The sequence below is a fragment of the Talpa europaea genome (genome assembly GCF_964194135.1).
Source record: "Talpa europaea genome assembly, chromosome: 3".
In the NCBI taxonomy this organism is placed as follows: domain Eukaryota; kingdom Metazoa; phylum Chordata; class Mammalia; order Eulipotyphla; family Talpidae; genus Talpa; species Talpa europaea.
The window spans coordinates 116,776,917-116,921,095 of NC_140069.1; the positions used below are offsets into that span (position 1 = coordinate 116,776,917).

Genomic DNA, 144,179 nt, shown 5'->3' on the forward strand with positions numbered 1-144,179 from the left:
AAAGGAGACATTAACCAAAACAGAGAGACATCCCACTGATTGGGAAAAAATCTTTGCACTCCATTCAACTGATAAGGGACTGATCACAAAGATATACAAAGAACTCACACAACTCAACAAAAACAAAATAAACAATCTAGTCAAGAAATGGGCAGAAGAATTTAAAGGACATTTCGCCAAAGAGGAAATGCAAATGGCCAACAGGCATATGAAAATATGTTCAACATCCCTTATAATCAGGGAAATGCAAATCAAAACCACATTGAGATACCACCTTACACCAGTAAGAATGGTACACATCAAAAAAACAAGCAACAACAAATGTTGGCGAGGGTGTGGTGAAAAAGGAACTCTCCTACATTGCTGGTGGGAGTGCAAACTGGTCCAACCACTATGAAAAGCTGTCTGGAAGTTCCTCAGTCTACTAGAAATGGAGCTTCCATATGACCCGGCAATTCCACTCCTAGGGATATACCCAAGGACACAAAAGCATTGATTCAAAAGACCACCTGTACCCCTATGTTTATTGCAGCACTATTTACAATAGGTAAAACCTGGAAACAACCCACATGCCCAAAAATAGATGACTGGACCAAGAAGATGTGGTATATATACACAATGGAATATTATTCAGCAATCAAAAAAGATAAACTCATGCCTTTCGCAACAATGTGGATGGAACCAGAAGGAATTATGCTCAGTGAAATAAGCCAGAAGGAAAAAGAAAAATATCGGATGGTTTCACTTACAGCAGGAATATAGGGAACCCAAATAGGACATCAGTGTAAAAAAATAATAACAGTACAAAACACAACAAAGCAAAACCAGACAATTATAAATCAGAGATATCCTGCAGGGAAGGAGGAGGGAGAGGGATCAGAGGGAGGGAGGGAGGAGCACGGGGGACTGAGGTGATGGTGCACAGTGCATTGGTGAAGGAAACTCTATGGGGACTACACCAGAGGGAGTGGAGGGAAGCCAAGATTGTTTAAAAATGAACAATGATGTAAAAAAATAAAAAAATTAATAAAAAAATTAGTTTGTGTTTATGTGTACAAATGGAGTTAGGGTCTAGGTTCAGGTTATTTAATAGATTTCCAGAGAACTTTCAAAAGTCTTGCTTGACGCAGGACAATTTTGCATTGTGTGAAACTCTTCTTAGCATTGCACAATGTCTGGTATTCCTAGTCTCCACCCACTAAATGCCAGTAGCACATCCACATATTCACATATTCCCCAAAAGCTCCCCAGTAGTCAGTCATCTTCTTGGAAAACCACAGTGATCAGCCATGACAGAGACTGAGTTTTGTCAGAAGATATTGAGGGGTAGGGGGCTGAGTAGCAGTATAGACCAATGCTGTCCCATAGAACTTTCAATGATGGTGAAAATGTTCTGTCTGCTCTGTCCAAGAAGATAGCCACTAGCCACAGGCAGCTATTGAACACTTGAAATGTGGCCAGTGCAACTTAGGAACTTAACTACAAATTAGCCTAAATTTACTTATCTACAAATTGGCCCATATAGCCAGTGATTGCCAAGTTGAACAAACCTATAGAGTATAAATACTGATTCTTACTAGTCACTTTTTTTTCTCTAGTAGTTATTCCTCCCCTGCTACATTCATAATAATTTCACTTTGTTCTGCTAGTTTATATGCATTTGAAAATCTACCTCTTTGGAAATGTTGAACTTGGGACACTGCACCATTGCCTAGTTTAGGGCTGATCTGTAGTTAGTAGTGGAGCCCTGAATTTCCCATTTGGCTACAGTGTGAATGAGCCCCTTTCACTACCAACATCCAAAACCTCTTACCAAATATCAGACACAGATTGTCTGAATGCAGAAATGCATCTCACCTATAAGCAGAATTACCTGTGGGGTTTAAGTATTCCAGGAATTTTAGGTTTAGAAAACAAAGTTTTAGCACAGTTAGGACTGAGAACAGGAGAAGAAATAATAGGGGAAATGAAGACAGAGTTAAAAGGGTCAGGAAAGGAAGCAGAATTGACGAGAGAACAGCTTAACCAGGAGCACAATGAAGGAAATCTTTAAGAAATGATACATCATCATCAAACCAGCAACAAGTTTATATCACTATAGGAACTGAGAACTGGGTGATGGGATCCAACTTAGGTTAGGCTCCTCTGCCAGCCAGAACCCACCCTCTCTCTTCCTGAAGAAGAAAAGCATTCCTTGCTTCCAGGCTTTGTTCACCCAGGTCCTCCCCTTAAATTCTTACCAGTTATTCAGTGCTCTGGACACGTCTCCACACAATGAACTGTCTCTGTTTTGTTCAGTTGGATAAAATGCCTTCCTGCTCCTCTGCCCTGTGTGTCTCTATCACAAGCACTGACTTCAAGTAGTGAAGGGAATTTTCCCTGACAATCCCCCCATTTGGCATTCCCTCTCCTGAACCCCTCAGCCATTTCCTTGGCAATGACATAACATGGTGTGAGCACACTGGTTACATACTCATTAGACAAAGCTCTGGGCAAGCCATGGCGGGGCCCACTCATCTGTGTATCCCTGCACAATGTTTGGCTAAGGTGAATACTTGATAAACATGGGTGCATGGAGATCTAGGTACTTTTCTCCTTAACGAAGAAAAGCTTCATGCTACATGCATGAAAACAACCTTTCAAAGATGTCCACATCTTATTCACCAAAGCCCATTTGTTGCCATACATGTCAAAAGGGACTTTGCAGATGTGATTAAATTAAGGATCTTGAAATGGGGAGATTATCCTGCATTATATGGGTGAGTCCAATGTAATCATAAGGATCCTTGTAAGAGAGAGAATAGGGAAAGGCAGGGAAGGAGATGTGAGGACAAAAGAGGTCAAAGATAGATTTGAAAGCACTGTGCTGCTAGCTTTGACGATGAAGGAAGATGCTAAAACAAGCAATGCAGGCCGTTTCCAGAATTTGGGAAAGGCAAGGAAACAGATTTTCCTCCAGTCTCCAGAAGAAACTCAGGCTTGCTGACAGATTAATTTTAGCCCATTGAAGCCCAGTTTGGACATATTACCTACGGAACTGTAAATTTATGTTGTTTAAAGTAACTAAATTTGTGGTTGTTACAACCACAAAAGAGAACAAGTACAGGTTTTCCCTGCTATCCAAAAGAAGCGGGTTCTTATGAAAATTTTCACAAACCAAAATGGCATAAAGCAAAAAAGCAATTACAATTATTTTTTGGGGCAACATTTTTGAGTGTTCCCAAACTCAAAAAAGTAACCAGCCAAATAACACATAAAGCCTATTACAACACTAATATATAGTAAAAGCAGAAATGATATACAGTCTGTATAGAAATAATATCTGAACATATGTGTGGTATAGTTTCACTTACCAGAACTGGAAAGACAGGAAACACACTGGAGGGTTGATAGGTAGTGATGATGGTGTTTGGGGTTGTTTCCAGGGAGGTCCAGGAGAATGGGGTATGGAAGAAAGTAGAGGGTCATTTGTTAAAACCTCATTTTCCTCTGAGTCCATCAGGGCAGTGAGGTCACTACACCTTCTTCTATGTCTGCCTGCCTCAGTGTTGAAAGTTGAAACTCATCACCTGCTGTGGCTGATGTTGGAGGCCTGAAATACAACCATATGCTTGACTGCTAGCCTCACACATTTTTCTAGCATACAATTCTTTGTGGGCACTCAAAACATCCTGCACAGCTGATGTAAACCTATGTGCCCTTTCAAAATTAAAGCCACAGTTTTCTGCAATCATTACAGCATTGTAAGCAAAAATCTCACACAAGTGTTTCTTATTCAGTGTCTGGAAAATTTCCCATTTTCAGCATTTGCTATTGCAGTTTCCATTCACATCCTTTCCTCTTGCAATTTTATCAGTTCTTCCTCTGTCAGTTTTTGGTTATGGGATTCCAAAACCTCTTCAACAAATCTTTGTCAACTTCCACCTGATGCTGAGATGCTGAGTGTATGTCCCAGAGAAGAAGCTTGGGGGTTCATTCTTGCTCAGGTGTCAAGGTGCCCCCTGCCTTTCTACCAAGTGATGCAAAGCAAACATGGAAGGCTAGTTCACTTTTCAACTTGTCAGAGAAGCGAAAATCCTCTTTGGATTTCTTTTGGCTAATGAAAAAACTATGAATATAGTTCTTATGTAAAAGTGAGGTGGTGTGAATTGAACTTTCAAAACAGGTTATCTGTACACCTGTTTTGCTCTTCAGCTTTTCCCGGGGGCAGGTGAGCCCCAGAACAGCATCTAGGAAAACAACTTTGCTCTCCTTCATTGCCCTTTGTCAAGGAAACACGTCTATAGTGCAAGCAACCTTCTAGTCCTTCTAAAGTGCCTCCAGATGGACAGAATCTGCCCCCATCCTACCAGCACTACCACCAAGATTAGGGTTTTGCTCAAGGGAGGGACAAAGGCACTGCTTAAGGAAAGCCTACACTTTAGAATGAATAGTTACTACATAAATGTTTACACACTGTGTCCTGAGCCTGGCCAGAGAGGTGGTACCTCTCTAGCAACACAGCATATACCCTGTGGAGGCGCCAGGAAGCAGGAAGTGGAGCTGGCAGTCCCTCAGTGTTACAAGAGTCAAGGAGACCCTCAAAGTTTGAAGTGCTTCCAGCATTCCCTGACCCCCATCACAGTATATCCCTATTGCCTATCCAGTAACTATCTTTCTTACTGGCGTGTATGACTTGTAAGCATAGCCTAAGTCTGCCTTATTTGCCGCTGCATCTGCAGGCCCACATGGTGCCTGATCACAGCAGGTACTGTACAGTATGTGGAATGAATGAATTCATCAGCAGGTATACTGCTTGAAGGAAAGAGCTATCTAGAACCAACATTCTATGGACATCTCAGGAAGGCACATCAATAGTGCCCCTTATCTGGGATGCATCCTTCCAGTCAAAGCAATACGCCTTTCATCCCTTTTTAATTTTTGTGGTTTGACAGTTTATCAGTTAATCATCTTTCCAGTTGACATTCTCTCTTTTGGCATCCATGACCCAAATCTCTCTGTCTGCATTAGCCTTTCTATCTTTTTATTATTCCTCTCTACAGGACCTCAACCATGGTTGGGATTTCAGCCGCCACCCTTAAACCAATGACTTCCAAATCTACCTTTATCTCAATTTCTCCAGAGACATTCAGTATCTTAAAGGTGGCTGATTGTTGCAAGGACAAACCTATCATAGGTCAAATAATCTTGAACCACACAAAGTCATAAATGATAAGACCTAAAATCTTCTGATAAAGTAAAATGATTTTAGGCTTTATCACCAAACAAAGATCAACAAATCACCCTGATTTGTCAAACTAGTCCTTATCTGAGTTGCTTGCTTTAATTCTATCTCATTTAGGCTTCTGTGAATATAAACAACTGTAAACAAGAATCCTCATTTCAAATAAGGAGCCAGAAAGAGTCACCTCTTCACCTGATGGGGAAACAGGTAAATTCTAAAGGAATGGAATTCTCTAAATAAATTACAATAATCATATATCCTCCACACAAAGCTTCACACTCTGCTCTAAGCATAGCCTGCTTGGATAGCTACTCTGCCATTGTATGATGTTAAGGTCTGCTATCTGTTCCCCATCAACCAGCACATATGTTAGCACTACAGTCTTCCAAGGCATCTTACATTCAGCAAATAAATATTTAGGAGAAATTGATTATAAAGATACTGACATCCCTGAATTAATCTAGGACATAGTTAGATGATCCTTATAGTGATTCTAACTTATTTTACATTCTATTATGGGTGTCCCCATCTTTATTTTTAAATGCTTGTATTGGTTGTTATTTATGTTGGTGATTTTCCACCTATATTTACTTTTTTCTCCTATTTATAATTTAATTTTACTGCTACTGACACTCATCTACAACCACAATGATTATCACTTGTCAGTAACTTACTTTTTATCTCATACATAGAACATGTTAGACAAACCTAGTTTGCCCACCCATGAGTTCTAATTTAAGCCTCAGCCTTCTCTGAGAACTTCTCAACCTTCAGTATGTGGCTAATTGTCCTTTTATGGGCTTAATATCTTAATCACTATACTTTTAGAGGTATTACTTTATAAGAACTAGTTTGGGAAGACTTTATTCAGGTGATTTTTTTTAATTAAGAACATCAGATTCTCCTTGCTTGTTAAATTTGTGAATTTACAGATACAAGGTTAGGATGTTCAGAAAATAATTCTCAAACCCTTGCTGTGTCCACTATTGTCTCATAAGTCATAGATTTTTAAAGTAACATTATGCTCCATGCATTTTCTTCCTTTCACTGTCAGCACGCACTTAAAACAGCCAGAATTCCATGATGACTGAACCCCATGGGGTCTCCAGTGGCTGTTCCTGACTTACAAGAAAACTGAAAACCCAGCCAAGATTGATTGTGGGGGTCATGAGCTTCAACAGCAGCATCCTTACCTTGACCCAGGAGCATTTCCAGTGGGACAGGAGACAGGCTTGGCCTAAACCTGTCAGCAATATCAGTCACTTCCCCTACATGTCTTGATTGTACTTCCTCTCTGAGCAAATCAAGAGCAAGGCCTCAAATGACAAATATTTTGGGGCCCTTAGGAATACATCATAAAGCAAATCTACTGATTCTACATTTGCCATCAGTAAACTAAGAGCCCTAAAATTGATGCTTGTGGTATCTATAGTAACACTAACTAGGATGTCAAGGTTTATCTCAAGGACTAAACCATAATATGCGCAGCTCCTAAAAATACAGTATGGAATACACATTGGTCAACCTAGCCTCACCAAAATTGTAGCCATGATATAGTGGGGGTACAACATGGCTGGGATTTGAAATCTGGCCTTACATCTTACTTAGCTGTTCCTCTGTGCCCTCATTTATGAAAAGGAAAAATAATCTCTTCCTGAAAGATTTTCAAACATGTAGCATAATTTTTAGAAGTGGGGTAGTTAAATCTAGGGTTTTTTATTTCCCTCTTTTTACTTTTTAAAAAAAATATATTTTTTAAAATTTCATTTTATTTTTAGCACTAAACCAGTAATACTCAGATTCACAGAAGAGTTTACATTTGATCTAGAACAGAGAATCCGTCCATGCTAGTTTTGAGGTTTTTCTTTTGGGGGTATAACTAAAAACAAATAGTGACATGCATAAATTATCTAATTCTGAAATGTACAGTTCAATTGAATTTTTGTATACATCAGTGTAACATCCAGATCTAGATATATTTCCATCACTCCAGAGCTCTCTCATATACTAATTAATAACACCATACCACATTTTTAGGTAACCATTATTCACATCACTGTGGATTAGTTGTTCTATCTATGGCTTATCTCACTCAACACAGTGTATATGACATTTATCCATGCTATTATGAGTAACAGTGATTCACTATATGCATGTATAATTTTTAAATTCTATAGATCAATATTTGGTTGTTTTATGAATGAAGCCATATGAACATTCCTGTATATGACATTTGTGGAGAAACACACAATTTTTTTTTTATTTTTTTTTTAATAGAGGCATGCTTTATTTATTTATTTATTTATTCATTCATTTGTTTGTTTTGTTTATACATGCACTGGGTACAGTCAGAAGCGCGGGAGGGCGAGAGAATTCACCAGAGCCAGAGCGGGGAGCAGAGCAGGCAGAAGGACCGAAGTACACTGCCAGGGGAGCAGCGGGCGGCAGGAGAGGTCTGCGCGCCATGTGGGACCCTCCTCCAGTGGCCGGGGAGCAGCCGGGGATCGAACCGGCGCTGCAGAGGCTGCTCGGCGCTGCAGAGACTGCTGGCAGCTTCGCAACCCAGCGCTCAACCGCTGCGCCACCGGGGAGGCCCCACACAAATGTTTTTGATAGATATTTAAACACTCTCATAACTTTAAAGCATTTAACCCAATGTTTCCCTAACATAGGTTTACCACTATCCAACTAGCAATGTATGGAAGCTGTAGTTACTCCATATCCTTACTCCACTGAGCATTTAATTTTAGTCATTCTGAAAGGTATATAGTATAATCTCATGGTTTTGATAAAAATGCTGAGTGTCTTTTCATATATTATTCATTTAGAAATTCTTTTTAATGCAGTATCTCAAACTTTTTACTATTTAAAAAAAAATCAGGTAACGTTTTTATTATCAATTGTAAGCACTATATATTCTAGATACTTTTTCTGATATACATAACACATAATTATTTTTCAGTCTGTAGCTTATTTTTTCTCTCCTTAATGGTATCTTTTGATAAATAAGAATTCCTAAATTTAATTGTCACTAATTTATTATTTTCCTTTATGGTTAGTACTCATGGGAAGAAAATTTATTACCAAACACTTTTCCCCCATTATTCCCCTAAAATCTTTTTTTTATCTTTCTTATTTTGTTTTATGATAGATCCAGAATTAATTTTTGCATGTAATGTGAGAGGGATTAAAGTTTATTCCAGTTTCTTTTGAAGAAAAAATTTTCCAACCATTATTATACAGGATTTTCTTACCTTGTCTTTATTCATTAAAATCCTTTGCAACCAAATTATTCCCTCTCTAGTACTTAACAACTGATTTGTTTTCAGCCCTCATAGCTTTGTCTTCTTCTAAGTGCCACATAAATGGAACCACAAAACCCAAGTCCAGCTTTTTCCCACTTAGCATAATGAATGTATTTGTTTCATCCATGTTGTTTTATATATTGGTAATTTGTTGCTTTTATGGCTTTGTAGTGTTCCATTGTATGAATATACCACAATTTGCTTATCCATTTACCAGTAGGTGGATAGTTTCCAGATTTTTGCTATTATGATTAAAACGACTATAAACATTCAAGCAGTTTGTTTTTTGATAGAAATAGTTTTCATTTCTCTTGGATAAAACCTTAGGAGAATGGTTAGGTTGTGCAATTAAGTGTTGTGTGATAAGTACATGTCTAAATTTTTGAGAAACTGACAAACTTTTTAAATGGCTGTAACATCTGACATTCCCACCATCTACAACATAATCCTAACCAGCACTTATCTTTTCAGTTAGTTGTTTGGTATCTCTAGCTAATTTGTGTGGAGTAGAATCTTACTGTGGTTTTAATTTGCATTTTCTACTGACTAGTGAATTATCTTTCATGTGTTTATCTTCCATCTGTATCTTTGTTGATGAGATGTCAAATTTTTAGTTAGCTGTTTATTATTGAGTTATGTGAGTTTTTTAAATATTCTAGATACCAGTTCTATGCATTTTGCCAATATGATTTCCTAGTCTATGGCTTGTCTTCTTGTTTTCTTAAGTGTCCTTTGGAAAAAAAAAAATTTTAATTTTGATGATTAATTTATCATTTTTCTTTATATGGTTTTTCACTTTTGTTTTCTTATAAATCTTTGCCCAAAATCATAAAAATTTTCTTATATGTCTTTTGAAAGTCTTAGTTTTCAGTTTTAAATTTATAATACACTTTTGAGTTATATTTTACATATGTGTCAAGGTTCTTTTTCCTTCCTGCCATATTGATGTCCCCTTGTTTCAGCATGATCAATTGAAAATACTATCCTTTCATCACTGAATTAGCTTGCCACCTTTGTTAAGTATTAATTCAGCCCCCCCTTTCATTCTTTACTCCTCCCCCCGAATAAGGTGATGTTTGACAAAGATGCTAAGATAAATCAGTGGAGTATATTTAATAGGAATGTTAAGAATAGATATTCTGACTTAGATCTAATATTAGGGGAAAGCATTAACTCTTTCAACAGTTAGCTGTAGGTTTTTTATAGATGCCCTTTATAAGGTAGAAAAAGTTCTCAAATAACTCTAAAAAAAAAAAAGAAAAAGTTCTCTTTAATTCCTTGTTTGCATAAAGGTGTTTTTGTTTAAATCATGAGTAAATGCTGGATTTTGCCAAATGATTTTCTGCCTATATAAAAGTAGTCATGTGGTTTTCTTCTTTAATCTGTTGACACTGACTTTGGGTTTTGAATATTAAATCAGTCTTGCATTCCTTGGTCAAAAACCCTGGAGCCATCCACGATCCCTTTTCCACAATGGACAGCCAATTAATTAGCAAGTCCTGCAGTCATTTCTAATTATATCCAAATCTGACAATTTCTCACCACCTCCATTGTTAACACCCTTACCTGAGCCACCATTATCTCCCACTTGGATTAATTTAATAGCCTTCTAATTGCCCTTCCTGGTTCTGCTCTACTCTCAATTATAGCATTCAGTGGTCCTTTTCAGTAAGGCAGGTCATGTGACTCCTCTGCTCATAGTTCTCTGCATCTCACAAAGAATAAGTAGCAAGACCCATGCCCTGCAAGTTCACACATGACCTGGCCTCATTGCCTTTCTGGTCCCAACTCTTCACAATTGCTTTTGCTTCCTTTGCACCAACCACACTGACCTCCTTGCAGCTGGGGATCCTATGCTTTCAAAGAGATACTTGGTAGGGGTAGGACAATTAGCAGTCTGCCACATCAATCCAGGTTTTAAAATAACAAAGTAATTCTATGTGCATTTTTCATAATAGTATTATTTTCAGCCTATAATGTTCTGTGTGGTGATTTAATGCATGTTTGCAAATTCTTTGAAACTCCTATCAAGAGATGGTTTTAATTCTTTTCTCTTTAAATATAAGCAGGCCATAAGCACTCCCTCAACAAACAGAAAGACACAAAAGTGATGCTATGTAACTTCAGACTGAGGTTAGATTAGAAAAGGTCACAGGTCATGCAGTATGTACTGGTTACTGTTGGGATGCTGGCTTTCCGAACAGTCACCACACCATGAACAAGTGGAGAAAGCACATGGAGAGGTCACTGTACACTACAGGTGCTCCAGGTGAGCCATCAGCCAGCATCAGCTTCCAGATAGGCATGAGCCAGCCTTCTTATTAATCTAACTCCAGTCTCAAGATCGGTGCCTCAGGAGACAGAGCCTGGAGCCAAGTCCTGACCAGATTCATGATAAGCAGTGTAAATAGGCAATTGTACCAAAAGAGAAATGTCAAAAGAGAACTGGCATTTTATATGTCTTTCAGATACTACTTTTCATTATGTTAATGTCATTTCACATTTCAACAACTTGAAAATAAATTTTTTTTTTAAAAAACTATCACTACAAATACTTTTGCAGAACTCCAACCTTAAATTTCCTATCAATCATATAACAGGCTGCTATGATCGCCATTTGCCTGAGCAGCTTTTTCTCAACATAAAAGAAACGATTTAACTTTTTAAGTTACAAGAAAATATAGTTAACTACAAATAAGGATACCAAGCCTTTTACACACAGAGGCTATCTCTGAATGTTGCTAAGTGGTAAATTTTACTTCTTCACAATTGCCCCCAATTTCTACAGTATTCCTTTCACAATAAAAGGTCCTTTAATAATCTATAATAGCAACATTAAAAAAATGCTCTAAAGTGTTTTCTCTTTGGGAAATGGGGGAGGGAGGTCTTTCTAATACTCTGTTTCTTGTTTCTTTTCAGTTTCATTATAAAAGAAATTCAGGCAGCAAATCCATGTTTCAGGGAACTGCAGACAGGATCCTCTTCTCTTCAAAGTTCAAAATTTTATTTTACCCATGCTGGGGAGTTTTGTCATCACCCTCCTAGTAATTTAAGAAAATTTCTTTTTTATTGTTATATGTTTTATTTTTCCCATGTAACTTTTAGTTAGAAAATCACAATAAAAATTATTTCAATCTCCTTAATTTCTCCATAGGTTATTTCAGCTTAAGTTTATAATTTTACATTCAAAGGCATTTGTAGAGCTGTCTATTTCATCCCTTCTCAAGCCATGTGACTCTTTCCCATGTCTTTCCACCCTCTTGATGGCTAGGGCTTTACTTAGTCAAAATTTTTCAATTTAAAAAAGAAAGACTGATGTAGGAAACAGCAGTGGTTTCTACTTCAGTATCTTTTCACATGGATGTTTATAGGGCTAGTGCATCTCAGTTTCTCTAAGGCTCAGTTCTAGCTAGATGAGTCCCATGAACTAGGATAGCTAAATGTTCTCATCCAAAACGAACCTAAAGAGGGTTCAGAAATTCCAGGACACACCTGAGCCAGAGCAATGCCTCTAGTATTATGAAAGTCAGTCCAAAGTGATGAAACTATGTGTTTGGATCCAACATTCTCCACAGAATTAAGACTCTGTGGATTTTGGTTTTTCCTTCTAGGACCTAGGACCTCCTTCTTATACTGAAGAGAATGGGGTTTATACAAACGTGGGTAATTGTTATTTGAGATAATAAAATCAACTTGTAGTTCTGTGCTGAGTTGAAAACAATAATTATGACTAACTTCTATATATTTTCTTTAACTCATTTCAAGCCGGTTTCTCCCTCACCATTTCAAGGACACTACTTAAAGGTCATGAGATCTCCAACTCACGAAAAGTAGCTACCTCTATTCTTATGACTCCTACATTTATACTTTGTAGTAACTGATATCCAACCTAGATCCAACTATTTTATATTTCCACTTGGATTTCTTACAAGCACATCAAAGATAACATGTCCAAAATTGAACTCATGGTCTTTCTCACCCCACAGATCTAAGTCTTCCTCCAGAATTTCCTATCTCAAGGAATGGCTCTACCAATGCCATTCCAAATCAAAAGTATGTTTCCTTTGTCCACTGCAATGCCTGGCACATAGCTGGTACTTAGCATTTGTAAAATGAATACTGATATTTTTATGGAAACTGTTATTAAGTCAGACTCTCAGTTTCTTCAAAGACCATGGAAATTGATTATGGTTTCTCCAAAACCCAAGCAAATCTTTACTGCCTCTAAAATGCAGGCTCTTTCCATCATGCCAAAGCTATCACTATTTACTCAAACAGTTGAATGCTTTCTAAAATTCCCATCATTACTGTGCATCAACATGCAGTTAAATGAATGAATTGATTATAATTTTCTCTGCTCTACCAAATTTCTACTTCTCATACTGTGCTTCATGAATGTGTCACTGCTGGAAAATGAACACTAACTGTGTATTCAGTGCATTTAACGGCAAATTTGAGTGAAATGTTGATATCTTGATAGGAAAGATTTCTCTGAGCTCTACTAAGCATTTTTGAAAGCAAATTTTGTGAGCAGACTGAAATTACATGCAAAATTATCTAAACTATTCATATATGATAGGCAGTCACACTTTTAGCAGATGAAGCTTTCAAAATGTGAGGATGAAGCTGAATAATATCAATCTCTAGTCTAATTACCTCCAATCCAAGTTCTTGCTCATAGCTAAAGGCATAAAATGCAAATGAGTATGGCACACAATAGTGTGAGACTTCAGGTAGCAATGGAGGACACTATTACAGCCCTAACTACACAGGGAAGTTGCTGTGTTTAGTCTATTTTACAGGATTTATTGAGTACTTAATGAGATAGGGATACATCCTGGGCTTGTTCCATTACTTAGCCTTTTTTTTTTTTTGGTATAGTCTGAGCAGAATGGTACATACTTGGGAGGGATTAAGCAGGTTCCTTCTTTCTATCTCAGCTTTTCATGCTCCAGATCACCTTAATTACATTAGATTGAGATAATACCATTAATTGTTCAGACAACACACCTTGAGAGTAAACAATGTAATTCCTCAGTCATTTGTTCTTTGATCTAATCATTCTCAGCTCAAGCTTTTCACTCTTCAACAAGATCCTGAAAAATAAGTAATGGAACCTGAATGTGGATTAAAACCTAGTAGATAATCCTTCAATTTTAAAAATAAAAATCCAAAGTATTTCTTAAATTTATTTGAGTAATTCTAAAATTTTAACCAAAAAATTTTTCCTAGGTATGGGTAAAAGTACCTCTTGTCAATTAGAATGTTGCCATATTCCCCACTTATCTCCTTTGTGGGTCACAAATATTTGATGCTAATAACAAAAGCCACATTTATTCAGCACTTATTATGTGCCTATAAATGTGCCACTAAACCCTTAAATCAGGGTTTCTCAACCTTGGCATTATTGACATTTGGACCTGATTAATTTTGTTGTGGGACACTCACTTAGGATGTTTACCACCATCCCAGGGTTCTACCTTCCCCACCCAGCAACTAAGTGTGATAACCAAAATATCTTCAGAAATTGCGAAATGTTCCCTTGAGAGCAAAACTGCTCTTAGTTGAAAACTACTGCCTTAGAGATATCTATATTATTTAATCCTTTAAACAATTTCATGAAGTAAATTCTACTCTCCACTATGCAGACAAGAAAACATTTACAGAGAGAGTCAATAAGATGTCCAAAGTCGGGCCTCCCCAGTAGCGCAGCGGTTGAGCGCTGGGTTGCGAAGCTGCCCGCAGCCTCTAGAGCACCAGTTCGATCCCGGCTACTCCCCGGCCACCGGACGAGGGTCCCACATGGCGCGCAGACCTCTCCTGCCGCCCGCTGCTCCCCTCAGCAGTGTACTTCGGTCCTTCTGCCTGCTCTGCTCCCCGCTCTGGCTCTGGTGAATTCTCTCACCCTCCCGCGCTTCTGACTGTACCCAGTACTTTTATAAATAAATAAATAAATCTTTAAAAAAAAAAATGTCCAAAGTCACACAGCTTGTAGAGATAAAGCTGGTATTTGATCCAACGTAGTCTGACTCTACAGCCCCAATTCTTTAACTAATGCACTATGTAGACTTCACCCCTTTCTGACATTAGGGCTTAATGAGAAAAGGCTTGTTGTCAGAATCCCTTCCAGAGTTTTTGAAAAGGAATAGTTTCAGCAATGAAGACTGATTCAGGAATGGAAACTGACTTGAAAGTAACAGGGAAGAAGGAAGGTCTCCAAATGTGTATACCTGGATCATGGCAATTTAAAGTCATTGTTTAAATGAAGGAGCATGCATATATGACAAATCTTAAGACCCACAGCTTGGTAACTTTGTTCTTCTATCACCTAAATCATTTTTAGATCTAAGTAGAATAGAAGCTAAGCATACTTGAAGCACTTCCTCTCTGTATGGAAATAACTGACCCAGCAGCCAGCGTAATCTTCATCATTAGATTCCCTCCTGTAATTGGAGATTTATTATCTTCCAATTAGATAATTCATTCACAGATGACCCTTGTTAAAATGCTAATATCTATATTAAACTCTGTTAGTAGTCATATAAATAAATTAATCAAATTAGTGAGTCACTTAGCATGTCATTAAAAAGTAAATTACAAAACAGGAAAGTTCTAATGCCCTGTCAGGGGCAGAGAAAAATCCAGTTATAAGATATTTGCAGGGAAGCCACAAGTGTGGCTGTTAGGTATTGTGGACTATACGGGATAGGCAATTTGCTGAGCAGGGGACAGGTGGCCAGTGGTGAAGAGGCACGGAAAGTTACTTACAGGAAACTGCCCTTTTCTGTCCTTTCCATTTCCCCATTTCACAGTCTCTTCCCTCCCTGGTATTCTGGGAATTGGTCCTACAATACAGAATGCAGATTGGTTCTAGCCTATCCAAGAAGGTTGCAAAATTCTGCCATTTTATAGCAAATTCTGAGGGCTAAATACTTTCCCCAAGTGGCATCGCTCCTCCCTAAATCAGATACCCAGACTGCTTTCTAGTTTAATGATAAATGGAGTTTTATGTGCAGGAAATCTAAGTCTGAATTCACAATGCACATGGCTCCAAACATCTTGTGGAATACAAAATTTCACTGTCTTCTTTGGAACAAAAGACACAGGGTTCGGATGCACTATTGCTTATTGTGGATGTCACCCTTTGGGCAAGAAAGTCTTTCCATGCTGTCTTATGCAGGGAGACAGACAAAAGAGAAATCCACTCTATCTCCTCCTATTTATTATCTCTAAATAAGTATGAGTAGATAACTACTTGTTCCCTTTGAATCGATAGTAAATGACTATGTAAAAAGGCTTCCTAAGAGTGCCAATTGCGAGAATTTTTCTTCAAAAAAGGACTGAAGGAATAAAATGCTACTGAAACTTAAACTAGGTTGTGTCATTAAGCACTTTAAATCTGCTCAAAACAATTTTCAACCATTCAACGGTTAACAGAAGGTTTCTTTCTTCAAAATATTAACGGTCAAGAAATCAGACCTAAGGTTCATAATTGACATAACATGAAAAAAATTTATTGTGGAACTCTTAAGGGTCAATTATTTTAAAGAAGAAAAGAAAACCATCATAGAGATAAAAAGCTAGACTGGATGATTAATTTCAAGAGTGACCAGATAAACCTTACACAAGCACACTATAGTTACCAAGAAGGCTTAGAGATGGAAGATTGGCCTATATAGTTGATAAAGCTACCTTATCTTTTGAGAAAATTATGGTTAAAAGATAAGCATTATACAAGCTTGGATTTAAAAAAAAAAACTTCAGTTGGAAATTTAATCTTAGGTTGTGCTGCCCGGCTCCCGAAGCAGCTGGGTGCGGGCCGACGCCGGCGGGATGGCGGGCGGAGGAGGGGGCCGTGGCTGTGTGCGTGCAGGTGTGGCTGCTCAACAGCACAGAAGAAGCCCTTGGAGAAGAGACCCAAGTTTACTGGAAAACTGACAATAATGCTATTTATCAAGTTGATGGGAGTAAATCCTTCAAGTTTGATCGTGTCTTTCATAGTAATGAAACTAATAAAAACGTGTATGAAGAAATAGCAGTACCGATCATAGACTCTGCTATCCAAGGCTACAATGGTACTATCTTTGCCTATGGGCAGACTGCTTCAGGAAAAACTTACACTATGATGGGGTCAAAAGAATATTTGGGTGTAATACCCAGGGTGATTCATGACATTTTCCAAAAAATTAAGAAGTTTCCTGATAGGGAATTTCTCTTACGTGTGTCTTACATGGAGATCTACAATGAGACCATCATAGACTTCTCTGTGACACGCAAAAAATGAAGCCTTTAATAATTCGGGAAGACTTCAATGTAAGAGTTTAGGGGCTCCCAAAATAGACACACATACTGGTGTTATTGCTCTTCAACATTAACCTGGAATTTCTATATTTTTTTAAAATGTCTTCTCTTTCTATTTGTTTTTCGTTTTCTTAAGTATTTATAAAGGTCATCTTTCAAACAATAAAAAAAAAAAAACTTCAATATTATTTTACATCTATCATCTTTTAAAACTGTGGCCTTAGGAAAGTCTGACTTGGCAAACAACTGTATGGATCCTGTGGAGAGGAAGTGAAAAGACTGGACTTATATACAAGGGCTGCTGGCATGTTCAAAGCGCAGGGGATAGTTCACAGAGCAAAATGTAGTCCTAAGTAAATGGGTTTCAGGCAATTTCAGTGTTAAGATAACATCATTAAGAGTAGAACAGATTGTGCTCAAACCCTGCTGTTTATAATTAACACGTTGCTTCCAAATACTCCAGGGTCCCTGGTAAATAGTCTTCTGCTCACATCCACCCAGACCAATCAGAGCATTTTCATCAGGTTCCATGCTGGGCCAGCACCTGTCTGGACAAATCCAATAGAGCCAAAGAACTCCTTTCCCTGGCCAGCTAAGTAGTTGGATGAACACAGCTTGGCTTAGTCATTGTCACAGTGTCCATATGGCTTTGAAGCTTGTTTTCACAAGAAATCATACAAGTATTTTATTATGTCAAAGTTCACCGTCCTATAAACAAAAACAAATAATAATATGTTAGCATCCTCACCCCCTAGACTGCTCAGTTTTGTATGTATGATCCTGGAAAGCACAAGCAAAATTCACAACTAATGCTAACAAATGATAAAATGCTATCAAAAGCACCAAGATGGGACTGCTATTTTTTTTTTTAATGTCACTAGGAAAAGAGTTTCTTTGAAAAGTTTCTTCCCCCCACCAATACATGGTTTGTTTTTCTAAAAACAAGGAAACAAAGTTAGAATTATTCAACATTCTGTTTTTCAATTAAACTAAGAAAGTTTGAATTTCATCTGCAAGCTATTTTTTTGGTCTAATAACCAGAATAAAGTAATTAGAGATGCAAAAGTATTTAAATCTTCTCTGCTTTTGAACATTGTTTATCTTTCAAAACACCTGTTTTATCATTACATAATGCATAGCTCATCTGTAGTTTTCATTCTTTTCAGTTTTTAACACTGGTTGGCCTGTGTATGTATTGTAACTAAATTTGTATGATCCAAGAATACGATACAAGAGACTATGTGAATGTATATTTTTGTACTCTGATGGCAGGCAGAATAAAATAGCAGTGAGAGAGAGACATATAATTACTTCCCTTTCTTCAATCTCATTCTTCACTATAAATATTCAGACTCAGAGGTTTATTATTTGAATAAATGGTCAAAATAATTAGATATAATGATCTAGCAATAAGTATAAAATTAAAGCCTTAAGTATTCAATTCTGCAAAAATAATCATCCATGTGAGAACAGCCTTTTAAAGATTCACTAATTGCATGCTCTTATTTATTAAACCATCATCAATTAATGTTTTTGTCTATCATTTTGTAATACACTTTCTAAAAAAGTTTCAAAGGAAATGACTGACATATCAAATATATTTTTTTTTAATTTGGAATGGGGAACTACAGATACTGCTGATGAAAACATTTAAAAATAGTTCAAATGAGATGCTATAGCTATTATGATACCTAGTATTGGACTGAAGAATACCTTTTTTATTACAATAGCTCCTCTCTGAAAAAAACTAAACTCGTCCAAATGGTATAGGAACACTGCCAAATTCATCCCATTATATTAGCAGTTATAAAACAATGAAAAATAGTTACTAAATTTTTAAGAAATGTATTATTTTAGGCCTAAACACACAAAAGGTCTAAACACATGTAAAACTATTTAATTTTTTTCTTTCTTTCAGCTCTAGAACCCCCAACAGAGTCAGAAGCAATAGGGTACTGCTAACATATAAACACAATACTGGTTGAAAAGACTTTTCTGGAGTACCTTTTTAAGCACAGGCAAAAAGGGAAGTAGAATTTGCACATCTCTCCAGGCTCAGTTCCCTACAATTACTTTGGGTTTTAAGGTTAAAAATCAAAATGACAAGGTCAAGTGCACTCAATATTAAGTTCTATTTTTTTTAAGTTACAACATCATGGGATTAGAAGATATCACTAGGTAGATTATATTCATACAAAATGATAAATACGAATATATAAGTACAATATAAAGGGGAAGGAGAACAGAGAATTACAACTATGCTGTGACAGCTAAGGAGAAGTGTTCTATAATGGATGAATACTAGAAGAGAACACAAACAAATGAAAATACTGTGATTTGTTAATGGTAGGACTCCTTCATTTTTTTCAGTTATCCATTGGTGTAAGCATAGTTTGCACTATAAATTTATCTTTAACCAAAAGAATGACTAGGCTTAAAAACACAAAGCAGGGCCTCCCTGGTGGCGCAGCGGGTTGAGCGCAGCACCATGAAGCTGTCCGCAACCTCTGCAGCACGGATTCGATTCCCAGCCGACAAGGGAGATACCCACATGGCGCAACAGACCTCTCCTAACTCTCCCACTGCTTCCCTCAGCAGTGTTTTCGGTCCTTCTGCCTGTTCTGCTCCCTGCTCTGTTTCTGGTGAATTCTCTCACCCTCCCGCACCTCTGGCCTGTACCCCAGTTCTTGTATAAATAAATCTTTAAAAAAAAACCCACAAAGCAATTTAAATGTATTCATTTACAAAGTTTCATTACATTTCATTTCTCTGCTTTGCCACTAAGAAGCACTCACCTTAGTTGAATAATATGGTTAAGATAAAAGATCTTAAAAAAAATTAATCAGAAACTGACATGTAGGGCCTCCCTGGAGGGATAAGGGGTTAAGACGCAACCTATGAAGCTGTCCGCAGCCACTGCACCATGAGTACGAACCCCAGCCAGGGAGGTACCCACATGGCACAGCAGACCTCTCCTGGCTCACCTGCTGCTCCCCTCAGCAGTGTATTTCAGTCACTCTGCCTGTTCTGTTCCCCACTCTGTCTCTGGTGAACCTCTGGCCTGTACCCCAGTTCCTATATGCATAAATAAATCTTTTTTTTTTTAAAAAAAAAGACATGTAAGATTATTTAAGAAACATTTACTGCCCAAGATGAATGACTATATTTTTCTATCATCTGTCCAACCCCACAACATAAATAGGTGACTTACCAATAGATTCCCACATTTATTATTCTTTTTTCAAAAGATTTTTTATTTATGCATACAAGAGCTGGGGTACAGGCCAGAGGTGCAGGGGGTGAGAGGATTCACTAGACACAGTGGGGACCAGAATAGGCAGATTTACCAAAGTACACTGCTGAGGGGAGCAGGAGGCGAGTCAGGAGAGGTCTGCTGCATCATGTGGGTTGCTCCCTGGCCGGCCAGGGATCGAACTCGTGCTGCAGAGGCTGCGGAGTGCTTCACAGTGCGGTGCTTAACCCCTTGTGCCACCAGGGAGGCCCACATTTATTATTCTAAGATATGGGAAAATTTGATAGAATTACAGCCAGGGCAGTGATAAAATTCTATTACACAAGCCAAAAATAATTTTGGGCTTAAAAGGACTTGGAAGATAATTTACTTTAAAGAAAGTTTTAATTTATGAGTTATGTAGTTTGCATGAATACATGCTTTTATGTTCTTTAACTTTTCAAGATTTTAGATGCAATTTAGAGTAATATTTTAGGACTTTGGGTAGCTTTTACTTACTATAGGAAATCTCTCATGAAATCCAAATCAATTATTTTCTAAAGTAAGCATCTAGAAAGAAATAGAACATAAATAGCATGGTGGCAATCTGCCTAGGAGTAATTCTTAAGTCAAAATTTAAAATACTTTACTACAAGTTAATAAAATATCATATATCTAAGGATGAGATTTTTGCCATTATCTTTATATTTCACCTTGTTGATTCCTTTACTACACCAAAATATTTTTTTCTCCTGGGATACCAATTTACTTCCTTTTACTTGTGTGGTAAATGGTAAGTTTGAATTCTTTTTTTTTTGGTTCTGACAACTTGAAATTACAACTTCAAATTGCAAGCTCAAGTCATCTTACGTGTCCTCCCTCTAAGAAGGAAAAGCAATGGGAAACTATCATTCACACTGAGAGTGACACAAGGACAATACTGAATAAACTACTCAGTCATCTGTTGTCTCTCTTCTCCCATACTTTATCCCCACATTCTGTGCTCCTTTTTTTGGTATCAGTCTCCTAATGTTTCTCTGGTCAAACCTTTCTGCTGTTTCTTCAGCAATAAAATTCTCTATGTTCTCTACCTCCTCAATATGGTTTTCTCTCTTCTAGACTTAACAGAAACTTGGCTCTGACCTATGCCCCACTTCAACTCTTTCCAAAGTTTCAACTCTTTATTGTACCCCAGGCAATCTTATGCGATAGGGTTGATGTCAAAATGCTCAGCTCCTCTGAGACATCCATTCACCCTATTTTCCCCCTTGTCACCATCTCTTAGTCATGGAATAATGTTAACACCCAGTTTAGTCTTCCCTTCCACTGAAGATCTGTATCAGCCTTAATGTCTTTCACTGCACACTTGTCTTTCTCCTTCCAATGACCATTTCTACTCTAATGATCACACTCAGAATATCTACCTCTAAAAATATCAATTCAGACAATTTACCCTTTGATCCCCAATCTCTTTAAACTCTCCGGACACTTTGAGGCAACCAGTTCACAAACCCCTTTACTTTCCACTGTTCTATAAATATTTTCAGAGTATACATATGCCAGACACTGGCTTTACTTCCTTCCATCCCTTCCTAGTTGAACACTGTGGTTTGTCACTTTAAAAACTCACTTGCTAGCATCCACTGAACTCACTTGGCAAAACCCCAATCCTATGTGATTTCAATTATATCCCTTTACTGTCCCAGTACCTAGCAAATGGAATGCTGCTGGAGAAGATCACAAGAGACATTGGGGTAGACACTGCTAAACCTGTGGATTTGGGGACCTAGAGCTGTAAAATTCATTAGAGATCGATACCCATGTCAAACACGGCTTTAAGACTGAATAATATTCCATGCCTAATATCATTAATTTTAAAATACATGTAAATATGTTCACGCTTACTTTTAAATGGTTGGGAAAGTACTGTTTTATTCAACCTACAAGTCTACACATACACATTACCTCTTCTACTACAGATTTGACAGATCATTATCTAACTGCAACCATGAAATTAGGTCATTTATTCACTCATATAAATGTTTTAACATTTCCACAACAGTATATACACCTCTTTGGAAGAAAACTTTTTATATTTTTAGAAAACTCTCATTTTGACAGATATGTTTTCTTTCCTAAAACTTCTAATGCTCTAGAATTATTCAGAATTAGTTTCAGCCATTTTGCACAAGACAGCCCCTGAAATACTTGAGACAGTTACCACATCCTTCCTAAGGTTTTTCTCTCACATCCCATTACTCTATCAGGGACGTGACATCCTACCACTCCTCTCCTGGCCCCTCTTCAATAACCCCCTTAAAATTCCAAATACAGAAAAGTATACCAGATCTCATCTGTCAATGGCAACAACATAGCATAATGAACTAGACATGGTATTTCTAACAGTATTACCTAAACCAGGATTTTTTTAAAGCTTGTAGTTAGCTAAAATACTTAGAACATAAGCCAGATCTCTCTCATCTTATTTTGGTAGAGATGAGATTTCTGTAGCTCACTGTCCATTAAGTCCCACTTTGATACTATGAGGCTATTTATTCCATATGTTAACAACTTTCAGAATCTTGATATTTGCCATCTGACATATTTGTTAATTCTCCCAATTTTATGTCATTTGTTAATGTGATAAAAGGGTTCATTCTACAGTGAAATTTATTTTTGGCACATAACTGATCTTTTATCACTTAAATACTAATGACATTAATTAGGAAGAACATTAATTTTTATATTTAGTATATAATTTACATAATTCCAGATATTTTACATTAACAATTATTCTATGCTTACCTAGCAATAGCTCTGATGAAGTCTAGAGATACTGTGCATTTGTATTTTGGTCCATTAAGCTGATCGTCATGGCCAACCAGGGTCAATAGCTGAAGGGTCACTAGAGAGGTAATCTAAAAATAAGAGAGCATTTGTATGAGAAAACGTTTTAATGAGATTACAGGATGTAGTTTCTGAAACATTTTATAAATGTTTTGATAAAGATACATAACTAAATCTACAAGAATATCTGTAAAGAATATGGCTACTTTAAAATTTGAACACAAATTTGTATGTATGCTTAAAGTCCCAGTTCATCTTAAAAACTAACAGTCTTTAAGGATTTAAGAAGACAGCTTTATAGTTTCATTAATGACATGACTGCTACCCTATAAAACTACAAATTAGGCACATCTCTCCTCAGAGAATTTTATGAAATTTCTGTTTAAATATTTCTAGTGAGAAGTGGTAGATAGATACAGGCCTTTTTCCAGAGTTGGTGAGAGACAGGAAATAGAATCCTCAGAATGGGGCCTCCCTGGTGGCGCAAGAGGTTAAGACACAACCTATGAAGCCGTCTGCAGCCTCTGCAGCACAAGTTCGATCCCGTGGCCGGCCAGGGAGCAACCCACATGGTTCAGCAGACCTCTCCTGACTCGCCCTCGCCCACTGCTACCCTCAGCAGTGTACTTCAGTCAATCTGCCTGTTCTGTTCCCCACTCTGTCTCTGGTGAATCCTCTCAACCCCCACACCTCTGGCCTATACCCTACCTCTTGTATGCATAAATAGATAAATCTTTAAAAAAAAAAAAAAAAAGAATCCTCAGAATGCTTCCAAACACATTTTATGAGGTCTACATTACCTTGATATCAAAATCACACAAGAAAGAAAACTACAGCCCAATACCCCTAGTTTCCTTAGTAGCTTTTTCTTTTCATATAGACAAAGACATTAATTACCTTTTACTTTGCCACTAGCATTTTCTTGCATATTTCTTACAACTTCTAAGAGATTTAAATACTCTCACATATTTAATTCAACTATTTATCCCAAATTGTAAGCTACACTTTCTTCCACATTTTTTCATAGAGAAACAAATTTATTGTTATTCTAGTTAAATTAGATTTTCAAGACTACTTTAATATATCTTACAGTTTCCTTACTTTCATCATGTTACAACAAACTTCTAAAAGCAAAAAGTAGGAGCAGATAATCTGTGGGAGTCACTTTCAGTTCTACCAGAACTGAATTCCATAAATAAATTAATTACATCAACAGTGCAAAGGACACAGTATCATTTCAAGATACAGAAGTTAAATGACATTTCCAAAACATTAATATGATTACTGATTTTGGGGGCTCGGAGAGGAAGACATGACTTAGAAAAAGCAAATAAATAAAAAATGAAGAAAAATCAGACTGTGGTTTCTCAAATTAAAAATTACTAATTTCAGATATTTTTTATACCATAACCTTACCATATGAACAAAACAACAGAGTTTAGGAGAACATCACAACAAGCAGTGCATAACTGCATACCCATGAAACACTAAAGAACTTATTCTAAGTACTGCACATTCAAAGGTGAATGGGATCTTAGAAAATATTTACTTATCTAATTAAAAATGTCCTGACAGGGCCTCCCTGGTGACACAAGGGGTTAAGTACCACACTATGAAGCAGTTCACAGCCTTTGCACAGTTCGATCCCTGGCAGGTCAGGGAGCAACACACATGGAGCAAGAGACCTCTCCTGTCTTGCCACTGCTCCCCACAGCAGTGTATTTCAGTCAGTCTGCCGGTTCTGTTCCCCACTCTGTCTCTGGCGGGTCTTCTCACCCCCTGTATCTCTGGCCTATACCCCAGCTCTTGTATGCATAAATAAATAAATCTTTAAAAAAATAAAAATAAAATGTCCTGACAATATGCTAAAGTCTTATCTCCAGGTTGGCATTAATGCCTAAATAATTTGGTATTATCAGTGGGAATACAGCAGAAGTAAAGGACCACAGGACCAGATTCATAGTGATGTTTCAGTTTTGTACACATTCCTGTCCATGCATAAGACAGAGGAGGAAATAGTATTTTTCATCCACTGCAGCAGCTGAGGATTCAAAAATAAATTAATCACTTCAAGAAAAAGTCATTCCTACGAATGTCCCAGATGCAGAAGTGTTAAACTCTAGAACCACCAAAAACTCAAATGTAGTATTTGCAATCAACAAATTTAACATCTTAAAAAGATCTAATCTTTTTTTAGGAAAAGGCTCTCTACATAATAATAGTAAAATATACTTGTATATTTGGAAAACTTTTTTTTTAATAAAGATTTATTTATTTACACAAGCACTGGGTACAGTCAGAAACACGGGAGGGTAAGAGAATTCACCAGAGCCAGAGCAGGGAGCAGAATAGGCAGACGGACGAAGTACACTGCTGAGGGGAGCAGCGGGCGGCAGGAGAGGTCTGCGCGCCACTTGGGACCCTTGCCCGGCGGCCAGGGATCGAACCAGCGCTGCAGAGGCTGCGGGCAGCTTAGCAACCCAGCACTCAACCGCTGTGCCACCGGGGAGGCCCTCGGAAAACTTTTTTAACACTAACTTACTAAAGAAGACTTCTATGTAACTGTACTTTGAATTACCCTGGAACATATTTTATAAACAAAAACTAACAAAGAATCTACACATAAAAGTTAAAAAAAAGATTATTAAGGGAAAAAATATGGGAGGACTTCTGGTCCAGATTAAGATGATGGGTCTTCATAAATGCTCTCCTTCCCTCCTAAATACAACATAAACCCTGGAAATAACATAAGAGGCAACCAAAAGAGGACTCTGAAGACAAGATTGCTGAGGAACCCAGGACTGGAAGAATACAGAGGCAGAGAGTTTTATGACGACCCACCCAAGAACACAAGGAGACACAGGCCTAGCATCCCACAACCCAATCCAGAAAGCTATCTAGGTAGGCTTATTCCTTCCTTCAGAATAAATAGGAATCCTGTCAAAATAAACTAGTGACTGTGAATTCTATCTGGCAAAACTATGCTTCATGAATGAAGTGGAAAAAAAAAAGATTCTCAAGTAAGACAATTTGTCATTTGCAGACCTAATGTTAAAGCATGGCTAAAGGAAGTTCTTCAAACAAAGAGGAAATGATAAAAGCATAAGAAAGAACAATGGGAAGAGCAGACATATGCCTAAATTGTATATACTATCTCCTCATGAGTTATCACAAATATACTGATTAAAAATTGTAATTTATATAAAACTCAAGGCAATATTTGGAAAGTAGTATATAAAGGAACCTAAGTATGGTTACCACACTTCACTGGAAGTGAGAAAACATTGATACTACTTATAAATCTAAACATGCAATTACCATTTAACTTAGCAATCATACTCTGGGGCATTTATCCCGGAGAAATGCTTGTTCACATAACTGTATATGAAAGTTCATAAGTAGCTTTATTCGTAATTCTAAAAAACACCGGGAAGAATTCAGATGTTCAACAGATGAACAGTTAAACTGTTGTGGTACATCCATATCATGGAATATGACAGGAAAATAAAAAAAAAAGAGTGTACTATTGATACATGCAAAAATTTAGATGAATTTCAGATCAATTATGCTGAGTTAAAAAAAAAAGTCTATCTCAAAAGCCACAGACCATGTATTTCTATTTATACAAATTCTTGAAATGACAAAATTTTGCAGGTAGAGATTAGTGGTAGGCAGGGATTGGGCAGAAGAGAGTTGAATGTGGTTATAAAAGGAGAGGAGCTTGTAGTGACGGAACCGGTTTGTTTTTCTGACTGTGGTGGTGGAGAGAGAAATCTGCACATGGGATAAAATTTTATATAAACAGATACACACAAAATGATATATATAAAGTAGGGCATTTGCATAAGATCAGTGGATTGCATCAATGTCAATTTCCTGGTTGCTATAGTGGTACTGCAGTTTCACAAAATATCACCACTGGGTGAAGAACATACAGGAAGAGAAGAGTCAGTATTATTCTTACAACTACATGTTAATCTATAATTACCTCAAAAAAAAGTTTAATTAAAAAATAAGTAAACCAGGCCTCCCTGGTGGCACAAGGAGTTAAGCACAGCACTGTGAAGCTATTCCAGCCTATGCAGATCCCCAGCCAGCTAGAGAGCTACCCACATGGCCCAGCAGACCTCTCCTATCTTGCCTACTGCTCCCCTCAGCAGTGTATTTCAGTCAGTCTGCCTGTTATGCTCCCTACTCTGTCTCTGGTGAGTCCTCTCCTCCCCTCACCCCCCGCACTGCTGGCCTGTACCCCAGTTCTTATATGCATAAATAAATCTTTAAAAATAAATAAGTACACTGATAAAGCAAACAAAATAAAGTGTTTTGAGAAAGACCTTATAAACTGTTGAAATAAATTTTATCTCAAAATGAAGTCACCAAAAAATATTTACTCATAGAAACAAAACCATCTGACCCTACTTACAGGAATTTTAAAGAAACTAAGATTGCTTAAAGTGGGCAAATTCAAGAATGTTATTTCAGTATTGTAATGCCAGAGTGAGGTCGTATGAGCTTTTGAAAGTTTACAGATTATAGATTTCCCCATTGTAAAGCACATAACTATAAACCCGGGTGGTTCAGCCACAAGGATTTATCAAGGATTTTTATTTTGCCGGTTTCATTCTGTGAGCCCACAAAGGCCACACAAAGTTGCCACACAATTTATTACCACTTTTGGACCACAGGAGGATTACAGCAAAACTTATAAATCCCTGAGTGTTTTACATATCCCCAAATTCTTTTTATTTCTATTATTTTTGAAGGCAAATGTTTGTTGTTTCATTTGTTTGGGGGCTATAAAAACCAAGTACACTTCAACTTACTAAATGCAAAAGTGCTCCAAAGTAAAAGTAAAAGTAATTACAAAATAAACTTTTGAGATAGCCTATCAGGACTGGAAACCTTGGAGATCAATGCCTCATTTTACCGATGAGAAAATATGCATTATAAAAGGATCGCTGACATTATCAGTCCCTAGTCAGTCACCCGAAACAAACTAATATGTTGAGGCACTTAAGCAGATGTTGTAGAAGTATTTAATCCAAAAATCCCAATGAAAAAGAATATACCACATATACCATGATAAAGATTTATGAGAAAACATTTTAGAGTTAGCAACAAATTTGAAATTAAACACTTAAGAATACTTGACATATTTAAATATTTAGGCAAAATAATATCTCACTTGGGGTGCTGCTGACTATTAGAAGGCCAACACTAATAATAATACACTTAATGTAACCCAGCATTCACTCAGAATTCAGCAAAGGATATGGGCAAAACTTGCAGGGGGGAGGGGCAGTTATAGGATCTAGTTAATACTAGTGACCATAGGTAATTAGTGGCGTATGGACTGGACAGTATAACTGATTGTGCTATAGAGTGTAGAAAAGACATTGTGCTAGGTACTTTAATTTCTTCAGTTGTCACAACTCCATGATGAGTTAAATTCTATATAAACCTGTTTTTCCAGATGAGGAGACATCATCAGAGAGGTTAGTAAATGTTCAAAGTCACCGAGCTATAAAAAGCACTGAATTTGCGTAAAACTCTGAATCCAAAATCCATATTCCTTAGACTAATCAAAATAGGGAGCTGCGGGTAAATATAGGGAACGGCTAATTTCGTTGGACCTGAGGAAGAAAAACTTTATGGAAGATGGCAACAATAGGAATAGTAATATGTTAACTACAGAAACATTCCACATTGAAAGGGGACAGTATGAGTATGCCGGAGGTTAGAAATCCAGCAGAGAAAAAAGCACTGCAGATTTAAAAAAAAAAAAAAAAAAAAAAAAAGGTAAATGTAAAAGGATAAAGAAGTATCTCAATATAGGTCAATGCGCTACCTCAGGGATATAAATAGCTTAGGTAATTAACAATCAACAATTCTGTGAACAAAATTATCAGCTGTAAGGAGTCTGATGTAACCAAAATACTAATGTTATTAATCTAATGATATGCTAATTTTTCATAAATCAGGTTATATATATCAAACATAAAATCATTACTTTTAAGGTTTAATCTTAAAAGATAAATAATTTAGTTGGGGAAAACCAGGATTTCTTAAAATCTGAAAATCAGATAATAAAAATGGTATCCCAAAGCAAAAAAAAAAATATTCAGGTAACATTATAATATTAAAGAAACTTCAGGTGTGTTTCATTAAAAATCAACATGTATAGAGCTCCTGGTGGCACAAGGGGTTAAGATGCACCCTATGAAGCTACCCACAGCCACTACAGCACAAGTTCAATCCCTAGCCAGCGAGAAACCCACATGGCGCAGCAGACCTCTCCTGTCCTCCCGCTGCTCCCTTCAGCAGTGTATTTCAGTCAATCTGCCTGTTCTGTTCCCCACTCTATCTCTCGTGAATCCTCTCACCCCCCAACACCTCTGGCCTGTACCTCAGTTCTTGTATGCATAAATAAATAAATCTTTATTTAAAAAATCAATATGTATATACTACACTAAGTTCACCACTGAAAATCCAATTCTGTCTTTTACTATACAACTGACTCCTTTTACCCGACTTACCTAATAAAACCACCGATGGTTTTACAGTCTGAAAAGTTTATTTTTGTTTTATTTAATTCATCTGTTTGTTTTCTCTATATACCACATATGAGTAAAGTCATACAGTATTTGTCTTTTTCTGTCTGACTTATTTCTCTAAGTGCACATCCTCTAGCTTCATTCATGTTGCAAATGGCAGGATTTCATCTATTTTTATAGCTGAGAAAATTTCTTATATATTTGTGTATTGAAAATAATTTACAAAAAATTCATGATTATGAATCATATAAAACATACAATATTTGGATAAATTTAAAGTTAGTATAAACATTTATAATTTTTTTTTTAAGCAAAGGTAAAAATGTCATTCCTGGAACATTGGCATCATTTCCAAGAAATGTCATTTTAATTATCTAAGTAAATTTAAATTTTTGTAAGGAAATTATTACTCTCCTTCTTGATTTCTATTACCCATAAAGACATTTTATTTTGCCAATAATTTTCAGATTTTAGGGAGCATAAACTGGTTTCCACAGCTGCTTTTCTTGTCTGTTCTGTCACACCCAAATTCAAATGAATGAAACTCAAATGAATAAAAAGCAGCCTAGGGAGATTTTCTTTTTCAAAGTCAAGATTTTAATTTTGTGCTAGGAAATACAATAAAGTTTAAAAAAAATGCTGTAGTATAAGTCAGTTAATTCATCTTTAAGCTTTAGTCAAATGTTTCCATTGATGTTTTTCCTCCAAATAAAAATTCCGGGTTTTAGTTCTTGACTTAAAAATAAACAAATTCCTAAAAATCTGAAGCGTCATGCTATCAAAAGGAAGAGTATTTCCCTAGCTTTCATAGAGACACTAATTAAAAGATTTTATTTTATTAAAATACCAAAGTGTGTGTGTATGTGTGTGTATATATACACACACATATATAGCCCCCTGTTTAGCTCCTGTGTCATGACTGAAGCATCTACAAAGGAAAAAAAAAAACCTCTTACATGTAGAATATTTTAAAATTTACATCTTAAATGGGGTCACTCAATATTTGCTTAATCTTTGCTCTGTGTACTATTATGTTCTTTGTTCTCTTCCATGTAGGGGATGAGCTGATTATTTATGTCTTAACAAAAGGAGTTCATGTACCACAGAGATTTTTTTTTTCTTAATCTGAGAGGCAGTCACTAACAAGCTTCAGCTGGAAGTGCTTGATGTTAAAACAGTGTGAACCTGTTCCTGGGCTAATAAACTCTGTTCTTTCTGCCAAAGAAAGGAAATCAATTTACAACTGTAATTAATTTTTAACATGCCCATTATTTTTAAAATTTCATGGGTTAGTATGTACATCAACTGATTTGTAAAATAACTTACACTGCTTGTCCAGGAATAGCACAACAACCTAAAACTTTAAATTATTTAAATAAAATAATTTAGTATGTAATATGTGAGTGCATACCCCAACAAGCACCACATTTGATCTGAGTTCAGGTGATGGGATAGCTCACGAGCATAAGGCATATACCAAAAGAGCTTAACTGGTATTTTTACACACACGTGGTAGACATGATGAGTATAGCAATGAAAGAGGCAGGCAAATACTGTCAAAACTGTCAACGTTAAATCAACAGAAATTTTTATTAAAAAAAAAAAAGGTGGGGAGTGGATTGTTAAGTTTTCCAATATTCTCAGATAAACAAAAAGTGGCATGTATGTTTATATAGAGAGCAACTAAAGATAGTGCCTCTAATCTCTGGAACTTTTTACCACACAAATGACTGCAAACCTTTAGTATCCAAAAATACTGTAACAGCATGCTTAGGAGAATGGGAGGTCATTTATTCATGAGTGAATCCCATGCTCAAGGAACTGTGTGAGACACAAACATGAAGAGACAGGTCTATGTCCACAAAAATTTGAGACAAATGTATAATAAACTGGAATGACAATATGAATGCTTTGCTAGTGATATATAAACATAATTATCTGATTATAAATAAATGAATGTCCAAGAGAAGGGAAAGAGGTTTACTTAAGAAATGGCATTTAGGCGTGGACCACAAAACATGAAAGAGCTCAGCAGTGGTGGGGTAGCAGTACATGCAACAATAAAACACAAAATTTGGTGTGTTTTCAGAGAGAAAACAGCTTAAGGAACTGTAAATAGGATAAATCAACGGCATGGCAGAAAACAGGGCTAGTTTGTGAAGGACCTTAAAAAATGCTTGGCAGATTTAATAGTTCCATAGATAATATAACTTATTTAAAGAGTGTAAGCAGAAAAATTAAGACCAAATTTATTTTTAAGATTTATTCTGATGACAGTATGGAAGAAAAATTTGAAAATGTCTGATGACAGAAAGACCAATCAGAAAGATGGTGCAATAATCTAAAAAACAATGAAGTTATTAAGGTAATGGCAGTTGGGATGAAAAGGATAACCTCTAAACATTCTTATTTAGCAGGAAAAATAGAATGATTGTGTTTAGCAACTAACTGGACTGGAGGCAAGGGGTCCACAGATATTTTCGTCATTTAACTAAACTAAAAAGCACCTTACATTGTGTCTGCAAGAAAGTATGTGTTTAGTAAAGGATAAATCAATGGCCAACTTGAAATCTAGGCAAGTCAGAAAAGACACAGGAAAAGGTTTAGGGAATAGTTTGGTTGTGGGTGTGTGATATGGCACATGACTGCTCTGCTGACAATTTGGGTCCAGAATTAGAGGACAGTGGTTAGAAATAATGGAATTCAAAGGTTATCAGTGTACACACAGCATCTTCAGTCAGAGACATAGATAAGACAATTCTGGTAAACCTAGTAGTTTCCTTTCTTACAAGGGCATACTTCAAGAATTCTCTATCACCATTCATAGTGGCCAAAGTGAAGAAGCAACTGTTCTATAGGTGACTTGGAACTGGGGACCTAATCTCTCATCTAAGAGAAAGAACAAGAACTTTCCTGCCATACCAGCTACTGAAAGATGTAAAGGTATAGATAAGTGGGGCCAGTTTCCTCAGACAACTACAATTAGTTATAAGTTGACAAGGAATCAAGACACTTTCTTATTGGAAACCCACTTAAGCAACATCTTTTTATAGTCATCTTTTTATAAAAGTATTTTTAAATGTAACACACAATTCCAAAATGTAGATTTCTCCAAATAACTTATCCTAACCTGTTAATAAAACACCCTCTCACTAATCTAGATAAAAAGCTCTATCTGTGGCATGCATTTGTCTATTAAAGCAAAGCATTAATAATAAGATTATTAGAAAATGTTATCTTTCAAGATATTTTCTGTGTTTACATAATTTACCTTAATAGCATTAAGAATTCCAGTTGGATAGTAATAGTATAAATCAAGTACGTATGCATACAAACCTTTTTTGTATGCTTTAAGCAAAAAAATCTGCCAAGTCAAAATTTACTGGGGTTTGTTGAACACAATTCCAAAAATAATGTAAATAAAAGATATACATTTGACATATTTATTAGAAGTAATACTATGCTTTGCGAAAGATAGTTATAACATATTGCCTACAAGAATAAAGAACCAATGCATTTTTTTATTCCAAAGTTGAAGGCATAATTTATGCTATTTTTTTTTTTTTTATCCTAGAGGCAGTATTTTATAAGTCACCCTTAAGCAATGGTTCCATTTTTCTACAGTTCAGTAAAAATACCTACTGCTGGGCTGATATATTCACAAAAGCAAGGTAGTTACACTGAAGAAATTTAACATTTGATTTAAGGAAGAGAAGAGCAGGAGTAAACACTGTTCTTTTACAAAAGAAAACAAGAAAAACAACCCACTCCTTGGCAATAAAGTAAAATAAGCTGTGCTTTATATTCTCTTTCATAATGATTAATACTAGTATTCCTTAAAACAACAATGCAGGCAAAAAAAATCATTAACTTTACTCCTTTCAGATATGAAGCATCCCAAAGAGTTTTTTAAAAATCTCCTGAAACAGGCACCTACTGCACAGTGGTCTGGTGGCAGAATAGTAATACAACCACACCAGGGGGAGTAGGAGATTTGAGAATCTAATTTACTGCACCAGTGGAGTCTGAGCATTCTGGCGGTGAGGCTCTTAGCTGCTAAAGAAGGGTCTGGGCTGCCTTGGTCAAACAGCACCCCTGCTGACCTATTCATCAATGAAGTAGGCATTAAGTAAGGCTCTTTTACCATCTTTGGAAAGGAATGCCTTACAATTTCAGTTGTGTTTAAGGAAAAATCATAGTAAGATTATTAGAAAATGTTAGCATTCAAGACATTTTCTGTGATTTACATAATTTACCTTAATAGCATCAAGGATTCTAGTTGGATATTACAGACACTGGAATGCTGTCATAAACCAAATGAAGCACAGAGAAATTGCAAAGGAACTGCTTTTCACATTTTTTAATATTCTATAGTATCAAAGGAATTTACTTTCAGGAAAACTGTTCCCCTTTGTTCAATTTTAGTATCTATAAAGATAATTCTCATACACAAATCACTTTACATGAAAATCTTATAAATTTTAGAATTCATGCTTTATATCTATAAGGTTCAAATTCTTATTGATATATGCACTGGACAGTGTTTCATCAACTATGGTTTCTGATGTGATTAGTAAACAATAAGTGCAATTTTTTTGAGAAATACAAATCAGACCTTATTATTCTGTAATATACAAATATTTTTAAGATAGAGGCTTTGTAAGTAAAACCTATAAAATCAATTTATTTGGTTAAAGTGCTTTTGATTAAAAATGAGCTTGAAATACTGCATAAGAGTGATTCAATGACATAATTTTTAACCATAAAGTATTTGAAATAGAGCCTTGTAACTTTTTAAGAAAAGTCACCTATTTTATAATAGGCCACATACAATACTTACTTGTCCATAATTTAACAAGTTTCAAGTCTTTACTGAGATTGTTTGATACCAACAAATAATTAAATTGGTTATTAACAAAACTTAGTTATCACAACAGGTATCAATCATATGTCCACAAAACTAAGGCACATTAGAAGAAAATTTTCAACAAAGTTTCTTATTTTCCTTGGAAGATAACATTTAAATACTTATGTTATCAAATATTAGAAACTACTAAAATAAAAATTCCTATTTCTATTTTTCCCTTCAAGTATCTATTAGTTCTCACTTTAAGTATGTAAATATTATTTCCATCAGCATGTATGTTTCTTTCAGTAATGCACATATACACCATTAACTCTACTATAAGCTGCTAACTGGTATTAATTCAGAGTGTATTGTTTCTTGTAACAATAAAATAACTTACTCTCAATTGGAATTTTAATAACTAATTATTCCTTAAGTCACTATTTTTAAAACTTTATTTCAGGATAGATTTAAATAGATTTAAGCAAACTGCAATGGAAATAAATTTTTGCTTAAAGAGAACTTGAATGTATATACTACATCTGATCAATTTATTATTTGTGAAAAATTATAAATAATTATGTAGCTAGTAAATCAAGCTAGAGAAATAACACTGTAAAAATAAATCCTTTAAACAGCTGCATGTAGACTAAATGAATAGAAAAACAATACATTATCATCTCATACAGACATTACAACCACTAAAAAGCAATTGACTTCTAAGAGGAAAATACTCATAGACATAATTTCTTACCAATTTAATTTATATATTTACAGAAGTATACAAATGCATGCGCACAACATTAAATATCTTCAGTCAATTTTATTTTTATTTAAATAACTAATAAGCCAAATTAACAAACACCTTCCTCTAAAAAAAATCAAAGACAGTATTCACAAGCAGAAGCTGTTTTCCTGGCTCATGTAAAGCTAGAATGCAACAATCCTGCCATCTAGTGTCATATGAAATAAATATTTTCAATACAAATGTCCTATTTTTGTTTGGCACTTAAAAAAATTAAATGTGAGTTAAATACAAATTGCTATTCCTAAGGGAGTCAACAAGAAGAAAAGAAAATAAGGCATTTAGGAAAAACACATGCATTTTTTGGATGCAATTTCTGTCATATTTTATACTTAAAGACAGCATATACATAGTTTGATTTTCTTGAATACTTCCATTGACCAAAGAAAAGTCAACTTACTAGGATTAGTTACATGTATCACTTTTGTTTTTTTTTAAAAAGATTTACTTATTTTTTATTTTTTTTTTTACTGTGCAGTAGCCTTTTTTTTTAATAATAAATTTTATTTTTATATTCCCCATACAGTTGTAACCCCCCCTTTCTGATCCCAATCCCTCCCCTCCCGCCCCCCACCCCCCCATTTACTTATTTTTTAAATTAATTATTTATTTATACAAGCACCGGGTACAGTCAGGAGCGCGGGAGGGTGAGAGAATTCACCAGAGCCAGAGCGGGGAGCAGAGTAGGCAGAAGGACTATGCACACTGCTGAGGGGAGCAGTGGGCGGCAGGAGAGGTCTGCGCGCCATGTGGGACCCTTCTCTGGTGGCCGGGGAGCAGCCAGGGATCAAACCAGCACTGCAGAGGCTGTGGGCAGCTTCACAACCCAGCGCTCAACCGCTGCGCCACCGGGGAGGCCCTGCATCACTTTTGTATCCCAAATGTGAATTACTGAGATCAGGTCCTAAATGATTTCTATCATCATACAAATAAACAACTTTTGAAGGCAATGTTTTAAACATACAAAATTTATCACTTTGATTACTGCCAATGAGAAGATATAAAGAATAAAAAGATTGTTTTGGGCTGGTTAGGTTGAAAAGAACTTCACAAGTGTTAAAGTTGAAAAGAATTTAATCATGGCTATGGTTGAAAATAATTTAACTTTATTAAAAGATAAAAATACATTTTGGGAGAATTTGTTTCTTAGCTAGATCTCTGTTGAAAGACTGGTGACGCTGTTCATCTATAATAAAAGCCTCAGGCTAGCTAGTAAATCTCTAAATCAGCAACCTCTTGTTTCTAGACCTGATGCCAGTACAATCTTCGAGAAAGTCTGGATGCTACCAGTCACTTGTGAGCTCGTGAGCGGACCTCTCAGACATTCTGAGGTCCGGTTCCTTCTCTTTGTAGACTAAGAAAATATGTAACAAGACTTTATGAAATGCAAAATGCTCTGCTGGTGTGAGATACCATATGCAAGGTACCAAGAGCAAAGCGTGATGTGTGGCAGCAACAATATTACTACTACCAGACAACTACACCTCTATGATATAGCCCAGTCCACTTTCAACTAAATCAGTGTGATAGTACATCTGTCTTGCATTCTCCTAGTTCTATATCTTTGGTCATCCAACCTTCTTAAATTTCTAATCTAACTGAACTCTATATCCACTGGACATAAGATGTCAGAGATGTTATTTATTATTTTCCCTTATTATTTACACATTTTCTCATTTTTGTACAATAAATGTTTCATTTATGTAAACTAGAAATATTTCAAGAAAAAACTTTATTCATTCTCACGTCCAGTTCCATTGTTTTACCTTTTCTATAGTCTCTTTTCTCTCATCCTACCCAACCCACAAATGATCACTCTTTTACTAACGTCTCAGGAACACTAACATTCATTCACAGCCTCACAACTTTATTTTTATGTACATGTTTTATTCTCCTAGAATAAAACATAAGCAACCTGAAAGAAAAAAATTTACTATACATCATTGTGTTACCACTAAGGTAATTTTGGTCACCTGAGAAGTACAATCACACGTGAGGCACACACCTTTCTGCTCTATTTAGTAGGAGCACTGCCACCCTTACTTCCTTAGGCTTTAATTCACAAAGATTTACGTGTTGTATCACACTGGGAACATCATTTACCTCTCTGAGGCTCAATTCCTTATAATAAAGACCATAACACCTAGTATTGCAACAGCAAAACCAGAAAAAAAAACTCATGTACTATATAGTTAAAATTATCAATAAAATGTAAGGTATGATCAAAAGTCATTTTCAGACAAAGTACTTTTTTTAATGAGGGAAAATCCCCAGACTACATGTATAAATTGAATTAGACTAGCAACAGGTTCATCAATATATCTACTATCTTAGCTAGTTATTTACACAGCTCAATAATAACTAGACCTTTCTTCAAAAACAAATGTAAATACAATGTTTTACAAATGTTGATTTATATAAAAATTATCTAACTTCCAATGTTGAGAATACTGAAAGTGTAGTAATTTTTAATGTTACCAACACTCCCAAATTACAAAGCCTAATGTCCATTCAGAGACCAAGTTTATTTGCAGTGAATTAAAATGTATTATTTATGTATCAACCTAAAAGCATACATAAAATATTCATTGCAATATCTGAGATGATACTGTTATGAAATAAAAACAAGTTACATCATTTGCTTGTTTCTTCTATGTCTTCATGCCATGAGCTAAGTACTATTCTTCTGGACCATTTAAGACATCGACTCTGACTATATTTTTATGAAGTAGGTTTTGCTGAAAACACCAACTTAAAAAATCTTCATTTAAAATGTCCTATTCCTATTTTTATGCTACCACTGCCATCTAGTGAAATTTTTCAGAACTTAAGCATTTTGAAAGCAAATAGTTTTTTTTTTTAAAATATGCATACTGTTTATCTGTAGAGTATGCCTGTGTGCATGGATATTTTATATTTATACACATATACACACATATATATGGACATTACAGATTATGTTCTTAAAATTGTATTCATTAAATTATACTTTTGTATTATAATTTATCAATTCAATCATAAAACTACTCATTTCATCAACAAAATAATTATAACAATTAAAAATATCTTACTGGATGATGTTTTTCTCATCAAGTTATACCTGCAAACATGTAAATTCAGTGAGACTCTCAAAGAATCTATATTTGGAAATTTCCCATTACTTACCAAAAACCCATTTACTACATAGTTAAAATAGTGCCATATGCTGACTCACTCTATCAACTATGTAATTGAAGAATTTCATAAAGATGAAAGGTAACTATTATTAAGCTTACCTGGGAAAAGATATTTGCTGTTGGAGCAACTCTACTGTCCACAATACTATATAATATTGCTAATAATCTGTCCAGTGGGAATGGTTTTGGTCCGAGGAGATGATTGCTTGTCTGTAAGAAAAAATATGGATTTTCTTCTTATGCAGAGCACTCATTCTGTACTATAAATTCCCAAAAACAATATATTTCTATTATACACAGTTCCCCAAAGATTCCAACAGAACTATTTTGCAGTCCCTGGTGGCCCAGCAGTTAAAGCCTCAGTGTTATAAAACTATCACCAGCCACTGTGGCATGAGTTTGAACCCCAGCAAGGGAGCTAACCCACATGGCACAGCGACCTCTTCTTTCTCACCCACTGATCCCCTCAGCAGTGTATTTCAGTGAATCCGCCTGTTGTGCTGCCCACTCTGTCTCTGGTGGGTCCTCTCACTCACTGTACTTCTAGCCTGTACTCCTGTTCTTGTATGCATAAATAAAAAAAAAAAACTTTAAAAAAAATAAAACTTTCCTGTTATGATCACGATTTCGTCAAGATTTTTGACAACATCAACAAATACTTTTTGTTTGATTTTGATCTGTTTATTTTAGCATCAACAAATATTAAAGAACTCACAAATCATCCAATTTGTCCTGAACATCACCTTACTTTGCTGCAGTAATTAGATGTTAAGTGACTTACCGAAGCTATTTGTCAGGACAGTGCCTAACTAAAACCAGGGTCTCAAACTTATTACTTAACTCTCATCACTATTTTTGTGTAACACCTGGCAAATTCACTTGTTCAACAGTTCTAAAAAGATGAAAAGTTCAAAAAAAAAAAAAAGCTATAGTAAAGTTAGCTTAGAAAATTAATAAACATGTTTTATGACTTATGAGTAAGCTGTCAGTATGAAATAACATAAAACTTATTAAAAATTTTAAAGGTTAGGGCCTCCCCAGTGGCGCAGCAGTTGAGTCCTGGGCTGCAAGGCTGCCCGCAGCCTCTGCAGCGCCAGTTTGCTCCCCAGCTGCTGGCGAGGGTCCCATATGGTGCTCAGACCTCTCCTGCTACGCCTGCTGCTCCCCTCAGCAGTGTACTTCATCAGTCTGCCTGTTCTGTTCCCTGCTCTGGCTCTGGTGAATTCTCTCACCCTCCCACACTTCTGACTGTGCCCAGTGCTTGTATAAATAAATAAAATCTTTAAAAAAAAAAATTTAAAGGTTAGAAAATGTTTATACTGTGAACAAGTCCTATTACACAATTAGTTATCATTAGAAAATTAGTGTTAAGTTCAATTCTATTAGATAATTTTAGTAGCAATGCAAGAACTTAAGTACTCTATATTAGCAATAGCAAATAGAAGGAGAAACTACATTTATATACATGGGGATGACTACTTTTTAAAAGAAAAATGACTTAAAAAAATACCTATTCAAATTACAAAGTGAAGGGGTCTCCCTGGTGGCACAAGGGGTTAAGCACAATTCTATGAAGTAATCCGCAGCCTCCACAGCCTCTGCAGCACAAGTTTGATCCCCGGCTGGCCAGGGAGCAACCCACATGGCGAGGCAGACTTCTGTCTCACCTGCTGCTCCCCTCAGCAGTGTGTTTCAGTCAGTCTGCCTGCTCTGTGCCCCATTCTGTGTTTGGTGAATCCTCTCACCCCCTGCATCTCGGGCCTGTACCCCAGCTCTTGCATGCATAAATAAATAAATCTTTAAAAAAAAAAAAAAGTAAAATATTTACCTTAGTTGTTTATATCTAAGATAGTTTGAAAATTATTTTTCAGGTCTTAAATTTTATATGTTTTTATTAAATATTTCAAAACATTTAGAAAACTACAGGTTAATATAATAAATATTGGTGTATCCAATTTTATCAAACCCTAATATTATACAATATGTGCAAAGAAATAAAACATTAGGTCGCATTACATATAAACAGGAATCCTCTTGAACCCTTCTCACATTCCATTCTTCATTTCCCTCCCTTAGTAGGAACTGCTATGCAAAATTTGGTATTTTTATCACTTTCATGATGAACTAGAACTACATGTATCAATTTGGAAAAATCTCATGAACATCATATTTAAAGGCAAAAAAGCAATTTGGTAAAATGACGTACAAAATGATATCACTTATATAAAACTTTAGATCATGCAAAAGTGCTACATACTGTTTATGGATACATATATAGTAACATAAAAACCATTATTTAAAATATCCTAATGCATTCCATCTTATGACCAATCATCACCTACTTTTAAAACTGTATCACTATCACAAATAATACTGTATCAATCTTGCACATTTCTCCTTGTGCACATGTGTAAATTTCCCCAAGTAGGATTGCTAGGCTAAAATACAGGGCAAAGACAGTGATGTGTCTGCCAAATTATTTCTTCTGGGCACATAGGAAGACTAGATTTTCAGACTAGCATGGAAGTGATATGATTGAGTATTGGCCAGCAGGATATGGGTAAAAGTGATATGAGCTATATCCAAGCCTGGCCTTTCAAACCACTGCATCCTTTTACAGTGGTAGCAACTTTGAAGTCCATCATGTTTCACTTGGCATCACTATATGCTGAAAGAATGTCACCCAACTCATATTCAATTGTGTCCTGAGCAATGTATATACCTTTCTTATGGTAAATCACTTAGGGTTAGGGCATTTGTTCTTTACTACAAATAGCCTAGCCTATCTTGACCAATACAAAGTAAAACAATGTCTTCAAAGTCAGCAGAAATCGCTACCAATTGATAAGTCTATACTGAGTAAAATTATTAAAGAACTTGACATAAGACCTGAAACCATAAAATACATAGAAGGAAATACACGTGAAACACTACGGGATATGCACATCAAAAACATCTTTACAGACACATCACCCAAACCAGTGATAGTGAAGGCAAAGATCAACAGCTGGGACTACATCAAATTAAAGAGCTTCTGCACAGCAAAAGAGACAATAACAAAAACTAAGAGAAACCCCACCAACTGGGAGAACATTTTTGCACACAACACTAATGATAAAGGACTGATCACAAAAATCTACAAAGAGCTGATGAGACTCAACAACAACAAAGAAAATAATCCTGTCAAAAAATGGGCAGAAGAGCCAAAAAGAAACTTCTTTGAAGAGGAAATACAAATGACCAACAGGCATATGAAAAAATGTTCGCCATCACTCGTAATCAGGGAAATGCAAATCAAAACTACCATGAGATACCATCTTACACCAGTGAGAATGGTACATATTAAAAAAACTAACAACAACAAATGTTGGCGAGGTTGTGGAGAAAAAGGAACTCCCCTGCACTGTTGGTGGGAGCAAACTGGTCCAACCACTATGGAGAGCTGTGTGGAGATTTCTTGACCTTCTAAACATAGAGCTTCCATATGATCCAGCAATTCCACTCCTAGGTATTTACCCAAATGACACAGAAACATCAATTCCAAAGAGCACCTGCACCCCTATGTTTATAGCAGCACTGTTTACAATAGCTAAGCTTTGGAATCAACCCAAATGCCCAAAAATAGATGACTGGATCAAGAAGATGTGGTACATATACGCCATGGAATATTACTCAGCATTCAAAAAAGATAAACACATGCAATTTGCAGCAACATGGATGGCGCTGGAAGGGATCATGCTCAGCGAAATAAGCCAGAAAGAAAAAGAAAAATACCGGATGGTCTCACTCATAGCAGGAATCTAGAAAACTTAAATAAGGGACCAGGAAATTGAATATCTATAAGAAAGTGAAAATCATAATCAACAAACAACTATGAACCACAGACACTCTATGAGGGGTGGAGGGCGGGGGTGGGGAGAAATTGGGGTCAAAATAAGGAGGTTGCAATTGTATGGGGAATATAAAAATAAAATTAAAAAAAAATGGAATGAGAAAAAACTCACAGCTTATAGTGAGCAAAGTCTATAGTTCAAACTTCTCCATTTACCAAGAAACAGCAGCACTTTAAATACACTTTATAAAGCGGAATAAGTGATCTGAACAGTCTAATGCTCCTTTCATCAATTTAAATCTTGCTCCACACCTACACTCCAAAGTATTTAGTGATTCTAATTCCTAAACTTTTCCAGATTCCTAGGTCAAATCAACTTGCTTTTGGGTTTAGGTTTCAGCTGTCCTTTGCCTGCTCAGACCCCTTTATTATAAATATACTATGTACTTGTAAAATTTATAGTTCTCAGGCCTCCCTGGTGGCGCAGGGGGTTAGGTACAGCCCTATGAAGCTGTCCGCAGCCTCTGCAGCATGAGTTCAATCCCCAGCTGTCCAGAGAGCTACCCACATGGTGCAGCAGACCTCTCCTGTCTCACCCGCTGCTCCCCTCAGCAGTGTATTTCAGTCAGTCCTCCTGTTCTGCTCCTCACTGTCTCTGGTGAATCCTCTCACAACCCCCCGCACATCTTATATGTATAACATCTTATATATGTATAACATCTTACATGTATACATCTTATATGTATAACCCCCCAGTTCTTATATGTATAAATAAATGAATCTTTGAAAAAAAATTTATAGTTCTCTTGTCTGTTTAAGTTTTTACTAGTTTATCTTTTCTATTTTTTCAATGTTATTTCTGTAAGTTTACAAAACAAGGAAGAGAAAAATCAGCTTTGTTTAGTGAAAAATTCTAGGGTGACCTTTATGAATTAATAATTCACTAAAAATCTTTGTCTACTTACTTTTTTCTCTCATACCAGTTCATTTGAATGTGACTTCAATCTTAGTATTCAGCATAACAGAATACGACTATATTATAAAGGTTTCACATTAATATAAATAACTTCTTATACACAAATGACTAATACAATTATGCATCTATTCACTTCCTATACTATCCTAAACTCATAAGATTTTCCCATTAGAGATATTAAAATGTAAATTACCTTTTCATGTTTCTTTAGAAAGTTAGTTTTCTTGATTTTCCCATGATGCTACAGTAAGGAAAATAAATTTTTAGATGAAAAATAAGTACTCCAAAAAATAGGAAACATAACTTATTTTCAACATGACACACATGTCACACACATAACACCAATTTAAGTATCTTTGGCTTTATTATTTTATTCTACTTGTCATCTAAAATGTCACTTCAAAATATCAACATTTTAGGCTGATTTGATTTAGATTTCAACCTTATACAAGATTATTTCACATATAAAGTTTTAAAATAAAATGGTATTTCCTAAAAGAACCTATTACACTGATTTATTACAGTACATTTATTGCTATAAAAACAAACTTCCAAAGACAAATGATTTTTTATTCATCCCTTAAAGCAGACTGTTAATTCACATTAAAAAACACTAAGTGAGAACAGTTAATTAAGTACAGGGACTCAACAGTGGGAGAATAAAATAAATGTGGTCTGTGCCCTCATGAAACAAAAGATTAGTGGGCAAGACAGGCAAAAAATAAAAATGTATTACAAATATACTTAATAGTGAATCAAATTCTGTATTATTTTTTCAAAAAGAAAACAATTCCAGAATGGGATTTCTCCAACTAAGCCCATGTAGCACAAGACTCTCAATGTTCTAGATAATGATGAGAATTCATGACACTAACGTTGGAGTTTTAGAACCCTTAAAATAATTCCCATCTTTAAACAAAAACTTATTTATGTCTTTTTTTAAATCTAGTATTATTACCTAAAGTACTCTGAACTCTTATGCGATGCTATGTACTTCCCCCAAATTTCAGGCTATAATCTTAAAGTCTTTTGAGAATGAGTACTAACTACACATTTAGCTATTCCTTATTCTAATCTCTGTCCTTAGAAATGAACATCTATTGACAAATTTCAAAATATTCCTTTTAAAAAATAAGGTGAAATTCATACCTTAAGAAAGAATCTCTTGTCAGTTCTTGCTGGATTGTATGAAGCAAGGTATGCAGCAATTAGAATAAACTTAGAGTAATAAGGAAGTTCCACATGAGTATATGCCGAAAGACCTATAAAAACAATAGTTTTATGAAGGTATTTAATAGGCTACCATTAGACTTTAAGTATCTCTTATCTTTTCTCACTTATCTCTGACTACCTATGGTGCTCTTTGTCTAAAAGACCTACTTGTAGAACCTAAAGTGACATGACAATGATGTGATAGTGCTGGTGGTGAAGAGTATTATTGATATACTTTTCCTCATTCTATTATTTGTGTTTGGCTCCTCCTATTCTGAAATCTAAAACCTACCCATCCTGTCCTTCAAAGCCACATTCTTGATTAAACATTCCCTGATACTCTCCTAACAGACAAAATTAGTTAATCTATCTCCACTATGAATTCCTATTTTGTATATTTCACATATAGCCCATGTAAATCTATACCTTCATTAACAAATAATTATATATAAATTATATTTTTTACTGAAGGAGCAACATTTCTTGTGGTTTTTGTATCCCTACAGTGCCTCTACACAAAGGAAATAACAAAATGGAGACATAAAATAACTGAATAACTAAGTCAGCAGCCCAATTCTTATAAGAAGGGGAGACAGAATCTGATATTTGCTAAATATTTAGAATGTTCAGACATTGAGCTAGGAGATACGTGCTTTATTTAAGTATCATCTCTTAATCTTTGCAGTAACTTAAAGCTACATATTCTTCCCATTTTAGATGAAGAAATTGAATTGGGCTTAAGGTCACAGAGAATACAAACCAATTATTGTAGACTTTTCTAGTAACACCTGCTACTATTTCTTTCCATTACAACACAAATGGATGTCATTTGATAACATCTTGAGTATTTAGAAACCAAAACAGACAAAAGAGAATCTCAATACACCTTCATCTGATATCAGTTCTCCCAAGCCCCAGTCATTGACCTAATTTTAAAGAACATTTTAGATATTAGCTTTATTTTTAATTAAAAGTAATTCTATTGAGATAAATACAAAGTAACGGTTTCTTTAAAGAAAACAAAGCACAAAGTTTTCAAAACATAACTGAAATATAGCCAAGTTAGGTTAACATAAAATTGGATTTTCTTCCACAGAACTCATGAAATACATACTAAGATAAAAGTGTCATATAATTAACAAAAACATTTAAAGAAATATAAGCTGTTTGATTTTCACATGATATAATTTAACATTCAGAAGACAGAAAGCTGGTATTCAAACTATTTCATCTTATTAAACCTTCACATAAAAGAATATGATTGATTGAAAATAAGTACTGGAAAAGTAAATTCTATTTTATGCCCCTATTTACTGACTGATGCTTAGTATTAATTTTAGTGTCTTGCTTATTAGTTATCAATGAAAACAATGTCTTTAAAAACTGTTCCATTTCCTTTAATACCTTTCAGTTGTCCTGAATCTGTGTCATCTTTCTGTAGCTTTTCCCACTGTGAACTGAAAGAAAACAGCAAAGCAAAAAAGGATGGAAAATAATCACATTAAAGTCCTAAGAAAGTTCTAAAAAAAAAAAATCTGAATTCCTTTTACTAATTAACATAGTAGATTCAATTTCCTATTAAATAAGAAAAATAATATACAAGCAATATATATATTTATAATACTATAAAATCATTTAGTATATATTAGGAAGACATAAACTTTTAAATGAATATCCATGTGTTAATTTTTTTTTTTAAGATTTATTTATTTATTTATACAAGCACTGGGTACAGTCAGAAGCGCGGAAGGGTGAGAGAATTCACCCAAGCCAGAGTGGGGAACAGAACAGGCCGACTGACGAAATACACTGCTGAGGGAAACAGCAGGCGCAGCAGGAGAGGTGTGTCGCGCCTTGTGGGACCCTCGTCGGCAGCCAGGGATTGAACCTGTGCTGCAAAGGCTACAGGCAGCTTCGCAGCCCAGCACTCAACTGCTGCACCACCAAGGGAGGCCCATTTGTTAATTTTTTTAAGTCTTTTTTCTTCTGATCATAACTATAAAACTGTAAAATTACCAATACATTAATACCACCTACCATTCAAAAAAACTCCCAATGTTCCAGTTATGATACTAGATGCAATTATTATATACCATTTCTAAACTCAATAAAAATATCTTAAAGGAAGGGTCATTATATCAGAAAACTGAGGCTCACAGTACAAGTTCTCCAGGGACATGCATCAGCAGTGGAACAAAGAGCTGAAAATCTTGTAGAATATCTGCAGAGTTCACGCTATTTTCACTGCCCTATTCTGTTCTTTCTTGCAATTAAAAAGGATCTACAATGTTATAAGACAATGTTATTTCAATTTTTGTTAAGATTTATTTATTTATGCATACAAGAACTGGGGTACAGGCCAGAGGTGTGGGGTAGGGGTGAGAGGATTCATCAGAGACAGAGTGAGGAGCAAAACAGGCAGACTGACTGAAATACACTGCTGAGGGGAGCACTGGGCGAGTCAGGAGAGGTCTGCTGAGCTATGTGGGTAACTCCCTGTTCGGCCGGGGATCAAACTCGTGCCTCAGTGGCTGCGGATTGTGTCTTAATCCCTTGTACCACCAGGGAGGCCCTGTTATTTCAATTTTTTTAAAGCCCCAAATATTATTAAGAATATGAGGAAAGATACAGAGGATAAACTAGAAATTATACATGGGTTAAGGAAAGGAGTGAAAGGAATAAGGCGGGGATGTGGGATTTCTTTGAGTATACTTTTTTTTTTACTTTCAAAAATTCTCACCATATGTTTCTGTATTATGGAAAAAAGGAATATTCTGTAATATTTCTACTCATTCAGTGATTATCAAAGTTTTACCTGAACTATAATCTAATCAGCTAATTAAACCAAAAGCAATGTTAGTGGGCCTCCCTGTTGGCAAAAAGGGTTAAGCACCTCACTTTGAAGTGATCTGTAGCCTCTGCAACACGAGTTCAATCCTCAGACAGCCAGGGAGCAACCCACATGGTGCAGCAGACCTCTCCTGACTTGCCCGCTGCTCCCCTCAGCCATGTATTTCAGTAGATCTGCCTGTTCTGTTCTCCACTCTGTCTCTGGTGAATCCTCTCACTCCCCACATCTCTGGCCTGTATCCCAGCTCTTGTATGCATAAATTAATAAAATCTTAATAAATAAAAAACCAATGTTCATAAAGAAGTTATAAAATAATGTATTTATAAGAGAAAAATAAGAAAATTGACCAGAAAGTGTGAAACAGGTAGTGCTGATGTTTTCAAATTTCCTAAATTACTTTGTAACCTGGGTTTAGCACCTAAAAGGCACTTTATTGACTATTGCTCACAAATCATTTTCACATATATCATTTAAATCTTCTAAGAATTGTCAGAGGTAGAAGTTGAGGCCTAGAGGTTTAGGTGACTTGCTAAGTTCACATAAGGCAGAAAATGGTTAAGTCATATATTACAACCACCATTCTTCCCTTTACACCATGTACTATCATGTCTTCGCAGCACTTTCATTATTATGAAGTTGTAATAATAGAAAAATATAAATTTATGACTTGTTTATACTTTTAATAACCAAATTTTTATTATACCATTCAAGTATCTAACAAAAATATAAAAACAAGCTGAAGCAGATTTTTCTGTGGCTTTCCAGATTAAAAAAAAATTAGCAATTGTTGGGCCTCTCTGGTGGCGCAAGGGATTAAGACACAGCCTATGAAGCTGTTCGCAGACTCTGCAGCATGACGTTAATTCCCCGGCCGGCCAGGGAGCAACCCACATGGGGCAGCAGACCTCTCCTGCCTCTCCCGCTGCTCTCCTCAGCAGTCTATTTCAGTCAGTCTGCCTGTTCTGTTCCCCACTCTGTCTCTGGTGAATCCTCTCATCCCCCCACACCTCTGGCCTTTACACCAGCTCTTGTATGTATAAATAAATCTTAAAAGACAGCTTTAAAAAAAATTAGCAAGTGTTATTTATATACATGCTTTGTTTCAAACAGTGTAACATACTGGTTAAAAATTGTCCTCAAAATAGTAGGGAATGACTCAAATTTCAAAATGTTCCCAATGTGAAGAAAATAAAGATATGTGCACTATAAAAATATAACCCCCAAATATAGAGAAATAATACACATACTAAATAGAAAATTACCTTGATATTTCCCTGAGATAAACAGTCTGCATGGCTTTCTTCAAGTGAGGTTCAATATTTCTCCATAGTTTGCGAGTATCACGTTCATTTGCTACCCCAAAAAGGGAGAAAATTTTAATAATTTGCATTTTAGAGAAACTTTTTTCAAAAGAATACTAAAATTACTACATAGTTACCTTCGCCTTTAACCACAGGTTCACAATATTTAGGAAAATTAAGTACTGCCTATAAAATAAAGAGGGGGACAAGTGACTTATTTATCACAATTACAAATTATTTTTCAAGTAAAATTTTTATTACAATTCAGGCAATTTTATTTTAATACAACTGTTCAAGTAAAATGTTACTGTAGCCTATTATTAGTGTAGTAAGATGGCAAATATGAGTAATTATAGTAAAGCAACATGTGAACTACTCCTTAGTTGGCAAAATCCTAATGCATTAGTCTCTAGATACAAAGTAATATAAAATTTCCCAATTTGTAATTTAAGTCATAATTATGTCACAAAGAACCATAAAACATACAATAAAATACCAAGAATTTATCTGTTATTTTTCAATACTTGAACATTCTCACAAATTAAACATCATATAGTTAATACTACTCAAATTATTTGATCAGCAGCACTACTTAAATTATAAATCCAAGTTCTTGGCACCATTCCAGGCATACCAGGTCAGATATCTAATATGAGGTCCAGGAATCTATACTTTAATTATCACTCTACAAATTCTATGTATTCTTAACTATACAAAACACTAATCCATAATTACTTAATAGTTTCCATGAATCAACATTGGAATTCTGCTGAAAAATAATTAAAGCAAATTGATAAAAAAAAAAAAATGCTGCTGCCATTTATAAATATTAATTTGGTCACCAGTATTTTCTATTGAAATAATTCAATAATGAAGCCAAGAAATATGATGGACATAAATGTGTACTATACAACTTCAAATTAAGAAAATCATAGAGAACTAATAACCAATTCCTTACAGTTTTTCCTATTTTCCTTCATAAAAATCAACTATTTAAGGAAGGAAAATCTTCCAAATTCTGCTAATATTAAGTGATAAAGATCAACTTTTTTAGCTTCAGAGTTTCGGAGCTAAGCACTGGTTAATAACACTAAGATATCATAATGTTACTATTCAACTAAGGAACAATTTGAATAAAGGAAGATTTGCTGCTTGGTTAAAACATTAAAAGATAGGATAGGACAGGACAGAACAGGAAATTCAGGATAATTTCCTAACTCTTCTTCCGTGAGATTTTCAGCAAGACATCATTACTATATTTGAAATTATCTGCTAGAAAATAATTTAAGTCATACATATTGTAGCATGCAAAATTCTAAGATAGCTCCCAAGACTCCTTGGCGTCTTAAAAACATACACTTGCCCTCAGTTATTCAATAAAACACTAATATAGGTACTGCTGTGAAGGGATTCTGTAGATACCATTAGGTCCCTAAGATTATACAAGTTATGAGAGTTAAGGTAAGGACACAATCGAATGAGTTTAGCATAATCACATGAGCCCTTTAAAATCAGCAAGGTTTCTCTAGCTGGTTACAGAAGTCAGAGATTCAGTACAAGAAAAGGATTCAACATGTCACTGCTAGCTTGTACATGGAGAGGGCCAAGTAGCAAAGAACTGGGGTGGTCTCTAGCAGGTCTGAGAGAGACTCTAAGTGGATAGCCTGCAAAAGCATCTTTGGACCTCATTCCTATGATCAAAAAGAACAGTATTCTGTCAAAATCTAAATGATGAGCTTGGAAACAACTTTTCCCAGTGTCTCATGCAGGGAATTCAGTTCAATCAAAACTTTAATTTATCCTTGTGCTATTCTGAGCAGGGAAGCCAGCAGTACAGAATCTATACCTTTGACATACAGAAATGTGAGCTAATAAATATGTGTTTTTTAAAGCTACTAAATTTGGGCCTCCCTGGTGACCTAGGGGTTAAGACTCATCACTGTCACCACTGCAGCCTGAATTGGATCCTTAGTCAGGGAGCTGACCCACATATGGCATAGCAGACCTCTCTTGTCTTGACAGCTGCTCCCCTTAGCATTGTATTTTAGTAGATCCACCCATTCTGGTCCCCACTGTGTCTCTGGTGAATCCTCTCACCACCCCACCCATGCCCCAGACCTCTGACCTACACCCCAGTTCTTCTATGCACAAATAAATCTTTAAAAATAAATAAAATAAAGCTATTAAATTTGTAATTTGTTATGTACCAATAAAAAATTATTACACATATTGAAGTATAAATATAAAAACACCTTTCATAGCCAAAAAGAAATAATTTCTGAACAGCCTTCCTGTTTTAGAATGTCTACATTTTATTTCCAAAACACTAAGAACAGGGCCTCCGTGGTGGTGCAAAGGGTTAAGACACAACCTATGAAGCTATCTGCAGCCACTGAAGCACGAGTTCTATCCTGGCCAGGGAGCCACATGGTGCAGTGGACCTCTCCTGACTTGTCCACTGCTCCCCTCAGCAGTGTATTTCAGTCAATCTACCTGTTCTGTTCCCCACTCTGCCTCTGGTGAATCCTCTCACCCCTGCACCTCTGGCCTTTACCCCAATTCTTGTATGTATAAATAGATACATCTTTTAAAAAAAGAACAAAACAGGGCCTCCCCAGTGGCACAGCAGTTGAGCGCTGGGTTGCGAGGCTGCGGGCAGCCTCTGCAGCACTGGTTCAATCCCCGGCCGCCGGGTGAGGGTCCCACATGGCGCGCAGACCTCTCTTGCCGCCTGCTGTTCCCCTCAGCAGTGTACTTCATCAGTCTGCCTGTTCTGCTCCCTGATCTGGCTTTGGTGAATTCTCTCACCCTCCCAAGCTTCTGACTGTACCCAGTGCTTGTATAAATAAATAAATATTAAAAAAAAAAGTTTAAAAAAAACAAAAGAACAAAACACTAAGAACAGAAGTCAGAATAGAGAACATATACATGAAGATTAGTTTATAGGAATTTTCATCAAGCAATAAAAATCTAAGTGTTCTATTTGCATTAACTCTAATCTTCCAAACAATTCTATGAGATAGTTGTTATTATAATCCCCATTTTACAGAGAATTTTAAATTGTGTTTTCAATGTTTGATTTTCCCTTCTTTGATCAGAGAAAATTTCACTTTATTAAAGGGCTCACATGATTGACCCACTCTTATAATACACTATCTTAGAAGTAGATATCCTGAAGTCGGACTCAAATAAAAAAAGTATAAATGACTTTTGATGAAGAGCAAGACACATATTTCAAAGCTACCTCCCCACAAACTACATATTACAAAGTAAAAAATACCACCTTAATCAATAACTGAAGGTGAATGAAAGTTTTCTGATCAAGTCAAAGGCAGTAACAACACAGACTTCTATTTACTTATATTAATCTCAAAAGACCATAATCAAATTTCTAGAATACATTTTCAGCTTCTAGACTATCTCATCTACATGGAAAAATACTAAAAGATGTACATTCTTCAAAGCAAAATGCTCACTCACCAGGTATCTGAGCTCTTTCAAATCCCGACAGACAGTGTAGAAAACTCCAAGAAGAATATTAATGTAGGCAGCATAAAAATCAGCAGAATATTCTGGAGGATGATCATGGGACAAGATCTTTTGGAGGTTCCCTGTTCACAGGACAAATAAACTTCTAATGATTAACTCAGTATGCGAATCATATCTTCCAGCATTTTATAACAAATTTAAAACAGTAATTCACAGACTCAGCAATAGTTAAGAATAATAAAACTATTAATTTTGGGAATAAAAATTGAAAGTGTTTCTAAGAAAAAAAGAATAAAAAAACTTAAAGGAGAAAGCAGAAATTTTAATAATGAGGTAAAATAATTATGAATGTTATAAAAATTATCACTAAATGTGGATTAAGACAAATATTAACAACATCTAAAGAAAATTTCAAAAACCTCATTACTGGCAAAATCAGTACCAAACATGAGAAATACAGATCTAATTTACCTAAGTAAAACAACTAGAAGAAAACAAGGAGTGCTGCATAAATTATCACCAAACTAGAAAACACGCTTCACTTTTTGTAAAATGAAAAGAATTCATTAATTTTTAATGAAAATCATGATCTTTACTTCGTCCTTCCTCCTTTACAGAACATGGGTTTTTTGATTTTTTTTTTTTTTGCTATAACTTTGGTATCTATTTCTCTTCTCTTGTATTCTTTGTACAGTATAAATTTTTTAAAGTCTTAAACTTGTATTTTATCCTGTTAGAAATACTGTATTGTGGGCCTCCCCAGTGGCGCAGCAAGTTAAGTGCAGCGCTGTGAAGCTGTCCGCAGCCTCTGCAGTGCCGGTTCGATTCCCGGCTGGCCAGGGAGAGTCCCACATGGCGGGGCAGACCACTCCTGTCTCGCCTGCTGCTTCCCTTAGCAGTGTATTTCGGTCCTTCTGCCTGTTCTGCTCCCTGCTCTGTCTCTGGTGAATTCTCTCACCCTCCCACACCTCTGGCCTGGACCCCTGCTCTTGTACAAATAAATAAAATCTAAAAAAAAAAGAAAAAAAAAAAGAAATACTGTATTGTGGAAGCACAGTTAAAGAGGAACAATTACCTATTATTCAAAATTTCTTGGTTGTAATACATGGATCAATTAGTGATTCATTCCTTATTCATTCCTTATTGCATTCCCTTAATACTTTAAACTTCTCAGTTGAAGTTCTTTTAATGTGATTAATATTTAAAGCCAGTTTGACGGAACTCAAGCCTTCTGCAATACTTACAAGTAAAAACTCTCATAGAATTTTCTGATCATGTCAATTTTCTTTTGTCTACAGTTCCTAAAGGATCCTAAGCTATTTACCATCAGTCCTTGATTATATCTTGTTCCACATAATCTTTTAGATACAGATAAAAGACCAAACAATATATATGGACTATCAATAGACATTCCTGATCAGAAATATAATTGCTATGTTAAGGGAGTTATATATTTAATTGGGGGGAATTTTATCCAAATGGTTCTTCTGGGCAGGGATAACACTGGTTTACAACACTGTATGTGATTAAGAGATACAGGCTCATATATCCTGAGATGTGTCACCACGCCATACTACCACCAAGGAAACCCACAATCCTCCATCATAGTTCATAAGGGGATCTTTTTTTTTTTAAAGATTTATTTATTTATGCATACAATAGCTGGGATACAGACCAGAGGTGTCAGAGGGGAGGGCACTTGGGGTTAAGAAGCAACCTATGAAGCTGTCCACAGCCTTGGCAACACAAGTTTGATCCCCCAGCTCGCCAGGAAGCTACCCACATGGCACAGCAGACCTCTCCTGACTTGCCCGCTGCTCCCCTCAGCAGTATACTTCGGTCAATCTGCCTGTTCTGTTCCCCACTCTGTCTCTGGTGAATCCTCTTACCCCCCCACACCTCTGACCTGTACCCCAGCTCTTGTATGCATAAATAAATAAATCTTTAAAAAATATATATATAATCCTGAAGGGATTCCAGTTGGGAAATTGTTACTAAATCTGTATTTTTAGATCACAACTACTAAAAAAATACACAAAACCCAAAATTGTACTTTGGAGTCCATGTAGCTTTATGTTCTAATAACAAATTTTTAATCTATTGTCACTAAACTTTTTAAAGTATGCATGGGAAAATAGTTGATACATTGAAAAATTTCTAAAAGATGCCTTAAAACTATGAGATAAATACACATATATATGCATGCATACACACACACATACAAACACACACACACACCCCACCAAATAATTGGATAAATGGAAGGAAAAAACGTTGGAGGGAAGGAATGGCTGATCAGACAGATGATCATACATATGCAAAAAAATTAGGTGTAACCAGTGACCAATTTTAGTCCTGAAGAAAAGTCTTAGAAGTGAAAGTAAAGTGCTTGTTTAGTTACAAACTGCAGACAAAATATCAGCAAACAACTCTACTTTAAGGAAACCATGGTAGTTCTAATAGTCTAGGACTATTCAAACTTACGAAAAGCCTCATCTCTAATGAAAGATGAAACACTGCACTCACAGATAGTGCAGTGGAAACTTAGAAGGGAAGCAGAAATCATTTGGCTGGTCTCCTGGTGTCTTAAAATTTTACTATCAAAGTTTGCTCTAGTACATATAGAACAAACATTTCTAACTTGGAGAGGGAATTTTGCTTCCAGTTACAATAAAAGAGTCCAGAAATATTCTTTATAATTGGACAAAATATAGAGAATAACTACTTTCAGACATCAAACCACAGGTAGCAAAGGACTATGATACTGGAGAAAAGTGAAACAAATGAAATAAATTCCTACCATTATCCATGCTGTTTAACTAGAGGTAATTTTATAGCTGTAGTACAGAGTTCCAAAAGGAATTCATGAACCATGCTAAGTTGAAGAAACAAAGATAAGAGTGGAGGGAGCTCAGGCAGCTAGAATTTGAAAGGCATAATACACAAGAAAAGAAAGTTATACAGAGAAAGAGCTACAGAAATATCCATAGGGATTTTCCTTAGGTCTTGGCTGAATACCAAATCTGTATATGTATAGAGTAAAACTCCCCAGGTCAAGCAAGAACAATTTCTGGAGGAAAACAATTACTGGGAAGCTGTAAGACAAAAAATTACCAGAGCTACTACATGGCTGTGAATTATGTGAGTTACCACCATAAGGAATAATACTGAACACATAAGGCAACAATCCCAGAAGCACTGTCTTAGAAGTAGAGGAAAAATTAGTGATAGGATAAAGGTTATTCCACAAGCTCTCTCCAAAAAAGCTTAAAAAAGAGGACCTCTCTGGGGCCTCCCCGATGGCGCAGCGGTTGAGCACTGGGTTGCGGAAGCTGCCCGCAGCCTCTGCAACTCCGGTTCGATCCCCAGCTGCTCCCCGGCCACTGGAGGAGGGTCCCGCATGGCGCGCAGACCTCTCCTGCCGCCCGCTGCTCCCCTCAGCAGTGTACTTCGGTCCTTCTGCCTGCTCTGCTCCCCGCTCTGGCTCTGGTGAATTCTCTCACCCTCCCCGCGCTTCTGACTGTACCCGGCTTGTATAAATAAATAAATTAAAAAAAAAAAAAAAAGAGGACCTCTCTGGTGGCACAGGGGTTAAATCTCAGTGCTATCAAGCTATCACCAGTCACTGTGGCATGAGTTCGATACCCTCTGACCACATTTTGGCTTATCAATTAGTATTCTCTTCTGAATGTCTTTTGTGTGACTATGTTGTTTTATTTTTTAAAAATGTAAAAGTCTCTGAAATTTAATAATCAAATTGAATTTGACTCCATTCTTATGTACTTTTCAAAAACCTATTAACCTATACTTCCTAAAATTAGCAAGATCACTTTGTGTTTTCCAATTTTTTCCATTTATGCTATTTTGTATTTTTAAATTTTTACAATTTTTAATCAAACTCTACAATTCATATCATACTTTAATCCAACTTCACTAATATTTAGAAAATCAGCATTTTAATAATTTTGAAATTCTAAAAAAGTTTTCAGTACTTAAGCCTAAATGGATAATGAAAAAAATTAACTTTCAATAGTGATAATATAGGTATAAAGGAATTTTTTTAATGAAATACTTTGATTTAGTACTTTTTCTCCCTATTCTTTTCTCCTTATTTTCTGATTACCATGGAAAAGAAGTTACTGAAAATAAGGACTCTCTATTTCTATTTTTGGGTTCTTTTTTTCTATCTCAGTTAATTAGCCAAGATGGAGGTGTTATTTGATTGCTGATCTTGTGAAAACATGCAAAAATGTGTTGCTCTTAACAGTGAATGTTAACAGCTGATTAGTTCAGAGGGATAGTGTTAATGAGGCCAAGGTCAAGGGGTGCTATTATTTTTCACAGCCAGTAAACACCTTATGATTCACAATTATAACCTCTGAATTAGAAATAATATATTTGAGTGTTGGTTTTTTTACTTTGTATAGTGACAGCACAGAATTAGCCTACATAGCAATAGCTCTTATGTTCTTTCAAAGACAAAATCATTTAGATATATAAAAGTTAAGATTAAAAAAAACCAAAAAGGAATATACACAAGAGAGCAGTTGATACTGAGTTACAGTAATGAAAAAAGAGATATACAGGGGAAAAAAAGATATACTCTACATAGTGCTTAGCCAAAGTATATGGTAAAGAAAGATTTCCAAATAAGTTTAATGGCTTTTCCAACACAGTCAAATTCTTACTTGTATGGATGTTACAACAGTAAATATGACTCAATGCACTAAACAAAAATACCCATTAGCACAAATATGTACGAATTGCTCATTCCAAACAAATGCATTAATTATACAAGAATAAACCCTTAGTTCCTAAATAAAACCTCTAAGTACAGAAATATAAGCAATATTTTAGCTAAGAGAGAGCAAATTTAACAAACTAAGACATCAACATTTAACATGTTAGTTTAATCTTTCAAAAAAACAAAAACTACCTGGCTGACTATCATTTGTCAAAACAATGATTTAAAACTTACCTATGCTATAATCAGGGAAATACAAGACAAATGGCTCAAAGCATCCAGTATTTGGACGAAACTTTTCCCAAACAATTTCACTCAGAAAGATAACAGTCACATTTCTGTCGGCCTGCAAAAGAAAGATAAATAAAAGTAACAGCATTTTAAAAAATTAATCAGAGCAGTAATTCCATTTGAATTTTTCTTTCAAATAAATCCAACAGAGTTCCAACATATAACAAATTATTTGCATATTAATAAGCCACATTTAGAAAACCTAATCAAGGAGCTCATCCACTTGCAAATTTTCATACATAATTACTTGAAATTTCCATAAAACTTTTGGGTTAATCAATATTTCAGTTACCCATGAATGCTAGGACAGTCATATAAAGATTTATTTCACAGAAATCCAGAAACTCATTTGTTTGAATAATTAAGACAAAACCTTTTTTGAGAATTTTCAAAGAAATGATAAGCTTTCAATCAAACAAACAAAAGCAAACCTTAACACCTCTCATCACTAAATGGCTACAACAACCCAGAGAAAGGGAAACAGGAGTTGAAGAAAAATAAATCTGTCATACTGTCTAACTATATAAGATTAAGTTTTAAATTCTTTTTAAAGATTACTTACAAACAACTCAAGTAAAATTGATGGATATAAATTAAAAACACAAATCAGTATGAATATTAGTATCTAAAACACCAATGTTTAGGGGCCTCCCCGGTGGCACAGCAGGTTGAGCACAGCACTGTGGGGCTGTCTGCATACTCTGCAGCGCCAGTTCAATTCCCGGCCGGCCAGGGAGATGCCCACATGGGGCTGCAGACCTCTCCTGTCTCGCCCACTCTGCTGCCCTCAGCAGTGTATTTCTGTCAATCTGCCCGTCCTGCTCCCCACTCTGTCTCTGGTGGATTCTCTCACCCTCCCATGCCTCTGGCTGTACCCCAGTACTTTCATAAATAAATCTATAAAAAAATAAAAACTAAAGGGCCTGCCCTGGTGGCGCAGTGGTTGAGTGCTGGGCTGCGAAGCTGCCCGCAGCCTCTACAGTGCAGGTTTGATCCCCGGCTGCCAGCAAGGGTCCCACATGGCGCACAGACCTCTCCTGCTGCGCCCACCGCTCCCCTCAGCAGTGTATTTCGTCAGTCTGCCTGTTCTGTTCCCCACTCTGGCTCTGGTGAATTCTCTCACCCTCCCACGCTTCTGACTGTACCCAGTGCTTGTATAAATAAATAAATCTTTAAAAAAATAATAAATAAAATAAAAACTAAAACACCAACATTTAAAGACGTGGTTAGAAGTATATAAATTACAAAAGTATTATATGTATATTTAGAAGTATTATTATAAATTATAATTAGTCTAACAAAACATTAAGAGAACAAGTTCAACTGATATGCTATTGTTCTACAGTTTGGCCACAAATCCCCTAGGCGTGCTAGTTGGAATTGATCTGCAGACATCTTTTCATTCTCAACACAATTTTAATGTTTCCCATATTCTTTTTGACAAAACATTCATGATAACTATTTGCTGTATAATTATTCTTGGGACCCAATCTCATACATACATACACACACTATACTTTAATGGTGATTTACTATTTTTTTATTCCTAATTTACATGTAATCATATAATCAATTTTCATTATTTAGAAAAACATTCTTTTGACTAAGCCAGTTAAATTCAATAAGTCATTGCCCCAAATCTAACACCTTTAAGAAAGAGAGGAAAGATTTCTATTTCCAAATATTTTTTGTCTTCACATCACTAGTTTTGACAAATCCTTTTCACTTATTTCTATTGGAATAAAAATGTATTATCTCAATCTTGATTACCATGCATTGAGTGGTTTTTGCTTTATAATATGATTATCCAAAATCAGTTTGTAAAGTCAGTTAAAAAATATTGAGGTTGAAAAATAGAAAGTATTCATCAGCCTGAAAGGATTTTAAGTTAGCAATGTTCTCATCTGTTCCTCTGAAAGTACTTTCAATATACAATGATATGTATATAATTTAAACTTCAGGGGTTAAGCACCGCACTGTGAGGCAATCTGCAGCCTCTGCAGCACGAGTTTGATCCCAGGCCGGCCAGAGAGAAACCCACATGGCAAGGCAGACCTCTCCTGTCTTGCCCACTGCTCCCCTCAGCAGTGTATTTTTGTCAGTCTGCTTGTTCTGTTCCCCACTCTGTCTCTGGTGAATCCTCTTGTCCCCACCCCCATCCCCGCATCTCTAGCCTGTACCCCAGCTCTTGTATGCATAAATAATCTTTTAAAAAAATAAATAAATAAACTTCATTTTACTCAGATAAACATTTAAAATAAAAAATGGGAAAATCTTTTGCTCTATTTCTCTTAAAAGAAAACACATTTTTAAAAATCAAGTGTGTTTTCAGAAATGTGATAATAATGATTTTCCTTTCTGGTAGAGTTGAGAATACGATGAATCTTTTAATTTTCTTTGAAAATTTTCCACAATTAAAACTAAAAAAAAGTGAAAGGCCTAACTATGGTAAAGGAATGCATGATCACTATTAGTTAGTATGAAGAGAAAACACGGGGTAAACTATACTGGAAGAACAAGAGACGGCAAGAATGCACTGTAGATATTACACAGAGTCCTAGAGCAAAGAAATGGGAAATAGTGGAAGAAAGTATGCAAAATAAAACCCACAAACAACAACAAAACAGTAAAAAGAAAATAAGGATGACAGAGGATGGGTCTTTGGTCTCTGCAGTAAAATGCCAAAAGTTAATCAAAATGGAAAAGGTAAGACTTTGAAGAAACTTATGGGATCGCCCACCAAGAGTTTCACTTACTTTCCTATTGTCCTCTTTGCATCTCCACCCCATGGGTACTATTAAAAGTGAATTTTAGAAGACAGCCTTGGGCACACAATGATTCTTTTCAGTGGCACTTAAAAAATCTCTCTGAACTTCTAGCAGTTTCTCAAGCTTGAGTAAAAATGCATTTAACTCTGCAAAGATGGGAATGCTCTATGGACTGTCTCCGCAAATATTTAATTTTTTTACAGTAACTCAATATATAATACAAACATAAAACTAGGTAGGTATAAATTATTCAAGCTGAAAGTACTTATAAAATCATAAGACCAAAACTAATTTGCAAATTAAATACAAAATTACAAAGCCAACGAACTTTAATGTTTAAAACAACATTAACTAGGTATGATGAATAGTACTGTTTTGCTCAAACTATACCTTTGCTGACTTTGTGAATATGGTACTAATCAGAAGCAGCCACAGTTCTTTTGAATTTAGTATTCCTGTATGGACTGGTATCAGTGAACACTGAATTCTCTCACGGAGTACCTTTATTCAACCTACTGTAAAACCCTGTTTTTGCCATAATATTTGACTTTCCTCTGACACGTGTATTAAGTCCATCCTGATTCTTTTCTCATGAGGTCATGACAGAATAGTATTAAAACACTATTCAGGGCCTCCCTGGTGGCACAGCGGGTTGAGCGCAGCACTGTGAAGCTGTCCGCAGTCTCTGCAGTGCGGGTTCAATCCCAGCCAGCTAGGGAGATACCCACATGGTGCGGCAGACCTCTCCTGTCTCACCCGCTGCTCCCCTCAGTAGTGTATTTCAATCAGTCTGCCTGTTCTGTAGCCTGCTCTGTCTCTGGTGAATCCTCTCACCCTCCCGCACATCTGGCCTGTACCCCAGCTCTTGTATAAATAAATAAATCTTTAAAAAAACAAACAAACCACTATTCAATGCCAACACAACTGTAAATGGAAAAACAATGCTGGTTCCGACACTGAGTGGTCATGAGTTAGAACTCCAGACAATTTAGAGTAAACATATCATTCCCTTTTTAAAATACTAAGATCAAAAAAAAAAGGTATAGTAACGTAAACTTCACTTTACTCAGATAGATATTTAAATAAACTCTCGGGGCCTCTCCAGTGGTGCAGCAGGTTGAGTGCAGCACTGTAAAGTTGTCCAGAGCCTCTGCAGCTTGAATTCGATTCCCAGCTGGCCAGGGAGCTACCCACATGGCGCGGCAGACCTCTCCTGTCTTGCCCACTGCTCCCCTCAGCATTGTCTATGGTCTGTCTGCCATTCTGTCTCTGGTGAATCCTGTCAGCCTCCCGAGTGCCTCTGGCCTGTACCCCAACTCTTATAAAAATAAAATAAAAATCTTTAATAAATAAATAAATAAACTTTCCTTGCAGAGAGTTAAAAGTCTAGCCCCTCATCATTTCCTCCAGCAAACACCTAAAATCTTTTAGTAGAAAACAGTGTTAGCCACTTCATAATTAGAAATAAAAAGCAAAAATAATTGAAGTACATACTTTATCAAGTACAAAGTGCTTTTACTTTGAGAAAAATCCTGCTTTTACTCATAATAGAGAAATGAAAATTAAAATTATATTACAATATCATTTTTCACCTAGCAGATCAAGAAAATGAAAAAAATTCACAATATAATCTATTTATTAGTCTGCAGGGATAAAAGACTCTCATACATTACTTACCAATTCTTGTAACCTAAGAAACCCAGGCAGAAGATTGGCATCCATGTCTCTTAGATACTCTGCTTTATCGAGAACCTTTTGGAAAAAAAAAATGCAGCATCAAAATTGATTTACAAATCTATTTATATAACATACTCCACAATGCAAGATTTGAATTTTCCATGTTAAAAAGAAAAAAAAAACTTCTGAATTTTTAATTTTATTTACTTTTGTAGTAATAGAAGACATTTCAAATAGTTATAAAACAGACAACTTACAGCCAGAATATTTTAAACCAAATTTCTACATGGAAAATGAGTCATAGCTACATTTAAAAGTTTTCTTTTATAAGTATACCATCAAAAAGATGTAAGCCACTTTAAGGACATCTTAGGTACAAGAAATAACAACAGCATGCATTTTTCATACTATTTGATGAAATTAACTATGAACCAAAATTATAGAGACAAAAAAAATTCTGAATTGCACTACAAAAAAGTTTTCTTGTTTAAAATTTGTCACTGGGCCTCCCTGGTGGTGCAGGTGGTTGAGTGCAGCACTGTGAAGCTGTCCACAGCCTCTGAAGTGCCGGTTCAATTCCCACCAGCCTTGGAGCAACACACATGGTGAGCAGACCTCTCCTGTCTCACCCGCTGCTCCCCTCAGCAGTGTATTCCATCAGTCTGCCTGTTCTGTTCCCCACTCTGGCTCTGGTGAATCCTCTCGCCCTCCCACGCATTAATCTATACCCCAGCTCTTGTATAAATCTTAAAAAAAATAAAATGAAATAAAATGTCACTACATGCTAAGTCCTATTTAACTGATTGTGTAAATAAAAATTAAAATCTATTCAGTGTTATGGGAGGGATTATGATTTTTTTCAAATCCCTTATGTATTAGCAAGGTTGTAGAAAAAGAGAATTCTTGGGGCCTCCCTGGTGGCACAATGGGTTAAGACGCAGCATTATAAAGCTATCCATAGTCACTGCAGCACGAGTTCCATCCCTGGCCAGGGAGGTGACCCACATGGCATAGCAGACCTCTCCTGACTCGCTCACTGCTCCCCTGAGCTATGTATATTTCAGTCAATCTGTCTTTTCTGTTCCCCTCTGTCTCTGGTGAATTCTCTCATTCCCCCCGCCCCACACCTCTGGCCTGTACCCCAGTTATTGTATACATAAATAAATAAATCTTTAAAAAAAGAGAGAGAGAATCCTTGTGTGCTGAAAAGGGAATGTGCAATGCAGTCCTTATGGAAATGTTACAGCCATTCTGGAAAACAATACGGAGTTTCTCAAGAAAACTAACGCTTGAACTTACCATATGATCCAGGATCATACAACCTTGCAACACTAGTTATCTTTTTGATGATAGTTATTCTAACAGGTGTGAAATAGGTCATGGTAGTTTTAATTTGCATTTTTCAGATGATTAGTGATGCCAACTATGTTTTCCTAGACCCAATGGCCATTTGCATGTCTTCATTGGAAAAATGTCTGTTCAAGTCTTCTGTCCACTGTCTAAGCAGATATTGTTTTATGTGACTGAGTTGTGTAAGCTCTTTACATATTTTAGAAATTAATGACCTTATCAGATACATGATTTGCAAATAATCTCTCTATTTGGTAGGCTGCCTTTTCATTTTATTGATTTTTCTTTGCTGTACAACTTTTTAGTTTGATGTAGTCCCACTTATTTTGCCTTTGTTTCTTGTATTTTTGGTGTCATATCCAAAAAATGAGTTTTATAGTTTCAGCTATTATAATTCTTTAATCCATTATGAGTTAATTTTTATGAATTATGAATTTTAAGCCACAGATCTAACTTCAATTTTTTGCATGTGGTTACTCAGTTTTCTAGTACAATCTATTAAAGAGACTGTCCTTTTCCCATTGAATATTTTTGACTCACTTATCAGATATTAATTCACCATATATACAAGGTTTAATTCTGGACTGTTAATTCTTTTCCACAAATCTATTTTGATACCAATTCCATAATGGTTTTATTACTTTAGTTTTATAATATAGTTTACAAATGGGTTTGGCTAGTATGGACATTTTAACAGTACCAATTCCTTCTATCCATGAGCTTCTGTGTCTTTTTGAAAAGACCCTAGTAATAATGATAGTTTCTTAGCTTTTGATTATGGCAAGATGGTCTAGGTTTATGTAGAATTCTTCCCAAAACTGAAATGACCCTTCCTCCAAAGAAAACATTTTTACAAAGTTACACTTTGTTAATATTATTATAAATTATAATCATTTAAATTCTGAATAAAATTAAAAGGTAGAAAATATAACATCATTTCCCTGTATAGTACAAATTGTTTTGTATCAATTTTAGTAAGTTTGAAACAATGTATGAGTAATCAACTTAAGATATTTTATTCCTAATTAGTGTAGACAAAATAAAGCTAAAATTATTTACTGCTAAAAAAGATATAAATTAGTTTCTCCGCTCTGTATTCACATTATGCCATTTCCCCATCAATCTCTATTTAAATAATTCTCTATTCCAGGACACAATTAATTCAAATAAATTGGCCCATTTTTATACCCATTTTAATGCAAAACACAAAGCTAAAGCAGTAAATAGTTCATTTTTCTGATTTGATAAAGCTAACTCACTATAATTAATGTTTTTGTGGTATTCTAATAAATGATGCTTCTTAAAAAGCAATTATCAGATAACTAATATTCAGAGAAGTAAAAAAAATTTCATTCAGACCCAAGTATTTTTCATAATTTACATGAAGGCATTCTAATAAACTCTTGATTTGTAAGCTAATTTACAAACTAGAAAATACTCTCAGACATCTTTCTGTATTATTTCCTAAGTATTGATGCTTACCAATTCAAATAGTTGAACGGTCTATAGATTAACTCTAAAAACTATCTCATGCTGAATAACTATAAAACTTTCACCTTTCATGTTTACCTACCTGATTATATTGGACTTGGGAAAAAACAATACCTAGTCTATCAGAAAATTCTATCAATCCTCCTTCAAAATATGTCAAGACTATTTCCTACCACCTCCACTGCTACTACCCTAATTTAAGCCAACATTAAACTTTGTCTAAATTGTTACAAATGCTTCATAACTGAAAACTGGGTACCCTGGGGTGCCATAATAAATGTCCTAGATGCCCAAGATCAGGGCCATGCTTCCTCTGATTGTGCAGGAATAGGATCTGTTATAGGTCTGTCTGTCTCTCTCTCTCTCTTTCTGTTTCTGGTAGTTCCCTTGGTTTATGGCAGCATAACTGATTTTTACCAGACATTCTCCCTGTGTATAAGTCTGTGTCCAAATATCCTCTTTTTATAAGGACATCAGTTACATCAGATTAGGGGCCCAACTCATCTTAACTAATTGGAATTACAATAGCCCTACTTTCTAATAAGGTCACACTGAGCTACTAGGGGTAAGGTAGAACCTTCAACATAAGAATTTTTGGGGGCCTCCCCGGTGGCGCAGCGGTTGAGCGCTGGGTTGCGAAGCTGCCCGCAGCCTCCGCGGCGCCAGTTCGATCCCCGGCTGCTCCCCGGCCACCGGAGGAGGGTCCCACATGGCGCGCAGACCTCTCCTGCCGCCCGCTGCTCCCCTCAGCAGTGTACTTCAGTCCTTCTGCCTGCTCTGCTCCCCGCTCTAGTGAATTCTTTCACCCTCCCGCGCTTCTGACTGTACCCAGTGCATGTATAAACAAAAACAAAAAAAACAAACAAATAAAATAAATAAAAACATGCCTAAAAAAAAAAAAAAAAGAATTTTTGGAAAAGAAAATCAACTCATAACACTACAATACACAATTCTATCCTTGCAGTCATCATTTGATTCTCAACATTACCATTCTTCCCCTTACTTAAACTATAACGGTGACACAGCCAACATGATTTTCTTTGAGTACGCAAGGCATGCTCCAGTCTCCTTTATACTTTCATGTAGGTCCTTGCTTGGAATACTTTTTTTCATAATCTTCATGGCCTGCTCTTCATTTTATTCAGGTTTCAGCTCAGTTACCACTTGAGTAAGATCTTCTCTGTCTTCCCCACTTTGAAAAGTAACTACTCTCTCCCACCCACTGGATTCTCTATCACTCTATTAATGTATCATATCTGACAAGTTTCATACTAACTTGAATTATTATCTATCTTTCTCAACTAAACTATAAGCTGCAAGTAGGCAGAGACTCTTTTTTTTGTTCCCTATTCTATCTAGATTGGTACGTGGCATACAGGAAGTGTTCAATAAATATTTATTGAAAAAAAATGAATTAAATTAAAACATGGAAGTGCTTTATATATTTAAGAAAGTGCAAAAATGCATAAAATTTTGTACCTTCAGTGAATTTATAACTTAGCTATTATGATATGGCATTGTATTAAAATTCAATTCCAGTTCCAGAAATAAATTTCTAAAGACTAAAGTATACAAGAGCTCACTAATGTAAAACACATTACACATTTTTAGTCATCTGTCAGTTATTTTCACAATATTGTAACTACAATTCAAACTTAGTCAACCTAAAATCAAATGACTCATTTTCATCCCCACAAAACTACCCAAACATAATGAACAAATTCAACCTTTGGCATCTCTTTCATTTATTCCTTTCTGCATCTTCTTCCCAACTCTAGTCCAGCCCAAACTTTCTCTAATGTAAGGAGCTACATTCTTCTGGTCTTCAGTTTTACTCCCTTCAATCCACCTATTCAACAAACCCTCTCAGAGTAATGTTCTTATAAGCATATATGTTGCTCTAAAATCTTTACTACTCTATCTCACTCCCCAGGAAATGAAATAAAGTACTTTAGCACAGTTTTAAAAACAATCCATGATCTTCCCCCACCTACTTTTGTAATCTCTTTCTTCTTTATAACCACCGAAGCTTTATAACCCACTGAAACTATACTTTTTTGGCATTCCCTGACTTCTATTTCCATCTACATGCCTTTACCTCATCTCTTTATAAAACTCTTCTTCTATAGCTCCTTCCTACTAATCATTATTTTAGCTTGATCTAAAATGTTATCACCTCACAAAGATATAACAGAAGTGCCTTAGTAATCACTTATCACATATCAGTATGTGTCCTAACTTTCCCATTAAATTGAAGCTCCCTCTGGTTAAGAAATATATCTAAAACATTTTTTATTCCAAAAGCACATTTCACAGTGCATTATAAACAATAACACTCAAAACAAATACATAGAAATTAGGTTAAAAAGCAAATCAGTTTTCAATAAGAGATGACACAATGAAATTAAATTACTTACAATATATACAGTCTGATTGTTGAGATTTTCAGCTTTGGTTACTTGTTTAAATAAGCGAACAAAGTCATTAAATGTTTCACAGGTTATTTGGGTAGAACAACCATCCTCTGAAGAACGATGATGACTCAACTTGTTTAAAATTTGTTCTAAAAGCAGTCTCAAGGTAAAGCATTCAACACAATTCACAAAGACATGTGGGAGCTAAAAAAAAAAGTGTAAATAGAAAACATAAACAATAATGGCTCTGTTGGGTATCCCCCATTTGCCCTTCTAAATCCATGACCCCACCTTTCTCAACCTGCTCTGTTTCCCAGGAAGCTTTCAACTACACACTGCACCACCTACACTGGTTCTAGTTGGATATTCTGTTCTAGCTGGAAGAACCAGCAAGAGACTGCAAAAGACTGGTAAGAGAGAAAAGTTGCATATTTAATTCCCTTGACTCCCACCCCTACCCCTCAGTGGCCCACAGTTTGACAGTGGGTGCATTCTTCTACCAAATGCCACAGTTTCAGTTGGGCAGTCCCTCATCTAAGGTTACAGCTCCTGATGGGGTCTGGTAACAGCTCCTCCTGTGGCCTATTCAGGTTGGGGAAAATAAAGGTTCTCAATACTTCATCATCCCTTATTGGTTCCTTAATATTGGTTCAACCTTTGTAAAAATAGTCCCTTCATTAAACTCACTTCAATTATTGGCCATTTGTTTTCCACAGGAACTCAAACATTTTCCTACACAGAAATCTAATGAAGAAACTCAAGTTCACTGAATGTTAAAATTCTTAATGGAGGGCCTCCCTGGTGGTGCAAGGGGTTAAACACTGCACTATGAAGCAATCCACAGCCTCTGCAGCATGAGTTCAATCCCCAGGAGGCCAGGGAGCAACTCACATGGTGCAGCAGACCTCTCCTGTCTCTCTGCTGCTCCCCTCAGCAGTGTATTTCAGTCACTCTGCCTGTTCTGCTCCTCACTCTGTCACTCCACCCCGCATCTCTGGCCTGTACCCCAGCTCTTGTATGCATAAATGAATAAAAATCTTTTTAAAAAAATTGTTAGTGGGAATTTCATACTTAAAATTTTAAGGTAATAACTTTAATGATGAATGAACCCAATGAATGAATAATCAAAAATTATTTTAATAATTAGAAATCATAATAGTCCTCTTATGAGAATTGAGAACTAGCTCTTCATTTAAAGATTAAAATGGAGATGATTCCAAAGTAACAAGGAAACAAAAAGACTTGCTCAGAAATATAGACTGTTCTCAGAATGAATTTTTTTTTTTTTTAAAGATTTATTTATTTATTTATATATACAAGCACTGGGTACAGTCAGAAGCACGGGAGGGTGAGAGAATTCACCAGAGCCAGAGCAGGGAGCAGAGCAGGCAGAAGGACCTAAGTACACTGCTGAGGGGAGCAGCGGGCGGCAGGAGAGGTCTGTGCGCCATGCGGGACCCTCCTCCAGTGGCCGGGGAGCAGCCGGGGATCAAACCGGTGCCGCAGAGGCTGCAGCTTCGCAACCCAGCGCTCAACCACTGCACCACCAGGGAGGCCCTCAGAATGAAATCTTAAGAGCAGTATTGATCATTCAGAGGAAGATAACTTGTGGCATCTGACACAAATGGAACCAGTAAATCTTTTTAGTGTTATACCATAAATCACGCCCAAATGAGGCTTTTCATTCTTTCAGAATAACAGTGTAACTACAGTTACATTATATTTATTTAGGCAGAGTTTAACCAGCCTTTGCTGACTTCCTTTACCCCCATTTCTTTATATACTAGAGTCCATAATATCTGTTTTGAATAAGTGTCTTACTGCTATCTGTGTACTATCCATGACCTTTAGTGGTAGCAAATTCTAAGTGTCTCTTTGTGTACCTGTACCAGAAATGGTGATAATCACCATTTATTAAAGTGTTTGAACAGCAAAAAAACACTATAATGTATTAAAAAGTGAACTATAACCTTAAATATGGAACTCCCTTATTTGCTTTTCATGCTTTTACCTGTTATATGTGTGTGTTTTTTTTGTGTGTGTGTGTGTGATACTTCACATAGGAAGTTCTCAAATGCAAATGCCAGGACCTTGCTCACACAGATTATGAAATCTGAGCATCTAATTTTTTAAAAAAAGCACAGAAGATCTTCAGGCTCCAAGGTTAATACCCACAACCTGATATCAGCAAAGCACTGTGCATGGTGCCCGGCAGAATCTCAAGAAACCAGGAAGCACAAACAGAGATCACAGCTGAGAGGGCTAAAGAAACAAGCGCAGTGTGCTGAGGTCACACAACAGAGGGACATCTAACACAGTGTGGGATAGCAGAGAAGTCTTCCTTCACTTCAAGTAGAAAAATAAATAATCATTTTCCAAGCAACAGGATAGTAAAAATGGTGTGGGAAAGTAGTACAGGAAAGCCAGAGGGTGTAGTACATGCCAAGGTTTGAAATTAAAAGCAGGAACTTTAAACAGTTCAGCATGCCATGCAAAACATGCATACTGTGCTTAGAACTAGGATTACCAAACTCCAGCCTACAGGTCATCTGTTTGACATATAAAAGCTATATTAGAACACAGGCATATCCATTCACATCCTGCCCATAGCTACTTTCACATCAAGGCAGAGTGGAACAGTTATAATAGAAACTATACTGCCAACAAGCCTAAAATAGTTACTATCAGACCCTTAAGAAAAAGCTTACTCACCTTTGATTTAAGATACAGAAGAAGATATGGAAATAATCATTAATAGCAGTTTACCAAGTGCTTAACAAATGAGCATTTTTCATGTATTAACTCATTTAATTCTCAACAATTCCATGTGTGGTCACTATGAGCCCTATTTTTCAGATAGGGAAAGCACTAAGTGGTGAATCCAAAAGAACATGAGTGGACCAGATTCTACAGCCCAAACTCTTTAACTATTTATGTAACACTATGAAAGATAAACTGAATTAGGGCCTCCCTGGTGGCGCAGGGGTTAAAGTCTCAGTGCTATCAAGCTATTGCCAGTCAACTAACCCACATGGCACAGCAGACTTCTATCTCACCCATTACTCCCCTTAGCAGCGTGTTTCAGTAGATTCACCTGTTCTGCTTCCCACTCTGTCTCTGGTGAATCCTCTGGCCCCCCGCACCTCTGGCCTATACCCCAGTTCTTATATGCATAAATAAAAAAAATGAATCTTTTAAAAAAAAGATACACTGAATTACTTTGTGAAAATTCCTATTTATATATCAGGCAAAAGCACTTAGGCAGTTTACTGAAGATCTGCAATAAGATTTTCAAGTAACTGCAGGGTGAGTAACAGAATGCATTAGGAAACTGCTATATAAATACGTGAAAGAAACAACGGTAAATGAAAATGAAATAGCAACGGCTAAAATTAAAGGTAACTGAAGTTAAGACATTAATGATGTAGAATCAATAGAACATGTTTACTTGTTCAATTTACTAAAAGAGCAAGGATGAGGAAACAGGAAAGAACAAGTTTAGACCTCTGTGGGAGTGGCAAGGCCATTCACCATGATAGGCAATATGGGAAGGTTAGAGTAAAGTCAGTTTTGTATTTGCGGAGATTCAGAATTACCAGTATCTAACAGACAGTTTAGATTGTTGCATATAATAAACTGTTATATATAATAAATACAACAATGGGAAAGAACTGATTTTAATGTATTTTTAAATTTAATATTACATGTTTTACCACAAATGTTATCAGGTAATAAAAGTTACAGAGGGGACTATGACTCAAGTTAAAAAGTAACTTTCTAACATCAATTTTCAAATTATCTAACAACGACTTCTGAAGTTCAGTCCTTTAAAGTAGTCAAACAAATGTTGGTCACAAATGTTTTATATAAAAGATAGTCCTTCAGAGAAAAGCAAACTGGACTAAACAGCAGCTCAGATCCCTTCCATTTCTAGAATTCTCTGAATAGAAATCAGTTAACAATGAGTTTGGGGTTAATCTTACCTCTAAAGTATTCAACAAGGTTTGTGTTACATAAGTCTTCCCACTGGCAGTATGACCATAAATAAAAATGGATGGAAAGCTGAAATGATGTCTCTAAGAGAGAAAAAAATAACAGCCCATAAATACAAAACTGAAATAAATATCAACTCATGAGAAAGTTGTATGTGGTAAAATACTCTATCCAAATTATTTCAAGAGTGAGTACACAGTGGATTTCATCATCACTTGACTTGAACTATAAGCACTTTCTGATAAGAAATTACAATTGCTGAAAAACAGTATTTGGTGCGTTTATTATATATACATTTTACCATATATCTGTACTATTTATTATTGTACAGGTCTATTTATACAAACTCATATTTTCCAATTTGTAGATCTGAGACATTTTTCAAGGATAATTATGACAATACTTCATTTTTATCTTAACCTTTTTATAAAGACCTTAACCCTACAGACTGCATTTATACATTTTGAAATTAACTGTGGCATATTTAATCGCAGGGTTAGAGGGAATTTTAAGAGTCCTCTGTTTTTAGGAAAACTTATAAAACACTTGTGAATTATGCATACTATATTTACCCTAGCCTAAATGTATACATTTCATCAAATAAAATGATAAAAATGACAGAGCATATATTTCAAATAATTATTTGCAAGATGCTTGCATAATACATTAGGTGCCCACCAAAAAAAGTAAATATTGTCAAAGGCCCTTCCATTGGTCTAGCCAATATTGTGACTACGCTTTAGTCACTCACTGAATGCACACTTGTTAGACACCTATTAAATGTTGAAAACCATGATGAGCCAAAGAGTACAAATCTGTTTTGGTGGAGTTCATAATGTAGTGGAAAGATAAAACATTTAAAAAATAATTACAAGAAAATTTGATGACGAAATTTTCATGAGAGTCTCTATAATCTACCTTGTACAATAGTAGTCACATATAATTTATTCTAGCCAGTAATTAAACATTTCCTTTTGCAAGACAAATCAGGAACTCGGATTTATATAGGAATAATCTTTTTGAATGGTATATGTCTATGCAAAAACAATTCCAATGCTAAAAGAGACTGAAAATAGATGTTTTAATACATGATAGCCATTTCTAAAGGTTTATGTAGCAATTTTATAAATTAACTAGATCAAAAATTCTGTTCAAGGAACTAAATACATGCTTGTTGAGCATCTCTGCTACCCAAACAGTGTATTTCACATTTAAAGAGAAGTTCCAGACAGCCTTTCAGGAAATTTTTCCAAGCTACATTAAAAGTCTCCTTTTCCAGAATCCTGCCACAGGTGACTGCATACATTATTTGGTGCTTAATAATGTCTCATCTTTTCCCTTGCTACCTAGAATTGTATTGAACTCCCACACTGTTACTTAACTTTTCATCTTCATAAACCTCTTTAACATAAATTGTAGTAAGTCAAGATTTGGTACAGTGCCTAACACAGAGAACATGCATAGTATATACTTAATGCTAAACAAATGATGACTCTGCTTAGAAATATGAACCAGGTTTTTGTATTTCTCTGCATCTCCCACATGCACAGAACCTAGAAGTGATAGTAATATTGTCAAACATGATTTGCAAAGCTCAAAACCTTTTTCATACTACTACCAAGTCAATACTACACCTTATCCCTATATGCCAGTACACTTTATCAACTGGGGCACTTCTGGCTGTAAATTTATCAACCAAGGGGAAGGAATGTATAGAACATAACCACAAAAATGTTTCAGTGATAATATGGGTAACTAAAACGGAAAACACTATAACCTGAAACTGACAGAAGAAAAAGTCATTAATCTCTTAATTCCCTAACAAATGCTCCCTTAAAAGGAGGGTGGTATTTTTCCACTAAACTTCACAGACCACCTTAAGTGCCATTCACCATTTTCAGTTAGAAGAAAGTACTTAAGAAAGCAAACAGAAGATAGGTGGGTGGTGGGGATGGAAGTACATAATGAGTATGACCCTAGGCTCTCTTTTACCCTCCTTACAGTTAAGATTCAAGTCTGATTAATTACAAGTCGAAATAAACAGCCTGAAGCAAAAGGTTCACCAAAGGCCACCAGAATATAATAAAAAGGTTGCTTTGAATTGGTAATACCACCTCTTACATAAGAAATGAACTCCCCAGAAGTTCATTCATCCCGGGGAAGACCCTCTACCTCTTGGGAATCCTGGGCACCGCCAGTCAGGAAGCCTAGCCTCCAACCTCTTGAGGGCTTTTACGACTCTGCAAAAGCTGCGAAAGTTTTAAACCTGAAAGCACCACGCTGGTCCTCTCTGGTCTTGAAAACCGACTCTTCGCACCTAAATTACACCAACTACATCACTGAAATTCGCATGACCTCGTATTTGATTAACAAACAACTGCAAGTGGATACCAGCTGTATAAAATCCCGTTCTGTGGCCTTGTGTGAAACTCAGGGCCAACGTCCAGTAGAGAAGAGGCCTAAATCGGAAGTTACTCTGTGGGGCAGACCTAGCAGCCCCTTTGTCCACGCAAAGCGTGACCTTCTGCCCTTCAAGCCAAACACAAACGTTAAAAAATGGAAACGTGTCCAAGACCCTGCCTCCAGGATTTGGAAGAGCAGCGAGACTTGGACGACAATACCTCTCCAAACAGGGACTGCAAGGTGGACACTTGGGACTCGCGACAAAGCACCATGTTTTCCAAGTGAGGCATCCTGGCCAGTGCGCGGGAACGCGGCAGCCCGCGGCCGACTCGGAAACACGAGCCGGAGCCTCCCCTCAGCCCTCGGGCCGCGCTCCCGCCGGAAACCCGACTCGCGGGGTGATGGGCGGGGCCGACGTGGCCGTGCGTCCGCGTGACGTCAGCGCGCAGAGCGTCCCCCTTTCCCCGTCTCCCGCGGTCGCTGTTGCTAAGTTACTTCCTGCTCAGAGCCGGGTAGCGAGCGTTGCTTTTGTGCGGTGCAGTCTCTGGTCCAGGCCTTTCCCACCCAAAGAGCAAGAAGATGCGGGGGTGGGCGAAGAGAAGCGGGCCTAGAAAGATCTAAGGGAGTCTGTGTGGTCTCCAATCACCCTCGAATTCTGGGATGCCCCTGAGTTGAAAGTAGCAGAACTTTGGTCATGTAGCTGCACAGTGGGTGGGAAGGGGGACCTCTTTACAGGGAAGGCAGAGTTAAGAGGATCATTATTCTCAAAAGATGGGGGAATTCTCTCACGAAGCTGTGGGAAATTAATGGCGTCTGGTGCTTGGGGGGGGGGGGGGAATGTAATGTTGAATGAACATTCAACGCTGGGATTACTATTTTTAATGCAAGGCTGAGAAAAGATCTCAAACTACTTGGCCTCTCCCTTCGGAGAGGAGGAAATTGTAGTCTGTGTCGGCAGTAGCCACAGTAGTAAAAATAATGCTACCTTTAATTTAATATAAGGCTTTCACGTATGTTTATTTGTGGAACACCTAATAGATACGAGACACTAGAGGATTATTTAAATAAGGAAATATAGAAGTAGAAAGAAAAGTGTGGTGAAAGGGGCTTGGAAATTGAATCGGTGGCCCCAACCAAGGGGTTTGAGGACCTCAAGGCTAGTCAAAATCATTTTTAAAGCAAGTCTATACGCAGTTAGTTGCCTAAGTACTTTTTTGAGACTTAATAAAGGATTCAATGAGACCATCATCGAACCTTTGTCTCTTCCTAAGGAAAGCTAGCCCTTAACATCCAAGACTGAATTATATATACACTCTCATAGTGTTATAGGACAGGGAGAGGGGCAGCCCAAACCCCGCAAACTTGCCTATTCTAAATGGGTTTTGCCATCCGCCGCATCAACACAAAACATATGAGATTTTAATGGGAAGGAACTTTAATAAAACTAGGAAACAATACAGGTTAGGCAAAGAGTCTTTATGAAAGCAGAAAACCCTGTCTTCTCCCCAGCTCGATTTTCACTATATCACAATTCCTGGCACATACATAATAAACAGTCAATAAATACCTGTTGACTTGAGAGGAAGTACTTACTGTCTGGATAGAATTAGCACTTTCTCAGAAAAGGGAACAGGGAAGATGAGTCCTAAGAATAAGAGTTCACCTGTGAGACTAACAAAGAAATACTAAATGAGTAAGGCAAGAAAGAAACAAAAGAAGGACAAGAAAGAGACAAAAGAAGGCAAACGGAAATTGAATCCTTACAACATATTTAATAGCTATTTGTCCCGTATTGAAACTCAAGTGTCAGTTAAAGGAAAAGTCAGGAGTACTTAGAGTCACAAGCAGATATTATACTAGGTTTTCTATACATCACAATTTATTTTATGAACCAAAATTTTTGGTAACTCATCACTGTTTTTAAATAAAATGAGTACAATAAAGAGGGAAATTAAGCAATATTGTCCAGGTGGGATCAACGAAAGCACAAAGGTCATTAGTAACAGAAGAGGAAGAATCAAAGAGATGGTAGTGTGCATAAGACTTGACCAATGTTGCTGATTTCTAAGTAGGAAGAATAGGACCATGAGCCAAGGAAACATTCAGCCCTCCAGAAGCTGGAAAAAGAGGAGAATAGAGTCTTCCCTGAAGCATTCAGAAAGGAATGAAATCCTGCTTAAAATTCTTTTTTTTTTTTTTTCCCCAGTGAAAACACCCTTTTTAGACTTATGAGCTCCAGGTCTCTTATAAATTAATTTGTGTTGTTTCAGTCTACATAATATGTGGTAATGTAATAGGGTGGTCCCTGTCCTATAACAGTAATGTGTTGCAGCAGAAACAAAAAACTAATACTCACCTATTACATTAGAGTTCATTCTGCTAGGATTACTCTCCACTGAATGGTACTCTTGTTGATTAGTTTCCATAGTGATCATTTTTTAAAACAATTCAGGGATAGAGGCCTCCCTGGTGTTGCAAAGGGTTAAGCACCACATCATGAGGCAGTCCAAGGCCTCTGCAGCAGGAGTTCAATCCCCAGCTGGCCAGGGAGTGACCCACATGGTGCCACAGACCTCTCCTGTCTTGCCCACTGCTCCCCTCAGCAGTGTGTTTCAGTTGGTCTGCCTGTTCTGTTCCCCACTCTGTCTCTGGTGAATCCTCTCACACACACTTGCCCATCTCTGGCCTGTACCCTGGCTCTTGTATGAATAAATAAATCTTAAAAAAATAAAAAAACAATTCAGGGATATTAAAATGATTTTAAATGTTACTGTGCTTATTGATTTCAAGAATAAGGGTCTTAAAACAATATACACTAATGTATTATAACTTTTTATTGTATCAACCCATTTACTCATTAAATCACAATTTATTACAAAAGATTTAACTCAGGAACAGCCAAATGCAAGAGATGCATAGGAAATGTATGGAGGAAAAGCATGTAGTTTCCATGCTCTCTTTGGATATACCATATCCCCAACTCTTTATAAGTTCCCCAACCTGGGAGCTTTCTGAAACCCTCCTTTTTCCAGAGGTGGGGTGGGGGTGGTTTTATTTAGGTTTCATTACTTAGGCAAAAATTTGTTAACTCATTGATCATTAACAAATCATTCAACCTCCAGCCCCTCTCTCTCCCTGGAAATCTGGAGGTGGGACAGGCTGGTTCCCCTGACATCTAGTTCCTATCCTTGAGGTGCTTCAATAAGTTGCCTCATTAACATAATAAAAGACATCTTTTTCTCTCACAACACTTAGGAAATTCCAGGCGTTTTGGAACGTGAACCAGGAAATGTTAAGTTCCTTGATTTATTCTACCCATTCTTGTAACTCTTGTCAGCTTATCTTACATATCAGCTATGCCTTTTTATATTAAAACTTGTGGAATGCCAATGGAATACTACTCAGGATCAAAAAGATAAACTTAGGTCATTTGCAGCAACATTTGCAGCAACAGCTGGAAGGGATTATGCTCAGTGAAATAAGCCTGAAGGGAAAAGAAAAATATCGGATGGTTTCACTTAAAGGAGGAATATAGGGAAACTGAGCAGAGGATCAGAAAAAAGACGGGCCTCCCCGGTGGCGCAGTGGTTGAACGTTGGGTTTCGAAGCTGCCCGCAGCCTCTGCAGTGCCGGTTCGATCCCGGCTGCTCCCGGGTCACCGGAGGAGGGTCCCACATGGCGTGCAGACCTCTCCTGCCGCCCACTGCTCCCTTCAGCAGTGTACTTCGGTCCTTCTGCCTGCTCTGGTCCCTGCTCTGCCTCTGGTGAATTCTCTCACCCTCCCGCGCCTCTGACTGTACCCAGTGCTTGTATAAATAAATAAATAAATCTTTAAAAAAAAAAAAAGAAAAAACTTGCAAACTATAGATCTATACAGCATATATAAACTATACAGCAAGGGAGGTGGAGGGAGAGGGAAGGAAGAGCATAAGCAACTATGGTGACAGTTCATGGCAATGTGGTGATGGGAGATTTATGGGGGCCAGAGTTGAGGGGAGAAATGAAATTTTGTTCAAAAATGAACAACAATGTAAGAAAATGAAAGTTTAATAAAAATAAAATAAAGTGTTTAAATATATATAAAAAAAGCCTTCTGGAGTGCCATAAAATGAACAGGGAAATGACCTTAAAAATTGGAAATTAGTGCTAAGCATTCAAGTTAAATAGTAAAACTTAAAAATAAACCCAAAATCATAGCAGGAAGAATTAAATATAAAAATAAGAATTTATGAAACAGAAAATGAATATTAAGTAGGGAAAAATCAATAAAGTCAAAAGTTAGGTTTTAAAAAGGTTGTCTTCTAGGTTTTGTCTAGTAGACCAAAAAACCACAAATTAGTAATAATACAAGTGGGAAAAGTTTCAAAAATAAATGTGCAGCTAAAATTACAAAAAGGAATACTGCTGGAAAACTTTGTGTTAAATGTACTATGGTCTAAATGTTGTATAGACCCCCCTCCCCCAAATTCACATGTTAAAATCCTAATGTCCAATATGGTGGTATCAGGAGGTTGGGGCTTTGAGAGGTGATTAGGTTAGAAGAGTGGAGTTCTCATCAATTGGATTAGTGAATTATGGCCCCCACTGAAAGCCTTAGCCCCTTCCACTATAGGAGGACACAATAAAAAGGACAGTGGCAATAAACTAGAAAGTGAGTTCTTACCAAAACAAGATGCTGTTGGCACTTTGATTTTGTACTTCCTAGCTTCTAGAATTGTAAGAAATAAGTGTCTGTTGTTTATAAGGCCCTATTTATGTTTTGGGGTTTCATTACCAGGCCACCATTTTCCATGCTTCATACTCTCTGAAAGTTATATATATTAGAAGTCTTTTTTTAAATATTACATTGAATAGGACAAATATTTTGAAATTCACCTCAACTCAAATTCATTTCAATGAGATAGTTTTTAAAAATTATACTACATAAGAAAAGAAAATAATAGCAATAGGTAATGAAACTATATTCAAAAGTAATTTATGTAGTAAAATATAAGAAAATCCAATATCAGAGTGAAATTAAATCAATATTAAGTTGAAAAAGCAATTCAGTTAACTTTTCCACTGCAACAGCCAAATCCATTATTTTTATATTTCTTCTTTCTAGACTTTCAATATTGCATTTCTAAGTAGAATTTATTGAACAGGTTAATATAATATGTCTTAAAAGATATTATATTCATTACTAGTGAATATTCATGAATACATTCTTATTCAAAAGATAAATAATAAAGCATAGGTTCTAGAATCAAACAGACTTGAGTTAGAATCTTGACTCCAATACTTTTTATTGTGACATTGGGCATATTACTTTTCTAAGTCTTAGAAAAATGTCCTCATCTGAAAAGTGAAGGGAGAGTAAAAAAAAAAATCCTGCCTCACAAAACTGACAACTCCCCAATACCAGAATAACCCACCCACAGCCCTTTCTACCCACTCAGCTCCAGTGCCACCTTGCAAACCATCCCCCACCCCAACTCCAACCCCAACCCCCAAGTGGGGAGCCGAGGATCAATACCCTAGTTGAGTTTGCTCAGACCATGGAGGACAAGAGTCGGGCATCATCATCCACACCCTCTTTACCCCTCTTCCTTGGCATTTATGTATATTCGTGGAAGGATGAACATTTAACTGAACTTGGTCTGGGGTCTTTTTTGCTAAATTATCATAGCACATCAAGCCCCTTTGCTGATGACTTTTAGAATGGAAAGGATCGAATCTAACTGAAATGCAGTCTAAAATGGACAGGAGAGATCAAATGTTAAGAGAGTACTCTTAAGTTCAGTCACTTCGCCACTCTACCTGTCATGAGCCCTTGTCACCTGAAAAAGGGGACCTTAGAGGACGGATGGCTGGAGGATTGAGACATTTAACTTCAGGCGCCGCTGTAGCTTCTTGATTCTGCCTCTAGATGTCAGCCTTGGAAGTCACAATAACAACTCTATGCTCCTAAAAACACATCACTCTGAGAAAGGGTCTCCAAATCAGCTTGCCCCTCAGAGGATATGACAAACCTTAATTGGTTGAACTTAGACTCACCAAAACTGAGGAGCTGCAGAGGTGGGAGTGGAGACAAATAACTTTTTTATTCCTTGTAAGATTTGTAAGGAGACCAGAGATTAGGGGCTGGAGTTAGGGTACACAGTATGAATTATCTGAAAGATATCACCTCTGAGTTGCCTCAGCACTGAACTATTTTAAGTTAATAGCTACCCCCTACCCCTAGCAGAATGGGCTGCGATTTTTTTTTACTGGCCCCAAGACCTCCAGGCTGCTGAGACAGCTGGATTTCCCCTAAACAACCTGTCTGTAAAAAATGATGATGATGGGCCTCCCCGGTGGCCTGTGGGTTGAGTGCAGCACTGTGAAGCTGTCCACAGCCTCTGCGGCGCTGGTTTGATTCCCGGCCAGCCAAGGCAATTCCCACATGGCGCAGCAGACCAATCCTGTCTCTCCCGCTGCTCCCCTCAGCAGTGTACTTCCGTCTGTCTGCCTATTCTGCTCCCTGCTCTGTCTCTGGTGAATTCTCTCACCCTGTCATGCCTCTGGCCTGTACCCGAGCTTGTATAAATAAACAAATCTTTTTTAAAAAGTGATGATGGTAATAAATAATAATGCCTGATTTGGAGGTTTATAAAAGCACAGAACTAAAACATAGGGCAAAAAAGTCATGCAAGATGGTAGGGAGTTGGTAAAAATCTGTGTTCTGAATACCTGCAGAGAAGAATAAACTTAAAACACTTTATGCTTTGACATACATTTTCTTTACATATATTGTTTTGTGTTAATTATATCTTAACTAAACTTTCTAAAAGTAAAAATAGGGAAAAGTAAAAATAAAATATAAATCTGAAAATGAGAAGTATATAAAGTAAAAACCTCTCCTTCATTCTATTATTTATACTCCCATACTCCCCAGGAGAAATTTTAATTTTTACTCAGGCATACACAAAAAAGCACACAAGGGGGGCCTCCCTAGTGGTGCAAGGGGTTAAGATGCAGCCTATGGGGCTATCCGCAGCCACTGCAGCACCAGTTCGACCCTCTGCCAGCCAGGGAGCAACCCACATGGCACAGCAGACCTCTCCTGGCTCACCAGCTGTTCCCCTCAGTAGTGTAATTCAATCAATCTTACTGTTCTGTTCCCAGCTCTGTCTCTGGTGAATCCTCTCACCCCCCACACCGCTGGCTGTACCCCAGCTCTTGTATGCATAAATAAATAAATCTTTTTTAAAAAGCACACAAGCATAATCCTTTAAAAAAAAAACAAAATAATTACTCTTCAACTTTTCACTTAGGAATAATTATGGATAGTGTTGCAATTCCGTACATATATATCTACCTCATACATTAGTAACATAATGTTTTATTGTCTAGAGGTAGACAATTTTTAAACCTTCCATTGATATATAGTTTGTTGTTTTTGTTGCTGCTATTAAAACAATATTATAATTGATATTCTTGTACTTACCTCTGACAATTTGTGTGATTATTTCTATAGGATAAATTCCTAGAAATGGATTAAAGGTTATGTGTAACTTTAATTTGATAGAGTGAAATTACCCACCAATGCACAGTCCAACAATCAACAAAAAGTCTATTTTTTTACTTCTCTTCAAGAGTGGAACTTATATTTTCTTTTTTTTCTAATCTGTTAAGAGCAAAATTGGGCCTCCTCTGCTAGTGCAGGCGGTTGAGCGCCACGGTGTGAAGCTGTCCGCAGTCTCTGTAGCGCTGGTTTGATCCCAATCCCCGCTGGCCGGCGAGGGTCCCACATAGCGTGGCAGACCTCTCCTGTCTTGCCTGCTGCTCCCCTCAGCAGTGTATTTCGTCAGTCTGCCTGTTCTGTTTCCCACTCTGTCTCTGGTGAATCCTCTCACCCTCCCGAAAATCTGGCCTGTACCCTGGTTCTTGTATAAATTAATAAATCTTTTTTTAAAAAATTATAATTTGAAGTAATCATTATAACAGTTGCTTATATTTCTCTTACCTAATTTCCAATCAGATTACAATGTATATCCTGGTACTTGTTCTGGATTTTACATGTAATGTTATGTCAATTCAATATAGTCTTTGCTTTTCATAGTTCTAATATTCACAAATTAAAATTTCCCTAATCTAATTTAATATCATCAGTGTCCCAACAATCATGACTCACCTCTCAGTTACTATGATTATATTGGCTGCATTTGCATAAAGAAAACAGTTCAGAAACCAGTGCATATAAAACAGATAGATGAACATCATGATCAGAAACCTGTCACATCTTTCAAAATATGTATGGGATTGCTCAATGTGCTTTGTTGTTAAATTCACACACAGATAGCAAAGTAAGTAGTTGTGCTGCTTCTTTGCCTCCTAATGATAAAACCTACAAAACAGTTTATCCCCCAAAAATGAATACTCAAAATGGGAGTTGGTCGCCAAAGATGAAATTTGAGCAAAAAAAAGAAAAGTGATACCTCTAGAAGAGAAATTTTAGTCACTTGTAAATTAGATAGCTGACTTAGAAATGCTGACAGTGCTGTCCTTCAAGAAACTGTAGAAATACAAACAGAGGAACTTTGTGAAGGCATATTTATCAACAAAAATATGGAAAGTGTTTGTAATGAAAAGGATAAAGATATCCCAAGGAAATGATACTGGCAAAAATTGTCACTGTAAAGCAATGTGCAGAAATATTTCACACATTGACAGCACAAAGGATGAAAGTAAATAACATCTATACACCAATAGTGACAGTATGAAAATGTAATCAAAAAATTATTTTTCAAGAAACAATAACAGTGAGTTCCTAGCAATGAATATAAAAGAATAGACAAGACATTTGAGATGTCTTGAGTTCATCATTCTAAAAATATATACATATATAAAAATATAAAAACTTAGAGTTAGTTGGTCCCCTGCAGTCACTTGGGAAAAACAGGGTAAAATCTTAGGAAAAGTTGCAGGAAGATTTTGGGGGAGAGGGGAGGTAGGATTCTGAGATGGCCTAATATGGAGTGAAAAGGAGGGGGAGAGGAAGAGAACTCTAAAAACATTAATTTCATGTTGGGGTCTTACTTCATGACCTTGTCTAAACTAATTACCAGCCAAAAGCTACAATTTGGGACTTTGACATGTGAACTTGGGAGTTAGGGAAGAACAAAAATGTTTAATCTCTAATGCAGCCAATTTCCCACCCAAGTTCTGCCACCTTCTGTATTTTAACTACATGTGGAAAACACTAACTGCCAAAATTTTGGTCTTTGAAAATCTACATTTTCTCCTTCTGTCTCTCATTCCTCAAAATCATTCAACTCTCTCCATTCTTCCTAATATAATCCTCAAGAGGATTTCAAGAGTTGAGAAATAAGTGTCAGAGAGGGAGTTTGGCTACCAAGAGGTAAAAAGCATTAGAGGCCTGTGAGTGGAAAAAAACACTGAGAAAAAAATACAAATTAATTCTCAAATACTACTTTTATATTAAAGTCAAAGAAGATTTGTATTATGCTAGAAGACTCAGCTCTTGTTTTTTTTTTTGGTTTTTTTTTTTTTTGCATTTGTAGTAATTTTTTTTTTATTTTTATATTCCCCATACAATTGCAACCCCCTTATTTTGACCCCAACCTTCCTTTCCCCGTACCCCCCCCCCATAGTGTGTCTCTGGTTCATAGTTATTTGTAGACTCAGTTCTTGTTAAGCAACAAATGGATCACATAGTAATGGCGGGGAAAGTGTACACCCCAGATTCAAGAACAGGGCAGTAATTAGTAAAGATTGATGGAAGAGCTCTGATTCACAGAGTTCTCTGTGCAACAACCTCAGCAACTGATTGGCCAACCCTGGATAAATTAAACATTGCAATTGGCACCCCACCTATTTGTTAGCTACTGTCTGATACAGGTCTCCAGTTCAACAATCTAGAAAATAAGAGGGAGAAAGAATTTTAGTCATCATTTGGAAGCAATATCTGGCCTGATCTAACTTGAAGCTGTGTATAGGTTTATTTGGCTTATTTTGTTTGAATAGTTACATATTTTGCTCCAGAAATATTATTGCATTTGATAATAGGACATTGCCCCTGTCTTGTTGGGGATATTAAATAATATGTGGTCCATACACCATATTGTCTTCATAAAATCAGAAAAATTTTGAATTCTAAAACCATAAGGAGGTTATAAAAATGGTTGTAGAACTTGAATATTTTGATCTTAATGGCTGGCTCATGCTCAGAATAACTGTTCCAAGATAGTCTCCTCCAGTCACTTATTTCCAAGCACAGGGGAATATAACATCAGAACAGATGTGCAGGGCAATAGCTCTCAAGGTTGATTAACCCTAAGGCCTGATCTCTCCTGAGGCCAGGTAGGGAGTAATGAATCGTGAGGAGATGTAGCATGTGCTGTGGCTCCCTGGCTCACTTGTGTGGAGTGTAAGTCTGCTGTCCAAAGAAGCAATACATCCAGAATAGCAGTATCTCCCTCCCTGTTGGAAACTATATTCTGTGGCTCAGACTATATTCTATGCCCTTGTGATAGAGGGGAAGGGCAGGAACAGAGGAGCATGAACTGTCACTGTTATCCAGCCTGAAGTTTATGAACAGAAAGAATGTTTTAGGGAACATAAATCAAGGTCTTGCCATTTACTAAGAGAATATGCCAGGTAGACACCACATCCTTATTAGATCTCAGTTGTATATGAAAAAGAAGATGCAGTAGAGGGTGGGAGGGGGAAGAAAGCAGTAAAGAAAATCAAGTAGAAAGGCACCGCAATGGAGAATGGTTTATTTCTTTATAATGGAAGACCAGAGCTTATACACAGACTGGAAATTCTCTGAGGAAGAGGCACATACAAGAACCCAAGAAAACCAAGAGGAAAGGTGGTGACATCTACAGGCCTCCTTACAGTTCTTTCACACTGTGAAAATGATCTTTGACATGTGCTAGGGGTCATGTTCACAGTTCAAGGAAGCATCCCATAATCAAGAAACTATTTTATTTTTATTTTTTTTAATAGAGGCATGTTTGATTTATTTATTTGCTTGTTTGTTTTGTTTTGTTTATACATGCACTGGGTACAGTCAGAAGCGCGGGAGGGTGAGAGAATTCACCAGAGCCAGAGAGGGGAGCAGAGCAGCCAGAAGGACCGAAGTACACTGCTGAGGGGAGCAGCGGGCGGCAGGAGAGGTCTGCGCGCCATGCGGACCCTCCTCCAGTGGCCAGGGAGCAGCCGGGGATCGAACTGGTGCCGTAGAGGCCGCAGGCAGCTTCGCAAACCAGCGCTCAACCGCTGCGCCACCGAAACTCTATTGTTAAAGAAAGCATTCATATCAGCTCGTTCCAAGGCTTTGATGAACAAAAAGAGGTGGACATAGGTAAGCAAACAAGTATAAATTTTAAGTTATCTACCACAACCTATCTGAAACACGTTTGTCTTGGTACTGTTCAATGTGTTTCTTACATGATAACTTTACTGTGAACTTGAAGAAGGTCAGAGCAGGATTTTACTGGCTAAGAATTTTTCATTCCCTCTTGGGAATTTGCAATCTCTCTATCCTGTAGAGACCCTTGTTAGCCATATGTATTAATGTTTGCTCCATAACGTACAATCTCACAAAGAAGCCGATGAGGGGATGTAATTCTCACAGGTTGATTATACAACAAATCAGGGTAAGATTTAAGCAAGGTTCCTATTTTCCTACGCAGGTTGTTATTGCGGTAAGGTTTCTACCCCTCTGTCTCACAGGGGATCCACTATCACTAGCAGGTTTCCCGCACAAGCTGTAGAAAGGGCCCTTGACCTACTTTCATACACTGCAGGTTCTCAGCTGACATTACCTCCAGCATCTTGCTAATTGTCTTTACTCGCAGCTTCTGACTGTTTTCTCACTTTTCCTTGACCTCCTGGGACTGCCTTCTGTTCACCCTTGGTGTATATTTTACTTCCTGGAATTGGAATGCCATCCATCTTACTTGCTTTATTATTTATTCAGCATCATCTGTGGCTAGATTCCATATACTGGATCCACTCAACCCTCTTTCTGAGAGATGTCATATTATTTTTCCCTCTGATTAGCCTCCTCCTTCTATACCACATTCTTACCTAGCTTCTCTATTATATGCACATTAACTGACAGGGAACTGTCTTTATGTCATCTAAATTTTGTATAATTCTTATCTATATTGCAGGGTATTATTAGTTGTTGACTGAATACTTGTTATATTGTACACAGTCAAACTAGTTTTCAAACTACTCACAACTGGTTGTGGTTATGAAAACACTCTGGTGAGTCAGGGCTAGGAATGGAGTAGAATGTTACAGAATGGAAAATACCAGAATGCGTTGCAGAGTGTTTTGGTTTTTGTGTATGGGGTGTATGTGTGAGTGTGTAACTTGTGTTTATATAAAAGTTGGGAATCTTCACATAAAATTATTTTTCATCATTGTAGGTCATGGTCAAAAAGTTTGAAAGTTGTGAAGTGGATAACACACTGGGTTAGATTGATGAACTAGACATTTGTTGTTTTGTCTACTATATTCTCTAGCCATATTTCTGGCAACAGAACTACTTCCATTCCATACTTCTTGGGCAGAATTTACCCCACCCACCAGCCTTGTTATTACAGAATTCCATCCCGTGGTCACAGTGATTAGCTGAGAAGTAAGCAAGTGACATAAGTCAGTCTAATCAGAGGGACCCTGAGGTTCTTTGACTTTGTTTCTTTTTTGTTGTTATTAAAGCCATGATTTAAAAAAAAAAAAACACCTCTTTCATTCCACTGTAGTTGTCAAATTGGTAGCATATGATTTTTTTTAAGTTTTTTTTTTAAGATTTATTTATTCATGCATACAAGAACCAGTGCACAGACCAGAAGTGCGGGAGGGTGAAAAGATTCACCAGAGACAGAGTGGGGAACAGAACAGGCAGACTGACCGAAATACACTGCTGAGGGGAGCAGCGGGCGAGGAGAGGTCTGCGCTGTCATGTGGGTATCTCCCCGGCTGCCTGGGATTGAACCTGCGCAGCAGAGGCTGTGGACAGCTTCACAGCGCTGCGCTCAACCGAGGGAGGCACTAGAATATAATTTTAAGGCTACCAGTGGACATACTGAACTTAGAGGAAAAAGACATTGTCTCTTGCCCCCACCACCACCAAAAAAAAAGACATTGTCTCTTGTCCCAGCATTACCCTTGGACTTACTCATAATGAGCCAACACATTTCCTTTTTTGGCTAAAGTTAGTTTAAATTGGATTTTTGTCCTTTGCAGTGGCAAGAATCATGGCCAATATAAAAGGACATAAAACAAGAAGTGGGGAAAGCTAGATTTAGGCCTAAGAGTCACATGCTAGTTATATTACTCTTGGAAAATCTCAAAAACTATATATATCTCAGTTTTCTCTTCCTCTGAAATATGAGAAATGGATCAGATGGTAACTTGCAGTCCTATTGGTCAACAGAGTTCCATGCAGAGCTTTAAAAAATACAGATGCCAGGGGCCTCCCTGGTGGTACAGGGGTTAAGATGCAACTTATGAAGCTATTTGCAGCCACTGCAGCACGACTTCGATCCCCAGCCAGGGAGCTACCCACATGGTGCAGCAGTCCTCTTCTGATTGGCCCACTGCTCCCCTCAGCTGTGTATTTCTGTCAGTCTGCCTGTTCTGTTCCCCACTCTGTCTCTAGTGAATCCTCTCACCCTTCCCCTGCACCTCTGGCCTGTACCCCAGTTCTTGTATGCATAAATAAATAAATCTTAAAAAAAATATATAGATGCCAGAGCTCTATACTAGGTTTCTGAATCAAAATTCACAAGAGTATGACCCCTGCAAGCATTTGTGATTTTAAAATGACATTAGGTAATTATCACACACAACCAACTGGGGTAGGTAGACTAGGTCACCTCTTAAGTATTTTCTGCCTTATATTCCTCTGAGATCACAAAGTCTGACCGATTTTCAGCAGTTGACATAGTGACAAATGCAGAACTTGGATTCACACTGTTTTTGTTGACTAGTCTGAGGATAGTGATATGTGTAAAGGGCAATAATGGCTAATATAAATGTGCTATCACTATTCTTAATTAGCCTTATAGAGAAATAATACTTACCAATGCATCATATATTTTTCTTAATGAAGACACCTACAGTATGGTCTGCCGTCATACAAATCTTCTTTTGCCCCCCCTGAGAAATAGAAGCTTAAGGGAAGGAGTGCTAAAGTAAAAGAAAAATAAGTGCAAGAAAGTCAGATGGTTAAATTTGCTTTGTGTCTTTACAAATATTTCTAGTATCTAGAAGTGTCACATTTCAGTTCTTTCCGGTATTAGACCACAAATGCAAATTAGAGGATGTTAGACAAGTGATAATACAATGGCCTCAGTGATCCTTCTTAAGTAATTTTTTCTTGCTAAAGATTTTATTCTATATTGAAAAGGCATAGTTCCCACACTAATAATTAAAAAAAAACACAAAAATGAGTCTCATTACCTCTACAGATTTGTGTCTATTTTCTTCTTTAGTAGCTTCAAGATAATTCATTAATAATTTCATCGTTTTTCATAGGAACACTAATAAGGCCAGCTGACTTGAAACCCTTTGTCTAGGAGACTGGGATCTTGGTAAATTTTCATTATGCTCATCTCCTACCTGTTGGTGGAAATGTAGTAAGTTATGGGATAGCTGCACACCAACACACACACACACACACACACACACACACACACACACGGTCTTCAAATGCACATATTCAATTCAGTGTTTTGGGGACCCCAGGGTAGTGGCCACAGAGAGGAGAGATATTTCTAGTGTCTTTTCTTAAATGATTGATGAAAACCTTTCAGTAGGAGGGAGGAGGATGCATGGGAACAACCAAGTAGGCAGAACAGGGGAGGCAAGATTGGAAACAATTTTGCACCTAAGGAAATAACTATTTTTGAAATATTGGAGTATCCTGTCAGCCTTGACAATTTTTTTTCAGAGTCAGAGAAAACTAGGGTGAGTAATTATAGGCAGCAACTGTCATTGTCTAGATATTTCTGTAATTAGAGAAACACAAAATATGTCTCATTTAAAGGCACCTTAAATAGAGCTATGAGGGCAACCATCAGTTAGAAAAGGTTAATAAAGTCAAAATAGTCAGACAATGGTGTTGAAAATGTAAGCTATAGCCATGCCCATGACAGGAGACGATGTTCTGTCACCCATAAAGCATGAACTTTGCTTTAAAGAAAATCTGGATGAATCAGCCTGGAGGAAAAAATGGGTCTTGAAATCTGCAGTAAAATTGAAGGAAAAGCAGATAGAAAACCTATTTGATTCCTGTGTGTTAACTAGGTTTTTAAAATTTTATTTGCTTTCTTAAGTTAATGGACTAAAAAACACTTTGAAGAGAGGAGCAAAAGTCTTTCTTTAGACTCATAATACAGCTGGAATCATGAATTTTTGCTCATGTATATATCTAATTAAATGGTTTAAGTGGAGCAGCTCACTGAGCAGTCAGTATTTTAATAAGCACTGAGTTGAAATCTAAGCAACTCACAATTTGGAAAAATGAAAAAATTTCACCCATGGAAGCATTTGGGAAACAAATGTGTATGAATTAAGGGGTTAGTTGGAGGGAAATAATCTTCCTCATTCATTTCATAAACAGGAAAAGCAATTGGACACAACCACCTTCAGGCATCTGGTCCAGATTTACAGTTCCCAAATAGATATTCTGAGCTCTAGTAAAGGCACATGGTCAAAATATTTTTTAAAGATTTATTTATTTATGCGTTCAAGAACTGGGGTGTTCAAGGCCAGAGGTGTGGGGTGGGGGGTGAAAGGATTCACCAGAAACAGAGTGGGGAGCAGAACAGGTGGATCTACTGAAATACACTACTGAGGGGAGCAGCAGGCAAGATAGAAGAGATCTGCTGTGCCATAAGGGTTAGCTCCCTCGCTGGGAATCGAACTCATGGTGCAATGGTTGCGGATAGCTTCATAATGCTGAGACTTAACCCCTTGCACCACCATAGAGGCCCACATGATCAAAATATTTGATTGCACAGATAATATTCATTATGTGTGGCCTTATTTTTTAATTAAAATGTCTTTCTTATTCTTACTACACTGAAACAGGGAGTTGAAGTGAAAAGTCTTCAATTCCATGACTAAAAGGATTTTCAGAATATACGAAAGGTCTGAGGAAGTTTACTTTTTTTAAAATAAAACCAGGTAACATCATCTCCCTTCCTCCTTCTTCCTTTTCTCCTCTCTCCTTTCCTTTGCATTTTATATTTAGGATGTAAAATATCTCTAAGCAAAATGTGAGAACTATGTGAAAATTGGGCTAAAATGGACTTTTGTTTGGGAAAGATTTATTCATCAGCCACAAATAGATGTGATCTTTAAATATTAACACCATAGTCTGGATGTAAGGATAAATTTAAAAGTCAACTTGAAAAAGAAAAATCAAAGTATTAACATTTTAATTGACGAGAGTGAAGATGTTTGCCCATATAATGTAACTCTTTAAAATATTCAACTAATGTTTATTGACTACCTACTGCAGCAGAAACACCAAGCTACAATGGTACATGTTTCAAATAAATTATAGATTGATTTCTTTCTATAGTAACTATAAATGCATCCCATTTGACTGTGAACTCACTAAGGAGAAATTCAGTATCTTATTTATTACTGTATCTCCAAATCCGAAGACAGTGTCTGGTGATTATTACAAATGTTCGATACTTGTTGGGCCTAATTGATCCACATGGTGGAGAAAGTGGGTCGTTGTAGTAGGGTAGATGTTCAGGAGAAGCAAAACATAGACATGCAGACTAACAAAGATCTAACAGTATAAAAAATGTGGAAATAAGTGGTCAAATAGAAATTGGGCTTCATTCCTCTGAAGAGAAAAAGAATACTGCAACAACAAATATCAGCACCAAGTAGACACTGGGACACTTCCATAGCAGGTTAGACTCCAGAGAATGAGGTTCAGGAAGGGAAAATAGAGAAGTTTTTTTTTTAAGATAGAAGACAGAACTGTGTCTGTTCCATATTAAGAAAGTAATACGCAAATAAGCAGGTATATTCGGAAGCTATGTACTGGACTGGCTAAAGGTAGTCTGTAGTACAGGTGAGGGGTGCCCAATTTAGGATTATGACATCAGCCATTTCTGATGCTTTTATAAGATGCTTTTCTCAAGATGATGCTGTTTAGTTTCCCCTCTGCTCTATATGCAAAGTGCCCATGTTGGGATTATATTACAAGTCTTGTCTGCACAGATGGCCAACTGGCACTGTATCAGCCTCCAATCTTTCTCTTCCCTTGAATTGCACATCTGCAACTCACCAAGGCCTTTTCATCTCCCTCAGTAGTAAGACACAGCCTTGACTAGAGTAGATTTAAGGCACCCCGTGCCATAGCCTGGACTATCGGTCTAGATACTGGTAGCCTTCCAGAACTTCTAAGTCATGGTATAGGAATGCATTGACTCAGTCGTTGTCCCAAGCATGGCCTATCTTGGGAAGGTGACTTTGTCACTTTGGAAAGACACAAATCCCATGATGAGGAGAAAAGTGACTCCTATGTATATATCACTATGATGAGCATCCACAGGAAGGTAGATGCCATAGCAAAATCGCCTTCACCTAAAACAGGGGCAGTCAGCAAACATTGGGCTGCTGCCAACTTTTGTAAAAGAAGCTTTATTTGAACTCAGTCACACCCATTTGTTACTTACTGTTTATGAGTGCTTTTATTCTCTAATGGTAAACTGAGTACTTGCAACAGAGACCACATGGGTTACAAAACCTAAAATTTTAGGTCAGCATCTAGTCCTTTACAGTATGTTTGCTTGCTCCTAATCTAGAATTTTCTTTCTTGTTTTAGCCTGTCTGGTCTCCTCCGTTAACACTGCAGCCTACTTAAGACCATGACCACATTTCCCCCATTGCAACTTGTAATGAAAGTTGTACTCCACACAATAAAAAACTGAATTTGTGATTGAATGACAGGCATTCATCCAAGAAATATTTTTAAGTGCACCAGATGAGCAGGAAAATCCAGAGATGATTTATATTTTATGTAGTGGAAAGGCTATTTTCCATGCCTTTTCTTCTCAATATGCTGAATTTTTTTCAAAGTTTTATTCCATAGGGGCATCATAATAAAAGCATGTCAAACTTTGTTGCAGGGGTTTTAAAAAGACATAGATTCTTCAAGGGAAGGAAATAAATGGTTTCTCGCTGCAGCCCCTATTTTACTACAGTGCTTGCCACAGAGTTGATGCTTGACAGCGATTTGTCAAATAAATGGCGAATAAATGAGCTTCCTCCTCTAGTTGCAAATAACTTTATTTAAAATATGTTATTTGGAAACATATGTAAACTTGAATTTCACAATGTTCATAACTTCACAGTTAAGTAAATAACACCAAGGCATATGTTTGGAGAATGCCAACATATTTGCAGGGAGATCATCTGAAAAGCAAGCATTGATATAAGGAGCCCACCAGACCATTTCTGGTCTTATGAAGAACCCCACCTCTTCCCATAACAAATAAAAGCATTTTGATCAAAATGAACATTGGCAGTTTCCATTCAAAAAGCTGATGTGTTTCTGAATTTTATATTTAAGTCAAGACACTGACTACATTTCTTCATAGAAACAGTCTTTTAAGGAATGGCTAGATTCTAGTCTAAAGAAATCATTGCAGCAAGGAAGGCTATGTTTGGAGGAAGATGTCCTGGCTAAGTCACTAAGCAGCTGCTGTTAGGGGGAAAGGATGTCCTGTGCTAATCCCATACAGGCTTTGTGGACTCCACTCCCACTCCAGACTAAAGCCATCAAGACATTGGGAAAGACAAATCCTGTCACCACCAAAGGGAAGGTGGCTGAGACCTGAGGGTGGAGTTAAGCAGCCAGGTGGGGTAGGAATGCCCACCAAACATGTGGGCCTTGGGGGCTCGCTGTCGCTTGCCTCCTGGCTTCACGGCTCCTGGCTTGCAGGCAGCTCTCAGAGTGCCATTTTGGCATTCCTGATCAGAGGGTTGGGTAGGACGCATTTAAAACTTTGTCCCCACTTTTCTCTCTGAGCTGTACATTTTCTCATTTCCTCTTCCCTTGTAAATAAACCTTTTATTAACCTTTCGCGTGTGCCTACAGTCGAACATTGATAAGTCCTTTTTAAACGTACGGGTGAGGACCCACAGTCAGGCACCCCATTTTGTATCGGGGCTGCCCTATAACACTGCCTTGGGCAAATTTAGTTTCCCTTTTCCTAGACAATGGTGACACTTATATTTCAAACACCCTTTTCCTTTCACACTCCTCTTTCACCTCTAATTCCCTCATCCCACTAGAGCTCGTTAATCTAAATCCTTTTCCAGGCCTATCTCATTTCCCAAGTACTCCAAGCTCCAGAATAACTAAAACTCTAATTCCTCTAATTTATCTGATCTTGCCTAAGTGTTAGAAAGCAATCTGAATTTACTGACACTAAAATGTTAATGACTCACCATCCCTTTACTCTCCCCAAGTTGTTAATTTTTCGAAAAGAACTACAAGGCATCTCTAGCAGTCAAATTAAAATTCAGGCAGAAGAAAGAAGTGCCATTCCATTTCCTTTTTTGAAATATCTCCCACTTTTCACTTTAGAGGTAAAGTGGTCCTGTCTGAGAGACTACTGCTAGAATCCATTCTTCTAAGCATTGGGTTCTGTGGATCAGAAGATCTGAGAAGACCCTGAAATTTTACATGAGTACCCAGAGGTGGAGAGGGTCTTCAACTTTCATCTGATCCAAAAAGTGACATTCCATTATTTTAATGTGGTTAAGCATCTCTGCTCTAAGTTACACTTCATTTCATTATTATTGTTATTATTATTAATTAAAGATTTATTTATTCATGCATGCAAGAAATGGGTACAGGCCAGAGTTGTGGGGCTGTGAGAGGATTCACCAGAGACAGAGTGGGGAGCAGAATAGGCGAACTGACTGAAATACACTGCTGAAGGGAGCAGCGGGTGAGACAGGAGAGGTCTGTTGTGTCATGTGGGTCAGCAACTTGGCCAACCTGGAATCGAACTTGTGCCATGCTGCAGTGGCTGAGGATAGCTTCAGAGTGCTGCAACTCAACTCCTTATGCCAAAAGGGAGGCCCCTACACCTGATTTCATAGCTTCTTCCCTGTACTTCTGAACCCATAGATACGCTAGCACTCAAGTTCTGATTGTCTTCACCACAGGCTTCTGACTATTCTCAGTATTTGGAAGAAAGGGAAAAACAAACCAGGTATGAATAGCACTGGCTATTTTTTATACAGGAATTTATAAAAACATTTTTTCCTTATAGAAATGAGTTCTCAGTGCAAACAATTTATAAGCTAAGGAAAAACAGAACAGAGGAAAAGCATTCGTGTTTTAAGCTTGTATTCTGTAACTACTGTTACAGTAGTTAGTGCCTTCACTTTTTACAATATTTAAAATTTTTTTTTAATTTTTTTTTATAGAGGCATGTTTTTATTTATTTATTTATTTGTTTGTTTGTTTGTTTATACATGCACTGGGTACAGTCAGAAGCACAGGAGGGTGAGAGAATTCACCAGAGCCAGAGCAGGGAGCAGAGCAGGCAGAAGGACCGAAGTACACTGCTGAGGGGAGCAGCGGGCGGCAGGAGAGGTCTGCGCGTCATGTGGGACCCTCCTCTGGTGGCCGGGGAGCAGCCGGGGATCGAATCGGCACCGCAGAGGCTGCGGGCAGCTTTGCAACCCAGCGCTCAACCGCTGCGCCACCGGGGAGGCCCAATATTTAAAATTTTTTTTTTCACGACTCAAAAAGCATTTATTGTTGGATTTATTTATTTGTTGAACTCAGAAGAACAGCACATTAATAAAACACAAAGTAAGGAAGCTTTCACATATTAAACAGAGTTAAAGTATATTTTTCCCAGTTTCATTGAGATATAATTAACAATTAATATTATATATATTAAGTATATAACATAATTTATATATGTGTGTATAGTGAAATGATTGCCACACTCAAATTTATAAAGATATCCATCACCTTATATAACATCTACATCAGATGGTTATTGTTTCTGGATTAATTGAAGTTCCTAGAATAGCTAGAAATAATATAGCTTATATGGATAAAGACTAGCTGAAATTGGGCCTCCCTGGTGGCACAAGGGGTTAAGCACTGCACAATGAAGCAATCTGCAGCCTCTGCAGCACGAGTTCAATTCCCCGACTGGCCAGGGAGCAACCCACATGGCGCAGCAGACCTCTCCTGTCTCGCCCGCTGCTCCCCTCAGCAACGTGTTTCAGTCAGTCTGCCTGTGTTCTGTTCCCCACTCTGTCTCTGGTGAATCCTCTCACCCTCCCTGCATCTCTGGCCTGTGCCCCAGCTCTTTATGCATAAATAAATCTTTAAAAAAAAAAAGACTAGCTGAAATTGTATAGGTAATAGAAGGATAAAATCAGACCTCCAGCTCTAAAAATAATATATTTCTACAATATTCATTCATGAAAATTAGGAAGATAGAATTAGGGTAATTCAAAATATTCAAAAGATGTATTTTTATTTATTTTTTTTTTATAGAGGCATGTTTATTTATTTATTTATTTGTTTGTTTTGTTTATACATGCACTGGGTACAGTCAGAAGCACGGGAGGGTGAGAGAATTCACCAGAGCCAGAGCAGGGAGCAGAGCAGGCAGAAGGACCGAAGTACACTGCTGAGGGGAGCAGCGGGCGGCAAGAGAGGTCTGCACGCCATGTGGGACCCTCCTCCGGTGGTAGGGGAGCAGCCGGGGATCGAACCGGCGCCACAGAGGCCGCGGGCAGCTTCGCAACCCAGCGCTCAACCGCTGCGCCACCGGGGAGGCCCCAAAAGATGTATTTTTAAAAATCACTTTGTGCAGAAAATAATAAGTAGACTTCACTATAGAGTCTCATTGTAAAGCCAAAGGAAAGGAGAATAAATGGTAGCAGTCCAGGAATAGTTGATAGTGGCAATTAATATTCATAATAGCCATCATATAACTATAAAATATTACTGATTGTTATAGCTAGTATATAAAATTCAATTGACTTCCTTGGGATTAGCACAGTAATATCATTATAGTCTGAAATCATGTTATAAAACTATAATCACTCTGGCCTAAATAAAATGAGAATTTGCACTAGAAAAAATTAATTTGTATATTTACATTTTGTGTTTGACTTAACCCAAATACCTCCTGCCTAAATTGTCCATAGCATAGTCCTATCAAACTACTAATTGTACAAACTCAGTAGAAAATGGAAGCACCAACTAAGGAGCCATCTACAAGGTATCAGAGAAAATGCAAATTTTATTTATTTACTCTGGGAAAGTGTCTGGTTAATATAAAACAAACCTATAGGTTACTTTCTGGCATGAAGGACATGTAAGAACAAGGCTTCAAAAGGTAAAGCAAGAGTCCTCCCCTGGTGGTGCAGCGGTTGAGCGCTGGGCTGCAAGGCTGCCCACAGCCTCTGCAGCGCCGGTTTGTTCCCTGCTGCCGGTGAGGGTCCCACCAAAAAAAAAAAAAAAAAAAAAAAGGTAAAGCAAAATACAGAATCAAAGGAGCTAGTTAATTACCATTTTTAATTGATAAGATAGAGTAAATAAAAGTTCAAGTAATCAGTTATCATCCTCATTTGTACATGATTTTATAGTCTTTCATGTACCAAATCAAAGGGAAAAATATATTTGGAAAAAGTTCTTCCTGTATATTTGAATTATCCAGGGGCCATTTTGATGAAATAATGACTCCCAAAAATAAGAGTTAAGATAATTAAGAGATTCTGGTTCAACTCCAACCACTAGTTGTATAACATTAGACTACAGAATTTTAAAATGTGAGTACTAGAGACCAACTTCTGCATTAGAAATTTCTCAATTTCTGCCTCCCCCAGTTCTCCTCATTTCCTCCAAGATCTATCATCATTTTAGTTTCTTTCCTATCAACCTGTCCTTTAATTTCTTCCCTCTCTCTGCCACTTTACTCTCTTCCATCTATACCCTCTCTTTCTCCCTTTCTTTTCCCTTGACACTTTTCTCTACTTCCTTCTATTTCAAAAATATATTAGCAAAAGTTGCTCTTTCCAATCACTCACCAAATGATAATAAAATAGTTAGGCATTCACAGTTTCATGTCCTTCATGAATGTCATTTTATTTTCATTATTATGATGGGTTATCTACCAGGCTTCTGGGCTGTCCAATCTATTTTTATTTATTTATTTATACAAGCACTGGGTACAGTCAGAAGTGCGGGAGGGTGAGAGAATTCGCCAGAGTGGGGAGCAGAGCAGGCAGAAGGACCAAAGTACACTGCTGAGGGGAGCAGTGGGCGGCAGGAGAGGTCTGCGCGCCATGTGGGACCCTCCTCCGGTGGCCGGGGAGCAGCCGGGATTGAACCAGCGCTGCAGAGGCTGTGGGCAGCTTCGCAACCCAGTGCTCAACCGCTGCACCACCGGGGAGGCCCTCCAATCTATTTTTTTAACACCCTTACTACAGTTGAGAAATTTGCAGCTTATGAATTCAACACTTCCTCCTATTCTTCTTTGCAGCCAAAACACAGGCATATTACTTAGGTACATTTCACCAATTGGACTGAACTACATGAGACTTCAGACTTGGAAGAAGGTAATTCAGAGCAAGAAAATCTATAATCTGGCAAGGCAAGGTGACAGAGGTGTGGCAACCACAAGAATGTAAGCCAGAACTCCAACTATGGGGGGCATAATTGACCATAGGCCCCACGTGCCTCTGAGAACCCTGAGTATATTTGTACTGATACCAAATTTTCCACCTGATTGATCATTGAGAAATTCAGGAATACTGGGGCAGCTCTTTCCTAATCCCTGACAACCAAATTCAGAAGAGCTCCCTGAAGGATCTTCTAGAAAAGTCCTTTGATTGCAGCCATCTGGACTACTTCTACTCACCTTAACTCCCTTACCCCTTCACTGTCAGACTTGGATGGACATTTGTTGGTTCTCCTCTCCTAGTCCTACACCTTTCCACTTTCTCTCATACAGGTATTTCCCGTAATAAAATTTTTGTATGTTTAGCTCTGTGTTAACGTCTGCTTTTAGGAAGACACAGAGTAATGAAAGAAGTATCAGCTTTGGGGGAAGGCAGTGGCTTTAGGTTGAGTCATTGGCACAAAAGCAGCAATGGTAGCACAAAAACCAAGGTCCTGGGGCCTCCCTGGTCATGCAGGGGTTAAAATCTCAGCACATTGAGCCTCCCTGGTGGAGCAGCGGTTAAAGACAGTGCTATTAAGCTACTGCCAGCCGCTGCAGTACGAGTTTGATCCCCAGTTGGCCAGGGAGCAACCCACACTGCACAGCAGACCTCTCCTGTTTCGCCCACTGCTCCCCTCAGCAGTGTGTTTCAGTACATCTGTTGTTCTGCTCCCCACTCTGTCTCTGGTGAACCCTCTTAACTCCCGTATCTCTGGCCTACACCCCAGTTCTTCTAGAATAAATAAAAAAAAAAATCCATAAAAGCCAAGGTCCTGATATCAGTGCTTGCTGAATATGGTGGATGTTTCCTCATCAGGACAATTCTGAATTATGTTTTGGGGCATTTCTCCTAGCAGATTAGGCTGAAACCTCATTCTCTGACTATCCTGACAATTTCATGAGCTGCTTAATGTTGTAATATAAGGGGTAGTTATGATTCATCAGCCAGAGTAACTTTATCTTCCTTACAACAAAAATTAATGACACAGAAATCAAAGGCAGAAATTGGGACAGGGAGCCTGGCAGACCTCTCCTGTCGCGCCCGCTGCTCCCCTCAGCAGTAATATTTCGGTCCTCTGCCTCCCGCGCCTCTGACCTGTACCCCAGCTCTTGTATAAAAATAAATAAATCTTTTTTTTTTAATTTATTTATTTATACAAGCACTGGGTACAGTCAGAAGTGTGGGAGGGTAAGAGAATTCACCAGAGCCAGAGCGGGGAGCAGAACAGGCAGAAGGACCGGAGTACACTGCTGAGGGGAGCAGCGGGCGGCAGGAGAGGTCTGCGCGCCATGTGGGACCCTCCTCCAGTGGCCGGGGAACAGCCGGGGATGGAACCGGCGCTGCAGAGGCTGCGGGCAGCTTCGCAACCCAGCGCTCAACCGCTGCGCCACCGGGGAGGCCCAAAAAAAAATAAATAAATCTTTAAAAAAAAAACTTCTGTTTAAAAAAAAAGAATTTGGGACAGGCAACAACAGAACCTCAGAGAAATGGAGGAAATCTGAAATGAAACTAGTTGGGGTGATGGCTCGTCAAAGGCAGCTAATAAGTAGAGACAGAGTCTGGAATCACATGGCAAACACACATAATGGCAAAAGAGCTAATTAAGTTAGGTTATTCAATTAACACCTACAGCCACATCGAATAAAGTGACAATTGAAGGCAAGACTTTGAATAACCAAGTGGCTGCCACCATAGAAAAAAGTTAAAAGGTTGTGAGAAATTTAAGGGTTGTAGGATAAGTGGGTTTCTTCTAATTGCACTGGATAGCTTAAAGAAAGACAACAAAAGACTCAACCTATTAAATTCTTGGCTAGCAGAGATAACGGACTAGAAAATCAAACTTAAAATTTTTAATTTTCTGGACTGATTCATTATACCAATTGAATTCACAGTGAAATCTGTTCTCTTACAAGAAAGTGAAGGGAAAGAGGGCCTCCCCGGTGGCGCAGCGGTTGAGCGCTGGGTTGCGAAGCTGCCCGCAGCCTCTGCAGCGCCGGTTCAATCCCAGGCTGCTCCCCGGCCACCGGAGGAGGGTCCCACATGGCGCGCAGACCTCTCCTGCCGCCCGCTGCTCCCCTCAGCAGTGTACCTCAGTCCTTCTGCCTGCTCTGCTCCCCGCTCTGGCTCTGGTGAATTCTCTCACCCTCCAGCGCTTCTGACTGTACCCAGTGCTTGCATAAATAAATAAATAATCTTAAAAAAAAAAAAAAGAAAGTGAAGGGAAAGAATGAGACCCCAAGAACTGGAGTGGTATTTATAGGGGAAGGTTTGAGTGACTCAGCATACGCAGGTAGCACAAGCTCCCCTGAGCCTCTCTCCAGGAGAAGCACCACCTGCTCTGCTAATCCAAGGAGGCTCCTATTCCCTTATATAAAGACCTGTGATTAGCTCACTTCTGTTTCCTGGTAAGGGAAAGGAAACTTGTATCATCACCTATTGTCTTCACAACCTAACTTATAATTACATCCCAACAAGCCCGAAGTTAATAAACACAAGAATCAAAGACTCACAAACCAAAAGAATTGTGCGTTTGTTCATTTGTGTGTAAGAAAGAAAGGAAATCTTCTGTACCCCAGCTTGGGCTGGGGCTCGGCTGTACTGAAACTACTAACCCTCCAGGCTGGTCTGGCACCAGCCTGCAGGTCGACCTCATCGGCCTCCAGGCTGTTCTGGGGGCGGGCTGCAGGTCGACCACCTCAGGCTTCCAGACTGGCTGGAGCCGGTCTGCAGGTCGACCTCCTAAGCCTCCAGTCTGGGCAGGGGCCGGCCTCCAGGTTGACCTCCTCAGCCTCAGGCTGGGATGGGGCTGGCCAGCAGGTCGACCTCCTTAGCCTCAGCCTGGGCTGGGGCCGGTCTGCACGTTGACTTCCTCAGCCTCAAATTTGGTCTGGAGCCAGCCTGCAGGTCGGCGTCTTCATCCTCCAGGCCGGGCAGGGGACGGCTTGCAGGTCGACTTTCTCAACCTCCAGGCTGGGCTGGGGATGGCCTGCAGGTCGACCTCTTCAGCCTCTAGACTGCCTGGGGCCAGTCTGCAGGTCGACCTCCTCAGCCTCAGGCTGTGCTGGGGTCGGACTGCAGGTCGACCTCCTCAGCGTCCAGGCTGGGCTCGCCCGTATCAGGTCGACCTCCTCAGTCTCCAGGACGGGATAGGTCCAACCTGCAGGTCGATTTCCTCAGCCTCTAGGCTGGCTGGGGCCGGCCTGCAGGTCCACCTCCTCAGCTTCAAGGCTGCCTGGGGCCGAACTGCAGGTCGACCTCTTCAGCATCCAGATGGTGCTGGGGTCGGACTGCAGGTCGACCTCCTCAGCCTCCAGGCTGGATGGTGCCGGCATGCAGGTCAATCTCCTCAGTCTCAGCCTGGTCTGGGCTGGCCTGAAGGTCGACCTCCTTAGCCTTAGCCTGGGCTGGGGCCAGCCTGCAGGTCGACCTCCTCAGCATCCAGGCTGCCTGGGGACTTTCTGCAGGTCCACCTCCTCATCCTCCAATCTGGGCAGGGGACAGCCTCCAGGTCAACCTCCTCAGCCTCAGGCTAGTCTGTGGCTGGCCTGCAGGTCAACCTCCTCAGCCTCAGCCTAAGCTTGGGGCCAGCCAACAGGTCGACCTCCTCAGCATCCAGGCCACCTGGGGCCGGATTGCAGCTGGGCCTCCTTAGCTTCAGGCTGGGTTGGGTCGCCCTGCAGGTCGACCTCCAAAGCCTCCTGGCTGGGCTTGGTTGGTCTTCAGGTCAACCTCCTCAGCCTCCAGGATGGGCTGGGCTGGCATGCAGGTCGACCTCCACAGCCTCCAGACTGGGCTGGGGCCAGCCTGCAGGTCGACCTCCATCCTCCAGGCTGTGCTGGGGCCGGCATGCAGATTGACTTCCTCAGCTTCCAGGCTGTGCTGGGGCCTGCCTGTGGGTCGACCTCCTCAGCTTCCAGGATGGCTGGGGCTGGCCTGCATGTGGACCTCCTCAGCCTCCAGGCTTGACTGGGGCCGGCCTGCAGGTCGACCTCCTCAGCCTCCATATTTGGCTGGGGCCGGCCTGCTGGTTGGCCTCCTCAGAATCCAGGCTGCCTGAGGCCAGCCTGCAAGTCTACCTCCTCAGCCTATAGGCTAGCTGGGGCCGGCCTGCAGGTCGGCCTACAGGACGACCTCCTCAGCCTCCAGGCTGTGCTGTAGCTGGCCTGCACGTCGACCTCCTCAACTTCCAGGCAGGTGGAGGCCAGTCTGCAGTTCGACCTCCTCAGCATCCATTCTGGGCAGGGGCCGGCCTCCTGGTTGGCCTCCTCAGCCTCAGGCTGGTCTGGAGTCGGCCTGCAGGTCGACCTCCTCAGCCTCCAGCTGCGCTGTGGCTGGCCTGCAGGTCGACCTCCTCAGCCTCCAGGCTGGGCTGGGGCCGGCCTACAGGTCTAACTCCTCAACCTCCAGGCTAGGCTCAGACCCGCCTGCAGGTCAACCTCCTCAGCCTCCATGCTGGGCTGGGGCCAGCCTGCCTATTGACCTCTTCAGCATCCAGGCTGCCTGGGGCCAACCTTCAGGTCAACCTCTTCAGCCTCCAGGTTGTGCTGGGGTCGGACTGCAGGTCAATCTCCTCAGCCTGCAGGATTGGCTGGGCTGGTATCAGGTCAACCACCACAGCCTCCAGGCTGGGCTGGGTCCGGCCTGTAGGTCGACTTCCTCTGACTCAAGTGTGGGGTAAGGCGGTCTGAATGTCTACCTATTTAGTTTCCAGAATGGACTGTGTCCATCATTTAAGGCCGACCTTCTGTGCCCGAGCTTAGGCTGGGGCTCGGCTCTGTTCAAACCCCTAAACCTCCAGGCTGGCTGGGGCCAGCCTGCAGGTCAACGACCTCTGCCTCCAGGTTGGCTGTGGCCATACTGAAGGTTGACCTCCTCAGCTTCCAGGCTGGCTGGGGCCAGCCTGCATTTTGACCTCCACAGCCTCCAGGCTAGCTGGGGCCGGACTGCAGGTGGACCTCCTCAGCCTCAAGACTGGGCTGGGGCTGGCCAGCAGGTCGACTTCCAAAGACTCAAGTGTGGTCTTAGGCAGTCTGAATGTCAATCTGTTTAGTTTCCAGAATAGGCTGTGGTCGTCATTTAAGGCTGACTTTCTGTACCCGAGCTTGGGCTGCAGCTCGGCTGTGTTCAAACTCTTAAACCTCCAGGCTGGCTGAGGCCGGCCTGCAGGTCGACCTCATCAGCTTCCAGGCTAGCTGGGGCCGGACTGCAGGTGGACCTACCTCCTCAGACTCCAAACTGTGCTGCGGCCAGCCTGTAGGTCGACTGCCTCATCTTCCAGGATGGCTAGGGCCAGTCTGCAGGTCCACATCCTCAGCCTCTAATCTGGGCAGGGGCCAGCCTCCAGGTCAACCTCCACAGACTCCAGGCTGGCTGAGTCCGGTCTGCAGGTCGACCTCCTCAGCCTCCAGGCTAGCTGGGGCCACCCTACAGGTCGACCTCCTCAGCCTCAGGTTGGGCTGGGGCCAGGTTGGGATGAGGTCATGTCCTCATCCTCCAGGCTGCCTGGGGCTGGCCTGCTGGTCGACCTCCTCAGCCTCCATGCTTGGCTGGGGCCAGGCTTCAGGTTGACCTCACCCTCCAGGCTGTGCTGGGGCCGCCCTGCAGGTCAACCTCCTCAGCATCTAGGCTGCCTAGGGCCGGCCTGCAGGTCGACCTCCTCAGCCTCCTGGCTAGCTGGTTTGGTGCCTGCGTGTCGACCTCCTCAGATCCAGGCAGGCTGAGGCCGGTCTGCCGTTCTTCCTCCTCAGCATCCACACTGGCAGGGGCCGGTCTGCACATCGACTTCCTCAGCCTCATATCTGGGCTGGAGCTGGCCTGCTGGTCGGCGTCTTCATCCTCCAGGCCGGGCAGGGGACGGCTTGCAGGTCGACTTTCTCAGCCTCCAGGCTGGGCTGGGGCTGGCCTGCAGGTCGACCTCTTCAGCCTCCAGAATGCCTGGGGCCAGCCTGAAGGTTGACCTCCTCAGCCTTTAGGCTGGGCTTGTTCAGGCCTGCAGGTCGACCTCCTCAGCTTCAGGTTGGGCTGTCGCAGGTTTCCAGGTCAACCTCCTCTGCTTAAGCCTAGGCGGGCGCCAGCCTGCAGGTCAACCTCCTTATCTTCCAGGCTGTGCTGGGGCCGGCCTACAGTCGACCTCCTCATCCTCCAGGCTGGACTGGCCCGGTATCAGTTCCATTCCCTCAGCCTCTAGACTCGGCTGGGTCCGGCCTGCAGGTCTACCTCCTCAGCTTCCAGGCTGGCTGGTGCCGGTCTGCAGGTCGACCCACTCCCCCTTAAGCTGGGCTGGGGCCGGCCTGCAGGTTGACCTCCTCAGCCTTCAGGCTGGACTTGTCTGAGCCTGCAGGTCAACCTCCTCACCCTCCAGGCTGGGGAGGATCTGGCCTCCAGGTTGACCTCCTCAGCCTCCAGGCTGGCTGGGGCTGATCTGCAGGTTGCCCTCTCAGCCTCCAGGCTGTGCTGGGGTCAGACTGCGGGTTGACCTCCTCCACCTCCAGGCTGGACTGGGCCGGTATCAGATCGACCTCCAGGCTAGCTCGGGCTGGCCTTCATGTCAACCTCTTCAGCTTCTAGGCAGTCTGGGACCAGTCTGCAGGTCGACCTCGGCATCCAGGCTGCTCTGGAGCAGTATCAAGTCGACCTCTTCAGCCTCAGGCTGGGCTGGGTCTGGCCTGCTAGTCGACCTCCTCAGCCACCAGGCTGGGCTGAGACTGGCCTCCCGGTCAACCTCCTCAGCCTCCAGGCTGGGTCGGGCCGGTCTGCATGTCGACTTTCTCAGCCTCAAGTTTGGGCTGTAACCGGCCTGCATGTCGACCTCCTCAGCCTCCAGGCTGGGCTGAGGCCGGCCTGCAGGTTGACCTCTTCAGCCTCTAGGCTGGGCAGGGCCCAGCCTGCAGGTGGACCTCCTCTGCCTCCAGGCAGAGCTGGGGCTGGCCTGCAGGTTGACTTCTTCAGGCTCAAGTGTGAGCTTAGGTGGTCTGAGAATGTCCACCTGTTTAGTTTCCAGAATGGGCTGTAGCTGTCATTTAAAGCCGACATTCTGTACTCCAGCTTGGGCTAGGGCTGGGCTGTGTTCAAACTCCTAAATCTCCAGGCTGGCTGGAGCCGGCTTGCAGGTCCACCTCTTCAGCCTCCTAGCTGGGCAGGGGCCGGCCTTCAGGTGGACCTCCTCAGCCTCCAGGCTGGCTGGGGCTGAACTGCTTGTCGCAGGAAGGGAGGGAGGGGAACATACTTATTTGTTTTCAAAGAGACAGAATAAGGAAAGGGGAATAAATATTTTAAGATGGCGCTATGTATATTTATCCATTTATCCATTTAAGTGCATTTGCTAGCATTTCTGGATTAATGCTTGACTTGCATAGGTTTTTATTACTTGTTTGGTTGAAACCTAGATTCAGCAATGCCTGCTTTGAATGCTTACCTATTGCCCCTCTATTGATCCTGTCAGACAACCTCTTTCCTTTGTGAGCATACGGCTTACTCAACAGCTTATAGAAACATATCTAATCCAGCTAGTCAGATTCTGTTGCTTGATACTGAATGTATCTTTAATTGTAAAGAGTAAACACAAGGTGGATTAGTCAGGATTCTGCAGAAAACAGAACCATTAGGATATGTATATATACAGGAAGATACAAATTTTAAGGGATAGGCTCATGCTATTATGAAGTAGAGCAAGTCCACAATCTGCAAGTTAGGCTGAAAGGCAGGAAACCAGGGAAAAGCCAGTGTAGACAGTTAAAGACTAAAAGCTATCTGCTATAGAACTTCCTCTTGCTTGGCAAAGTTAATATTTTGTTCATTCTAGTCTTCAACTGCTTGAGTGAGTATCATATAAAGGAGGTTGTTCTACTGTACTCAAAGTTCACCTATTTATAAACATTTATCCTATTCAAAACATTGTTACAGAAACATCCAGATTCATTTTTAACTTTATATCTCATTACTGTGGTCCTGTAAAAATTACATAGTCAGTCATAACCAGATAAAACTCTTTATCAAAAGAATACTGAGAATCTGCATTAAAATTAAGAATTATTTCTATAGCTCACTGTTTTAATCTTTTTTAAAGTAACCCAAAAAGTGAATGAGTGAGACAATGTAACTTGAGTCCAGTTTAAATTGCTGAATTTAAATGCTACAGAATCCCCTACTATAAGTTTTGTTAAGTTGCTTGTTTTTTTGTTTTTGTTTTTTTGTTTTTTTTTTCTTGAAAAGATATCTGTTTATTGGAATATTATGTACAATAACCAGAAACGTAAATAATCTAAGTGACCATTAATTGGTGAGTGAATAATTACATTCTTCTTCCTCTATACATCAGCTAATGTAAATTACATTAATGTATTTTATGATATTAAATTATTCTTAATTTATGATGTGAACTCTACTTTTTCATGTTGTTGAAAATACACTATTAAATCTAGAAAACTTAAATAAGGGACCAGGAAAATGAATAACTATAAGAAAGTGAAAATCAAAATCAACAAAAAACTATGAACCAGAGACACTCTATGGGGGGTAGGGGATGGGAGGGGAGGGATTGGGGTCAAAATAAGGGGGTTGCAATTGTATGGGGAATATAAAAATAAAATTTATTATTATTTTTTTTTTGTGGGACCCTCGCTGGCGGCTGAGTAATGAACCGGTGCTGCAGAGGCTGCGGGGCAGCCTCACAGCCCAGTGCTCAACCACTGCACCACCAAGGGAGGCCCTAAGTTGTTTGTTTTAGTGATCATTGGTTAGAATAAGCATCAGTCTTTCATGCTTAGTCTTAATTCTTTTTTCTCAGTCAATATACTTTATTCGGAGATTGCAAGCAAATAAACTTGGTATTCATCCTCATACCTGAATAGAAGCCTGTGAAAGATAATGGGTAAATATTAAGACTCTGAAGTTCTGATCCATGGGGTCATCAGGTTATTGATCTTGCTTGTTTATATTTGTCTTGCCAATGGAAATCCTAAGATATGTCACCTTAATGGGTATTACTAGACAATGCTGCAAAATCACAGAATAGATCATATACTTCAGTGAAAGGCAAGGAGATAAAAATGATTGAGACTTAGAGAATACTTTTTCCCTAGACAAATGGAGACTTAACAATGAAAGCATATTCTTTTAATTTAATTCAGTCAAGATTACTTTTTCATGATGTTAGGTGATAGAGGCCCTAAAGATAATATTCTCATAAAAATTTCTCTGCCAAATATATACACTCAAATGAGATAAAAAGAATCAATGAATTAGTCCATTGAAAGCAACTTTTTCAAATAAAATCCAGAAAAAAGATAAATTAACTTCATGCATTATGATATAATTATTTGACCTTCTTTGAACTAAGATTTCAAGGACTTGAATGACAGACAAAATGCTATTTACTTGCAGCAAAGGTTTTTGAGTTTCCCTTTTAAACCACGCTTGGATTCAATGGTCAAAGTATATTACTAAAGTGACTCAGAGCAGGATCTTTGGCACTACCAGAAGTCTCAATAGTTTACTGAACACACAAGTTTCACACCAGGTTTTCCATGTCAGAACACACAAGGGTTCCCTAATCCTGCCTTTCAATGAGACTATTTTAGAAAATGTCATGGAAGTACATACATAAACTTACCTTTTACAGCATAACACTTAAAAAAAAGAAACAGCTTAATTGTTATTTCAAATCATCTTCAACAGTTTAACAATATAGCTGGGTATGACATGGAAAAACATTTTCAAGTCTAATGTCTAGTTTCCTTCAAAAAGTGCTTATGCAATGTGTGGCTATTGCAGTAGATGGCAGTGTTTTTAAAACTTCCTCCATTTGCAAATCAGGACAATTGGATGATTATCTTTAATCAGGCTATTTGTATTATATATAGATGAGTCTATACAAAACAGTTATGCTTTGATTCTTACATTTATTATTATCTGAGAAAATGCTAAAAGGCCATGGAAGCTGAATGTACACACATTATATATATACTGAAGAGAACCTGCATGTTACCTGGGGAGTGCATGGAATTCCCAAAGCCCTGGAAGCAAGAAAAATCAGGGTTGAATTGTGCTAATATTGATCACCAGCAAAGACTAGTAGAGCCCAGATAACATAAAACATGTTTTAAAAGGAACCCAAAGCTAAAATATCAGGCATTTAGTAACCCAGAAATTATTTTCTCTGTTGAAAAATGTTTGAAGTTGCATTGGAAATGCTCAGAAAGTACTTTTGGCTGAGTATTGTATTGCATTGGCAAGATGTTATTTATTTTCACTGACTATTATAGGTAGACATGTCCTTAGCTTTAAAAACTTCATCTAGACCCAGTTACTTGTTGTTCCCCCCACAGTAATTTTTGATCACTGTGTCTTTTTACCATATAGAAAAAATGAAAATAAAAATTTCTCCATTATCTTTGAAAATAGGTGGCAGTTCTGACAATTGCAGGAAAATAATTTCTGAAACACCAGCAGTAAACCAACATAAGCCCTCATCAATACACTCTTCTCCAATTTGGCATTTTATTCTCTGCTATTTGACACTCCAGTGTGAATTATGAATATTGGTTCTGGAAACCCTGCTTCATACACACCCAGTATGCGTTTTTCCTATTTTAGGTGAATCCCCATATCATGTTCTTGGCCCCACTTCCTACTAATTTGCTCCATTATTCGATCTAATATCTGTCTCTTCGGTCTCTCAATGCTCATTGACTTTCTCCTCTGATCCTAGAAACATGCTCAATCTTGCCCCTTCTAAAAAATAATTAAACTTAAAAGTCTTTCTCTTGATCCAGAACCTCATTTGGTTATTGCTTGTATTAGTCAGTGCAGGCTACCATAATAAAATACCATAGACTAGGTGACTTAAACAACAGATATTTATTTCCCCACAGTTCTGGAGGTTAGAAGTCTAATATTTGGAAGCCAACATGATCAGGTTCTGGTGAGGGCTCTGCCTGATTTACAGATGGCTGCCTTCTCACTGTGTACCACATGGTTGAAAGAAAGGAATTGCTCTTCCTCTTCTTATAAAGCCACAAACCCCATCATGAGGGCCCTACTCTAAAGCCCTAATCCAGTCCTAATTCTGTCCCAGAGGCCCCCGCTCCACATACCACACTAATATATTTGAGATGGTACCCCAAATCATAGAATCTGGGGGTATTTTATCCTTCCTCTGGAATTTTTCAGAAAAATCTGTATCATGGACTTTTTTTTTTTTTTAATAGAGGCATGTTTTATTTATTTATTTGTTTGTTTGTTTATTTTTGTTTATACATGCACTGGGTACAGTCAGAAGCGCGGGAGGGTGAGAGAATTCACCAGAGCCAGAGCGGGGAGCAGAGCAGGCAGAAGGACCAAAGTACACTGCTGAGGGGAGCAGCGGGCGGCAGGAGAGGTCTGCGCCATGTGGGACCCTCCTCCGGTGGCCGGGGAGCAGCCGGGGATCGAACCGGCGCCGCAGAGGCCGCGGGCAGCGTCGCAACCCAGCGCTCAACCGCTGCGCCACCGGGGAGGCCCTGTATCATGGACTTTCTTTTTATCAAATTTGTTTTGTTGAAATAATATTGTTTTAAAACATTATATAGATATGAGGTGTACAGCATTATAAAGCAACATCTATATGTACTACATTTGGTTCACCAACAAAAATCTAACTTCCACACTTCAACATTTTACCACTTAGACTCAATTTACCAATCCCTGCCCCTTTCCCTCTGGTTACCACTATTTTGTTCTTGCCATCTAAGAATTTGGTTTTTGTTTTGTTTTGTTTGTTCATTGATTTTGTTTATCTTTCATATGTGAGTGAAATCATTTCCCCTCTCAGTTATTTCACTTAGCATAATACTCTCCAGTTCCATTCATGTTGTTGCAAGTAGCAGGATCTCATGGGTTTTTTTTAAATTATTTTTTAAAATTTATTTATTTATTTATACAAGAGCCAGGGTATAGACTAGATGTGCGGGAGGGTGAGATGATTCACCAGAAACAGAGCGGGGAACAGAACAGGCAGACTGACTGAAATACACCGCTGAGGGGAGCAGAGGGTGCAACAGGAGAGGTCTGTCGCACCATGTGGGACCCTTGCTGGCCGGCACAATCGAACGGGCGCTGCAAAGGGGATCTCATGTTTTTTATAGCATTATTCCATTATGTGTATGATCCACATCATCTTTACGTAATTGTGTATCAATGTCACGGGCTTTCTTAGTTTTTTCTTATCAACACTAAGTAAATTGTTTCGTTCTATTGTTTCTCAGTAGATAAGGTCTCCTGCTCCAATTGTGACAATTTCACAATTTGTCATTGTTTTCATTAAAATGTGAAAATTAAAAAAATCAAATGCAAAACTCCAGTAATGAAGGAACTATTAGTTTCGTGATCTGGATACTATTCTTTAAAGACAGAATGATATTCTATAAGATAATTTCAGGAAAAACAATGTGTTTCTGAATCATATCTCCAAACCACACTTGGAGATTTGGAGATTTTTTAGTGAAAAAAATCATAAATTATGACTTTTTTAGGGCCTCTCTGGTGGCACAGGTGGTTTAGCACAGCCCCGTGAAACTGTCTGCAGCCTGAGCAACCCACATGGCGCAGCAGACCTCTCCTGTCTCGCCCACTGCTCCCCTCAGCAGTGTATTTCAGTCAGTTTGCCTGTTCTGTTCCCTGCTCTGTCTCTGGTGAATCCTCTCATCCTCCCGCACCTCTGGCCTGTACCCTGATTCTTGTATAAATAAATAAATCTTTAAAAAAAATTATGACTTTTTAAAATTAAATTTCTCACTACATATTTTAACCCAATATGTGAGTTCATAGAAACAATAAATTATAATTATATATTATATAGTTTGTTCCACTAAATAAATCATTCCTAATTTTATTTTTGAGATTTAGGTAATTTGGCTTTCTGGGACTTATCCAAGTCACTGATATTGTTGAATAGGGCAAAGGAAGAGCCATTTAAGGCTTTGCTGATGATGGTGTCTCCCCAGGAGTGCTGTATGTTTTATCCAGGATTTGATCTGGAAGTGATTTCACCTACAGGATGTCATTCATAAGCAACAACTGCAGCTGTGCAAAATTCCTTGCCTAACAATGACGTCATATCAACAGCTCACCCACAAGGCTGTCATGGAAATCTTTATTAAATATTTATTACAAATCAAGATACATTAGATCTATACCATGCTTCCGTGTTTCACCGTAAGTTTTATCCAAACCGTAAGTCTTATCCAAAAAGGAAAAGATTTGAGATGATTAATCCTGCTGAACTCATTTTTGTAGCCAATGAGCACTGCACTTTCCATTAATGCTGTGTTATTATATGCCAAATTCTTACTTTATCTTGATTTTACCAGAGTTTATTCAATTTGAGCAAATTTTAATTTTTCTTTCCATTTCCTTTTTCATTTGTATACTTGCCTTAAATTGTTAGGTCAGGTCACTCGTCAGAGATAATTACCTTGTTAGGAATTGCTTCATTGTTCTAGGGTGTTTGCTGACACATTTCTATAGCATGGTTCACTACATTAATGAGAAACTCTCTAACCTAAATTACATGAATTCCCCTCCAAGTCCCTGTAAATATGGAAATTACTTTTATTTTCCCTTGCATATCAGAATGTCCAAGTATGTTAGTGAGATTTAGAGTGCCATTTTAAATCAGCATTTTAATCCCATTGTAGGGTAAGGTAAAAGGTATCAGGCTTTTCTGCCCTCCCGCCATCAGGATAGATGAGGGAACCCTGTGATCCTGAATGCATGCCTGATGGCGGGAACCTTTAGTGGGTACACCTGGGCTGAGAGACTGGACTTTTAAGGGCGGCGTCACGGGGACACCAGCAGCAGCAGAAGCCAAAAGAGAAGCCGAGAAAGAAGTAGCAGAAGATGAGAGAGAAGCAGAGAATGCCGGAGAGCCCAGATAGGGTGAAGACTTGCTGGGGCCCAGGAGGCCTGCCAGCCTCCTGGCCCCCCAGCACCCGTCTGCTGTGTACCTGGTAATCCCAATAAAAGACCTGCAAAAAAAAACACTGAGGACTCTGACTCCTCCTTTACCCGTCCTGCTGGATCCTAGAAAACCTGCACCGTGTCCATTCCTGCCCCTACACCCATATAAACATATTTCAGTATATTCTGACCACCTGTGTCATGGATTTTTTTTCCATACTGTTACAAATGTTCCATACACTTTGATTGGAGTACAAATGAGTATAAATGCTTAGCTTTGAGATTCTTCCATATTTCAAAATATTGCCTCAATATTTGATGTCTAAGGATCTTTTCTTTCCAATTTTCTCAGCTTTTCAGAAACATCTTAGTTAAGCAGATACATGTGTATAAATGCCACAAGTTTTGCTTTTTTTTTACTTTCCCTGGTTCATTTATCATTAGAGCCTTACCCAATTAGGCAAAACAGTTCTAGCTGATCTCTCAGTCTCCTGACCAACTATTACTCGATTCCATTTCCCCCAAACTTCTCTTTGTCTGTGTCTTTCTCATCACCAACAGCCTTCCATTCTCACCTTTGCTGATCCATCTTTTATTTTCCTAACTACCATGCTTTATTTTCACAAACCTTCATAATCAACTCCTATCAGCAACATCTGCAGTCAGATTGCATCTCATCTACACTGGTTTAACTCTTCCAGGTGTGTGCCCTTGATTTCTAACTGTGAAACAAGACACTTTGATTTCTGCGAAAAGAATTTTAGGTCACATTAGCAGGTGAAAGAAAATTTTGCTTTTTGTTGGAGGAGTTATTTTCTTCTTCTTCCTGAATCTTATTGTGCCTAAGGCTGGCCCCGAAAATAAAAATTCCTCTAGTCATTTATTTCAGATGCCTGAAATACAGGGGGAGTTTGGGCAGTGGAGAGTCTGGGCTAATTCTACTACGCAGCTATTTCAAGAAAAGTGCAGGGGGGCCTCCCTGGTGGCGCAGCGGTTGAGCGCTGGGTTGCGAAGCTGCCCGCAGCCTCAGCGGCACCGGTTCGATCCCCGGCTGCTCCCCGGCCACCGGAGGAGGGTCCCACATGGTGCGCAGACCTCTCCTGCCACCCGCTGCTCCCCTCAGCAGTGTACCTCGGTCCTTCTGCCTGCTCTGTTCTCCGCTCTGGCTCTGGTGAATTCTCTCACCCTCCCGTGCTTCTGACTGTTCCCAGTGCATGTATAAACAAAACAAACAAACAAACAAATAAATAAATAAACATGCCTCTATAAAAAAAATTAAAAAAAAAATAAAAATATTTAAAAAAAAAAAGTGCAGGGCAAAATTTTTGCAAGAAAAATATTGCCCTTCCTCCCCAATTTGTTCACGTGTGGCAGTTACATAAGTTTTAGATTCATAGTTACCTTAATCTACAGAAAGGCCTAACACAAAAAATGAAAAAAATCTCTTGGATATAATGAAAACTAGATATCATTCAACCTGTAGAATAGCCAAAAAGGAATCAAACAACAAACAACTTTTTCATAATCTTAGGACTATAATTAAGTCCCTTAAAAATTCAAAACTTTATTGAAATTATATTTTTGATTCACAAGTCTCATATGTTATAATGAATTACTGAATAGCATGATGAGCAGCACTTGGATAAAGTTGATTCTGCATGCCTAATGGAAGAACAAGTTCCATGTGAGGTCAAAAAAAATGTAATTTCTTTATTTTTTTTTAAAGTTTATTGAGGAGAAAAGGAACAGAAATAAAGTGGGACTCCCAGGCCATGGAACCAGGCCAGGGAGAAGCAAGGAAGCCAAAAAATTATAATTTCTGATACAGATGATTAAGTCATGACTCTAAATAAGATTGGATGAGAAAGAAAAATTTGGGGTCCTCAGACAAGTAATTATGTTGTAGATAAAAAGATGATCCTTCCAACTAAAAATTAAGGTTCTACTATAGCACTCTAGATAACAACAAACCATTCATGGTTCCCCATCCAAGACAATCTTATTCAAATTGATTTAAGTCATGAAAATGTAGTACTGTATCTGGAAATATCAAATTTGAAAGTTTCATCATTCGACATGCTGAAGAGGTGGCAAATTACTAAAGCAGACATTAGTGGAAATAGAATTAGTTGGTTGCTTAGATGAAAAACCAAAGAAAAAAAGGCTATATAAAATATTAGTATATATTTTCACAGACACAGTGAGGAGCCATGGTTAATACAAATAATGTATGAGAAAGGCTGGTAATTAAGTCTAGACTTATGATAAAGGGGTAAATCAAAATTTTGTAGTTGTTTGGTTGATTCATTATGGCAATGAATTGATGGAATTTCTGTGACTCTTACAAAAGTTTTTTTGCTTAAACATTTTGAGCAAATATCTTTTGAAATTGCCTTTCCTAGAATGGCAGGAAGGAGTTGCATGAGTAGATATTTTTATCCTCACTCATTTATACTGACATATTTTTAAGAAAATTGAAGCCAGGAAAAGGCATGAAACTCATTATATAAATAAGAACATCTAGTTTTCATGAAACTGATATTCTGTCTGAAGGTAGATTATCTAGTGACCAAATGCAATTGATTAAATGCCTGTTCTATCTAATCAATTTATATAAAGCATGTGACCTTCTCATTTGCCTCACTATCCATCAGCCACTTCCTCCTCCCCAATTAGGATTAATAGCTACAGATTGAAAAAAATGATGACAGTCTTAAGCTCTTTCTGTTGCTATAGTATTAGCTTCTGTACTTTTTTTTTTTAAGATTTGTTTTATTTATTTATGCATACAAGATCTAGGATGTAGGCCAGAGGTGCAGAGGGTGAGAGGATTCACCAGAGACAGTGGGAAACAGAACAGGCAGATCTACTGAAATACACTGCCAAGGAAAGCAGTGGATGAGACAGGAGAGGTCTGCTGTGCCATGTATGGGTTCCCTGGCTGGAGATTTAACTCAGGCTGGGGATTGAAGTCAGGCTGTCTCAGTGATAGCACTGAGACTTAATTCATATGCCACCAGGGGGGCCCTAGCTTCTCTACTTTTTTTAATATGGCTCATAGAAATCAGTTTTGAGTAGTGGGTTATCTATCCTGTAAGGTTAAATAGGTTTCACTAAGCAGAGATTACATTTATTATGCAACCTTAGAGAACTTGTCCCAGAAAAGCAAGTGGTCCAGGTGTTAGAATCTGGAGTTTCTATAAGTAACACAGGGTGGTCCCCAGGAAAGGGGATGTTCCAGGTTCCTTGCCCCACCCAAGGGAGGGTGGAACTGAACAGGGAAAAGAAGCTGGAGAGGAGTGGAGAAGGAAGAAGGATAGGAAGGAAGAAAGAGAGCAAGAAGGAGACCTGAAGGAGGCACATGGAGCAGAGAGACATGTGAAAAAGCTGCACTTGCTTTTTGGTCTTGGACTGGTTGAAATAAATGTGGGTGTGAGAGACCTGTGGGGAGGTTAACAATGGCAGCTTTTATCTTGATTTTGATTTTGGATGTTATTTGTATTATCTTGATTTCTGTATTGCACATTATTTGTATTAAGGTTTCTTTCCATTAAGGGTCTTATGCACTAGAGTATGTTTTGTCTTGATGTAGAGGATGGCAGACCCTATTTAGAATAGTCAGATTTGAGGGTTCTGGGGTACCCTTCTCTCTGCCCTGTAACATGTAGTTTGAGAATTACATCTCCAACCTGGCATTATACCATACTGCTGAACTTGCTTAAGAATTTGCATCATCTTTACACAAAAGCAGTGATTTACTGGAAAATAGCAGTAGTAGATATCATAAACTGAGTTGCAATTGGCTTGTTGAAAATTTTTAGTAAAGGCAGAGCCGAGGCAAGGAACATATTTTTTTTTTATGCATACAAGAACTGGGGTACAGGCCAGAGAGAGTGGGGAGCAGAACAGGTGGATCTACTGAAATACATTGCTGAGGGGAGCAACGGAGAGACAGGAGAGTTCTGCTGCACCATGTGGGTAGCTACCTGGTTGGCCAGAGATCAAACTGTTGCTGCAGTGGCTGCTATAGCTTGATAGCACTGTCTTTAACCCCTGTACCACCAGGGAGGCCCGGATCATATATTTTATATGATGTGAGCTCTGCAAATAACAGTCTTCCCTAAGGTACACCTCTGTCTGATTATGAATGGATATTTTTCAACTTCAGATGAACTAACACACTCAGGAAATAGCAATATTAGCAGCAATAATAGGAGTGTGTGGGTTTGTATACTTTTGTCTTTGTGGTAGTTTCCTTAAACTTATTGATAGATATATCTCAAGTTGTGTGTGAAGTTTATTCATTTAAGTAGCATTAATCTTTCAATAATCTGTGTTCTCCACTGATTTAAAAAAAAATCTAGTGCTTTCCATTAAAAGGCTGCATTTGCATGGAAAAAATCCAAATTTGCATTGGAAGAGTTTAAAATATAGAAAAGCATGACAGGTCATGAGGAAAATAATGGGCTGGGTTGATCCATAACTTCCCAAAGGCATAGAAATCAACACTTTCACCTTTTCAAAGAATAAAAGGGAAAGGAAAAAATATATTCAGCAATGTTCTGGCTTTTGCCATTACTTGTAACTTAACCTAGTTGCATATTGAAGAGCAGTTATAGTCCTTCAAGATTTATGTAACACTTATAGCACTATGATTTATTTACAAAGAGTTTTTTGATGTGCTCTTTGAAATAGCCCGGTAAAGTCATATCTCTTCTATCCAAATGATGTTTGGTTTGAATTCCAAATTCAGTCCTGGAAGGGAATGTGGGCAGTCAAGTGCATTTGCTTTGGAAATGAGCCATGAGAGCATTCCAGACCTTTCAGACCCAAGTCAGTTGCTCTCTCTCCTCGGGGGCCCAATAAGGTCGCCTGCGGTTGCCTTCTGTAACAACTTAGTTCGTTCCCTGAAGGCAATTGCAAGGAGCACTCATTTTCCCTTCTAGCATCTGATCATTATTCTGTCATATGTGACTCAGTTTTGCTCCGGAGAATTATCCCTCCTCCCCCCACCCCTCACTGGATATGGACTCTACAGATCCCCTGCCATCTCCTAGTCAAGGGGGAAAACTGGGACCTTTATGTAGGCCATTAGAGGTTTTTCCCTGGGATTTTCAGTCTTAAGCTGATCCTGATAGAAGTAATTGACTCATTTAGTGACTGCACTTTGAAGAGATCTTCCACTGATTCTTGTTTCTGAGGTCACTAGACTGCTCTGAAGACTGTCCTTAATGCATGCTTGCTCAGTTGGATTTGCAGGTTGCTGCAACAATGTCCTTCCTTCTCTCCTCCTGCCTGCCTCTCTCTCTTCTTTCCCATTTTGATTCTCTTGCTTAAATTCACTACTTTCCCCCTCCTGGTTTCCAACAAATATATACAACTGTTGAGTTATGCCTTTCAGCCTGTTAAACTTTCTCTCTGGAATACCTTCCTATGGTCAATCTGTAACGGGTGGTCCCCAGGAAAGGGAGAAGTTCCAGGTTTCCTGCCCCACCCAAAGGAGGGTGGCGCTGAGCAGGGAGAGAAGAAGCTGCAGAGGAGACTGAGGAGGAAAGAAAGCAGTTTGGAGAGCCAGGAGACCTGGAGGAGGCACATGGAGTTGAGAGACAAGTGAAGAAACTACACTTGACTTTTGGTTGTGGACTGGTTGAAACAGATGTGGGTGAGAGACCCATGGGGAGGTGACAATGGTGGTTTTTGTCTTGATTTTAATTTTGCTCTTTTCCTTCCAGACTTGCCTGGTTGTTTCTGATCCTTTTCTGTGGGTCCCCACTGAAAGGTGCTTTAGACTTGTGGTCGGCTTTGGTGCCTTGTTCTGGGCCAATCCTGCTTGGGTGGACTTTTACCTACGAGGGGACGGGTAACTTTGGGTACTCGATTTAGAAACTATATTCTTTGCCTTCCTTTCCTGTATTGTTTCCTAAGTATATTGAAGTTCCTTCCCATTAAAATCTCCTATGTTTTGTGTTGGTGCAGCGGATGGCATAACCTATTTAGAGCAGGCAGGTTTGTGGGGTCCGGGGTGCCCCTCTTCCTGACCTGTAACAAATTTTCACCATTTACTCGACTCTCCTCACAATCTATAATTGATGCTTGGTATATCACCTGAGGACTACTAGGTGGAGATTCTTCAGGAGACTACAATAAGGACAGTGAGAAACAAATAAGGATTTTAGTAACAAATAGTTAATATGTTAGGAATCAGAATCCTTTTCCCCTAAGTTGGAGATACTTCTTTACACATCTGAACCTTTGATAAACCAAAATTGGGTACTATTTCATCAGCAATTCAAATAAAGATGTTCATCATCAACTATCAGCAATTCAAATAAGCACCTGGCACTCTGCCAAAGAACTCTGCACATCCTACCATTATCAGGAATGGTTCCTGCTTGTTTCTCTTTAGTAAACTGCACTGGACAGACTTAACGGAGGATTTCCATTTAGGGATATCCTCGAAACTACCTTGGTGAAAGCCAACTGTGCCCAACCAAAGCTTTCTCTTTCCCTACCTTTCTGTATGTACATTTTTGTCCTCCAAAGTCTTCCAGTTCCCAATTCCATATTCATTTTGCTTAGCTTCTAGATTTCTGTTTTAGAATACAAAAGGCTGATCTGAGTCTCTTTATCCAGAAACACTGTCTTTTATTAATTTCTGAGTTTACTTTTATTTCCCCACCAGCTTCTTTGACAATCCAATATGCTTTCCATTGGCACTAGTACATTACAAAACATCTCCATCACCTTGCAAATGATGAATATATAAATCATCATTATAAATCCTAAAGTAATGTTATTTAAATTATGGATCCAACTCATTTGTAAGCTGTGAGATCGATTTAGTAGGTTGTGTCCAGGATTAAAAAAATAAAATGGAGAACAGAGCACCTCTGATATTTTACTCATAATAAGGGTAAAAATATTTTTAAATAAAATTTGTCTCTGTGGTGTGCAATTCATAACTGGTCTCTTTGGACTAGGTCAGGATCCATTTGGGATTCCTGTTTGACATGATCTCTTCTGGTCATTGAGAAGCACTGCATCAATGTCACATCCTCCACCTAGCCCTAAGGCTCATTGGAGGATGCCCTATGTTATCTACAATATGGTAAAACACTATGGACTTTGTCCTCTAAGCTCAGTAATGAATTTGCCACTGTGGGGAATTGAGAGGATTTAGCAAATCCTCTTTCAAGACAAAAATCTGGCTAGCAAAGCTATTGTCTCATTGTCTAGGGTTATTTTGCATATCAGAAACTGAATCTCACAATGTTACCTTGTTCTTTGTATTCTTTCTGTTCCTTATCTCTTAGACATACCCCTCCACTCACATTAGGATTCTCTGGTTTAATGGAATGAAGGTTAAGTACTCAGGAAAGTAAAAGAGAAAAGTACCTTAATTTAAGAACATTTGCAGACTACACATATGAATGCTTCATGGAATGCCAAGCTCATATTAAGTATTGCCATGCCTCTCAGAATAAAAATTTTAACTTTGTGCCCTTAAATACCTGTTCAGCTTAAGATACAACATGCTGCATCCTTTTCTCTTTGGGCTATGGATCCAACTCATTTGTAAGCTGTGAGATCGATTTAGTACCTTTCTAAGCTCCCAATGCCTTTTTGTGTTCCTAATGGGCTTTCTTTCTTGGGTTAACGTCCCTCTCCCTCGGTAACAGTGTGCTATCCATACAATAGGGAGGTTCTAAGTTCCCTGCCCCACCCAAGGAAGGGTGGAGCTGAGTGGCAATGAGAAGAAGGAAAGAAAGGAAAGGAAGACTGAAGAGAAGTCTTGGAGGAAGCACATGGAGCAGAGGTACATGAAAGAAGAAGCCATGCTTGTTTTGGACTTGTACCAGGGACTTGGGGAACATGGAAGGAGACAAATGGAAGAGACATGGGAGAGGGACCTGTGAGAAGGCTGACAACAGCAGCCTTTCTTTTGACTTGTACTTTGATTTTACTATTTTCCTTCCAGTCTTGCCTGGCTCTTTCTGCCCTTTTCTTATAGGTGCCCACCAGAAGGTGACTTAGATTTGTGGAAAGCTTTCAGGCCTCAGTGGCTTTGCTTTGGTCCAACCCTGTTTGGCTGGGTATTTACCCACGAGGGGATGGGTAAATTGGAGGTTTCGTTAGGGTAACTGTCTTAACTATATGCTTTTGTTATAGGGCAGCCCCGATACAAAATGGGGTGCCTGACTGTGGGTCCTCACCCGCAGGCTTAAAAGGACTTATCAATACTCTACTGCAGGCACAAGCGAAAGGTTAATAAAAGGTTTATTTACAAGGGAAGGGCAAATGAGGAAATGTACAACTCAGGGAGAAAAGTGGGAGAGGGAGACAAAGTTTTAAATGTGTCCTACCCAATCCGCCTATCAGGAATCCCAAATGGCACTCTGAGAGCTGGCCGCAAGCCAGGAGCCATGAAGCCAGGAGGCAAGGAGAGAGCAACCCCCAAGTCCCACGTGTTTGGTTTTTATACCACACCTGGCTGCTTGACTCCGCCCTCAGGTCCCTGCCACCTTCCCTTTGGTGGTGACAGGATTTGTTTTTCCCAATGTCCTGATGGCTTTGGTCTGGAGTGGGGGTAGAGTACACAAAGCCTGTATGGGATTAGCTCAGAACATCCTTTCCCCCTAACACTTTCTCCTCTCTTTTCTCTATTGACACTGTATTAAAGTTCTGTATTGAAGGTTTTGCACACTGAATATGTTTTGTCTTTATGCGGTAGATGGCAGAACCCACTTAATGCAGGCAGGTTTGGGTGTCCCAGTGAAAGGGAACTGGTAAGCAAATAAATTTCTCCAGCTCCCTGCTAAAGGGTCATCAGTAAATAATCTAATGCAATTGTAAATAACAAGTTTACTTACTTAATAAATCTTTCCTTAGAGAGCTGTCCATCTAAGTTTTAGCTTATCTAAATGAGGTTACATTTTAACAAGGCTGGACATCCGGCCAAGCTGATTTATCTCTCAAAGGCCATCCCCGAATGTCTGCATCTTTCCCCCTTTGTCTTGGAGTTTTACAGCAAATAGTTGTGCTTGCTAACTGATGTTATAAATGTAAGATGGTTGTGTATAAAAGAAACCCTTTTTTTCTAGACAGGTGCTCAAATCTTATGGGCTACCCAGGACTGAGACCTCATGCATGAGTAATAAAGCTTCTCCTGACCTCACCATTCCTGAAGTAGTGCTTATTCTTCCCCTGCCTGGGTAAAAGGCTAGAATTTATTTCTGAAACACCAGGGGTTTCCTTATTCTGCCCGCTAACACCTTTACTGCCCTTTTTGGACTTCCCTCATCTCTAAGAAATTGTTCTAAGTCCCTTTCCTCTGTGCCTTGATCTTTGTTTTCAAGGGCCCCCCTAATTAGTGGAAGAATGAATCAATCCAAAACTCCCCTTAACTTTCTTGCTTTGTTGATTTATCTTTGTTGTTCCTCAATTAAATCAACCCTTATCTAAATCAATCTCCCTAAATTCATCTGACAACCTTTCCGCCTACCTCAGCCTACTTGTTGAGGCCCCTCCCTCTTACTTCAAAACCCTGAAAAAGCTGAGAACTTTTTTTTTTAAAGATTTATTTATTTATTTATTTATTTATACAAGAACCGGTGTACAGGCCAGATTTGCAGGAGGGTGAGAGGATTCACCAGAGACAGAGCGGGGAACAGAACAGGCAAACTGACGAAATACACTGCTGAGGGGAGCAGTGGGCGAGACAGGAGAGGTCTGCTTCACCATGTGGGACCCTTGCCAGCTGGCCGGGATGGAACTGGCGCTGCAGAGGCTGCGAACAGCTTCACAGCGCTGCACTGAACCACCTGCGCCACCAGGGGAGGCCCGGAACTTCTTGTTTTTTCTGCCCCTCTTCTACTAAAGATTGAGCCCACTGTGTGGATTCAAAGCATCCTTCTACCACTCACCTTTGTATGTTCACTCTCTTCCTCACTAGTCATTTCTTTCTGCCTGCAGACATACTAATAATGACGCTGCCAGAAATGTCCTCTGAAACTGCCCTTTCTTTTCTGTTTGAGATTACTTGGCATCCTACATTACATATTACATGCATTTTTTCACTGCTTCATTCTCAATTTGTTATTGACGTAATTAAAATTTTTTAAATAAAGTCTTTTTTTTTTGTTTTCTTTTTTTGTTTTTTTTTTTTTTTTTTGTGGGACCCTCGCCGGCATGGAACGTACCAGCACTGCAGAGGCTGCGGGCAGCCTCGCAGCCCAGCGCTCAACCGCTGCGCCACCAGGGGAGGCCCTAAATAAAGTCTATACTAAGTGTATAACACAATGATTTATTATACCTATATATTGTAAATGATTACTGTAGTGAAGCTTAATTGACAAAGCATCTCTTCCTTGTTATGCGAGCACCTGAAATCTACTCTTTTAGCAAATTTCCAGTATTCAATATATTATTAATTTAGTCATCACTTGGTACATTAGATCTCTAGACTTAGTCATCTCATATTACCGCCATTTGTACTCTCCAATCACATCTCCTCTTCCCCTCACTTCCCTGCCACTGTTCACCACCCTTCTGCTCTCTGGTTCTGGTTCTGTGTACTTTTTGGATTCTAAAATGTAAGTGAGATCATGCAGTTGTTTGTTTTTTTTTAATTATAAATTTTATTTTTGTATTCCCCATACAATTGCGACCCCCTTATTTTGACCCCAATCCCTCCCCTCCCCACCCCCTACTCCCCCAGGCAGTTGTTTTTATTTCTGTACTTGATTTTCTTCCTTAGTATAAGATTCTGTTGGTTTACCCATATGTTGCACATGGAATATTATTATTATTATTTCCCCCTTTTATTATTATTTTCCTTTTTTAAGGGTGAAAAATATTCCATAATTTCTTTATCCATTCATCCCTCACTGGACACTGATGTTGCTTCCACATCTTGACTAGTGTGAATAAATCTACAAGGAACATGGGGATATAGATATCTTTTCAAGGTAGTAATTTCATTTTCTTTGGGGATATACCCAGAAGACAGACTGCTGAATCATGGGGTAGTTTTTATTTTCAGTTTTTTCATTTAAAACATAACCTACTAATATATGGATATCATATACAGAACAGTTTTCGATACTTTTTCAGTTGCTGATCTTTTCAGGTCTTGCTCTACCTAATCTCTTTACCACAACTAATCCATCACCAAGGTACCTGGCTGGGGAGGCAGAAACAGCAACCACTTGCCAAGAATTGAATCCTATCGCTGATATTTTTTAACCATGCAAACTTGGTCAACTTATTGCCTAATAATGATGATAATACAGAGCTTTAATAGTGGAATTTTTGCTATTTGTGAGAGACTGGAGAGTGAGGTGATTTGGGGGAGGCAGAACATCTTATTTCCCTCACCCCTCATATTTGGATATCATTCCCCCAATATCCCCCCTCCCCATGCTTGCTCTAGTGGGGTGACCTCAAGTGGAAACAACTTACTCTTTGATTTGTTCAGAGCCTCTTTATAAGAGCCAGAGCCCAACCCTGTGCTAAGCAGGTGTTGAGAGCATATGCACTGACTGACTGATTTGCTAATTGAAATCTCTTAGCTTTATAAAGAAAAAATAACGTGTATTTTATTGTACATTCATGGAAAATACTCAGTAATAGACTTTGTTTCACAAAATATCATTTAAGAAAAATGTATCCCCAAAATATCTTACATAAAACTAATTATTGTTCTAATATTTATGTGAATCTTTCTATCTAAACACACTTGAAAGCATTTTGTAAACAGATTTATTACCTATATAGTGTGTTCAAGTCAATTAAAGTGAAATTCAATTAAAATGCAACCACCTCTGAAGTAGGGCGCAGCAGATGTTAAACAGCTCACAGTGACACCTCACAGCAGTGCAACTTAAGCAGCAGTTGACGAACAAAAATGAAGAATTCCATTTTCTATTTAAGCTACAGGAGCAACAGAGAGAAGCAGAATGTAATTATCCAAATTAGAAATTTTCTATGACACTGAGGTCACCATCTCTGCTATTCACAGAAGGGCCGAGGGATATTTATTGATCACATGCAGCCAAGAACACTGCTTTATGTCTCTGCTGATAGGCAGCCATGTCAGGCACACAGTTTCCAAACACCCCAGTGATGGAAATTTACCGCAAGGCAAGGATATTCTGTAGGACTTCAAAAGGCAGCCCCTCACTCCTTAGTCTCCTGCCTCTGGGCTCAAGACAGTGCTTGACCACAGGACTGTCTACTAAGTCCCACAAGTAGAATATGATGTAAAGAATGCAGCCATGGTGTATCTTTGGGTCAAGTGCCATCAGGATATTACTGGTGTTTGACTTACCCTGAGTCTGGATAGGGAGGAAAGTGTTCTGACCACTTCCTTCTGTGATTTTTATGTTCATTGTTGCTGAAGACTTAGGGATGCAGAGGAGAGTCTGGGTTTCATCTACATATGGAGATGTGACTTGGGGAGAGTGATTACACAATATCATAGCTGCCATACAGAAAGATTGGAATATATCTCCCTTCCTTCTAGATGTCAACATGTTCTACATCCGAAAGCTAGCTGGATCATCCTGTATGTACCAGCCATATGCCTATTATATTGCATTTAATTTAAATACTGAATAGAACTGGTGTCCAGACAGAAGTGGAAAAGAATAGCATTTTGACCTTATGTTGAACTGAATGATAATTTGGCTCAATTTTGCCCTAGTCTGAGTAAATTCTAATATTAGAAACAGAAACGTATTAATGGGTTTGACTCTGAGTCAAATTTCTTGATTAAGTAGCTATCATAATGCTGTTATTTAATTCATTCATTTTGATAATGGCCACTTACAAACAATTTACTGATACATATAGAATTAGCAATTAATCTGTTCCTGCATACTGAGGAAAGGACTTCCCCATGATCCAAAGGAGAGGAGAGCCAGCAGTTTCTGGCTGTTAAGTAGTACTATTAGGTAAACAATAATTATATAGGTATTATATAGATTATACATATATTATGTATTTATATAACATTATATATATTATTATAGGAAAACTATTGTTTACCTGTAGGTATTATTGTATGAACCTCCCTTCTAACCTAGGAATTGCAGGGATTATATGCTGAAGTATGTGTCTTTTTGTATAAGAAAAGTGGAAGTCTTTTATAAGAGATTTATATGGACCTGAGTTTTTCAGGATCAAGAAGATGCAAACTGAAATGTGTATCACACACGTATACACACACACACACACACACACACACACTGTGTGTACAAAGCTGAGTTGTTAGATATAAAAAAACCACAATAATCTATTGAATCTTTACAGTATCTCAGGGCTCTGAGGATATAAGAGAGAATAAAAACTAAGAAACAGGGCCTCCCTGGTGGCGCAAGGGGTTGAAATGCAACCTATAAAACTATCTGCAGCCACTTCAGCATGATTTCGATTCCCGGATGGCCAGGGAACATCCCACATGGAGCAGCAGATCTCTCCTGACTCGCCTGCTGCTCCCCTCAGCATTGTATTTCAGTCAATCTGCCTGTTCTGTTCCCCACTCTGTCTCTGGTGGATCCTCTCACCCCCTACACCTCTGGCCTGTACCCCAGTTCTTGTTTGCATAAATAAATAAATCTTTAAAACAACAACAACAAAGAAACAAGCGTCACACAGAATATTTACAATACAGCCCCAAATCACATTAGAACTTCTTTTTGTAGTCTGCTGCTGCCCCTCAGAAGTAGAGTCTGGAATTAGTCCTTAGAGATCTCAATTTTTTTTCAAGAGCAAACCTAAAAAGTAATGAAACCACCTGATGGAGCAGGTGGTTGAGTGCCGCACTGTGAAGCTGTCCACAGCCTCTGCAGCACGCATTCAATCCCAGCCCGCCAGCGAGAAGCCCACATGGCACAGCAGACCTCTCCTGTCTCACCCGCTTCTCCTCTCAGCAGTCTGTCCTGTTCCCCAATCTGTCTCTGGTGAATCCTCTCACCCTCCTGCGAATCTGGCCTGTACCCCGGTTCTTGTATTTAAAAAAAAATGTAATGAAACCAAGTAGGTCACCTTGAAGAGAGCAGAGGAAGAATCATTCCTTGTCAAAGAGGAGAGACTGAATTTGGAGACCAAGGTGGAGGCTGTCCTCTCTCTCCGGATTTCTCCTGTCACCTGACAAATTTTATCCCATCAATAATCTTCGTCTCCTGTATCTGCCAAACCTGGCTTTGGCCACTGATTCTTTCTCAGCACAAAATTTGATTAATTCCCTTATGTCTATGCTAATCATACAAACAAACACTCACCTGAACTCTGAGCACTGCCTTCCCTCTATCCCTCTAACTCTTCCTCTCTGTCTTTCTGTCTCTGTCTCTCTCTCTCTTCTTCTCTCTCTCCCTCTCTCTCTTTCTCCTTCCTTTCACAGCAGGCTTATAGGAGTTGTCTGTGTTACTGCCTCTGCTTATTTATCTAAGCCTTGCCTGGGCACCAGCAGTTTGGCTCCACAATATTGAGATGGTTCTTCTAAGACCAGAGAATAATTCTGGTGTTGTTAACTTCCTGGAGCCATGACTTTGTCAATGGTATCCTGCATCTTGAATTTCTCCTTTACTTCTGAGTCCATGACACCATCCCTTCTAATCTGCTCCTGCCTCAGACCACTTACTAGTGGCCCATTTCACAGGCTCCTCTTTCTCCACCACTTTTTCAATATTATTATTTTCCAGTGCTCCATTCTTGGTCCTCTCACTTTGTCAATCTCCTAGAGCACTATGGAGGGTGGAAACAACATGAGATTTCAAAACAGGCATATTAGTTGAAACACTGAGTCTTCCACTTACTTGTTACGTGATCTCAAGCAAATTGTTTGACTTCTCCGAGCCTCAGTTTACTTGTCTCAGTAAGGTGGGACTAATCACACAAATCACCAAGTCCTTGTGAGAAATAAATGTAACACCATAAGTGATGAGATGAGCTCAGGCCTGCCATATGATATGTGCTCACTATTTATTCATTTTTTAGCTCCCACCTTATTTCTCTAGCTCAGATCATAACCTGTCTAGGTGAATGCATTATATCGTATCATGGCCTATAAGAAGCTTTAGATTCTATTCTTTTCCTTGCACCCACATGGAGTTAGTCGCATTGCCTATAAAGCTCTTGAATCAAGAGCTCATTTTTCTACAACATCTCCAGGCTTATTTTGAGAAATCTTCATTCTTTATCTGAACTACTGCAATAATCTTCTAGTTTGTCTTCTTCCAGTCATTCCCACTAACAGAGCTACCATCTAATGTGTTTCTTCTCTACAGGAAAAGCTTCAGTAGGTCAACATTGCCTTGAGAAGAAAGTTTACATGTGAAGGCACAGGGCATGAGCACTTTCAGGATACTCCTCTCATTATAACTTTCTTTTTTTTTTTTAAAGATTTATTTTTATTTATTTATTTATTTGTTTGTTTGTTTGTTTGTTTATACAAGCACTGGGTACAGTCAGAAGCGCCGGAGGGTGAGAGAATTCACCAGAGCCAGAGCTGGGAGCAGAGCAGGCAGAAGGACCGAAGTACACTGCTGAGGGGAGCAGTGGGCGGCAGGAGAGGTCTGCGCGCCATGTGGGACCCTCACCCGGTGGCCAGGGATCGAACTGGAGCTGCAGAGGCTGCGGGCAGCTTCGCAATCCAGCGCTCAACCACTGCGCCACCAGGGAGGCCCTCTCATTATAACTTTCTACCTTTATCTCAGACTCCTTTCCACAGATATACTGCCCTCCATTTTCAACTAATTTACTAGTAATTTTCCTTACTTATATAGCCTTACATTCTCTCTGCCTTTTACATGCTGATTCCTCTGTTGTTTGTATTCTATCCCCCCAGTTCATCCTTCAAACCTAAACTCAGGTATGTATCACCCTCTCCGTGTAGCTCTCCTTGAGTTTTTCCTTACTTCCACCCTTTAAGCATTTTTAATTCAAAGGCATTTCTTTCTTTATTCAATGAATATTATTGGACGTTGAATTAGTTACCTATCACTCTAGAACAAATCATCCCCATAATTTAGTGACTTAAATAACAATTTATTAAACAACAATATGCAGCATGGAGTGTCAGGGTGTTTTGGGGTGTCAGGAATTCAGGGTTTCTCATAAGGCTACAATTAAGGTGTCATCCGGTGCTACAGTTATCTTAAGGTTTTACTGGGGAAGAATTAGCTGTCAAGGCTATCACCATAGTAGGATCCAGTGATCTGTTGTACTGAGGGCCTCAGTTTTTTGCCAGCTGTTGTTCTGAGGTTATCCTTAGATCTTGCCTCTCCATAGATCATTTTGCATACAACACGGTAGCCTACTTCATCCGAGAAAGCAAGTGAGATAGAGATAGACAGACAGACAGACAGACAGACAACCAGTAGATACAAATAGAAAGACAGATAACCAGTAAGATACAAGCTAGTATTTTATAACCTGATCTCAGAAGTGACACCCCATCACATTTGCCATTAATTATTCATTAGAAGCAAGCTACTGGTTTTAGCCCATATTCAAGGGAAAGTGATAACACCAGGACATTAATTGAGGGAACCAAGTATTACAGGTACTAACTACTGGACTAGTTTTCTCCTGCCATTATGAAATATGTAATTTAGTAGGGACGGGTGATGCACATACAAGCAATTGCAGCAATTTGAAAAGCAATGTTATAAAGTAGTATGCAAATGCATTCATTGGGAAGGTTCATGGCTGTAAGTTAAAGCAAATATAATTAGAGAAGCTTAAACATATAGGAGTTTATTTTTGTCACATATTATATATCTAAAAGCAGGTTATTACTGGCATTGGTTCAGTGCGTTCAACAGGAAGGTCAAGGTCATTGTAATTCTCTGTCTTTAATTAATGCCCTTGAAAAAAGGAATGGGGCCATTAAACTCACCTCTCATAACTTTGTTGTAATACTTGGAAGGGAAAGCTCTCCTCAGGAGACTTTCCTTAGAGGCAATGAAATATCACAATTAGGACATAGGCTTTAGGGGGCCTCCCTGGTGGCACAAGGGGTTAAGATGCAACCTATAAAGCTATCCACAGCCACTGTAACAGGAGTTCGATCCCTGGCCAGGGAGCTGACCGACATGGGTCAGTAGACCTCTCCTATCTCATCTGCTGCTCCCCTCAGCAGTGTGTTTCAGTAGATCTGCTTGTTCTGCTCCTCACTGTGTCTCTGATGAATCCTCTCACCCCCTCCCACCTCTGGCCTGTACCCCAGTTCTTGTATGCATAAATAAATAAATCTTTAAAAAAAAGACATGGACTTTAGAGCCAGATTCATTAGATATAAATCCCATCTCAGTCATTTATAAATTGTTTCACTTTGTTCATTTTATTTACCCAATCTGTGTCTCACTTTTCTCATCTATAAAATGATTTAACTATTTATGTCATTGAATTATTATATGGATTAAATTATTAAACCTGGTAGAGATCTCAGAACAACACCTGTATGTATCTTATAAATCTTGTCATTTTTATTATTAATACTTTAGCCAGAACTAGGCCATATGCCTACCCTTGGCTGGATCTCTGACTAAGAGGAATGAGATTGGGCCTCCCCGGTGGTGCAGCGGCTGAGTGCTGGGCTGTGAAGCTGTCTGCAGCCTCTGCAGCACCAGTTCGATCCCCGGCCTCCAGCGAGGGTCCTACATGACGCGCAGATCTCTCCTGCCGCCTGCTGCTCCCCTCAGCAGTGTATTTTGTCAGTCTGTCTGTTCTGCTCCCTGCTCTGGCTCTGGTGAATTCTCTCACCCTCCCGTGCTTCTGACTGTACCCAGTGCTTGTATAAATAAATAAATAAATCTTTAAAAAAAAAAAAAGAGAAAGGAATGAGATTAAATGACTGTCTTATGATGATCCAACCTCAAGGACTGTATAGGAACCTATCTTCCTAATATCGGGGATTCCCACCTAACTGTTGAACAAATTAGGTTCTATTACCAGGGAGCAAGGTGGCAGAGAAAAGATAAGCTGTTGGGATGGCACAGGCATCTTGAAAAATGTGGTAGGCAGAATAATAGTGCCACAAAGAAGTCTATGTTCCATCTCTAGAAGCTGTATTTATATCTCCTTACATGGTTAAAATCACTATGCAGGTGTTATTAAATTGGAAATTATCAGGGTGAGCCCTGTGGAGAAATAAGCATCCTTAGGGAAGCAGGAGAAGTAAAAGAAGAAGTGAAGGCAGAAGCAAATGTCAGAGTGATGTGATTGCTGCCTTTGAAGATGAAAGGGGACCAAGGAATGCGGGCAGCCTCTGAAAACTAGAAAAGACAAGGAAATAGATCCTCCCCTAGAGACTCCAGAAGGAATGCAGCCCTACCAACAACTTGATTTTAGCCCAATGAGACTTGTTTTGATTTTCTGACCAGAATTACAATAAATCCGGGCTGCTTTAAGCCAATAAATTTGTGGTAATTTGTTATAGCAGCAATAGGAAACCAATACTGGACAGAATTAGGAACCTACCACTTCTGCTACTTTCTCCTCCCCTCTTGCATCCTCAGCTCACCTTCATGACAACACTGGCACACCCCTTTCAGTACAACACAAAATCTGGGAAGGCAAGAATGCTTTTATTGTGTTTCATATCCTCAAGGCCTAAAACATTTTGTGACACATAGAAATAGGCACTTCATTGTTTTCAAACAAATATATGGATGAATTATTAAAGAAGTCATTCACAAGTAGCCGTTTGTTAAGGATTTCAACAAAGGAGGTAAATTAAAATGGATACGTAGCAATATAGAGTACATAGGACTGCCCAAAATACATAGAAGGCCAAAAGGGAAATTAAAGTCCTATCATCATATGGAGAGGTGTGTGTGAGTTTATATCTGTAACCTGAACTCTGGTCCCTATGGTAGGGTGAGTGAGAGGGAGGGGAGGGGAGAGAGCAGACCTTGAGGAAGAGGAGGATTACTAAAGCCAAGAAGGAAAAAGAAAATAAGAGTCTGAGGATCTTGAATATCTTACTAGAGTAATTGATAAAATAGAAGCATTTCTGGTCTAGATCAATGAAATAAGTTTCCTCAAACTGAACCTACATGGAAGAATTTAAGCTACTGAATATATTTGAAATATTGTTGCTAGGTTAAAATAAAGGTGGTAAACAAATAGAGGGAGTGGACAAATTGAGTAAAGGGGGTCAGTTGTATGGTAGTAAATAGAATCCAGACTTTTGGTGAAGGACATAAGGTAGCATAGACAGGTGTTGAACTACAATATTGAACTGAAACCAACAAATGTTATAAGCCATTATTTTTTTTAATTATAGGTGTTTTATTAATTGATGTTTTAGAATATAATTGGATTCCAACTTGGGGAGTTGGAATATAAGTTGATTCCAACTTGGGGAGCCATTTCTTCTTTGAAAAATCACAAAGATGGAAAATGTATTCACTTCAACCACCAAGCTGCCCAGAAACTACTGGTTTTCATACAGTGTTATTAATAGTGTTTTTAGATAAGAAAGCAACAGTTTCAGTTATCAAACCTAGAATACCAAAGTGACTTTCCATCTGTTTTGTATTTAATTCATTAACTTAACTCAAGCCTTTTTCAATTCCATTGAAAATCAGGAATAATTACACTTAGTTAAAGAAAAAAAAAACTCTATAAAGAATATGGTATTAGCTCAAAATGCTCCTTACATTTTTCTTTCTCTAATTTTAATACTCAAAAAGAGGAAGAATTTGGTTAATCAATTTAAATTTGGTGGTGGAGGGATTAGGGAAAAGATTTTATAAAAGCTAAAACATTTACTATTTAAGGCAAAGTTGATTTCTAAGCACCTGACATTTTCTCACTTTGCTATTGGAGTGTTTTCCTGCCATTGCAAACAGATGACAAACTTGTTTCCTATGATCATGAAGGATGATTCCACCTCATTTCCCTTGGAAATGCTTCTGGTAAGACAGCATATTCCTGAATAATGGGAAGGAGAGTAGTCAGTATATTTATAGCCCAAAGTGTAAAGCCTGGGCACAGGAACCTGACTACTAGTTGCAAGTCCAGACTTGTCCCTTACTGATTATCCACAATGCCTCTCAGTTTCACTTTCTGTAAAGTGGGGGCAATGATAATATAACATGTGTCATTGTGTCATTAAGGATTATACAATTATTGATTAGAGTACTTAGAACAAGTCCTGATATGCAGCAGACCTGTAAAAAGTTAGCCTTTATTATTATAATCTGTGTATGTTTGTTCTGAACGACCTACTGATAACTTACAGCGTTCTATAGGATTTACTTCATCAAATCATGGAATGTTCGTGGTAGAAAACAAAATTTTAAAAATCACCTGCTTCAATCCCTTCAAAGTCCTCTCTGCAATCGTTTTTGGTTTTCTTTTTTTTTTTTTTTTTCAGAGTAGTTAGAGGGATTTTTCTAAAATGTAGCTGTATTCAATGATTTATCATCCTCTGAGACCATACTGTTTTACCTGGTTTAACAATCTACTTATGAATCAACAATTCCAGTCTGTTTTGCTGAGATCTCTACCTTAGACCTTCTCAGAGGGTCTTGCTTCTCCCTCCAATGCCCTTCAAGTCATTTTACTAGTCTAACTCCTACTTACCATGATGCAGGACCCCTCCTAGTGTTAGGGGGAAAAGGATGTCCTAAGCTAATTCCATGCAGGCTTTGTGGACTCCACCCCCACTCCAGACCAAAGCCATCAGAACATTGGGAAAGACAAATCCCGTCACCAACAAAGGGAACGTGGCTGGAACCTGAGGGTGGAGTTAAGCAGCCAGATTTAGTATAAACCAGACACGTGGGCCTTGGGGGTTTCCTTTTGGCTCTCCGCCAGCTCTCAGAGTGCCATTGGGTTTCCAGGTCTGCGGATCTGGTAGGACGCAGTAAAGACTTTATTTCCCTATTTTCTCCCTGAGTTGTACATTTCCTCATTTCCCCTTCCCTTGTGAATAAACCTTTTATTAACCTTTTGTGTGTGCCTGCAGTGGAGTGGGGCACACTCCTGCAGTGGAGTGGGGCGCGGGTGGGGACCCACAGCCAGGCAACCCGTCTTATATCGGGGCTGCCCTGTCACAATATCTCCTATGTGCTCACAGAGAGTTCCTTCCTGTTTTTTCTCTATATTGTATTGTATTACCTCTTTTTTTGGTCTATAGCTTTTTACCCCAGTTCTATGAGGAGAAGGTTTATCTCCATCTTCTCTACAGATGGTGATTAAATTCAGATTGAATTTTTATCTTCAAGGTTGAATTCAGTGCCTGGCATATAGTAGGCAAATAATTTATTTTGTGAATCAAGTAATCACTGATTTTCGAGCCTTCTCCCCCAACTTACTCAGAGCAGAAATGCATTCAGAATTAAGGTACTGTAGGGGCAGGAAGGGCCAGAGCAGGTTTTCTATGATCCAAGCAAATGGGGTAAGGAGAAGAGAGTCCTGGAGACCTCGGTGGCTTTTGCACGTTTTTATTGGGATTTATCAGGTACAGGGCCGGCAGAGCTGGCAGGGTGGGGCAGGAGGCTGGCAGGCCTCCCAGCCCCTAACAAGTCTTCACTCTGGGCTCTCCGGTGTTCTCTCATGGCCTTGTTCTCTGCTCCTCTTGTGGTTCTCTGCTCTACTGGCGTCCCCGTGACACGGCCCTTATAAGCACAGTCTTAGCCCAGCAGTACCCACTTACGCATACCCCACCTACTCTAGGTGTCCGCCATCAGGCATGTATTCAGGACCACAAGGATCCATCATCAATCCACTAGGATTGATATCTATTGATATCATTTATGTACTAATGGCGGAAGGGCAGAAAAGCCTGATATCATTTATTTACCCTACAGGTATTTCCTCCATTGATTTTGGAAAGGCTTTGTTTGGGAGTCATCGAAGTTGCCAGAAGAAGTGTTTCTTCAAATGCCAAACATAAATACTCTTATCACAGAAGAAAGCATAGCAAGAGTTATACTTAAAATTTTCTCCTTATTTTTCCTATGTGTAGTCTCCTGACCTCAGTTTTTAATAAACATGAACATATCTTAATTTCTTGATTATTTTATTTTTTCTACTTGGCAGATAATATCTTTTTCTTCATGTGTATATGTTTAAAAGACCTGAGATTAACATGAATATTTTTTCTTGATAACCTCAATTTCTGAAGCTTCTTATTATAACCAAACACCTTTAATTGGATGCTATATCAACGATTAGGAAGGAAGAAACTTTATGATGGGAGAAGGCACCGTTACTGACTATTGTAATTGTGAGAAGGAGAATGAAATCATTCATCTGACCTCATAAATACGCTGGAAGTTAAAATCAAACAAGGATTACCCTACCATCCGCTCTAATCCCCAAGTAACTCTATTCATCTTCCTTTTGGATTTTATCTCATTCCTTCCCTTTCCACCTTTCCACTTCTCGAAACTCATGTTCTACCCCCAGAGGCTCCTTTTAGTATTTCCATCACCTTCTTACCCTCACTGAAAAGAGGCAGTGCCCTCAGGACTTGGCTTTAGCTCTGACCCTTTCACATGAAAAGTTGCATTTCTCGCATTTCTCTTTGTACACTTGGGATTGGAGGCAGTCCTTGATTCTCATTGCCACTTGTACATCGTCCTCTTTCTTCCCTCCCACAAAAGCGGCTTTAAACTTTCAGTGATCAGAATCTGCCTCCCATTACCTCAACAGCTTGTTATCACCTACTGATGCCCCTTTATTATTTAAGAATAGACTTCAAGCTTTAACTTAGGTACAGTTTCCACATAAAACAGACTTTGCATGCAAGATGTTTATTGTAGTGAAGAAAGTAGGATTAGGCTGAGGAGAAATTGACCTATGATATGCAAGCGAGGCCTCAGTTCATTCCCTAAGTAGCACCAGAGTTGAAAACTTCTTTTAGAGTTGTCCCCAATTAACAGAAGAGAGTCAGAACTTTTCACTTAGTCATCAAACTCTTATTCTTTGGACAGTATGTGTCACACCTCCAATGTACTTACCATTTCTTGCTCAACCAGTCTGATGTACATGATCTCATTGATACAGTGGGCTAGGGTGATATTTTCCAGAATGCTCAGATAATCAGACTATCATGGAGAATAAGAGGGTTAGTACAACCCTGGATCAGGACATAATTGTGCACTGTTCTCCAAGCTACATTAATGCAAACTATTCCTATTCCCTCTGATAAAAAAAGATAAAAAAAGAAAATATTAACCAAATCAATGACTATATACCATGTTCCTAGGCTGTCTTAATTTGCCCCAATAAAATTAGCACATCTGATATTAAGTTCCTTTGTGGGTTTGTAGTAGTTTAATTCACCAAGATATATCTGGTTTTGTAAGGGGTAGACTGCTAAATGACAAATAGATATGATGGGAACTACCACCTCCACATTATTAATGGTAAAGTGATCTTTGCAATTCCCGCTGAGAAAGGAGAATATTTTTTATTATTTATTTTTTAAAAAAATATTTATTTATTTATTTATACAAGCACTGAGTACAGTCAGAAGCACGGGAGGGTGAGAGAATTCACCAGAGCCAGAGCAGGGAGCAGAGCAGGCAGAAGGACCGAAGTACACTGCTGAGGGGAGCAGCGGGCGGCAGGAGAGGTCTGCGCACCACGTGGGACCCTCCTCTGGTGGCCGGGGAGCAGCCGGGGATCGAACCGGGGCTGCAGAGGCTGCAGGCAGCTTCGCAACCCAGTGCTCCACCGCTGCGCCACCGTAAAGGCATGAGAATATTTTTTATTTATTCTCTTCACTTAGTGAGGCCAAGAGAAGGCTCAGGCAGGTAAGCAACCATGCTTAGTGGTACACTTGTACATTCCTGGATTTTCAAACCATTTTCACACATTTAAACTAGTCTCCATTTTTCTTTTGCATATGACCTTTATTGAATACTGTAATCAAAGATATGATAACCTCATAAAAAGAGTAGGGAAATATTCCTTCTCTTACTCATCAACTCAAAACATGTGCAGCCCATATGTTTATCAATAGCAGAGTACAATGGAATATCATACACACCAGTGGTACTGAGTTAATTATAGTTAAATGTCACAACATAAATGAATCTTACATATAATGTTAGCAAATGAAACAAGACATTAACAAATACCTACAGCAGATTTCATTTATATAAAGTTTTTGAAAAACCAGTGAAATGTAATTATACTGTTTAAGAATGTACATATAGATGGTAAAACTATAAAGAATTTTTTTAATTGTTACTGTAAATATCAAAAGTGCTGTTACCTCTATGAAAAAGAGACAGGGCTATGAATTAGGACACATGGAAGGTTTTTTGAGAGTGATAGCAATATTTTATTTCTTGTCTTAAATGGTGATTGCTCAGGCATACAGTTAATTATTGGAATTGTTAACTTTTAACATTTAACTATGTATCTTATATTTCATACTAAAAAGGTTTGTTTTTTTTTTTTTAAGAAATACTTTCTGGGTCTTCCCCAGAAATAGGGTTCTAGTGATGATATTTCAGACACCATGTCTGACAGCCTGAGGGGAGATATTTTGGGGTAACTCCTTTAGCCACATTTCACATCCAACTATTTGCTCTGCTACTCATTAAGGCAATTTTGCCCTCCAAAATCACCACACTAAACTGGAAAAAAAAAATAGCCCTGGTCATTTACACAGTGATCTATTGATTTTGCCATAATCTTTCAGAGCCAACCAAACAAACATTATGATTAGTTCAACCATAACACATCATAAAATTGAAAGCACAGTAATTATTTTCATGTCTTTAAAAAATTTTGAATTATATAAACCAATGAACGTGATCCCAAGCAACTAAGATGATTATTCATGCTTTCTAGTTCATCTGGTCATGGATCAGAAGAGATAAGAAGAAATAAAACATACTGAAAAAGTCAATGATCAAAAATAAAAATGCAAAATTTAGTATGTTTTTTTGAATGATGGCAATAGCTTATCAGAGAAGAGCCTAGGAGTTGTCATAGCAACAGTAATACCAGAAAGTGAGCCTCTATCCTCCAAGTCTCTTTTTTTCTCTTTCCTGGTTCTGGCACTAAATAGTAAAGAATGGTCCCAGACGATGTGTAAAACCCATAATGTTTATAAATTAGTTTCAGTTAACACATACAACAACCTTGAGTTTCTAAACAAATAACATGCTGATGAATGTTAAGAGAGTAGAGACGTCTTTGATGAATGTGCAATGCACCCAAGTCCAATAAAATGAAATAATATGGCATATGGTTGTGTTTATTGATGGTCTCTCTATAGCAAGCCTGATTAGTATCCTGTGTAGTTTCAATTTCTAAATTTTGTTCATCTTTATGATTCTACTATAACATACCTAATTTCAGACCTCATATGTAGGTGCTTTTCCCAGATTTCTGATTAGCTTACATTTTTCTATTGTATAATGATCAGGTACCGTTAAGATAGCAGAATTTGGGATCAGATAGTCCTAAGTTCACATTCCAACCCTGCCACTCATTTGCTGGGCTGTCTTGTGTAAGTTACTTAATATTTCAAAGTTTCAACATCTTCATCTGTAACATGAAGATAGTTGTAATACCTGTTACAGGATAGTTGTATGGGTTAAATGTGATGTTGTATATAAAAGCATTTAGAACCAATATGTAAAAAGAAAAATAACCAATACGTACCAAACACATATTAAACACACTATTTTAATTTATTATCATTATACATGAAATATGGTCCATGTCCAGTAGTCATATATATTTAAAACAATTTTTGGAAGTCATAGAAAAATGAGAGTTCTTAGAATTGTAATTCTCAGTTACTTTATTCTACTTCTGTTTCTATTTCTGATTTGATGTGTTTTATTTCCCAGTTAATACTTGGAAGAACTATTCAAAGATCACTTGCCAGACTTTCACTCCTTTATTATGCTTTTGTCTGGATATTAATCTCAATCACAGTTAATAGGGCAAATTCTGAGAGACAAGGCTCAGTTTAATTCGTATACTGGCTATAATTTGTTAAGTGAGAGATAAATAAATAGTGTAAGTATGTCATGTCTATGAATATAAAAATATGGGAGATTAGGCAACAACTGGCAAAAATCTCAAACAAATAATGAAAATGTGTTCTAGTAAGAACTAGTCAAAAAATGTGCAGGAAAAGGTTTGATAAAGTTTAGTGAGTAGAAGTAAGATTATAGTATGCCTTATTGTGTCTGTTCACTCAAGAAGCCAAAGAAAGAGTATAACCAGCCAAAGGAGACCCCATTCATTTGGTCTCAGGGCTTCTGAGAATACAACAGAGAGGGATTTGGAGGCCAAAGGATGAATTTCTTTCCTTTTTTAAAAAATAAATTTATTTATTTTTATTTTTTTTAAGATTTATTTATTCAATGCATACAAGAACTGGGGTACAGGCCAGATGATGAGAGGATTCACCAGAGACAGATGGGGGAGCAGAGCAGGCAGAATGACTGAAATACACTGCTTAGAGGAGCAGCAGGCAGACAGGAGAGGTCTGCCACGCCATGTGGGAATTTCTCTGGCCGGTAGGGAATCAAACCTGCGCTGCGGACAGCTTCACAGCGCAGAGCTCAACCCGCTGCGCCATGGGGGAGGCCCCTCAATATGGTTTTGATTTTCATTTTCTTGATGAATAATGAAATTGAGCATATTTTTGTATGCTTATTGACTACCTGGTTATCATTTGTGATATGCCTCACCAAACCTTTTGCACACTGTTCTATTGTATCATTTGTCTTTATCTTATTGATTGGCATATATAATATGCCAATATGTAATATTCTGGAAATGATTCCTCTGTCAGATACTAATGAAGTCCAACTTATCAATAGCAGAGTGGTTAAGAAAGTAGAGCCTGAAGTTTGACAGATATATTAAAATCCCAGTTCTGACTTCTACTATCCCTGTGTGACTTGGGCAAATTGTTTTACCTCTATAAATTTAAACTTCCTTATCTATAACATGGGGATGGTAATATCATTTTCTACCTAGCATTTCCATCAGGATTAAATAGGACCATTTATGTAAAAACATTTAGAAACTAGTAGGTGTCTGAGCTGTTATTATTATACTCCACATCATCATCATCAGACAGGTGTTGATGAGGTACTAAGCAAGTCTAACGTTGGCTGGGGCTCCCTGAGATGGTGATCTGGCGCTCTGATGACCCTTCCTGGGCACTAGCAATTTTGATCTGAGCTCTAGCCATCTGACAGATTGCATTGATTTTAGCCCCTTGTACTTGTTATACAGCTCTGAGGGCCCTGAGCTGCTCCCCGCTGTCTGGGTCTGGAGTTCAGCACAGAAGTCGCTGGTGTTTAGGTGGAGCTTCTCTGCTCTTCAATTAATTTTTGTATTTAATCATATCAGTTATGCTTTAATATAGTGAAATTGCACTGGATATCCACCATGTGTATAAAACTTTTGGAAAAGGAAACGTCCTTTATTCCCCCTTTCATCTCTCTGGGAAAACATTCTTATGATCACATTTAATCATTTATTTATGTAGATTTGCCCGAACCTTTATTAAAAAATTCCCTAGAAGGTAGGCATTTTTTTTGAAATTTGTTGAAAATACTATGCTATCATTTAGTGTACCGTGGACTTAATTTTTTAAAATGATATTCTGGTTTCCCAGGTTATTCCTGCAAGAAAGTTAGGTGTTGTTCTTTGCCTAACTAACCTGTAGTAAAACTGTCACAAACAAACATGAAGGAAAGAAGTGGAAAGGTGAATGATTTTATATGGTGAAAGGTAGTCTTAAAAATTACCAGCTGACTCATTTTTTTCAAATTATTTCACGCATACCATCTTCCTTTTAAAGTCATGTAGAGTTTGGCCATTGTGAATGAACTGGAAGCAATGATTTCATGATGGATACAATGTAAGAGTTGGTCTTTACTGAGCACTTTCTGTGATCAAGCACCTCCTCAATACTTCATGTGGACAATCTCTTTTAACCTCTCAACAATCCTCCAGATGGGGTACCACTTTGTACGCATTGTATAGCTAAAGAAGCTGAAGCTTGGAAAGAATAAGTAATTTTGCCACAGTCGCACAATTCAAAAATGATAAACCAGGGCCTCCCCAGTGCCGCAGCGGGTTGAGCACCGTACTGTGAAGCTGTCCACAGCCTCTGCAGCGTGGGTTCGATTCCTGGCTGGGTCAGGGAGAAACCCACATGGTGCAGTAGACCTCTCCTGCCTCACCCTCTGCTCCCCTCAATAGTGTCTTTAGTCCATCTGCTGTTCTGCTCCCCGTTCTGTCTCTGGTGAATTCTCTTGCCCTCCCGCACCTCTGACCTGTACCCCAGTTCTTGTTTAAATAAATAAATCTTTTAAAAAAATGATAAACCCAGGTAGCTAAACTCAAAATCTAATATTCTTTATTCACAATATAGATTGTACTTGATATGCATCCTGTCAGTAGATACTTTTCATAGAAAAACAGGAGTAGCACTTCTCAAGGTGTGCTTCAATGAGATTAATTATGTATCCCCACTGCAACCCTGATAACCTAACTCAACCAGTAGCTATGCCACAGTGAAGCAACAAAGTCCTTCAATTTGTGGATACCCAGTAAGACAAGTGCCACAAAGTTTGCAAAAGCAAAATCAAGAACCTAAACAATTGCAGACTCTTGTTCAGAAGCGATGTCACTGAAAATTCCTATTACTGGGCATTTATTTTTTCCTTATAATAGTCTTTTAAGCTGCTGCTTAAAAATCACAAAAGTCTCATGGACTTGAACCCTGTATCACAAAGATTGAAATAAGGCAATTTAGTAGATTTAAGTATTTTAAGAATAGAAAATGAAGATAGGAAAGAAGAGACTAAAGAATAGGGAGTGGACAGAGCTGAAATCTAGACTGTTTAAAAAGGCATAAATCCTTTCTATTAATTTATTTGTGATTTCTTTTTTTTCTAAGATTTATTTATTTATGCATACAAGAACTGGGGTACAGGCCAAAGGTGTGGGGGGTAAGAGAATTCACCAGAGACAGAGGGGGGAACAGAACAGTCAGATCTACTGAAACACACTGCTGAGGGGAGCAGGGGGCAACTCGGGAGAAGTCTGCTGCGCCATATGGGTAGCTCCCTGGCTGGGGCTCAAACTCATGCTGCAGTGGCTACAGTTTCGTAGGTTGTGTTTTAACCCGTTGCACCACCAGGAGGCCCTCTTTGTGATTTCTTTCATGGGATGTTTTAATGGTTGCTTCTATTCTATTTAATTCTTAAAGTAGTTGATGAAAAAAACATTCTGTGAATGACTATCTCTGATTGAGTGATCTTGACAACCTAATCTGGATAGTTTGTTAAAGTATGAATCATTTTTAAACCACCCCAAAACATCATGACTTAAACAACAGATATCGTTTGAGGGTAAGATTGAGCAGAGGTGGCTCATTGCCGCTTCACATGGTACTAGAGGTAGCTCAGATGGGGTCTAGAGGATCCATTTTCAAGATTCCTACACACACACACACACACACACACACACACACACACACACACACACACATTGCCGGATGGTGTTGGCTGTCAGCTAGGAGTTCAGCCAGGGCTGTGGAATAGGGGTCTTGTTTCTCATCTCAGGGCTTCTCCTCAGGCTCTTTGTACTTCCTCATGGCATGATAACTGAGTTCCAAGAACAAGAGTCTCAAGAATAGCAGGCACAAGCTGTTTCTTTTTTTGACCCAGTGTCAGTAGTCATATAGCATCACTTATACTGCATTCACAAGCCTGCCTAGAACCTCAGTTCCCACCTCTCAACAGGAGTAGCATTAAAGCTACAGATTAAGAAGAGCATGTGGGCTGGAATGTATTGTTGTGGCCACTTTTGGAAACTGCAACCTGTGCATACAGTAAGCCCTTCCTTCCTTCCTTCCTTCCCTCCCTCCCTCCCTCCCTCCCTCCTTCCTTCCTTCCTTCCCTCCCTCCCTCCCTCCCTCCCTCCCTCCCTCCCTCCCTCCCCTCCCTCCCTCCCTCCTTTCCTTCCTCTGAATTAGAAGTTTTCAGTGGTTAGGGAGATACACACTTACTCTTTGTTGTAGGAAGTAGACACTATTCAAAACAGTCACATAAACACATACGTGTGTATGTAACAGTGATAAATGGTGCAAATAAGAGATCATGAGGGAGTGTGCGGAGGCCTAAAAGGTCAGTAAAGAATTGTTTTGGGAAAAAACAAGTAAAAGTTAAATTGAGATCTCAGGGATAATTAAAGGTAAATATCTCAAAGAATATTCCACACACAGGGAATAGCATATAAAAAGACTCTATGGCAGAAATGCAGCAGGGTGGTCCCCAGGAAAGGGGGAGGTTCCAGGTTTGCTGCCCCACCCAAAAGGAGGGTGGAGCTGAGCAGGAAGGGGAAGAAGCTGCACAGGAGACTGAGGAAGGAGGGAATCAGGGTGGGGAGCCAGAAGGAAACCTGGAGGAGGCACATGTTGCCGAAGCCCATATGCAAAGGTGTTAAAACTGACATTCTGTGAGGGAAATTTGGGAGTATATCTGGTCTTCTTTCCCAAAGGGTTGCCATTGCCTCTGCCAGGGGGTAGCCTAGTTTCTGGTGAGCAGTCTTGAATTCCCCCTCTCCTTTCCCAGTATGTAGTCCCTTGTTCCAGTAATCCTTGCCCCTGTCTTCAGGGAAAGAATTGGCATGAGCATTTAAAGAAATACTCAGCTGAGACAGGTGAAGAAACTACGCTTGCCTTTTGATCGTGGACTGGCTGATGCAGATGTGGGTGAGAGACCTGTGGGGAGGTAACAATGGCAGTTTTTGTCTTGCTTTAGATTTTGCTCTTTTCCTTCCAGATTTGTCTGGTTGTTTCTGACCCTTTTCTGTGGGTCTCCACTGGAAGATGCTTCAGACTTGTGGCAAGCTTTGGGGCCCTGCTCTGGGCCAATCCCATGTGGGTGGACTTTTACCCACGAGGGGACGGGTAACTTTGGGCACTTGATTTAAAAACTATATTCTTTGTCTTTCCTGTATTGTTTGCTAATTGTATTAAAGTTTCTTTTCATTAAAGTCTCAAATGTTTTGTGTTGATGTGAGGGAGGGCAGAACCTATTTAGAGCAGGCAGGTTTGCGGGGTCTGGGCTGCCCCTCTCCCTGCCCTGTAACAGAAGGAAGGAACATGAAGAGAACAAGGACATGAAGAAGGCCTGTGTGTCTGGAGAGGGAGGGACAAAGAGAAATTAGAATAAATTGAACCTGAGAAGTGGGTATAAGTGTCCTGATCAGGCAGAGGTATTATCAGGTATTTTGCCTTTAGTCTCAGCCTAGTCTGAAAAGCCATTAAAGTGTTTTAAGAAATGGCAATAGTGTGAGCAGGTTTGCATTTCAAAGAGCTCACTGTCCTTAGTAAGAAAGATAAATAGGGAGGGTAAAAGGAAGAAAAGCTATGATGTAGCTATTGTAATTCAAGCAAGTGGTGGCAATTACAGATTAGCTTGGTGGTAAAGATGGAGATGGTAGAATAGATTCAATAAATAGATAGGACATCCTGTATGTTTAGGAACCTGAACCTCTGGTTCCTCTAGGGTTATAGGAATCAAAGCTTAATAACCTTTGAACCCTCACCACTAAATCTAGCATCTAGGGCCTACCCTGTTGGCGCAGCGGTTGAGCGCTGGGCTGCAAAGCAGCCCTCAGCCTCTGCAGTGCCAGTTCTATCCCAGGCTGCTGGGCGAGGGTCCCACATGGCGCGCAGACCTCTCCTGCTGCACCCACTGCTCCCCTCAGCAGTGTATTTCGTCAGTCTGCCTGTTCTGCTCCCTGCTCTGGCTCTGGTGAATTCTCTCACCCTCCCGTACTTCTGACTGTACCCAGTGCTTGTATAAATAAATAAATAAATAAATCTAGCATCTGGAATTTAAGAAACTATTAATGAGAGTTTATTGAATGGGTGAATGATAATGGGTGAAAGAATGCATAAGAAAAGACATTTTTCATCCTCATTTCCAAGTTTCCCAGTTCTCTTTTGCTTTAGTATCTTCACTGGTATTGTTCACATTTCTTGCAATAGCCTCCTTACTTGTTTTCACTTCTATCCATGCCCATTGATCCATCCCTTGTCAAGAGGCCTTTTTAGGATCTCCGACTTCTTAGATGTTTTCTTCTGTGCCTTCAGAAGGAATCTCTGTCAGATGTTCGAATTTACTGCATTACATTGTAGTACTTTGTCTTTTACCTAATTCTGTGAGATCTTTTAGGCAGGGGCTGTGCTTCCTTCACATTTGTAACCCCAACAAGTAGAGTAATATACAATCTACAGTAGGTACTGTAACAGGGTGGTCCCCAGGAAAGGGGGAGGTTCCAGGTTTTCTGCCCCACCTAAGGGAGGGTGGAGCTGAGCAGGGAGAGAAGAAAATGCAGAGGAGACTGAGGAAGGAAGGACAGAATGGAGATGCAGAAGGAGACCTGGAGGAGGCACATGGAGCAGAAAGACATGTGAGAAACTGCACTTGCCTTTTGGTCGTGGACTGGGTGATACAGATGTGGGTGAGAGACCTGTGGGGAGGTGACAATGGCAGCTTTTATCTTAATTTTGATTTTGCTCTTTTCCTTTCAGACTTGTCTGGTTGTTTTTGATCCTTTTCTGTGGGTCCCCACGGAAAGATACTTTAAACTTGTGGCAGGCTTTGGGGCCTTGCTCTGGGCCAATCCTGCTTGGGTGGACTTTTACCCATGAGCGGATGGGTAACTTCGGGTGCTTGATTTAGAAACTAGATTCTTTGTCTTTCCTGTGTTGTTTGCTAATTGTATGAAAGTTCCTTTTCTTTAAAGTCTCATAGGTTTTGTGTTGATGCGGCGCATGGCAGAACCTATTTAGAGCAGGCAGGTTTGCGGGGTCTGGGCTGCCCCTTTCCCTGCCCTGTAACATTACTAGCTAGTATTTGTTTATATCAAAGAATGAAGAGAATGAATTCTATGCGTGTCAGACGCCCATATGCAAAGGTGTTAAAACTGACATTCTGTGAAGGAAATTTGGGAGTATATCTGGTCTTCTTTCCCAAAGGGTTGCCATTGCCTCTGCCAGGGGGTAGCCTAGTTTCTGGTGAGCAGTCTTGAATTCCCCCTCTCCTTTCCCAGTGTGTAGTCCCTTGTTCCAGTAATCCTTGCCCCTGTCTTCAGGGAAAGAATTGGCATGAGCATTTAAAGAAATACTCAGCTGAGATGTAAGAATTCTCAAAAATAAAATATAGTAGGAATGACTTGGGCTCAAACAATATTTAAAAGCAGGTGTTTTCAATGAAAAATTTAATAAGAAGAATACCCTTCCCATCCATTATAATTAGTTGAAGCACTATTTCATCCTTTTAGTGTGGACATAAATGAATTTTGATGCTGAGAAACACTACTGAGTGAATTGCACAATGATACAGGCCAGTGCTTCTTAACAGATGTACATGAAATGTTCTT

General features: G+C 38.6%; 1 protein-coding gene across 1 annotated transcript; it reads right to left on the minus strand.

The window, feature by feature from the left end:
• Positions 1-17,492: 17,492 nt before the first annotated feature.
• Positions 17,493-73,372, minus strand: ORC5 (origin recognition complex subunit 5; the record flags this gene model as incomplete). Its single annotated transcript, XM_084230519.1, has 14 exons — positions 17,493-17,538; positions 22,868-22,980; positions 38,390-38,500; positions 43,292-43,339; positions 44,248-44,360; positions 45,715-45,767; positions 48,424-48,514; positions 48,600-48,648; positions 51,943-52,073; positions 56,930-57,041; positions 61,432-61,506; positions 66,690-66,890; positions 70,670-70,762; positions 73,301-73,372. The coding sequence occupies 14 exons, from the start codon at positions 73,370-73,372 to the stop codon at positions 17,493-17,495; spliced, it is 1,308 nt and encodes a 435-aa protein (XP_084086645.1).
• Between the last annotated feature and the right edge of the window lie 70,807 nt (positions 73,373-144,179).